Genomic DNA, 144,179 nt, shown 5'->3' on the forward strand with positions numbered 1-144,179 from the left:
CTCTCACACCTAAACTAAACGTTGTAGACTCAAAATTTTTGCTGTATTTAGTGTATTCTAGCATCCTGAAGATGATTCCAGCATTAATTTCATTGTGCTTATGCTCATTTTTAAGATTTTGACATTTTCACCTAAAGTGCACAATCAGGCTGAAAACGCATTTAAAGCAATAAAAAGTTCATTTTGGCTCTCACACCTAAACTAAACGTTGTAGACTCAAAATTTTTGCTGTATTTAGTGTATTTTAGCATCCTGAAGATGATTCCAGCATTAATTTCATTGTGCTTATGCTCATTTTTAAGATTTTGACATTTTCACCTTAAGTGTACAATCAGGGGCTGAAAACGCGTTTAAAGCAATAAAAAGTTTATTTTGGCTCTCACACCTAAACTAAACGTTGTAGACTCAAAATTTTTGCTGTATTCAGTGTATTCTAGCATCCTGAAGATGATTCCAGCATTAATTTCATTGTGCTTATGCTCATTTTTAAGATTTTGACATTTTCACCTAAAGTGCACAATCAGGGGCTGAAAACGCGTTTAAAGCAATAAAAAGTTCATTTTGGCTCTCACACCTAAACTAAAGGTTGTAGACTCAAAATTTTTGCTGTATTTAGTGTATTCTAGCATCCTGAAGATGATTCTAGCATTAATTTCATTGTGCTTATGCTCATTTTTAAGATTTTGATATTTTCACCTTAAGTGCACAATCAGGCTGAAAACGCATTTAAAGCAATAAAAAGTTAATTTTGGCTCTCACACCTAAAATAAACGTTGTAGACTCAAAATTTTTGCTGTTTTTAGTGTATTCTAGCATCCTGAAGATGATTCCAGCATTAATTTCATTGTGCTTATGCTCATTTTGAAGATTTTGACATTTTCAACTTAAGTGTACAATCAGGGGCTGAAAACGCGTTTAAAGCAATAAAAAGTTCATTTTGGCTCACACACCTAAAATAAACGTTGTAGACTCAAAATTTTTGCTGTATTTAGTGTATTTTAGCATCCTGAAGATGATTCCAGCATTAATTTCATTGTGCTTATGCTCATTTTTAAGATTTTGACATTTTCACCTTAAGTGTACAATCAGGGGCTGAAAACGCGTTTAAAGCAATAAAAAGTTCATTTTGGCTCTCACACCTAAACTAAACGTTGTAGACTCAAAATTTTTGCTGTATTTAGTGTATTCTAGCATCCTGAAGATGATTCCAGCATTAATATCATTGTGCTTATGCTCATTTTGAAGATTTTGACATTTTCACCTTAAGTGTACAATCAGGGGCTGAAAACGCGTTTAAAGCAATAAAAAGTTCATTTTGGCTCTCACACCTAAACTAAACGTTGTAGACTCAAAATTTTTGCTGTATTTAGTGTATTCTAGCATCCTGAAGATGATTCCAGCATTAATTTCATTGTGCTTATGCTCATTTTTAAGATTTTGACATTTTCACCTAAAGTGCACAATCAGGCTGAAAACGCATTTAAAGCAATAAAAAGTTCATTTTGGCTCACACACCTAAAATAAACGTTGTAGACTCAAATTTTTTGCTGTATTCAGTGTATTCTAGCATCCTGAAGATGATTCCAGCATTAATTTCATTGTGCTTATGCTCATTTTGAAGATTTTGACATTTTCACCTTAAGTGTACAATCAGGGGCTGAAAACGCGTTTAAAGCAATAAAAAGTTCATTTTGGCTCTCACACCTAAACTAAACGTTGTAGACTCAAAATTTTTGCTGTATTTAGTGTATTCTAGCATCCTGAAGATGATTCCAGCATTAATTTCATTGTGCTTATGCTCATTTTTAAGATTTTGACATTTTCACCTAAAGTGCACAATCAGGCTGAAAACGCATTTAAAGCAATAAAAAGTTCATTTTGGCTCTCACACCTAAACTAAACGTTGTAGACTCAAAATTTTTGCTGTATTTAGTGTATTCTAGCATCCTGAAGATGATTCCAGCATTAATTTCATTGTGCTTATGCTCATTTTGAAGATTTTGACATTTTCACCTTAAGTGTACAATCAGGGGCTGAAAACGCGTTTAAAGCAATAAAAAGTTCATTTTGGCTCTCACACCTAAACTAAACGTTGTAGACTCAAAATTTTTGCTGTATTTAGTGTATTCTAGCATCCTGAAGATGATTCCAGCATTAATTTCATTGTGCTTATGCTCATTTTTAAGATTTTGACATTTTCACCTAAAGTGCACAATCAGGCTGAAAACGCATTTAAAGCAATAAAAAGTTCATTTTGGCTCTCACACCTAAACTAAACGTTGTAGACTCAAAATTTTTGCTGTATTTAGTGTATTTTAGCATCCTGAAGATGATTCCAGCATTAATTTCATTGTGCTTATGCTCATTTTTAAGATTTTGACATTTTCACCTTAAGTGTACAATCAGGGGCTGAAAACGCGTTTAAAGCAATAAAAAGTTTATTTTGGCTCTCACACCTAAACTAAACGTTGTAGACTCAAAATTTTTGCTGTATTCAGTGTATTCTAGCATCCTGAAGATGATTCCAGCATTAATTTCATTGTGCTTATGCTCATTTTTAAGATTTTGACATTTTCACCTAAAGTGCACAATCAGGGGCTGAAAACGCGTTTAAAGCAATAAAAAGTTCATTTTGGCTCTCACACCTAAACTAAAGGTTGTAGACTCAAAATTTTTGCTGTATTTAGTGTATTCTAGCATCCTGAAGATGATTCTAGCATTAATTTCATTGTGCTTATGCTCATTTTTAAGATTTTGATATTTTCACCTTAAGTGCACAATCAGGCTGAAAACGCATTTAAAGCAATAAAAAGTTAATTTTGGCTCTCACACCTAAAATAAACGTTGTAGACTCAAAATTTTTGCTGTTTTTAGTGTATTCTAGCATCCTGAAGATGATTCCAGCATTAATTTCATTGTGCTTATGCTCATTTTGAAGATTTTGACATTTTCAACTTAAGTGTACAATCAGGGGCTGAAAACGCGTTTAAAGCAATAAAAAGTTCATTTTGGCTCACACACCTAAAATAAACGTTGTAGACTCAAAATTTTTGCTGTATTTAGTGTATTTTAGCATCCTGAAGATGATTCCAGCATTAATTTCATTGTGCTTATGCTCATTTTTAAGATTTTGACATTTTCACCTTAAGTGTACAATCAGGGACTGAAAACGCGTTTAAAGCAATAAAAAGTTCATTTTGGCTCTCACACCTAAACTAAACGTTGTAGACTCAAAATTTTTGCTGTATTTAGTGTATTCTAGCATCCTGAAGATGATTCCAGCATTAATATCATTGTGCTTATGCTCATTTTGAAGATTTTGACATTTTCACCTTAAGTGTACAATCAGGGGCTGAAAACGCGTTTAAAGCAATAAAAAGTTCATTTTGGCTCTCACACCTAAACTAAACGTTGTAGACTCAAAATTTTTGCTGTATTTAGTGTATTCTAGCATCCTGAAGATGATTCCAGCATTAATTTCATTGTGCTTATGCTAATTTTGAAGATTTTGACATTTTCACCTAAAGTGTACAATCAGGGGCTGAAAACGCGTTTAAAGCAATAAAAAGTTCATTTTGGCTCTCACACCTAAACTAAACGTTGTAGACTCAAAATTTTTGCTGTATTTAGTGTATTCTAGCATCCTGAAGATGATTCCAGCATTAATTACATTGTGCTTATGCTCATTTTTAAGATTTTGACATTTTCACCTAAAGTGCACAATCAGGCTGAAAACGCATTTAAAGCAATAAAAAGTTCATTTTGGCTCTCACACCTAATCTAAACGTTGTAGACTCAAAATTTTTGCTGTATTTAGTGTATTCTAGCATCCTGAAGATGATTCCAGCATTAATTTCATTGTGCTTATGCTCATTTTTAAGATTTTGACATTTTCACCTAAAGTGCACAATCAGGCTGAAAACGCATTTAAAGCAATAAAAAGTTCATTTTGGCTCTCACACCTAAACTAAACGTTGTAGACTCAAAATTTTTGCTGTATTTAGTGTATTTTAGCATCCTGAAGATGATTCCAGCATTAATTTCATTGTGCTTATGCTCATTTTTAAGATTTTGACATTTTCACCTTAAGTGTACAATCAGGGGCTGAAAACGCGTTTAAAGCAATAAAAAGTTCATTTTGGCTCTCACACCTAAACTAAACGTTGTAGACTCAAAATTTTTGCTGTATTTAGTGTATTCTAGCATCCTGAAGATGATTCCAGCATTAATTTCATTGTGCTTATGCTCATTTTTAAGATTTTGACATTTTCACCTAAAGTGCACAATCAGGCTGAAAACGCATTTAAAGCAATAAAAAGTTCATTTTGGCTCACACACCTAAAATAAACGTTGTAGACTCAAATTTTTTGCTGTATTCAGTGTATTCTAGCATCCTGAAGATGATTCCAGCATTAATTTCATTGTGCTTATGCTCATTTTGAAGATTTTGACATTTTCACCTTAAGTGTACAATCAGGGGCTGAAAACGCGTTTAAAGCAATAAAAAGTTCATTTTGGCTCTCACACCTAAACTAAACGTTGTAGACTCAAAATTTTTGCTGTATTTAGTGTATTCTAGCATCCTGAAGATGATTCCAGCATTAATTTCATTGTGCTTATGCTCATTTTTAAGATTTTGACATTTTCACCTAAAGTGCACAATCAGGCTGAAAACGCATTTAAAGCAATAAAAAGTTCATTTTGGCTCTCACACCTAAACTAAACGTTGTAGACTCAAAATTTTTGCTGTATTTAGTGTATTCTAGCATCCTGAAGATGATTCCAGCATTAATTTCATTGTGCTTATGCTCATTTTGAAGATTTTGACATTTTCACCTTAAGTGTACAATCAGGGGCTGAAAACGCGTTTAAAGCAATAAAAAGTTCATTTTGGCTCTCACACCTAAACTAAACGTTGTAGACTCAAAATTTTTGCTGTATTTAGTGTATTCTAGCATCCTGAAGATGATTCCAGCATTAATTTCATTGTGCTTATGCTCATTTTTAAGATTTTGACATTTTCACCTAAAGTGCACAATCAGGCTGAAAACGCATTTAAAGCAATAAAAAGTTCATTTTGGCTCTCACACCTAAACTAAACGTTGTAGACTCAAAATTTTTGCTGTATTTAGTGTATTTTAGCATCCTGAAGATGATTCCAGCATTAATTTCATTGTGCTTATGCTCATTTTTAAGATTTTGACATTTTCACCTTAAGTGTACAATCAGGGGCTGAAAACGCGTTTAAAGCAATAAAAAGTTTATTTTGGCTCTCACACCTAAACTAAACGTTGTAGACTCAAAATTTTTGCTGTATTCAGTGTATTCTAGCATCCTGAAGATGATTCCAGCATTAATTTCATTGTGCTTATGCTCATTTTTAAGATTTTGACATTTTCACCTAAAGTGCACAATCAGGGGCTGAAAACGCGTTTAAAGCAATAAAAAGTTCATTTTGGCTCTCACACCTAAACTAAAGGTTGTAGACTCAAAATTTTTGCTGTATTTAGTGTATTCTAGCATCCTGAAGATGATTCTAGCATTAATTTCATTGTGCTTATGCTCATTTTTAAGATTTTGATATTTTCACCTAAAGTGCACAATCAGGCTGAAAACGCATTTAAAGCAATAAAAAGTTAATTTTGGCTCTCACACCTAAAATAAACGTTGTAGACTCAAAATTTTTGCTGTTTTTAGTGTATTCTAGCATCCTGAAGATGATTCCAGCATTAATTTCATTGTGCTTATGCTCATTTTGAAGATTTTGACATTTTCAACTTAAGTGTACAATCAGGGGCTGAAAACGCGTTTAAAGCAATAAAAAGTTCATTTTGGCTCACACACCTAAAATAAACGTTGTAGACTCAAAATTTTTGCTGTATTTAGTGTATTTTAGCATCCTGAAGATGATTCCAGCATTAATTTCATTGTGCTTATGCTCATTTTTAAGATTTTGACATTTTCACCTTAAGTGTACAATCAGGGGCTGAAAACGCGTTTAAAGCAATAAAAAGTTCATTTTGGCTCTCACACCTAAACTAAACGTTGTAGACTCAAAATTTTTGCTGTATTTAGTGTATTCTAGCATCCTGAAGATGATTCCAGCATTAATATCATTGTGCTTATGCTCATTTTGAAGATTTTGACATTTTCACCTTAAGTGTACAATCAGGGGCTGAAAACGCGTTTAAAGCAATAAAAAGTTCATTTTGGCTCTCACACCTAAACTAAACGTTGTAGACTCAAAATTTTTGCTGTATTTAGTGTATTCTAGCATCCTGAAGATGATTCCAGCATTAATTTCATTGTGCTTATGCTCATTTTTAAGATTTTGACATTTTCACCTAAAGTGCACAATCAGGCTGAAAACGCATTTAAAGCAATAAAAAGTTCATTTTGGCTCTCACACCTAAACTAAACGTTGTAGACTCAAAATTTTTGCTGTATTTAGTGTATTCTAGCATCCTGAAGATGATTCCAGCATTAATTTCATTGTGCTTATGCTCATTTTGAAGATTTTGACATTTTCACCTTAAGTGTACAATCAGGGGCTGAAAACGCGTTTAAAGCAATAAAAAGTTCATTTTGGCTCTCACACCTAAACTAAACGTTGTAGACTCAAAATTTTTGCTGTATTTAGTGTATTCTAGCATCCTGAAGATGATTCCAGCATTAATTTCATTGTGCTTATGCTCATTTTGAAGATTTTGACATTTTCACCTTAAGTGTACAATCAGGGGCTGAAAACGCGTTTAAAGCAATAAAAAGTTCATTTTGGCTCTCACACCTAAACTAAACGTTGTAGACTCAAAATTTTTGCTGTATTTAGTGTATTCTAGCATCCTGAAGATGATTCCAGCATTAATTTCATTGTGCTTATGCTCATTTTGAAGATTTTGACATTTTCACCTTAAGTGTACAATCAGGGGCTGAAAACGCGTTTAAAGCAATAAAAAGTTCATTTTGGCTCTCACACCTAATCTAAACGTTGTAGACTCAAAATTTTTGCTGTATTTAGTGTATTCTAGCATCCTGAAGATGATTCCAGCATTAATTTCATTGTGCTTATGCTCATTTTTAAGATTTTGACATTTTCACCTAAAGTGCACAATCAGGCTGAAAACGCATTTAAAGCAATAAAAAGTTCATTTTGGCTCTCACACCTAATCTAAACGTTGTAGACTCAAAATTTTTGCTGTATTTAGTGTATTCTAGCATCCTGAAGATGATTCCAGCATTAATTTCATTGTGCTTATGCTCATTTTTAAGATTTTGACATTTTCACCTAAAGTGCACAATCAGGCTGAAAACGCATTTAAAGCAATAAAAAGTTCATTTTGGCTCTCACACCTAAACTAAACGTTGTAGACTCAAAATTTTTGCTGTATTTAGTGTATTTTAGCATCCTGAAGATGATTCCAGCATTAATTTCATTGTGCTTATGCTCATTTTTAAGATTTTGACATTTTCACCTTAAGTGTACAATCAGGGGCTGAAAACGCGTTTAAAGCAATAAAAAGTTCATTTTGGCTCTCACACCTAAACTAAACGTTGTAGACTCAAATTTTTTGCTGTATTTAGTGTATTCTAGCATCCTGAAGATGATTCCAGCATTAATTTCATCGTGCTTATGCTCATTTTGAAGATTTTGACATTTTAACCTAAAGTGCACAATCAGGCTGAAAACGCATTTAAAGCAATAAAAAGTTCATTTTGGCTCACACACCTAAAATAAACGTTGTAGACTCAAAATTTTTGCTGTATTCAGTGTATTCTAGCATCCTGAAGATGATTCCAGCATTAATTTCATTGTGCTTATGCTCATTTTGAAGATTTTGACATTTTCACCTTAAGTGTACAATCAGGGGCTGAAAACGCGTTTAAAGCAATAAAAAGTTCATTTTGGCTCTCACACCTAATCTAAACGTTGTAGACTCAAAATTTTTGCTGTATTCAGTGTATTCTAGCATCCTGAAGATGATTCCAGCATTAATTTCATTGTGCTTATGCTCATTTTGAAGATTTTGACATTTTCACCTTAAGTGTACAATCAGGGGCTGAAAACGCGTTTAAAGCAATAAAAAGTTCATTTTGGCTCTCACACCTAATCTAAACGTTGTAGACTCAAAATTTTTGCTGTATTTAGTGTATTCTAGCATCCTGAAGATGATTCCAGCATTAATTTCATTGTGCTTATGCTCATTTTTAAGATTTTGACATTTTCACCTAAAGTGCACAATCAGGCTGAAAACGCATTTAAAGCAATAAAAAGTTCATTTTGGCTCTCACACCTAATCTAAACGTTGTAGACTCAAAATTTTTGCTGTATTTAGTGTATTCTAGCATCCTGAAGATGATTCCAGCATTAATTTCATTGTGCTTATGCTCATTTTTAAGATTTTGACATTTTCACCTAAAGTGCACAATCAGGCTGAAAACGCATTTAAAGCAATAAAAAGTTCATTTTGGCTCTCACACCTAAACTAAACGTTGTAGACTCAAAATTTTTGCTGTATTTAGTGTATTCTAGCATCCTGAAGATGATTCCAGCATTAATTTCATTGTGCTTATGCTCATTTTGAAGATTTTGACATTTTCACCTTAAGTGTACAATCAGGGGCTGAAAACGCGTTTAAAGCAATAAAAAGTTCATTTTGGCTCTCACACCTAAACTAAACGTTGTAGACTCAAAATTTTTGCTGTATTTAGTGTATTCTAGCATCCTGAAGATGATTCCAGCATTAATTTCATTGTGCTTATGCTCATTTTTAAGATTTTGACATTTTCACCTAAAGTGCACAATCAGGCTGAAAACGCATTTAAAGCAATAAAAAGTTCATTTTGGCTCACACACCTAAAATAAACGTTGTAGACTCAAATTTTTTGCTGTATTCAGTGTATTCTAGCATCCTGAAGATGATTCCAGCATTAATTTCATTGTGCTTATGCTCATTTTGAAGATTTTGACATTTTCACCTTAAGTGTACAATCAGGGGCTGAAAACGCGTTTAAAGCAATAAAAAGTTCATTTTGGCTCTCACACCTAAACTAAACGTTGTAGACTCAAAATTTTTGCTGTATTTAGTGTATTCTAGCATCCTGAAGATGATTCCAGCATTAATTTCATTGTGCTTATGCTCATTTTTAAGATTTTGACATTTTCACCTTAAGTGCACAATCAGGCTGAAAACGCATTTAAAGCAATAAAAAGTTCATTTTGGCTCTCACACCTAAACTAAACGTTGTAGACTCAAAATTTTTGCTGTATTTAGTGTATTCTAGCATCCTGAAGATGATTCCAGCATTAATTTCATTGTGCTTATGCTCATTTTGAAAATTTTGACATTTTCACCTTAAGTGTACAATCAGGGGCTGAAAACGCGTTTAAAGCAATAAAAAGTTCATTTTGGCTCTCACACCTAAACTAAACGTTGTAGACTCAAAATTTTTGCTGTATTTAGTGTATTCTAGCATCCTGAAGATGATTCCAGCATTAATTTCATTGTGCTTATGCTCATTTTTAAGATTTTGACATTTTCACCTAAAGTGCACAATCAGGCTGAAAACGCATTTAAAGCAATAAAAAGTTCATTTTGGCTCTCACACCTAAACTAAACGTTGTAGACTCAAAATTTTTGCTGTATTTAGTGTATTTTAGCATCCTGAAGATGATTCCAGCATTAATTTCATTGTGCTTATGCTCATTTTTAAGATTTTGACATTTTCACCTTAAGTGTACAATCAGGGGCTGAAAACGCGTTTAAAGCAATAAAAAGTTTATTTTGGCTCTCACACCTAAACTAAACGTTGTAGACTCAAAATTTTTGCTGTATTCAGTGTATTCTAGCATCCTGAAGATGATTCCAGCATTAATTTCATTGTGCTTATGCTCATTTTTAAGATTTTGACATTTTCACCTAAAGTGCACAATCAGGGGCTGAAAACGCGTTTAAAGCAATAAAAAGTTCATTTTGGCTCTCACACCTAAACTAAAGGTTGTAGACTCAAAATTTTTGCTGTATTTAGTGTATTCTAGCATCCTGAAGATGATTCTAGCATTAATTTCATTGTGCTTATGCTCATTTTTAAGATTTTGATATTTTCACCTAAAGTGCACAATCAGGCTGAAAACGCATTTAAAGCAATAAAAAGTTAATTTTGGCTCTCACACCTAAAATAAACGTTGTAGACTCAAAATTTTTGCTGTTTTTAGTGTATTCTAGCATCCTGAAGATGATTCCAGCATTAATTTCATTGTGCTTATGCTCATTTTGAAGATTTTGACATTTTCAACTTAAGTGTACAATCAGGGGCTGAAAACGCGTTTAAAGCAATAAAAAGTTCATTTTGGCTCACACACCTAAAATAAACGTTGTAGACTCAAAATTTTTGCTGTATTTAGTGTATTTTAGCATCCTGAAGATGATTCCAGCATTAATTTCATTGTGCTTATGCTCATTTTTAAGATTTTGACATTTTCACCTTAAGTGTACAATCAGGGGCTGAAAACGCGTTTAAAGCAATAAAAAGTTCATTTTGGCTCTCACACCTAAACTAAACGTTGTAGACTCAAAATTTTTGCTGTATTTAGTGTATTCTAGCATCCTGAAGATGATTCCAGCATTAATATCATTGTGCTTATGCTCATTTTGAAGATTTTGACATTTTCACCTTAAGTGTACAATCAGGGGCTGAAAACGCGTTTAAAGCAATAAAAAGTTCATTTTGGCTCTCACACCTAAACTAAACGTTGTAGACTCAAAATTTTTGCTGTATTTAGTGTATTCTAGCATCCTGAAGATGATTCCAGCATTAATTTCATTGTGCTTATGCTAATTTTGAAGATTTTGACATTTTCACCTAAAGTGTACAATCAGGGGCTGAAAACGCGTTTAAAGCAATAAAAAGTTCATTTTGGCTCTCACACCTAAACTAAACGTTGTAGACTCAAAATTTTTGCTGTATTTAGTGTATTCTAGCATCCTGAAGATGATTCCAGCATTAATTACATTGTGCTTATGCTCATTTTTAAGATTTTGACATTTTCACCTAAGGTGCACAATCAGGCTGAAAACGCATTTAAAGCAATAAAAAGTTCATTTTGGCTCTCACACCTAATCTAAACGTTGTAGACTCAAAATTTTTGCTGTATTTAGTGTATTCTAGCATCCTGAAGATGATTCCAGCATTAATTTCATTGTGCTTATGCTCATTTTTAAGATTTTGACATTTTCACCTAAAGTGCACAATCAGGCTGAAAACGCATTTAAAGCAATAAAAAGTTCATTTTGGCTCTCACACCTAAACTAAACGTTGTAGACTCAAAATTTTTGCTGTATTTAGTGTATTTTAGCATCCTGAAGATGATTCCAGCATTAATTTCATTGTGCTTATGCTCATTTTTAAGATTTTGACATTTTCACCTTAAGTGTACAATCAGGGGCTGAAAACGCGTTTAAAGCAATAAAAAGTTCATTTTGGCTCTCACACCTAAACTAAACGTTGTAGACTCAAAATTTTTGCTGTATTTAGTGTATTCTAGCATCCTGAAGATGATTCCAGCATTAATTTCATTGTGCTTATGCTCATTTTTAAGATTTTGACATTTTCACCTAAAGTGCACAATCAGGCTGAAAACGCATTTAAAGCAATAAAAAGTTCATTTTGGCTCACACACCTAAAATAAACGTTGTAGACTCAAATTTTTTGCTGTATTCAGTGTATTCTAGCACCCTGAAGATGATTCCAGCATTAATTTCATTGTGCTTATGCTCATTTTGAAGATTTTGACATTTTCACCTTAAGTGTACAATCAGGGGCTGAAAACGCGTTTAAAGCAATAAAAAGTTCATTTTGGCTCTCACACCTAAACTAAACGTTGTAGACTCAAAATTTTTGCTGTATTTAGTGTATTCTAGCATCCTGAAGATGATTCCAGCATTAATTTCATTGTGCTTATGCTCATTTTTAAGATTTTGACATTTTCACCTAAAGTGCACAATCAGGCTGAAAACGCATTTAAAGCAATAAAAAGTTCATTTTGGCTCTCACACCTAAACTAAACGTTGTAGACTCAAAATTTTTGCTGTATTTAGTGTATTCTAGCATCCTGAAGATGATTCCAGCATTAATTTCATTGTGCTTATGCTCATTTTGAAGATTTTGACATTTTCACCTTAAGTGTACAATCAGGGGCTGAAAACGCGTTTAAAGCAATAAAAAGTTCATTTTGGCTCTCACACCTAAACTAAACGTTGTAGACTCAAAATTTTTGCTGTATTTAGTGTATTCTAGCATCCTGAAGATGATTCCAGCATTAATTTCATTGTGCTTATGCTCATTTTTAAGATTTTGACATTTTCACCTAAAGTGCACAATCAGGCTGAAAACGCATTTAAAGCAATAAAAAGTTCATTTTGGCTCTCACACCTAAACTAAACGTTGTAGACTCAAAATTTTTGCTGTATTTAGTGTATTTTAGCATCCTGAAGATGATTCCAGCATTAATTTCATTGTGCTTATGCTCATTTTTAAGATTTTGACATTTTCACCTTAAGTGTACAATCAGGGGCTGAAAACGCGTTTAAAGCAATAAAAAGTTTATTTTGGCTCTCACACCTAAACTAAACGTTGTAGACTCAAAATTTTTGCTGTATTCAGTGTATTCTAGCATCCTGAAGATGATTCCAGCATTAATTTCATTGTGCTTATGCTCATTTTTAAGATTTTGACATTTTCACCTAAAGTGCACAATCAGGGGCTGAAAACGCGTTTAAAGCAATAAAAAGTTCATTTTGGCTCTCACACCTAAACTAAAGGTTGTAGACTCAAAATTTTTGCTGTATTTAGTGTATTCTAGCATCCTGAAGATGATTCTAGCATTAATTTCATTGTGCTTATGCTCATTTTTAAGATTTTGATATTTTCACCTAAAGTGCACAATCAGGCTGAAAACGCATTTAAAGCAATAAAAAGTTAATTTTGGCTCTCACACCTAAAATAAACGTTGTAGACTCAAAATTTTTGCTGTTTTTAGTGTATTCTAGCATCCTGAAGATGATTCCAGCATTAATTTCATTGTGCTTATGCTCATTTTGAAGATTTTGACATTTTCAACTTAAGTGTACAATCAGGGGCTGAAAACGCGTTTAAAGCAATAAAAAGTTCATTTTGGCTCACACACCTAAAATAAACGTTGTAGACTCAAAATTTTTGCTGTATTTAGTGTATTTTAGCATCCTGAAGATGATTCCAGCATTAATTTCATTGTGCTTATGCTCATTTTTAAGATTTTGACATTTTCACCTTAAGTGTACAATCAGGGGCTGAAAACGCGTTTAAAGCAATAAAAAGTTCATTTTGGCTCTCACACCTAAACTAAACGTTGTAGACTCAAAATTTTTGCTGTATTTAGTGTATTCTAGCATCCTGAAGATGATTCCAGCATTAATATCATTGTGCTTATGCTCATTTTGAAGATTTTGACATTTTCACCTTAAGTGTACAATCAGGGGCTGAAAACGCGTTTAAAGCAATAAAAAGTTCATTTTGGCTCTCACACCTAAACTAAACGTTGTAGACTCAAAATTTTTGCTGTATTTAGTGTATTCTAGCATCCTGAAGATGATTCCAGCATTAATTTCATTGTGCTTATGCTAATTTTGAAGATTTTGACATTTTCACCTAAAGTGTACAATCAGGGGCTGAAAACGCGTTTAAAGCAATAAAAAGTTCATTTTGGCTCTCACACCTAAACTAAACGTTGTAGACTCAAAATTTTTGCTGTATTTAGTGTATTCTAGCATCCTGAAGATGATTCCAGCATTAATTACATTGTGCTTATGCTCATTTTTAAGATTTTGACATTTTCACCTAAAGTGCACAATCAGGCTGAAAACGCATTTAAAGCAATAAAAAGTTCATTTTGGCTCTCACACCTAATCTAAACGTTGTAGACTCAAAATTTTTGCTGTATTTAGTGTATTCTAACATCCTGAAGATGATTCCAGCATTAATTTCATTGTGCTTATGCTCATTTTTAAGATTTTGACATTTTCACCTAAAGTGCACAATCAGGCTGAAAACGCATTTAAAGCAATAAAAAGTTCATTTTGGCTCTCACACCTAAACTAAACGTTGTAGACTCAAAATTTTTGCTGTATTTAGTGTATTTTAGCATCCTGAAGATGATTCCAGCATTAATTTCATTGTGCTTATGCTCATTTTTAAGATTTTGACATTTTCACCTTAAGTGTACAATCAGGGGCTGAAAACGCGTTTAAAGCAATAAAAAGTTCATTTTGGCTCTCACACCTAAACTAAACGTTGTAGACTCAAATTTTTTGCTGTATTTAGTGCATTCTAGCATCCTGAAGATGATTCCAGCATTAATTTCATCGTGCTTATGCTCATTTTGAAGATTTTGACATTTTAACCTAAAGTGCACAATCAGGCTGAAAACGCATTTAAAGCAATAAAAAGTTCATTTTGGCTCACACACCTAAAATAAACGTTGTAGACTCAAAATTTTTGCTGTATTCAGTGTATTCTAGCATCCTGAAGATGATTCCAGCATTAATTTCATTGTGCTTATGCTAATTTTGAAGATTTTGACATTTTCACCTAAAGTGTACAATCAGGGGCTGAAAACGCGTTTAAAGCAATAAAAAGTTCATTTTGGCTCTCACACCTAAACTAAACGTTGTAGACTCAAAATTTTTGCTGTATTTAGTGTATTCTAGCATCCTGAAGATGATTCCAGCATTAATTTCATTGTGCTTATGCTAATTTTGAAGATTTTGACATTTTCACCTAAAGTGTACAATCAGGGGCTGAAAACGCGTTTAAAGCAATAAAAAGTTCATTTTGGCTCTCACACCTAAACTAAACGTTGTAGACTCAAAATTTTTGCTGTATTTAGTGTATTCTAGCATCCTGAAGATGATTCCAGCATTAATTACATTGTGCTTATGCTCATTTTTAAGATTTTGACATTTTCACCTAAAGTGCACAATCAGGCTGAAAACGCATTTAAAGCAATAAAAAGTTCATTTTGGCTCTCACACCTAATCTAAACGTTGTAGACTCAAAATTTTTGCTGTATTTAGTGTATTCTAACATCCTGAAGATGATTCCAGCATTAATTTCATTGTGCTTATGCTCATTTTTAAGATTTTGACATTTTCACCTAAAGTGCACAATCAGGCTGAAAACGCATTTAAAGCAATAAAAAGTTCATTTTGGCTCTCACACCTAAACTAAACGTTGTAGACTCAAAATTTTTGCTGTATTTAGTGTATTTTAGCATCCTGAAGATGATTCCAGCATTAATTTCATTGTGCTTATGCTCATTTTTAAGATTTTGACATTTTCACCTTAAGTGTACAATCAGGGGCTGAAAACGCGTTTAAAGCAATAAAAAGTTCATTTTGGCTCTCACACCTAAACTAAACGTTGTAGACTCAAATTTTTTGCTGTATTTAGTGCATTCTAGCATCCTGAAGATGATTCCAGCATTAATTTCATCGTGCTTATGCTCATTTTGAAGATTTTGACATTTTAACCTAAAGTGCACAATCAGGCTGAAAACGCATTTAAAGCAATAAAAAGTTCATTTTGGCTCACACACCTAAAATAAACGTTGTAGACTCAAAATTTTTGCTGTATTCAGTGTATTCTAGCATCCTGAAGATGATTCCAGCATTAATTTCATTGTGCTTATGCTCATTTTGAAGATTTTGACATTTTCACCTTAAGTGTACAATCAGGGGCTGAAAACGCGTTTAAAGCAATAAAAAGTTCATTTTGGCTCTCACACCTAATCTAAACGTTGTAGACTCAAAATTTTTGCTGTATTCAGTGTATTCTAGCATCCTGAAGATGATTCCAGCATTAATTTCATTGTGCTTATGCTCATTTTGAAGATTTTGACATTTTCACCTTAAGTGTACAATCAGGGGCTGAAAACGCGTTTAAAGCAATAAAAAGTTCATTTTGGCTCTCACACCTAATCTAAACGTTGTAGACTCAAAATTTTTGCTGTATTTAGTGTATTCTAGCATCCTGAAGATGATTCCAGCATTAATTTCATTGTGCTTATGCTCATTTTTAAGATTTTGACATTTTCACCTAAAGTGCACAATCAGGCTGAAAACGCATTTAAAGCAATAAAAAGTTCATTTTGGCTCTCACACCTAATCTAAACGTTGTAGACTCAAAATTTTTGCTGTATTTAGTGTATTCTAGCATCCTGAAGATGATTCCAGCATTAATTTCATTGTGCTTATGCTCATTTTTAAGATTTTGACATTTTCACCTAAAGTGCACAATCAGGCTGAAAACGCATTTAAAGCAATAAAAAGTTCATTTTGGCTCTCACACCTAAACTAAACGTTGTAGACTCAAAATTTTTGCTGTATTTAGTGTATTTTAGCATCCTGAAGATGATTCCAGCATTAATTTCATTGTGCTTATGCTCATTTTTAAGATTTTGACATTTTCACCTTAAGTGTACAATCAGGGGCTGAAAACGCGTTTAAAGCAATAAAAAGTTCATTTTGGCTCTCACACCTAAACTAAACGTTGTAGACTCAAAATTTTTGCTGTATTTAGTGTATTCTAGCATCCTGAAGATGATTCCAGCATTAATTTCATTGTGCTTATGCTCATTTTGAAGATTTTGACATTTTCACCTTAAGTGTACAATCAGGGGCTGAAAACGCGTTTAAAGCAATAAAAAGTTCATTTTGGCTCTCACACCTAAACTAAACGTTGTAGACTCAAAATTTTTGCTGTATTTAGTGTATTCTAGCATCCTGAAGATCATTCCAGCATTAATTTCATTGTGCTTATGCTCATTTTTAAGATTTTGACATTTTCACCTAAAGTGCACAATCAGGCTGAAAACGCATTTAAAGCAATAAAAAGTTCATTTTGGCTCACACACCTAAAATAAACGTTGTAGACTCAAATTTTTTGCTGTATTCAGTGTATTCTAGCATCCTGAAGATGATTCCAGCATTAATTTCATTGTGCTTATGCTCATTTTGAAGATTTTGACATTTTCACCTTAAGTGTACAATCAGGGGCTGAAAACGCGTTTAAAGCAATAAAAAGTTCATTTTGGCTCTCACACCTAAACTAAACGTTGTAGACTCAAAATTTTTGCTGTATTTAGTGTATTCTAGCATCCTGAAGATGATTCCAGCATTAATTTCATTGTGCTTATGCTCATTTTTAAGATTTTGACATTTTCACCTAAAGTGCACAATCAGGCTGAAAACGCATTTAAAGCAATAAAAAGTTCATTTTGGCTCTCACACCTAAACTAAACGTTGTAGACTCAAAATATTTGCTGTATTTAGTGTATTCTAGCATCCTGAAGATGATTCCAGCATTAATTTCATTGTGCTTATGCTCATTTTGAAGATTTTGACATTTTCACCTTAAGTGTACAATCAGGGGCTGAAAACGCGTTTAAAGCAATAAAAAGTTCATTTTGGCTCTCACACCTAAACTAAACGTTGTAGACTCAAAATTTTTGCTGTATTTAGTGTATTCTAGCATCCTGAAGATGATTCCAGCATTAATTTCATTGTGCTTATGCTCATTTTTAAGATTTTGACATTTTCACCTAAAGTGCACAATCAGGCTGAAAACGCATTTAAAGCAATAAAAAGTTCATTTTGGCTCTCACACCTAAACTAAACGTTGTAGACTCAAAATTTTTGCTGTATTTAGTGTATTTTAGCATCCTGAAGATGATTCCAGCATTAATTTCATTGTGCTTATGCTCATTTTTAAGATTTTGACATTTTCACCTTAAGTGTACAATCAGGGGCTGAAAACGCGTTTAAAGCAATAAAAAGTTTATTTTGGCTCTCACACCTAAACTAAACGTTGTAGACTCAAAATTTTTGCTGTATTCAGTGTATTCTAGCATCCTGAAGATGATTCCAGCATTAATTTCATTGTGCTTATGCTCATTTTTAAGATTTTGACATTTTCACCTAAAGTGCACAATCAGGGGCTGAAAACGCGTTTAAAGCAATAAAAAGTTCATTTTGGCTCTCACACCTAAACTAAAGGTTGTAGACTCAAAATTTTTGCTGTATTTAGTGTATTCTAGCATCCTGAAGATGATTCTAGCATTAATTTCATTGTGCTTATGCTCATTTTTAAGATTTTGATATTTTCACCTAAAGTGCACAATCAGGCTGAAAACGCATTTAAAGCAATAAAAAGTTAATTTTGGCTCTCACACCTAAAATAAACGTTGTAGACTCAAAATTTTTGCTGTTTTTAGTGTATTCTAGCATCCTGAAGATGATTCCAGCATTAATTTCATTGTGCTTATGCTCATTTTGAAGATTTTGACATTTTCAACTTAAGTGTACAATCAGGGGCTGAAAACGCGTTTAAAGCAATAAAAAGTTCATTTTGGCTCTCACACCTAAACTAAACGTTGTAGACTCAAAATTTTTGCTGTATTTAGTGTATTCTAGCATCCTGAAGATGATTCCAGCATTAATATCATTGTGCTTATGCTCATTTTGAAGATTTTGACATTTTCACCTTAAGTGTACAATCAGGGGCTGAAAACGCGTTTAAAGCAATAAAAAGTTCATTTTGGCTCTCACACCTAAACTAAACGTTGTAGACTCAAAATTTTTGCTGTATTTAGTGTATTCTAGCATCCTGAAGATGATTCCAGCATTAATTTCATTGTGCTTATGCTAATTTTGAAGATTTTGACATTTTCACCTAAAGTGTACAATCAGGGGCTGAAAACGCGTTTAAAGCAATAAAAAGTTCATTTTGGCTCTCACACCTAAACTAAACGTTGTAGACTCAAAATTTTTGCTGTATTTAGTGTATTCTAGCATCCTGAAGATGATTCCAGCATTAATTACATTGTGCTTATGCTCATTTTTAAGATTTTGACATTTTCACCTAAAGTGCACAATCAGGCTGAAAACGCATTTAAAGCAATAAAAAGTTCATTTTGGCTCTCACACCTAAACTAAACGTTGTAGACTCAAAATTTTTGCTGTATTTAGTGTATTCTAGCATCCTGAAGATGATTCCAGCATTAATTTCATTGTGCTTATGCTCATTTTGAAGATTTTGACATTTTCACCTTAAGTGTACAATCAGGGGCTGAAAACGCGTTTAAAGCAATAAAAAGTTCATTTTGGCTCTCACACCTAAACTAAACGTTGTAGACTCAAAATTTTTGCTGTATTTAGTGTATTCTAGCATCCTGAAGATGATTCCAGCATTAATTTCATTGTGCTTATGCTCATTTTTAAGATTTTGACATTTTCACCTAAAGTGCACAATCAGGCTGAAAACGCATTTAAAGCAATAAAAAGTTCATTTTGGCTCTCACACCTAAACTAAACGTTGTAGACTAAAAATTTTTGCTGTATTTAGTGTATTTTAGCATCCTGAAGATGATTCCAGCATTAATTTCATTGTGCTTATGCTCATTTTGAAGATTTTGACATTTTCACCTTAAGTGTACAATCAGGGGCTGAAAACGCGTTTAAAGCAATAAAAAGTTCATTTTGGCTCTCACACCTAAACTAAACGTTGTAGACTCAAAATTTTTGCTGTATTTAGTGTATTCTAGCATCCTGAAGATGATTCCAGCATTAATTTCATTGTGCTTATGCTCATTTTTAAGATTTTGACATTTTCACCTAAAGTGCACAATCAGGGGCTGAAAACGCGTTTAAAGCAATAAAAAGTTCATTTTGGCTCTCACACCTAAACTAAACGTTGTAGACTCAAAATTTTTGCTGTATTTAGTGTATTCTAGCATCCTGAAGATGATTCCAGCATTAATTTCATTGTGCTTATGCTCATTTTGAAGATTTTGACATTTTCACCTTAAGTGTACAATCAGGGGCTGAAAACGCGTTTAAAGCAATAAAAAGTTCATTTTGGCTCTCACACCTAAACTAAACGTTGTAGACTCAAAATTTTTGCTGTATTTAGTGTATTTTAGCATCCTGAAGATGATTCCAGCATTAATTTCATTGTGCTTATGCTCATTTTTAAGATTTTGACATTTTCACCTTAAGTGTACAATCAGGGGCTGAAAACGCGTTTAAAGCAATAAAAAGTTCATTTTGGCACTCAGACCTAAACTAAACGTTGTAGACTCAAAATTTTTGCTGTATTTAGTGTATTCTAGCATCCTGAAGATGATTCCAGCATTAATTTCATTGTGCTTATGCTCATTTTGAAGATTTTGACATTTTCACCTTAAGTGTACAATCAGGGGCTGAAAACGCGTTTAAAGCAATAAAAAGTTCATTTTGGCTCTCACACCTAAACTAAACGTTGTAGACTCAAAATTTTTGCTGTATTTAGTGTATTCTAGCATCCTGAAGATGATTCCAGCATTAATTTCATTGTGCTTATGCTCATTTTTAAGATTTTGACATTTTCACCTAAAGTGCACAATCAGGCTGAAAACGCATTTAAAGCAATAAAAAGTTCATTTTGGCTATTACACCTAAACTAAACGTTGTAGACTCAAAATTTTTGCTGTATTTAGTGTATTTTAGCATCCTGAAGATGATTCCAGCATTAATTTCATTGTGCTTATGCTCATTTTTAAGATATTGACATTTTCACCTTAAGTGTACAATCAGGGGCTGAAAACGCGTTTAAAGCAATAAAAAGTTCATTTTGGCTCTCACACCTAAACTAAACGTTGTAGACTCAAAATTTTTGCTGTATTTAGTGTATTCTAGCATCCTGAAGATGATTCCAGCATTAATTTCATTGTGCTTATGCTCATTTTTAAGATTTTGACATTTTCACCTAAAGTGCACAATCAGGCTGAAAACGCATTTAAAGCAATAAAAAGTTCATTTTGGCTATTACACCTAAACTAAACGTTGTAGACTCAAAATTTTTGCTGTATTTAGTGTATTTTAGCATCCTGAAGATGATTCCAGCATTAATTTCATTGTGCTTATGCTCATTTTTAAGATATTGACATTTTCACCTTAAGTGTACAATCAGGGGCTGAAAACGCGTTTAAAGCAATAAAAAGTTCATTTTGGCTCTCACACCTAAACTAAACGTTGTAGACTCAAAATTTTTGCTGTATTTAGTGTATTCTAGCATCCTGAAGATGATTCCAGCATTAATTTCATTGTGCTTATGCTCATTTTTAAGATTTTGACATTTTCACCTAAAGTGCACAATCAGGCTGAAAACGCATTTAAAGCAATAAAAAGTTCATTTTGGCTCTCACACCTAAACTAAACGTTGTAGACTCAAAATTTTTGCTGTATTTAGTGTATTCTAGCATCCTGAAGATGATTCCAGCATTAATTTCATTGTGCTTATGCTCATTTTGAAGATTTTGACATTTTCACCTTAAGTGTACAATCAGGGGCTGAAAACGCGTTTAAAGCAATAAAAAGTTCATTTTGGCTCTCACACCTAAACTAAACGTTGTAGACTCAAAATTTTTGCTGTATTTAGTGTATTCTAGCATCCTGAAGATGATTCCAGCATTAATTTCATTGTGCTTATGCTCATTTTTAAGATTTTGACATTTTCACCTAAAGTGCACAATCAGGCTGAAAACGCATTTAAAGCAATAAAAAGTTCATTTTGGCTCACACACCTAAAATAAACGTTGTAGACTCAAATTTTTTGCTGTATTCAGTGTATTCTAGCATCCTGAAGATGATTCCAGCATTAATTTCATTGTGCTTATGCTCATTTTGAAGATTTTGACATTTTCACCTTAAGTGTACAATCAGGGGCTGAAAACGCGTTTAAAGCAATAAAAAGTTCATTTTGGCTCTCACACCTAAACTAAACGTTGTAGACTCAAAATTTTTGCTGTATTTAGTGTATTCTAGCATCCTGAAGATGATTCCAGCATTAATTTCATTGTGCTTATGCTCATTTTTAAGATTTTGACATTTTCACCTAAAGTGCACAATCAGGCTGAAAACGCATTTAAAGCAATAAAAAGTTCATTTTGGCTCTCACACCTAAACTAAACGTTGTAGACTCAAAATTTTTGCTGTATTTAGTGTATTCTAGCATCCTGAAGATGATTCCAGCATTAATTTCATTGTGCTTATGCTCATTTTGAAGATTTTGACATTTTCACCTTAAGTGTACAATCAGGGGCTGAAAACGCGTTTAAAGCAATAAAAAGTTCATTTTGGCTCTCACACCTAAACTAAACGTTGTAGACTCAAAATTTTTGCTGTATTTAGTGTATTCTAGCATCCTGAAGATGATTCCAGCATTAATTTCATTGTGCTTATGCTCATTTTTAAGATTTTGACATTTTCACCTAAAGTGCACAATCAGGCTGAAAACGCATTTAAAGCAATAAAAAGTTCATTTTGGCTCTCACACCTAAACTAAACGTTGTAGACTAAAAATTTTTGCTGTATTTAGTGTATTTTAGCATCCTGAAGATGATTCCAGCATTAATTTCATTGTGCTTATGCTCATTTTGAAGATTTTGACATTTTCACCTTAAGTGTACAATCAGGGGCTGAAAACGCGTTTAAAGCAATAAAAAGTTCATTTTGGCTCTCACACCTAAACTAAACGTTGTAGACTCAAAATTTTTGCTGTATTTAGTGTATTCTAGCATCCTGAAGATGATTCCAGCATTAATTTCATTGTGCTTATGCTCATTTTTAAGATTTTGACATTTTCACCTAAAGTGCACAATCAGGGGCTGAAAACGCGTTTAAAGCAATAAAAAGTTCATTTTGGCTCTCACACCTAAACTAAACGTTGTAGACTCAAAATTTTTGCTGTATTTAGTGTATTCTAGCATCCTGAAGATGATTCCAGCATTAATTTCATTGTGCTTATGCTCATTTTGAAGATTTTGACATTTTCACCTTAAGTGTACAATCAGGGGCTGAAAACGCGTTTAAAGCAATAAAAAGTTCATTTTGGCTCTCACACCTAAACTAAACGTTGTAGACTCAAAATTTTTGCTGTATTTAGTGTATTTTAGCATCCTGAAGATGATTCCAGCATTAATTTCATTGTGCTTATGCTCATTTTTAAGATTTTGACATTTTCACCTTAAGTGTACAATCAGGGGCTGAAAACGCGTTTAAAGCAATAAAAAGTTCATTTTGGCACTCAGACCTAAACTAAACGTTGTAGACTCAAAATTTTTGCTGTATTTAGTGTATTCTAGCATCCTGAAGATGATTCCAGCATTAATTTCATTGTGCTTATGCTCATTTTGAAGATTTTGACATTTTCACCTTAAGTGTACAATCAGGGGCTGAAAACGCGTTTAAAGCAATAAAAAGTTCATTTTGGCTCTCACACCTAAACTAAACGTTGTAGACTCAAAATTTTTGCTGTATTTAGTGTATTCTAGCATCCTGAAGATGATTCCAGCATTAATTTCATTGTGCTTATGCTCATTTTTAAGATTTTGACATTTTCACCTAAAGTGCACAATCAGGCTGAAAACGCATTTAAAGCAATAAAAAGTTCATTTTGGCTCTCACACCTAAACTAAACGTTGTAGACTCAAAATTTTTGCTGTATTTAGTGTATTTTAGCATCCTGAAGATGATTCCAGCATTAATTTCATTGTGCTTATGCTCATTTTTAAGATATTGACATTTTCACCTTAAGTGTACAATCAGGGGCTGAAAACGCGTTTAAAGCAATAAAAAGTTCATTTTGGCTCTCACACCTAAACTAAACGTTGTAGACTCAAAATTTTTGCTGTATTTAGTGTATTCTAGCATCCTGAAGATGATTCCAGCATTAATTTCATTGTGCTTATGCTCATTTTTAAGATTTTGACATTTTCACCTAAAGTGCACAATCAGGCTGAAAACGCATTTAAAGCAATAAAAAGTTCATTTTGGCTCTCACACCTAAACTAAACGTTGTAGACTCAAAATTTTTGCTGTATTTAGTGTATTCTAGCATCCTGAAGATGATTCCAGCATTAATTTCATTGTGCTTATGCTCATTTTGAAGATTTTGACATTTTCACCTTAAGTGTACAATCAGGGGCTGAAAACGCGTTTAAAGCAATAAAAAGTTCATTTTGGCTCTCACACCTAAACTAAACGTTGTAGACTCAAAATTTTTGCTGTATTTAGTGTATTCTAGCATCCTGAAGATGATTCCAGCATTAATTTCATTGTGCTTATGCTCATTTTTAAGATTTTGACATTTTCACCTAAAGTGCACAATCAGGCTGAAAACGCATTTAAAGCAATAAAAAGTTCATTTTGGCTCACACACCTAAAATAAACGTTGTAGACTCAAATTTTTTGCTGTATTCAGTGTATTCTAGCATCCTGAAGATGATTCCAGCATTAATTTCATTGTGCTTATGCTCATTTTGAAGATTTTGACATTTTCACCTTAAGTGTACAATCAGGGGCTGAAAACGCGTTTAAAGCAATAAAAAGTTCATTTTGGCTCTCACACCTAAACTAAACGTTGTAGACTCAAAATTTTTGCTGTATTTAGTGTATTCTAGCATCCTGAAGATGATTCCAGCATTAATTTCATTGTGCTTATGCTCATTTTTAAGATTTTGACATTTTCACCTAAAGTGCACAATCAGGCTGAAAACGCATTTAAAGCAATAAAAAGTTCATTTTGGCTCTCACACCTAAACTAAACGTTGTAGACTCAAAATTTTTGCTGTATTTAGTGTATTCTAGCATCCTGAAGATGATTCCAGCATTAATTTCATTGTGCTTATGCTCATTTTGAAGATTTTGACATTTTCACCTTAAGTGTACAATCAGGGGCTGAAAACGCGTTTAAAGCAATAAAAAGTTCATTTTGGCTCTCACACCTAAACTAAACGTTGTAGACTCAAAATTTTTGCTGTATTTAGTGTATTCTAGCATCCTGAAGATGATTCCAGCATTAATTTCATTGTGCTTATGCTCATTTTTAAGATTTTGACATTTTCACCTAAAGTGCACAATCAGGCTGAAAACGCATTTAAAGCAATAAAAAGTTCATTTTGGCTCTCACACCTAAACTAAACGTTGTAGACTCAAAATTTTTGCTGTATTTAGTGTATTTTAGCATCCTGAAGATGATTCCAGCATTAATTTCATTGTGCTTATGCTCATTTTTAAGATTTTGACATTTTCACCTTAAGTGTACAATCAGGGGCTGAAAACGCGTTTAAAGCAATAAAAAGTTTATTTTGGCTCTCACACCTAAACTAAACGTTGTAGACTCAAAATTTTTGCTGTATTCAGTGTATTCTAGCATCCTGAAGATGATTCCAGCATTAATTTCATTGTGCTTATGCTCATTTTTAAGATTTTGACATTTTCACCTAAAGTGCACAATCAGGGGCTGAAAACGCGTTTAAAGCAATAAAAAGTTCATTTTGGCTCTCACACCTAAACTAAAGGTTGTAGACTCAAAATTTTTGCTGTATTTAGTGTATTCTAGCATCCTGAAGATGATTCTAGCATTAATTTCATTGTGCTTATGCTCATTTTTAAGATTTTGATATTTTCACCTAAAGTGCACAATCAGGCTGAAAACGCATTTAAAGCAATAAAAAGTTAATTTTGGCTCTCACACCTAAAATAAACGTTGTAGACTCAAAATTTTTGCTGTTTTTAGTGTATTCTAGCATCCTGAAGATGATTCCAGCATTAATTTCATTGTGCTTATGCTCATTTTGAAGATTTTGACATTTTCAACTTAAGTGTACAATCAGGGGCTGAAAACGCGTTTAAAGCAATAAAAAGTTCATTTTGGCTCACACACCTAAAATAAACGTTGTAGACTCAAAATTTTTGCTGTATTTAGTGTATTTTAGCATCCTGAAGATGATTCCAGCATTAATTTCATTGTGCTTATGCTCATTTTTAAGATTTTGACATTTTCACCTTAAGTGTACAATCAGGGGCTGAAAACGCGTTTAAAGCAATAAAAAGTTCATTTTGGCTCTCACACCTAAACTAAACGTTGTAGACTCAAAATTTTTGCTGTATTTAGTGTATTCTAGCATCCTGAAGATGATTCCAGCATTAATATCATTGTGCTTATGCTCATTTTGAAGATTTTGACATTTTCACCTTAAGTGTACAATCAGGGGCTGAAAACGCGTTTAAAGCAATAAAAAGTTCATTTTGGCTCTCACACCTAAACTAAACGTTGTAGACTCAAATTTTTTGCTGTATTTAGTGTATTCTAGCATCCTGAAGATGATTCCAGCATTAATTTCATCGTGCTTATGCTCATTTTTAAGATTTTGACATTTTCACCTAAAGTGCACAATCAGGCTGAAAACGCATTTAAAGCAATAAAAAGTTCATTTTGGCTCTCACACCTAATCTAAACGTTGTAGACTCAAAATTTTTGCTGTATTTAGTGTATTCTAGCATCCTGAAGATGATTCCAGCATTAATTTCATTGTGCTTATGCTCATTTTTAAGATTTTGACATTTTCACCTAAAGTGCACAATCAGGCTGAAAACGCATTTAAAGCAATAAAAAGTTCATTTTGGCTCTCACAACTAAACTAAACGTTGTAGACTCAAAATTTTTGCTGTATTTAGTGTATTTTAGCATCCTGAAGATGATTCCAGCATTAATTTCATTGTGCTTATGCTCATTTTTAAGATTTTGACATTTTCACCTTAAGTGTACAATCAGGGGCTGAAAACGCGTTTAAAGCAATAAAAAGTTCATTTTGGCTCTCACACCTAAACTAAACGTTGTAGACTCAAATTTTTTGCTGTATTTAGTGTATTCTAGCATCCTGAAGATGATTCCAGCATTAATTTCATCGTGCTTATGCTCATTTTGAAGATTTTGACATTTTAACCTAAAGTGCACAATCAGGCTGAAAACGCATTTAAAGCAATAAAAAGTTCATTTTGGCTCACACACCTAAAATAAACGTTGTAGACTCAAAATTTTTGCTGTATTCAGTGTATTCTAGCATCCTGAAGATGATTCCAGCATTAATTTCATTGTGCTTATGCTCATTTTGAAGATTTTGACATTTTCACCTTAAGTGTACAATCAGGGGCTGAAAACGCGTTTAAAGCAATAAAAAGTTCATTTTGGCTCTCACACCTAATCTAAACGTTGTAGACTCAAAATTTTTGCTGTATTCAGTGTATTCTAGCATCCTGAAGATGATTCCAGCATTAATTTCATTGTGCTTATGCTCATTTTGAAGATTTTGACATTTTCACCTTAAGTGTACAATCAGGGGCTGAAAACGCGTTTAAAGCAATAAAAAGTTCATTTTGGCTCTCACACCTAATCTAAACGTTGTAGACTCAAAATTTTTGCTGTATTTAGTGTATTCTAGCATCCTGAAGATGATTCCAGCATTAATTTCATTGTGCTTATGCTCATTTTTAAGATTTTGACATTTTCACCTAAAGTGCACAATCAGGCTGAAAACGCATTTAAAGCAATAAAAAGTTCATTTTGGCTCTCACACCTAAACTAAACGTTGTAGACTCAAAATTTTTGCTGTATTTAGTGTATTTTAGCATCCTGAAGATGATTCCAGCATTAATTTCATTGTGCTTATGCTCATTTTTAAGATTTTGACATTTTCACCTTAAGTGTACAATCAGGGGCTGAAAACGCGTTTAAAGCAATAAAAAGTTCATTTTGGCTCTCACACCTAAACTAAACGTTGTAGACTCAAAATTTTTGCTGTATTTAGTGTATTCTAGCATCCTGAAGATGATTCCAGCATTAATTTCATTGTGCTTATGCTCATTTTGAAGATTTTGACATTTTCACCTTAAGTGTACAATCAGGGGCTGAAAACGCGTTTAAAGCAATAAAAAGTTCATTTTGGCTCTCACACCTAAACTAAACGTTGTAGACTCAAAATTTTTGCTGTATTTAGTGTATTCTAGCATCCTGAAGATGATTCCAGCATTAATTTCATTGTGCTTATGCTCATTTTGAAGATTTTGACATTTTCACCTTAAGTGTACAATCAGGGGCTGAAAACGCGTTTAAAGCAATAAAAAGTTCATTTTGGCTCTCACACCTAAACTAAACGTTGTAGACTCAAAATTTTTGCTGTATTTAGTGTATTCTAGCATCCTGAAGATGATTCCAGCATTAATTTCATTGTGCTTATGCTCATTTTTAAGATTTTGACATTTTCACCTAAAGTGCACAATCAGGCTGAAAACGCATTTAAAGCAATAAAAAGTTCATTTTGGCTCACACACCTAAAATAAACGTTGTAGACTCAAATTTTTTGCTGTATTCAGTGTATTCTAGCATCCTGAAGATGATTCCAGCATTAATTTCATTGTGCTTATGCTCATTTTGAAGATTTTGACATTTTCACCTTAAGTGTACAATCAGGGGCTGAAAACGCGTTTAAAGCAATAAAAAGTTCATTTTGGCTCTCACACCTAAACTAAACGTTGTAGACTCAAAATTTTTGCTGTATTTAGTGTATTCTAGCATCCTGAAGATGATTCCAGCATTAATTTCATTGTGCTTATGCTCATTTTTAAGATTTTGACATTTTCACCTAAAGTGCACAATCAGGCTGAAAACGCATTTAAAGCAATAAAAAGTTCATTTTGGCTCTCACACCTAAACTAAACGTTGTAGACTCAAAATTTTTGCTGTATTTAGTGTATTCTAGCATCCTGAAGATGATTCCAGCATTAATTTCATTGTGCTTATGCTCATTTTGAAGATTTTGACATTTTCACCTTAAGTGTACAATCAGGGGCTGAAAACGCGTTTAAAGCAATAAAAAGTTCATTTTGGCTCTCACACCTAAACTAAACGTTGTAGACTCAAAATTTTTGCTGTATTTAGTGTATTCTAGCATCCTGAAGATGATTCCAGCATTAATTTCATTGTGCTTATGCTCATTTTTAAGATTTTGACATTTTCACCTAAAGTGCACAATCAGGCTGAAAACGCATTTAAAGCAATAAAAAGTTCATTTTGGCTCTCACACCTAAACTAAACGTTGTAGACTCAAAATTTTTGCTGTATTTAGTGTATTTTAGCATCCTGAAGATGATTCCAGCATTAATTTCATTGTGCTTATGCTCATTTTTAAGATTTTGACATTTTCACCTTAAGTGTACAATCAGGGGCTGAAAACGCGTTTAAAGCAATAAAAAGTTTATTTTGGCTCTCACACCTAAACTAAACGTTGTAGACTCAAAATTTTTGCTGTATTCAGTGTATTCTAGCATCCTGAAGATGATTCCAGCATTAATTTCATTGTGCTTATGCTCATTTTTAAGATTTTGACATTTTCACCTAAAGTGCACAATCAGGGGCTGAAAACGCGTTTAAAGCAATAAAAAGTTCATTTTGGCTCTCACACCTAAACTAAAGGTTGTAGACTCAAAATTTTTGCTGTATTTAGTGTATTCTAGCATCCTGAAGATGATTCTAGCATTAATTTCATTGTGCTTATGCTCATTTTTAAGATTTTGATATTTTCACCTAAAGTGCACAATCAGGCTGAAAACGCATTTAAAGCAATAAAAAGTTAATTTTGGCTCTCACACCTAAAATAAACGTTGTAGACTCAAAATTTTTGCTGTTTTTAGTGTATTCTAGCATCCTGAAGATGATTCCAGCATTAATTTCATTGTGCTTATGCTCATTTTGAAGATTTTGACATTTTCAACTTAAGTGTACAATCAGGGGCTGAAAACGCGTTTAAAGCAATAAAAAGTTCATTTTGGCTCACACACCTAAAATAAACGTTGTAGACTCAAAATTTTTGCTGTATTTAGTGTATTTTAGCATCCTGAAGATGATTCCAGCATTAATTTCATTGTGCTTATGCTCATTTTTAAGATTTTGACATTTTCACCTTAAGTGTACAATCAGGGGCTGAAAACGCGTTTAAAGCAATAAAAAGTTCATTTTGGCTCTCACACCTAAACTAAACGTTGTAGACTCAAAATTTTTGCTGTATTTAGTGTATTCTAGCATCCTGAAGATGATTCCAGCATTAATATCATTGTGCTTATGCTCATTTTGAAGATTTTGACATTTTCACCTTAAGTGTACAATCAGGGGCTGAAAACGCGTTTAAAGCAATAAAAAGTTCATTTTGGCTCTCACACCTAAACTAAACGTTGTAGACTCAAAATTTTTGCTGTATTTAGTGTATTCTAGCATCCTGAAGATGATTCCAGCATTAATTTCATTGTGCTTATGCTAATTTTGAAGATTTTGACATTTTCACCTAAAGTGTACAATCAGGGGCTGAAAACGCGTTTAAAGCAATAAAAAGTTCATTTTGGCTCTCACACCTAAACTAAACGTTGTAGACTCAAAATTTTTGCTGTATTTAGTGTATTCTAGCATCCTGAAGATGATTCCAGCATTAATTACATTGTGCTTATGCTCATTTTTAAGATTTTGACATTTTCACCTAAAGTGCACAATCAGGCTGAAAACGCATTTAAAGCAATAAAAAGTTCATTTTGGCTCTCACACCTAAACTAAACGTTGTAGACTCAAAATTTTTGCTGTATTTAGTGTATTCTAGCATCCTGAAGATGATTCCAGCATTAATTTCATTGTGCTTATGCTCATTTTGAAGATTTTGACATTTTCACCTTAAGTGTACAATCAGGGGCTGAAAACGCGTTTAAAGCAATAAAAAGTTCATTTTGGCTCTCACACCTAAACTAAACGTAGTAGACTCAAAATTTTTGCTGTATTTAGTGTATTCTAGCATCCTGAAGATGATTCCAGCATTAATTTCATTGTGCTTATGCTCATTTTTAAGATTTTGACATTTTCACCTAAAGTGCACAATCAGGCTGAAAACGCATTTAAAGCAATAAAAAGTTCATTTTGGCTCTCACACCTAAACTAAACGTTGTAGACTAAAAAATTTTGCTGTATTTAGTGTATTTTAGCATCCTGAAGATGATTCCAGCATTAATTTCATTGTGCTTATGCTCATTTTGAAGATTTTGACATTTTCACCTTAAGTGCACAATCAGGCTGAAAACGCATTTAAAGCAATAAAAAGTTCATTTTGGCTCTCACACCTAAACTAAACGTTGTAGACTCAAAATTTTTGCTGTATTTAGTGTATTCTAGCATCCTGAAGATGATTCCAGCATTAATTTCATTGTGCTTATGCTCATTTTGAAGATTTTGACATTTTCACCTTAAGTGTACAATCAGGGGCTGAAAACGCGTTTAAAGCAATAAAAAGTTCATTTTGGCTCTCACACCTAAACTAAACGTTGTAGACTCAAAATTTTTGCTGTATTTAGTGTATTCTAGCATCCTGAAGATGATTCCAGCATTAATTTCATTGTGCTTATGCTCATTTTTAAGATTTTGACATTTTCACCTAAAGTGCACAATCAGGCTGAAAACGCATTTAAAGCAATAAAAAGTTCATTTTGGCTCACACACCTAAAATAAACGTTGTAGACTCAAATTTTTTGCTGTATTCAGTGTATTCTAGCATCCTGAAGATGATTCCAGCATTAATTTCATTGTGCTTATGCTCATTTTGAAGATTTTGACATTTTCACCTTAAGTGTACAATCAGGGGCTGAAAACGCGTTTAAAGCAATAAAAAGTTCATTTTGGCTCTCACACCTAAACTAAACGTTGTAGACTCAAAATTTTTGCTGTATTTAGTGTATTCTAGCATCCTGAAGATGATTCCAGCATTAATTTCATTGTGCTTATGCTCATTTTTAAGATTTTGACATTTTCACCTAAAGTGCACAATCAGGCTGAAAACGCATTTAAAGCAATAAAAAGTTCATTTTGGCTCTCACACCTAAACTAAACGTTGTAGACTCAAAATTTTTGCTGTATTTAGTGTATTTTAGCATCCTGAAGATGATTCCAGCATTAATTTCATTGTGCTTATGCTCATTTTTAAGATTTTGACATTTTCACCTTAAGTGTACAATCAGGGGCTGAAAACGCGTTTAAAGCAATAAAAAGTTTATTTTGGCTCTCACACCTAAACTAAACGTTGTAGACTCAAAATTTTTGCTGTATTCAGTGTATTCTAGCATCCTGAAGATGATTCCAGCATTAATTTCATTGTGCTTATGCTCATTTTTAAGATTTTGACATTTTCACCTAAAGTGCACAATCAGGGGCTGAAAACGCGTTTAAAGCAATAAAAAGTTCATTTTGGCTCTCACACCTAAACTAAAGGTTGTAGACTCAAAATTTTTGCTGTATTTAGTGTATTCTAGCATCCTGAAGATGATTCTAGCATTAATTTCATTGTGCTTATGCTCATTTTTAAGATTTTGATATTTTCACCTAAAGTGCACAATCAGGCTGAAAACGCATTTAAAGCAATAAAAAGTTAATTTTGGCTCTCACACCTAAAATAAACGTTGTAGACTCAAAATTTTTGCTGTTTTTAGTGTATTCTAGCATCCTGAAGATGATTCCAGCATTAATTTCATTGTGCTTATGCTCATTTTGAAGATTTTGACATTTTCAACTTAAGTGTACAATCAGGGGCTGAAAACGCGTTTAAAGCAATAAAAAGTTCATTTTGGCTCACACACCTAAAATAAACGTTGTAGACTCAAAATTTTTGCTGTATTTAGTGTATTTTAGCATCCTGAAGATGATTCCAGCATTAATTTCATTGTGCTTATGCTCATTTTTAAGATTTTGACATTTTCACCTTAAGTGTACAATCAGGGGCTGAAAACGCGTTTAAAGCAATAAAAAGTTCATTTTGGCTCTCACACCTAAACTAAACGTTGTAGACTCAAAATTTTTGCTGTATTTAGTGTATTCTAGCATCCTGAAGATGATTCCAGCATTAATATCATTGTGCTTATGCTCATTTTGAAGATTTTGACATTTTCACCTTAAGTGTACAATCAGGGGCTGAAAACGCGTTTAAAGCAATAAAAAGTTCATTTTGGCTCTCACACCTAAACTAAACGTTGTAGACTCAAATTTTTTGCTGTATTTAGTGTATTCTAGCATCCTGAAGATGATTCCAGCATTAATTTCATCGTGCTTATGCTCATTTTTAAGATTTTGACATTTTCACCTAAAGTGCACAATCAGGCTGAAAACGCATTTAAAGCAATAAAAAGTTCATTTTGGCTCTCACACCTAATCTAAACGTTGTAGACTCAAAATTTTTGCTGTATTTAGTGTATTCTAGCATCCTGAAGATGATTCCAGCATTAATTTCATTGTGCTTATGCTCATTTTTAAGATTTTGACATTTTCACCTAAAGTGCACAATCAGGCTGAAAACGCATTTAAAGCAATAAAAAGTTCATTTTGGCTCTCACAACTAAACTAAACGTTGTAGACTCAAAATTTTTGCTGTATTTAGTGTATTTTAGCATCCTGAAGATGATTCCAGCATTAATTTCATTGTGCTTATGCTCATTTTTAAGATTTTGACATTTTCACCTTAAGTGTACAATCAGGGGCTGAAAACGCGTTTAAAGCAATAAAAAGTTCATTTTGGCTCTCACACCTAAACTAAACGTTGTAGACTCAAATTTTTTGCTGTATTTAGTGTATTCTAGCATCCTGAAGATGATTCCAGCATTAATTTCATCGTGCTTATGCTCATTTTGAAGATTTTGACATTTTAACCTAAAGTGCACAATCAGGCTGAAAACGCATTTAAAGCAATAAAAAGTTCATTTTGGCTCACACACCTAAAATAAACGTTGTAGACTCAAAATTTTTGCTGTATTCAGTGTATTCTAGCATCCTGAAGATGATTCCAGCATTAATTTCATTGTGCTTATGCTCATTTTGAAGATTTTGACATTTTCACCTTAAGTGTACAATCAGGGGCTGAAAACGCGTTTAAAGCAATAAAAAGTTCATTTTGGCTCTCACACCTATTCTAAACGTTGTAGACTCAAAATTTTTGCTGTATTCAGTGTATTCTAGCATCCTGAAGATGATTCCAGCATTAATTTCATTGTGCTTATGCTCATTTTGAAGATTTTGACATTTTCACCTTAAGTGTACAATCAGGGGCTGAAAACGCGTTTAAAGAAATAAAAAGTTCATTTTGGTTCTCACACCTAAACTAAACGTTGTAGACTCAAAATTTTTGCTGTATTTAGTGTATTTTAGCATCCTGAAGATGATTCCAGCATTAATTTCATTGTGCTTATGCTCATTTTTAAGATTTTGACATTTTCACCTAAAGTGCACAATCAGGCTGAAAACGCATTTAAAGCAATAAAAAGTTCATTTTGGCTCTCACACCTAATCTAAACGTTGTAGACTCAAAATTTTTGCTGTATTTAGTGTATTCTAGCATCCTGAAGATGATTCCAGCATTAATTTCATTGTGCTTATGCTCATTTTTAAGATTTTGACATTTTCACCTAAAGTGCACAATCAGGCTGAAAACGCATTTAAAGCAATAAAAAGTTCATTTTGGCTCTCACACCTAAACTAAACGTTGTAGACTCAAAATTTTTGCTGTATTTAGTGTATTTTAGCATCCTGAAGATGATTCCAGCATTAATTTCATTGTGCTTATGCTCATTTTTAAGATTTTGACATTTTCACCTTAAGTGTACAATCAGGGGCTGAAAACGCGTTTAAAGCAATAAAAAGTTCATTTTGGCTCTCACACCTAAACTAAACGTTGTAGACTCAAAATTTTTGCTGTATTTAGTGCATTCTAGCATCCTGAAGATGATTCCAGCATTAATTTCATTGTGCTTATGCTCATTTTGAAGATTTTGACATTTTCACCTTAAGTGTACAATCAGGGGCTGAAAACGCGTTTAAAGCAATAAAAAGTTCATTTTGGCTCTCACACCTAAACTAAACGTTGTAGACTCAAAATTTTTGCTGTATTTAGTGTATTCTAGCATCCTGAAGATGATTCCAGCATTAATTTCATTGTGCTTATGCTCATTTTGAAGATTTTGACATTTTCACCTTAAGTGTACAATCAGGGGCTGAAAACGCGTTTAAAGCAATAAAAAGTTCATTTTGGCTCTCACACCTAAACTAAACGTTGTAGACTCAAAATTTTTGCTGTATTTAGTGTATTCTAGCATCCTGAAGATGATTCCAGCATTAATTTCATTGTGCTTATGCTCATTTTTAAGATTTTGACATTTTCACCTAAAGTGCACAATCAGGCTGAAAACGCATTTAAAGCAATAAAAAGTTCATTTTGGCTCACACACCTAAAATAAACGTTGTAGACTCAAATTTTTTGCTGTATTCAGTGTATTCTAGCATCCTGAAGATGATTCCAGCATTAATTTCATTGTGCTTATGCTCATTTTGAAGATTTTGACATTTTCACCTTAAGTGTACAATCAGGGGCTGAAAACGCGTTTAAAGCAATAAAAAGTTCATTTTGGCTCTCACACCTAAACTAAACGTTGTAGACTCAAAATTTTTGCTGTATTTAGTGTATTCTAGCATCCTGAAGATGATTCCAGCATTAATTTCATTGTGCTTATGCTCATTTTTAAGATTTTGACATTTTCACCTAAAGTGCACAATCAGGCTGAAAACGCATTTAAAGCAATAAAAAGTTCATTTTGGCTCTCACACCTAAACTAAACGTTGTAGACTCAAAATTTTTGCTGTATTTAGTGTATTCTAGCATCCTGAAGATGATTCCAGCATTAATTTCATTGTGCTTATGCTCATTTTGAAGATTTTGACATTTTCACCTTAAGTGTACAATCAGGGGCTGAAAACGCGTTTAAAGCAATAAAAAGTTCATTTTGGCTCTCACACCTAAACTAAACGTTGTAGACTCAAAATTTTTGCTGTATTTAGTGTATTCTAGCATCCTGAAGATGATTCCAGCATTAATTTCATTGTGCTTATGCTCATTTTTAAGATTTTGACATTTTCACCTAAAGTGCACAATCAGGCTGAAAACGCATTTAAAGCAATAAAAAGTTCATTTTGGCTCTCACACCTAAACTAAACGTTGTAGACTCAAAATTTTTGCTGTATTTAGTGTATTTTAGCATCCTGAAGATGATTCCAGCATTAATTTCATTGTGCTTATGCTCATTTTTAAGATTTTGACATTTTCACCTTAAGTGTACAATCAGGGGCTGAAAACGCGTTTAAAGCAATAAAAAGTTTATTTTGGCTCTCACACCTAAACTAAACGTTGTAGACTCAAAATTTTTGCTGTATTCAGTGTATTCTAGCATCCTGAAGATGATTCCAGCATTAATTTCATTGTGCTTATGCTCATTTTTAAGATTTTGACATTTTCACCTAAAGTGCACAATCAGGGGCTGAAAACGCGTTTAAAGCAATAAAAAGTTCATTTTGGCTCTCACACCTAAACTAAAGGTTGTAGACTCAAAATTTTTGCTGTATTTAGTGTATTCTAGCATCCTGAAGATGATTCTAGCATTAATTTCATTGTGCTTATGCTCATTTTTAAGATTTTGATATTTTCACCTAAAGTGCACAATCAGGCTGAAAACGCATTTAAAGCAATAAAAAGTTAATTTTGGCTCTCACACCTAAAATAAACGTTGTAGACTCAAAATTTTTGCTGTTTTTAGTGTATTCTAGCATCCTGAAGATGATTCCAGCATTAATTTCATTGTGCTTATGCTCATTTTGAAGATTTTGACATTTTCAACTTAAGTGTACAATCAGGGGCTGAAAACGCGTTTAAAGCAATAAAAAGTTCATTTTGGCTCACACACCTAAAATAAACGTTGTAGACTCAAAATTTTTGCTGTATTTAGTGTATTTTAGCATCCTGAAGATGATTCCAGCATTAATTTCATTGTGCTTATGCTCATTTTGAAGATTTTGACATTTTCACCTTAAGTGTACAATCAGGGGCTGAAAACGCGTTTAAAGCAATAAAAAGTTCATTTTGGCTCTCACACCTAAACTAAACGTTGTAGACTCAAAATTTTTGCTGTATTTAGTGTATTCTAGCATCCTGAAGATGATTCCAGCATTAATTTCATTGTGCTTATGCTAATTTTGAAGATTTTGACATTTTCACCTAAAGTGTACAATCAGGGGCTGAAAACGCGTTTAAAGCAATAAAAAGTTCATTTTGGCTCTCACACCTAAACTAAACGTTGTAGACTCAAAATTTTTGCTGTATTTAGTGTATTCTAGCATCCTGAAGATGATTCCAGCATTAATTACATTGTGCTTATGCTCATTTTTAAGATTTTGACATTTTCACCTAAAGTGCACAATCAGGCTGAAAACGCATTTAAAGCAATAAAAAGTTCATTTTGGCTCTCACACCTAAACTAAACGTTGTAGACTCAAAATTTTTGCTGTATTTAGTGTATTCTAGCATCCTGAAGATGATTCCAGCATTAATTTCATTGTGCTTATGCTCATTTTGAAGATTTTGACATTTTCACCTTAAGTGTACAATCAGGGGCTGAAAACGCGTTTAAAGCAATAAAAAGTTCATTTTGGCTCTCACACCTAAACTAAACGTTGTAGACTCAAAATTTTTGCTGTATTTAGTGTATTCTAGCATCCTGAAGATGATTCCAGCATTAATTTCATTGTGCTTATGCTCATTTTTAAGATTTTGACATTTTCACCTAAAGTGCACAATCAGGCTGAAAACGCATTTAAAGCAATAAAAAGTTCATTTTGGCTCTCACACCTAAACTAAACGTTGTAGACTAAAAATTTTTGCTGTATTTAGTGTATTTTAGCATCCTGAAGATGATTCCAGCATTAATTTCATTGTGCTTATGCTCATTTTTAAGATTTTGACATTTTCACCTTAAGTGTACAATCAGGGGCTGAAAACGCGTTTAAAGCAATAAAAAGTTCATTTTGGCTCTCACACCTAAACTAAACGTTGTAGACTCAAAATTTTTGCTGTATTTAGTGTATTCTAGCATCCTGAAGATGATTCCAGCATTAATTTCATTGTGCTTATGCTCATTTTGAAGATTTTGACATTTTCACCTTAAGTGTACAATCAGGGGCTGAAAACGCGTTTAAAGCAATAAAAAGTTCATTTTGGCTCTCACACCTAAACTAAACGTTGTAGACTAAAAAATTTTGCTGTATTTAGTGTATTTTAGCATCCTGAAGATGATTCCAGCATTAATTTCATTGTGCTTATGCTCATTTTGAAGATTTTGACATTTTCACCTTAAGTGCACAATCAGGCTGAAAACGCATTTAAAGCAATAAAAAGTTTATTTTGGCTCTCACACCTAAACTAAACGTTGTAGACTCAAAATTTTTGCTGTATTTAGTGTATTCTAGCATCCTGAAGATGATTCCAGCATTAATTTCATTGTGCTTATGCTCATTTTGAAGATTTTGACATTTTCACCTTAAGTGTACAATCAGGGGCTGAAAACGCGTTTAAAGCAATAAAAAGTTCATTTTGGCTCTCACACCTAAACTAAACGTTGTAGACTCAAAATTTTTGCTGTATTTAGTGTATTCTAGCATCCTGAAGATGATTCCAGCATTAATTTCATTGTGCTTATGCTCATTTTTAAGATTTTGACATTTTCACCTAAAGTGCACAATCAGGCTGAAAACGCATTTAAAGCAATAAAAAGTTCATTTTGGCTCACACACCTAAAATAAACGTTGTAGACTCAAATTTTTTGCTGTATTCAGTGTATTCTAGCATCCTGAAGATGATTCCAGCATTAATTTCATTGTGCTTATGCTCATTTTGAAGATTTTGACATTTTCACCTTAAGTGTACAATCAGGGGCTGAAAACGCGTTTAAAGCAATAAAAAGTTCATTTTGGCTCTCACACCTAAACTAAACGTTGTAGACTCAAAATTTTTGCTGTATTTAGTGTATTCTAGCATCCTGAAGATGATTCCAGCATTAATTTCATTGTGCTTATGCTCATTTTTAAGATTTTGACATTTTCACCTAAAGTGCACAATCAGGCTGAAAACGCATTTAAAGCAATAAAAAGTTCATTTTGGCTCTCACACCTAAACTAAACGTTGTAGACTCAAAATTTTTGCTGTATTTAGTGTATTTTAGCATCCTGAAGATGATTCCAGCATTAATTTCATTGTGCTTATGCTCATTTTTAAGATTTTGACATTTTCACCTTAAGTGTACAATCAGGGGCTGAAAACGCGTTTAAAGCAATAAAAAGTTTATTTTGGCTCTCACACCTAAACTAAACGTTGTAGACTCAAAATTTTTGCTGTATTCAGTGTATTCTAGCATCCTGAAGATGATTCCAGCATTAATTTCATTGTGCTTATGCTCATTTTTAAGATTTTGACATTTTCACCTAAAGTGCACAATCAGGGGCTGAAAACGCGTTTAAAGCAATAAAAAGTTCATTTTGGCTCTCACACCTAAACTAAAGGTTGTAGACTCAAAATTTTTGCTGTATTTAGTGTATTCTAGCATCCTGAAGATGATTCTAGCATTAATTTCATTGTGCTTATGCTCATTTTTAAGATTTTGATATTTTCACCTAAAGTGCACAATCAGGCTGAAAACGCATTTAAAGCAATAAAAAGTTAATTTTGGCTCTCACACCTAAAATAAACGTTGTAGACTCAAAATTTTTGCTGTTTTTAGTGTATTCTAGCATCCTGAAGATGATTCCAGCATTAATTTCATTGTGCTTATGCTCATTTTGAAGATTTTGACATTTTCAACTTAAGTGTACAATCAGGGGCTGAAAACGCGTTTAAAGCAATAAAAAGTTCATTTTGGCTCACACACCTAAAATAAACGTTGTAGACTCAAAATTTTTGCTGTATTTAGTGTATTTTAGCATCCTGAAGATGATTCCAGCATTAATTTCATTGTGCTTATGCTCATTTTTAAGATTTTGACATTTTCACCTTAAGTGTACAATCAGGGGCTGAAAACGCGTTTAAAGCAATAAAAAGTTCATTTTGGCTCTCACACCTAAACTAAACGTTGTAGACTCAAAATTTTTGCTGTATTTAGTGTATTCTAGCATCCTGAAGATGATTCCAGCATTAATATCATTGTGCTTATGCTCATTTTGAAGATTTTGACATTTTCACCTTAAGTGTACAATCAGGGGCTGAAAACGCGTTTAAAGCAATAAAAAGTTCATTTTGGCTCTCACACCTAAACTAAACGTTGTAGACTCAAATTTTTTGCTGTATTTAGTGTATTCTAGCATCCTGAAGATGATTCCAGCATTAATTTCATCGTGCTTATGCTCATTTTTAAGATTTTGACATTTTCACCTAAAGTGCACAATCAGGCTGAAAACGCATTTAAAGCAATAAAAAGTTCATTTTGGCTCTCACACCTAATCTAAACGTTGTAGACTCAAAATTTTTGCTGTATTTAGTGTATTCTAGCATCCTGAAGATGATTCCAGCATTAATTTCATTGTGCTTATGCTCATTTTTAAGATTTTGACATTTTCACCTAAAGTGCACAATCAGGCTGAAAACGCATTTAAAGCAATAAAAAGTTCATTTTGGCTCTCACAACTAAACTAAACGTTGTAGACTCAAAATTTTTGCTGTATTTAGTGTATTTTAGCATCCTGAAGATGATTCCAGCATTAATTTCATTGTGCTTATGCTCATTTTTAAGATTTTGACATTTTCACCTTAAGTGTACAATCAGGGGCTGAAAACGCGTTTAAAGCAATAAAAAGTTCATTTTGGCTCTCACACCTAAACTAAACGTTGTAGACTCAAATTTTTTGCTGTATTTAGTGTATTCTAGCATCCTGAAGATGATTCCAGCATTAATTTCATCGTGCTTATGCTCATTTTGAAGATTTTGACATTTTAACCTAAAGTGCACAATCAGGCTGAAAACGCATTTAAAGCAATAAAAAGTTCATTTTGGCTCACACACCTAAAATAAACGTTGTAGACTCAAAATTTTTGCTGTATTCAGTGTATTCTAGCATCCTGAAGATGATTCCAGCATTAATTTCATTGTGCTTATGCTCATTTTGAAGATTTTGACATTTTCACCTTAAGTGTACAATCAGGGGCTGAAAACGCGTTTAAAGCAATAAAAAGTTCATTTTGGCTCTCACACCTATTCTAAACGTTGTAGACTCAAAATTTTTGCTGTATTCAGTGTATTCTAGCATCCTGAAGATGATTCCAGCATTAATTTCATTGTGCTTATGCTCATTTTGAAGATTTTGACATTTTCACCTTAAGTGTACAATCAGGGGCTGAAAACGCGTTTAAAGAAATAAAAAGTTCATTTTGGTTCTCACACCTAAACTAAACGTTGTAGACTCAAAATTTTTGCTGTATTTAGTGTATTTTAGCATCCTGAAGATGATTCCAGCATTAATTTCATTGTGCTTATGCTCATTTTTAAGATTTTGACATTTTCACCTAAAGTGCACAATCAGGCTGAAAACGCATTTAAAGCAATAAAAAGTTCATTTTGGCTCTCACACCTAATCTAAACGTTGTAGACTCAAAATTTTTGCTGTATTTAGTGTATTCTAGCATCCTGAAGATGATTCCAGCATTAATTTCATTGTGCTTATGCTCATTTTTAAGATTTTGACATTTTCACCTAAAGTGCACAATCAGGCTGAAAACGCATTTAAAGCAATAAAAAGTTCATTTTGGCTCTCACACCTAAACTAAACGTTGTAGACTCAAAATTTTTGCTGTATTTAGTGTATTTTAGCATCCTGAAGATGATTCCAGCATTAATTTCATTGTGCTTATGCTCATTTTTAAGATTTTGACATTTTCACCTTAAGTGTACAATCAGGGGCTGAAAACGCGTTTAAAGCAATAAAAAGTTCATTTTGGCTCTCACACCTAAACTAAACGTTGTAGACTCAAAATTTTTGCTGTATTTAGTGTATTCTAGCATCCTGAAGATGATTCCAGCATTAATTTCATTGTGCTTATGCTCATTTTGAAGATTTTGACATTTTCACCTTAAGTGTACAATCAGGGGCTGAAAACGCGTTTAAAGCAATAAAAAGTTCATTTTGGCTCTCACACCTAAACTAAACGTTGTAGACTCAAAATTTTTGCTGTATTTAGTGTATTCTAGCATCCTGAAGATGATTCCAGCATTAATTTCATTGTGCTTATGCTCATTTTGAAGATTTTGACATTTTCACCTTAAGTGTACAATCAGGGGCTGAAAACGCGTTTAAAGCAATAAAAAGTTCATTTTGGCTCTCACACCTAAACTAAACGTTGTAGACTCAAAATTTTTGCTGTATTTAGTGTATTCTAGCATCCTGAAGATGATTCCAGCATTAATTTCATTGTGCTTATGCTCATTTTTAAGATTTTGACATTTTCACCTAAAGTGCACAATCAGGCTGAAAACGCATTTAAAGCAATAAAAAGTTCATTTTGGCTCACACACCTAAAATAAACGTTGTAGACTCAAATTTTTTGCTGTATTCAGTGTATTCTAGCATCCTGAAGATGATTCCAGCATTAATTTCATTGTGCTTATGCTCATTTTGAAGATTTTGACATTTTCACCTTAAGTGTACAATCAGGGGCTGAAAACGCGTTTAAAGCAATAAAAAGTTCATTTTGGCTCTCACACCTAAACTAAACGTTGTAGACTCAAAATTTTTGCTGTATTTAGTGTATTCTAGCATCCTGAAGATGATTCCAGCATTAATTTCATTGTGCTTATGCTCATTTTTAAGATTTTGACATTTTCACCTAAAGTGCACAATCAGGCTGAAAACGCATTTAAAGCAATAAAAAGTTCATTTTGGCTCTCACACCTAAACTAAACGTTGTAGACTCAAAATTTTTGCTGTATTTAGTGTATTCTAGCATCCTGAAGATGATTCCAGCATTAATTTCATTGTGCTTATGCTCATTTTTAAGATTTTGACATTTTCACCTAAAGTGCACAATCAGGCTGAAAACGCATTTAAAGCAATAAAAAGTTCATTTTGGCTCTCACACCTAAACTAAACGTTGTAGACTCAAAATTTTTGCTGTATTTAGTGTATTCTAGCATCCTGAAGATGATTCCAGCATTAATTTCATTGTGCTTATGCTCATTTTGAAGATTTTGACATTTTCACCTTAAGTGTACAATCAGGGGCTGAAAACGCGTTTAAAGCAATAAAAAGTTCATTTTGGCTCTCACACCTAAACTAAACGTTGTAGACTCAAAATTTTTGCTGTATTTAGTGTATTCTAGCATCCTGAAGATGATTCCAGCATTAATTTCATTGTGCTTATGCTCATTTTTAAGATTTTGACATTTTCACCTAAAGTGCACAATCAGGCTGAAAACGCATTTAAAGCAATAAAAAGTTCATTTTGGCTCTCACACCTAAACTAAACGTTGTAGACTCAAAATTTTTGCTGTATTTAGTGTATTTTAGCATCCTGAAGATGATTCCAGCATTAATTTCATTGTGCTTATGCTCATTTTTAAGATTTTGACATTTTCACCTTAAGTGTACAATCAGGGGCTGAAAACGCGTTTAAAGCAATAAAAAGTTTATTTTGGCTCTCACACCTAAACTAAACGTTGTAGACTCAAAATTTTTGCTGTATTCAGTGTATTCTAGCATCCTGAAGATGATTCCAGCATTAATTTCATTGTGCTTATGCTCATTTTTAAGATTTTGACATTTTCACCTAAAGTGCACAATCAGGGGCTGAAAACGCGTTTAAAGCAATAAAAAGTTCATTTTGGCTCTCACACCTAAACTAAAGGTTGTAGACTCAAAATTTTTGCTGTATTTAGTGTATTCTAGCATCCTGAAGATGATTCTAGCATTAATTTCATTGTGCTTATGCTCATTTTTAAGATTTTGATATTTTCACCTAAAGTGCACAATCAGGCTGAAAACGCATTTAAAGCAATAAAAAGTTAATTTTGGCTCTCACACCTAAAATAAACGTTGTAGACTCAAAATTTTTGCTGTTTTTAGTGTATTCTAGCATCCTGAAGATGATTCCAGCATTAATTTCATTGTGCTTATGCTCATTTTGAAGATTTTGACATTTTCAACTTAAGTGTACAATCAGGGGCTGAAAACGCGTTTAAAGCAATAAAAAGTTCATTTTGGCTCACACACCTAAAATAAACGTTGTAGACTCAAAATTTTTGCTGTATTTAGTGTATTTTAGCATCCTGAAGATGATTCCAGCATTAATTTCATTGTGCTTATGCTCATTTTGAAGATTTTGACATTTTCACCTTAAGTGTACAATCAGGGGCTGAAAACGCGTTTAAAGCAATAAAAAGTTCATTTTGGCTCTCACACCTAAACTAAACGTTGTAGACTCAAAATTTTTGCTGTATTTAGTGTATTCTAGCATCCTGAAGATGATTCCAGCATTAATTTCATTGTGCTTATGCTAATTTTGAAGATTTTGACATTTTCACCTAAAGTGTACAATCAGGGGCTGAAAACGCGTTTAAAGCAATAAAAAGTTCATTTTGGCTCTCACACCTAAACTAAACGTTGTAGACTCAAAATTTTTGCTGTATTTAGTGTATTCTAGCATCCTGAAGATGATTCCAGCATTAATTACATTGTGCTTATGCTCATTTTTAAGATTTTGACATTTTCACCTAAAGTGCACAATCAGGCTGAAAACGCATTTAAAGCAATAAAAAGTTCATTTTGGCTCTCACACCTAAACTAAACGTTGTAGACTCAAAATTTTTGCTGTATTTAGTGTATTCTAGCATCCTGAAGATGATTCCAGCATTAATTTCATTGTGCTTATGCTCATTTTGAAGATTTTGACATTTTCACCTTAAGTGTACAATCAGGGGCTGAAAACGCGTTTAAAGCAATAAAAAGTTCATTTTGGCTCTCACACCTAAACTAAACGTTGTAGACTCAAAATTTTTGCTGTATTTAGTGTATTCTAGCATCCTGAAGATGATTCCAGCATTAATTTCATTGTGCTTATGCTCATTTTTAAGATTTTGACATTTTCACCTAAAGTGCACAATCAGGCTGAAAACGCATTTAAAGCAATAAAAAGTTCATTTTGGCTCTCACACCTAAACTAAACGTTGTAGACTAAAAATTTTTGCTGTATTTAGTGTATTTTAGCATCCTGAAGATGATTCCAGCATTAATTTCATTGTGCTTATGCTCATTTTTAAGATTTTGACATTTTCACCTTAAGTGTACAATCAGGGGCTGAAAACGCGTTTAAAGCAATAAAAAGTTCATTTTGGCTCTCACACCTAAACTAAACGTTGTAGACTCAAAATTTTTGCTGTATTTAGTGTATTCTAGCATCCTGAAGATGATTCAAGCATTAATTTCATTGTGCTTATGCTCATTTTGAAGATTTTGACATTTTCACCTTAAGTGTACAATCAGGGGCTGAAAACGCGTTTAAAGCAATAAAAAGTTCATTTTGGCTCTCACACCTAAACTAAACGTTGTAGACTAAAAAATTTTGCTGTATTTAGTGTATTTTAGCATCCTGAAGATGATTCCAGCATTAATTTCATTGTGCTTATGCTCATTTTTAAGATTTTGATATTTTCACCTAAAGTGCACAATCAGGCTGAAAACGCATTTAAAGCAATAAAAAGTTCATTTTGGCTCTCACACCTAAAATAAACGTTGTAGCCTCAAAATTTTTGCTGTATTTAGTGTATTCTAGCATCCTGAAGATGATTCCAGCATTAATTTCATTGTGCTTATGCTCATTTTGAAGATTTTGACATTTTCACCTTAAGTGTACAATCAGGGGCAGAAAACGCGTTTAAAGCAATAAAAAGTTCATTTTGGCTCTCACACCTAAACTAAACGTTGTAGACTCAAAATTTTTGCTGTATTTAGTGTATTCTAGCATCCTGAAGATGATTCCAGCATTAATTTCATTGTGCTTATGCTCATTTTTAAGATTTTGACATTTTCACCTAAAGTGCACAATCAGGGGCTGAAAACGCGTTTAAAGCAATAAAAAGTTCATTTTGGCTCTCACACCTAAACTAAACGTTGTAGACTCAAAATTTTTGCTGTATTTAGTGTATTCTAGCATCCTGAAGATGATTCCAGCATTAATTTCATTGTGCTTATGCTCATTTTGAAGATTTTGACATTTTCACCTTAAGTGTACAATCAGGGGCTGAAAACGCGTTTAAAGCAATAAAAAGTTCATTTTGGCTCTCACACCTAAACTAAACGTTGTAGACTCAAAATTTTTGCTGTATTTAGTGTATTCTAGCATCCTGAAGATGATTCCAGCATTAATTTCATTGTGCTTATGCTCATTTTTAAGATTTTGACATTTTCACCTAAAGTGCACAATCAGGGGCTGAAAACGCGTTTAAAGCAATAAAAAGTTCATTTTGGCTCTCACACCTAAACTAAACGTTGTAGACTCAAAATTTTTGCTGTATTTAGTGTATTCTAGCATCCTGAAGATGATTCCAGCATTAATTTCATTGTGCTTATGCTCATTTTGAAGATTTTGACATTTTCACCTTAAGTGTACAATCAGGGGCTGAAAACGCGTTTAAAGCAATAAAAAGTTCATTTTGGCTCTCACACCTAAACTAAACGTTGTAGACTCAAAATTTTTGCTGTATTTAGTGTATTTTAGCATCCTGAAGATGATTCCAGCATTAATTTCATTGTGCTTATGCTCATTTTTAAGATTTTGACATTTTCACCTTAAGTGTACAATCAGGGGCTGAAAACGCGTTTAAAGCAATAAAAAGTTCATTTTGGCACTCAGACCTAAACTAAACGTTGTAGACTCAAAATTTTTGCTGTATTTAGTGTATTCTAGCATCCTGAAGATGATTCCAGCATTAATTTCATCGTGCTTATGCTCATTTTGAAGATTTTGACATTTTAACCTAAAGTGCACAATCAGGCTGAAAACGCGTTTAAAGCAATAAAAAGTTCATTTTGGCTCACACACCTAAAATAAACGTTGTAGACTCAAAATTTTTGCTGTATTCAGTGTATTCTAGCATCCTGAAGATGATTCCAGCATTAATTTCATTGTGCTTATGCTCATTTTGAAGATTTTGACATTTTCACCTTAAGTGTACAATCAGGGGCTGAAAACGCGTTTAAAGCAATAAAAAGTTAATTTTGGCTCTCACACCTAAACTAAACGTTGTAGACTCAAAATTTTTGCTGTATTTAGTGTATTCTAGCATCCTGAAGATGATTCCAGCATTAATTTCATTGTGCTTATGCTCATTTTTAAGATTTTGACATTTTCACCTTAAGTGTACAATCAGGGGCTGAAAACGCGTTTAAAGCAATAAAAAGTTCATTTTGGCTCTCACACCTAAACTAAACGTTGTAGACTCAAAATTTTTGCTGTATTCAGTGTATTCTAGCATCCTGAAGATGATTCCAGCATTAATTTCATTGTGCTTATGCTCATTTTTAAGATTTTGACATTTTCACCTAAAGTGCACAATCAGGGGCTGAAAACGCGTTTAAAGCAATAAAAAGTTCATTTTGGCTCTCACACCTAAACTAAACGTTGTAGACTCAAAATTTTTGCTGTATTTAGTGTATTCTAGCATCCTGAAGATGATTCCAGCATTAATTTCATTGTGCTTATGCTCATTTTTAAGATTTTGATATTTTCACCTAAAGTGCACAATCAGGCTGAAAACGCATTTAAAGCAATAAAAAGTTAATTTTGGCTCTCACACCTAAAATAAACGTTGTAGACTCAAAATTTTTGCTGTATTTAGTGTATTCTAGCATCCTGAAGATGATTCCAGCATTAATTTCATTGTGCTTATGCTCATTTTAAGATTTTGACATTTTCACCTTAAGTGTACAATCAGGGGCTGAAAATGCGTTTAAAGCAATAAAAAGTTCATTTTGGCTCTCACACCTAAACTAAACGTTGTAGACTCAAAATTTTTGCTGTATTTAGTGTATTTTAGCATCCTGAAGATGATTCCAGCATTAATTTCATTGTGCTTATGCTCATTTTTAAGATTTTGACATTTTCACCTTAAGTGTACAATCAGGGGCTGAAAACGCGTTTAAAGCAATAAAAAGTTCATTTTGGCTCTCACACCTAAACTAAACGTTGTAGACTCAAAATTTTTGCTGTATTTAGTGTATTCTAGCATCCTGAAGATGATTCCAGCATTAATTTCATCGTGCTTATGCTCATTTTGAAGATTTTGACATTTTAACCTAAAGTGCACAATCAGGCTGAAAACGCATTTAAAGCAATAAAAAGTTCATTTTGGCTCACACACCTAAAATAAACGTTGAAGACTCAAAATTTTTGCTGTATTCAGTGTATTCTAGCATCCTGAAGATGATTCCAGCATTAATTTCATTGTGCTTATGCTCATTTTGAAGATTTTGACATTTTCACCATAAGTGTACAATAAGGGGCTGAAAACGCGTTTAAAGCAATAAAAAGTTCATTTTGGCTCTCACACCTAAACTAAACGTTGTAGACTCAAAATTTTTGCTGTATTTAGTGTATTCTAGCATCCTGAAGATGATTCCAGCATTAATTTCATTGTGCTTATGCTCATTTTTAAGATTTTGACATTTTCACCTTAAGTGTACAATCAGGGGCTGAAAACGCGTTTAAAGCAATAAAAAGTTCATTTTGGCTCTCACACCTAAACTAAACGTTGTAGACTCAAAATTTTTGCTGTATTTAGTGTATTCTAGCATCCTGAAGATGATTCCAGCATTAATTTCATTGTGCTTATGCTCATTTTTAAGATTTTGACATTTTCACCTAAAGTGCACAATCAGGCTGAAAACGCATTTAAAGCAATAAAAAGTTCATTTTGGCTCTCACACCTAAACTAAACGTTGTAGACTCAAAATTTTTGCTGTATTTAGTGTATTTTAGCATCCTGAAGATGATTCCAGCATTAATTTCATTGTGCTTATGCTCATTTTTAAGATTTTGACATTTTCACCTTAAGTGTACAATCAGGGGCTGAAAACGCGTTTAAAGCAATAAAAAGTTCATTTTGGCTCTCACACCTAAACTAAACGTTGTAGACTCAAAATTTTTGCTGTATTTAGTGTATTCTAGCATCCTGAAGATGATTCCAGCATTAATTTCATTGTGCTTATGCTCATTTTTAAGATTTTGACATTTTCACCTAAAGTGCACAATCAGGCTGAAAACGCATTTAAAGCAATAAAAAGTTCATTTTGGCTCTCACACCTAAACTAAACGTTGTAGACTCAAAATTTTTGCTGTATTTAGTGTATTTTAGCATCCTGAAGATGATTCCAGCATTAATTTCATTGTGCTTATGCTCATTTTTAAGATTTTGACATTTTCACCTTAAGTGTACAATCAGGGGCTGAAAACGCGTTTAAAGCAATAAAAAGTTCATTTTGGCTCTCACACCTAAACTAAACGTTGTAGACTCAAAATTTTTGCTGTATTTAGTGTATTCTAGCATCCTGAAGATGATTCCAGCATTAATTTCATCGTGCTTATGCTCATTTTGAAGATTTTGACATTTTAACCTAAATTGCACAATCAGGCTGAAAACGCATTTAAAGCAATAAAAAGTTCATTTTGGCTCACACACCTAAAATAAACGTTGTAGACTCAAAATTTTTGCTGTATTCAGTGTATTCTAGCATCCTGAAGATGATTCCAGCATTAATTTCATTGTGCTTATGCTCATTTTGAAGATTTTGACATTTTCACCTAAAGTGTACAATCCGGGGCTGAAAACGCGTTTAAAGCAATAAAAAGTTCATTTTGGCTCTCACACCTAAACTAAACGTTGTAGACTCAAAATTTTTGCTGTATTTAGTGTATTCTAGCATCCTGAAGATGATTCCAGCATTAATTTCAGTGTGCTAATGCTCATTTTGAAGATTTTGACATTTTCACCTTAAGTGTACAATCAGGGGCTGAAAACGCGTTTAAAGCAATAAAAAGTTCATTTTGGCTCTCACACCTAAACTAAACGTTGTAGACTCAAAATTTTTGCTGTATTTAGTGTATTCTAGCATCCTGAAGATGATTCCAGCATTAATTTCATTGTGCTTATGCTCATTTTTAAGATTTTGACATTTTCACCTAAAGTGCACAATCAGGCTGAAAACGCATTTAAAGCAATAAAAAGTTCATTTTGGCTCTCACACCTAAACTAAACGTTGTAGACTCAAAATTTTTGCTGTATTTAGTGTATTCTAGCATCCTGAAGATGATTCCAGCATTAATTTCATTGTGCTTATGCTCATTTTGAAGATTTTGACATTTTCACCTTAAGTGTACAATCAGGGGCTGAAAACGCGTTTAAAGCAATAAAAAGTTCATTTTGGTTCTCACACCTAAACTAAACGTTGTAGACTCAAAATTTTTGCTGTATTTAGTGTATTTTAGCATCCTGAAGATGATTCCAGCATTAATTTCATTGTGCTTATGCTCATTTTTAAGATTTTGACATTTTCACCTTAAGTGTACAATCAGGGGCTGAAAACGCGTTTAAAGCAATAAAAAGTTCATTTTGGCTCTCACACCTAAACTAAACGTTGTAGACTCAAAATTTTTGCTGTATTTAGTGTATTCTAGCATCCTGAAGATGATTCCAGCAAAAATTTCATCGTGCTTATGCTCATTTTGAAGATTTTGACATTTTAACCTAAAGTGCACAATCAGGCTGAAAACGCATTTAAAGCAATAAAAAGTTCATTTTGGCTCACACACCTAAAATAAACGTTGTAGACTCAAAATTTTTGCTGTATTCAGTGTATTCTAGCATCCTGAAGATGATTCCAGCATTAATTTCATTGTGCTTATGCTCATTTTGAAGATTTTGACATTTTCACCTTAAGTGTACAATAAGGGGCTGAAAACGCGTTTAAAGCAATAAAAAGTTCATTTTGGCTCTCACACCTAAACTAAACGTTGTAGACTCAAAATTTTTGCTGTATTTAGTGTATTCTAGCATCCTGAAGATGATTCCAGCATTAATTTCATTGTGCTTATGCTCATTTTTAAGATTTTGACATTTTCACCTAAAGTGCACAATCAGGCTGAAAACGCATTTAAAGCAATAAAAAGTTCATTTTGGCTCTCACACCTAAACTAAACGTTGTAGACTCAAAATTTTTGCTGTATTTAGTGTATTCTAGCATCCTGAAGATGATTCCAGCATTAATTTCATTGTGCTTATGCTCATTTTGAAGATTTTGACATTTTCAACTTAAGTGTACAATCAGGGGCTGAAAACGCGTTTAAAGCAATAAAAAGTTCATTTTGGCTCACACACCTAAAATAAACGTTGTAGACTCAAAATTTTTGCTGTATTTAGTGTATTTTAGCATCCTGAAGATGATTCCAGCATTAATTTCATTGTGCTTATGCTCATTTTTAAGATTTTGACATTTTCACCTTAAGTGTACAATCAGGGGCTGAAAACGCGTTTAAAGCAATAAAAAGTTCATTTTGGCTCTCACACCTAAACTAAACGTTGTAGACTCAAAATTTTTGCTGTATTTAGTGTATTCTAGCATCCTGAAGATGATTCCAGCATTAATATCATTGTGCTTATGCTCATTTTGAAGATTTTGACATTTTCAACTTAAGTGTACAATCAGGGGCTGAAAACGCGTTTAAAGCAATAAAAAGTTCATTTTGGCTCTCACACCTAAACTAAACGTTGTAGACTCAAAATTTTTGCTGTATTTAGTGTATTCTAGCATCCTGAAGATGATTCCAGCATTAATTTCATTGTGCTTATGCTAATTTTGAAGATTTTGACATTTTCACCTAAAGTGTACAATCAGGGGCTGAAAACGCGTTTAAAGCAATAAAAAGTTCATTTTGGCTCTCACACCTAAACTAAACGTTGTAGACTCAAAATTTTTGCTGTATTTAGTGTATTCTAGCATCCTGAAGATGATTCCAGCATTAATTACATTGTGCTTATGCTCATTTTTAAGATTTTGACATTTTCACCTAAAGTGCACAATCAGGCTGAAAACGCATTTAAAGCAATAAAAAGTTCATTTTGGCTCTCACACCTAAACTAAACGTTGTAGACTCAAAATTTTTGCTGTATTTAGTGTATTCTAGCATCCTGAAGATGATTCCAGCATTAATTTCATTGTGCTTATGCTCATTTTGAAGATTTTGACATTTTCACCTTAAGTGTACAATCAGGGGCTGAAAACGCGTTTAAAGCAATAAAATGTTCATTTTGGCTCTCACACCTAAACTAAACGTTGTAGACTCAAAATTTTTGCTGTATTTAGTGTATTCTAGCATCCTGAAGATGATTCCAGCATTAATTTCATTGTGCTTATGCTCATTTTTAAGATTTTGACATTTTCACCTAAAGTGCACAATCAGGCTGAAAACGCATTTAAAGCAATAAAAAGTTCATTTTGGCTCTCACACCTAAACTAAACGTTGTAGACTAAAAATTTTTGCTGTATTTAGTGTATTTTAGCATCCTGAAGATGATTCCAGCATTAATTTCATTGTGCTTATGCTCATTTTTAAGATTTTGACATTTTCACCTTAAGTGTACAATCAGGGGCTGAAAACGCGTTTAAAGCAATAAAAAGTTCATTTTGGCTCTCACACCTAAACTAAACGTTGTAGACTCAAAATTTTTGCTGTATTTAGTGTATTCTAGCATCCTGAAGATGATTCCAGCATTAATTTCATTGTGCTTATGCTCATTTTGAAGATTTTGACATTTTCACCTTAAGTGTACAATCAGGGGCTGAAAACGCGTTTAAAGCAATAAAAAGTTCATTTTGGCTCTCACACCTAAACTAAACGTTGTAGACTAAAAAATTTTGCTGTATTTAGTGTATTTTAGCATCCTGAAGATGATTCCAGCATTAATTTCATTGTGCTTATGCTCATTTTGAAGATTTTGACATTTTCACCTTAAGTGTACAATCAGGGGCTGAAAACGCGTTTAAAGCAATAAAAAGTTCATTTTGGCTCTCACACCTAAACTAAACGTTGTAGACTCAAAATTTTTGCTGTATTCAGTGTATTCTAGCATCCTGAAGATGATTCCAGCATTAATTTCATTGTGCTTATGCTCATTTTGAAGATTTTGACATTTTCACCTTAAGTGTACAATCAGGGGCAGAAAACGCGTTTAAAGCAATAAAAAGTTCATTTTGGCTCTCACACCTAAACTAAACGTTGTAGACTCAAAATTTTTGCTGTATTTAGTGTATTCTAGCATCCTGAAGATGATTCCAGCATTAATTTCATTGTGCTTATGCTCATTTTTAAGATTTTGACATTTTCACCTAAAGTGCACAATCAGGGGCTGAAAACGCGTTTAAAGCAATAAAAAGTTCATTTTGGCTCTCACACCTAAACTAAACGTTGTAGACTCAAAATTTTTGCTGTATTTAGTGTATTCTAGCATCCTGAAGATGATTCCAGCATTAATTTCATTGTGCTTATGCTCATTTTGAAGATTTTGACATTTTCACCTTAAGTGTACAATCAGGGGCTGAAAACGCGTTTAAAGCAATAAAAAGTTCATTTTGGCTCTCACACCTAAACTAAACGTTGTAGACTCAAAATTTTTGCTGTATTTAGTGTATTCTAGCATCCTGAAGATGATTCCAGCATTAATTTCATTGTGCTTATGCTCATTTTTAAGATTTTGACATTTTCACCTAAAGTGCACAATCAGGGGCTGAAAACGCGTTTAAAGCAATAAAAAGTTCATTTTGGCTCTCACACCTAAACTAAACGTTGTAGACTCAAAATTTTTGCTGTATTTAGTGTATTCTAGCATCCTGAAGATGATTCCAGCATTAATTTCATTGTGCTTATGCTCATTTTGAAGATTTTGACATTTTCACCTTAAGTGTACAATCAGGGGCTGAAAACGCGTTTAAAGCAATAAAAAGTTCATTTTGGCTCTCACACCTAAACTAAACGTTGTAGACTCAAAATTTTTGCTGTATTTAGTGTATTTTAGCATCCTGAAGATGATTCCAGCATTAATTTCATTGTGCTTATGCTCATTTTTAAGATTTTGACATTTTCACCTTAAGTGTACAATCAGGGGCTGAAAACGCGTTTAAAGCAATAAAAAGTTCATTTTGGCACTCAGACCTAAACTAAACGTTGTAGACTCAAAATTTTTGCTGTATTTAGTGTATTCTAGCATCCTGAAGATGATTCCAGCATTAATTTCATTGTGCTTATGCTCATTTTGAAGATTTTGACATTTTCACCTTAAGTGTACAATCAGGGGCTGAAAACGCGTTTAAAGCAATAAAAAGTTCATTTTGGCTCTCACACCTAAACTAAACGTTGTAGACTCAAAATTTTTGCTGTATTTAGTGTATTCTAGCATCCTGAAGATGATTCCAGCATTAATTTCATTGTGCTTATGCTCATTTTTAAGATTTTGACATTTTCACCTAAAGTGCACAATCAGGCTGAAAACGCATTTAAAGCAATAAAAAGTTCATTTTGGCTCTCACACCTAAACTAAACGTTGTAGACTCAAAATTTTTGCTGTATTTAGTGTATTTTAGCATCCTGAAGATGATTCCAGCATTAATTTCATTGTGCTTATGCTCATTTTTAAGATATTGACATTTTCACCTTAAGTGTACAATCAGGGGCTGAAAACGCGTTTAAAGCAATAAAAAGTTCATTTTGGCTCTCACACCTAAACTAAACGTTGTAGACTCAAAATTTTTGCTGTATTTAGTGTATTCTAGCATCCTGAAGATGATTCCAGCATTAATTTCATCGTGCTTATGCTCATTTTGAAGATTTTGACATTTTAACCTAAAGTGCACAATCAGGCTGAAAACGCGTTTAAAGCAATAAAAAGTTCATTTTGGCTCACACACCTAAAATAAACGTTGTAGACTCAAAATTTTTGCTGTATTCAGTGTATTCTAGCATCCTGAAGATGATTCCATCATTAATTTCATTGTGCTTATGCTCATTTTGAAGATTTTGACATTTTCACCTAAAGTGTACAATCAGGGGCTGAAAACGCGTTTAAAGCAATAAAAAGTTCATTTTGGCTCTCACACCTAAACTAAACGTTGTAGACTCAAAATTTTTGCTGTATTTAGTGTATTCTAGCATCCTGAAGATGATTCCAGCATTAATTTCATTGTGCTTATGCTCATTTTTAAGATTTTGACATTTTCACCTAAAGTGCACAATCAGGCTGAAAACGCATTTAAAGCAATAAAAAGTTCATTTTGGCTCTCACACCTAAACTAAACGTTGTAGACTCAAAATTTTTGCTGTATTTAGTGTATTCTAGCATCCTGAAGATGATTCCAGCATTAATTTCATTGTGCTTATGCTCATTTTGAAGATTTTGACATTTTCACCTTAAGTGTACAATCAGGGGCTGAAAACGCGTTTAAAGCAATAAAAAGTTAATTTTGGCTCTCACACCTAAACTAAACGTTGTAGACTCAAAATTTTTGCTGTATTTAGTGTATTCTAGCATCCTGAAGATGATTCCAGCATTAATTTCATTGTGCTTATGCTCATTTTTAAGATTTTGACATTTTCACCTTAAGTGTACAATCAGGGGCTGAAAACGCGTTTAAAGCAATAAAAAGTTCATTTTGGCTCTCACACCTAAACTAAACGTTGTAGACTCAAAATTTTTGCTGTATTCAGTGTATTCTAGCATCCTGAAGATGATTCCAGCATTAATTTCATTGTGCTTATGCTCATTTTTAAGATTTTGACATTTTCACCTAAAGTGCACAATCAGGGGCTGAAAACGCGTTTAAAGCAATAAAAAGTTCATTTTGGCTCTCACACCTAAACTAAACGTTGTAGACTCAAAATTTTTGCTGTATTTAGTGTATTCTAGCATCCTGAAGATGATTCCAGCATTAATTTCATTGTGCTTATGCTCATTTTTAAGATTTTGATATTTTCACCTAAAGTGCACAATCAGGCTGAAAACGCATTTAAAGCAATAAAAAGTTAATTTTGGCTCTCACACCTAAAATAAACGTTGTAGACTCAAAATTTTTGCTGTATTTAGTGTATTCTAGCATCCTGAAGATGATTCCAGCATTAATTTCATTGTGCTTATGCTCATTTTGAAGATTTTGACATTTTCACCTTAAGTGTACAATCAGGGGCTGAAAATGCGTTTAAAGCAATAAAAAGTTCATTTTGGCTCTCACACCTAAACTAAACGTTGTAGACTCAAAATTTTTGCTGTATTTAGTGTATTTTAGCATCCTGAAGATGATTCCAGCATTAATTTCATTGTGCTTATGCTCATTTTTAAGATTTTGACATTTTCACCTTAAGTGTACAATCAGGGGCTGAAAACGCGTTTAAAGCAATAAAAAGTTCATTTTGGCTCTCACACCTAAACTAAACGTTGTAGACTCAAAATTTTTGCTGTATTTAGTGTATTCTAGCATCCTGAAGATGATTCCAGCATTAATTTCATCGTGCTTATGCTCATTTTGAAGATTTTGACATTTTAACCTAAAGTGCACAATCAGGCTGAAAACGCATTTAAAGCAATAAAAAGTTCATTTTGGCTCACACACCTAAAATAAACGTTGAAGACTCAAAATTTTTGCTGTATTCAGTGTATTCTAGCATCCTGAAGATGATTCCAGCATTAATTTCATTGTGCTTATGCTCATTTTGAAGATTTTGACATTTTCACCATAAGTGTACAATAAGGGGCTGAAAACGCGTTTAAAGCAATAAAAAGTTCATTTTGGCTCTCACACCTAAACTAAACGTTGTAGACTCAAAATTTTTGCTGTATTTAGTGTATTCTAGCATCCTGAAGATGATTCCAGCATTAATTTCATTGTGCTTATGCTCATTTTTAAGATTTTGACATTTTCACCTTAAGTGTACAATCAGGGGCTGAAAACGCGTTTAAAGCAATAAAAAGTTCATTTTGGCTCTCACACCTAAACTAAACGTTGTAGACTCAAAATTTTTGCTGTATTTAGTGTATTCTAGCATCCTGAAGATGATTCCAGCATTAATTTCATTGTGCTTATGCTCATTTTTAAGATTTTGACATTTTCACCTAAAGTGCACAATCAGGCTGAAAACGCATTTAAAGCAATAAAAAGTTCATTTTGGCTCTCACACCTAAACTAAACGTTGTAGACTCAAAATTTTTGCTGTATTTAGTGTATTTTAGCATCCTGAAGATGATTCCAGCATTAATTTCATTGTGCTTATGCTCATTTTTAAGATTTTGACATTTTCACCTTAAGTGTACAATCAGGGGCTGAAAACGCGTTTAAAGCAATAAAAAGTTCATTTTGGCTCTCACACCTAAACTAAACGTTGTAGACTCAAAAATTTTGCTGTATTTAGTGTATTCTAGCATCCTGAAGATGATTCCAGCATTAATTTCATTGTGCTTATGCTCATTTTTAAGATTTTGACATTTTCACCTAAAGTGCACAATCAGGCTGAAAACGCATTTAAAGCAATAAAAAGTTCATTTTGGCTCTCACACCTAAACTAAACGTTGTAGACTCAAAATTTTTGCTGTATTTAGTGTATTTTAGCATCCTGAAGATGATTCCAGCATTAATTTCATTGTGCTTATGCTCATTTTTAAGATTTTGACATTTTCACCTTAAGTGTACAATCAGGGGCTGAAAACGCGTTTAAAGCAATAAAAAGTTCATTTTGGCTCTCACACCTAAACTAAACGTTGTAGACTCAAAATTTTTGCTGTATTTAGTGTATTCTAGCATCCTGAAGATGATTCCAGCATTAATTTCATCGTGCTTATGCTCATTTTGAAGATTTTGACATTTTAACCTAAATTGCACAATCAGGCTGAAAACGCATTTAAAGCAATAAAAAGTTCATTTTGGCTCACACACCTAAAATAAACGTTGTAGACTCAAAATTTTTGCTGTATTCAGTGTATTCTAGCATCCTGAAGATGATTCCAGCATTAATTTCATTGTGCTTATGCTCATTTTGAAGATTTTGACATTTTCACCTAAAGTGTACAATCCGGGGCTGAAAACGCGTTTAAAGCAATAAAAAGTTCATTTTGGCTCTCACACCTAAACTAAACGTTGTAGACTCAAAATTTTTGCTGTATTTAGTGTATTCTAGCATCCTGAAGATGATTCCAGCATTAATTTCAGTGTGCTTATGCTCATTTTTAAGATTTTGACATTTTCACCTAAAGTGCACAATCAGGCTGAAAACGCATTTAAAGCAATAAAAAGTTCATTTTGGCTCTCACACCTAAACTAAACGTTGTAGACTCAAAATTTTTGCTGTATTTAGTGTATTCTAGCATCCTGAAGATGATTCCAGCATTAATTTCATTGTGCTAATGCTCATTTTGAAGATTTTGACATTTTCACCTTAAGTGTACAATCAGGGGCTGAAAACGCGTTTAAAGCAATAAAAAGTTCATTTTGGCTCTCACACCTAAACTAAACGTTGTAGACTCAAAATTTTTGCTGTATTTAGTGTATTCTAGCATCCTGAAGATGATTCCAGCATTAATTTCATTGTGCTTATGCTCATTTTTAAGATTTTGACATTTTCACCTAAAGTGCACAATCAGGCTGAAAACGCATTTAAAGCAATAAAAAGTTCATTTTGGCTCTCACACCTAAACTAAACGTTGTAGACTCAAAATTTTTGCTGTATTTAGTGTATTCTAGCATCCTGAAGATGATTCCAGCATTAATTTCATTGTGCTTATGCTCATTTTGAAGATTTTGACATTTTCACCTTAAGTGTACAATCAGGGGCTGAAAACGCGTTTAAAGCAATAAAAAGTTCATTTTGGTTCTCACACCTAAACTAAACGTTGTAGACTCAAAATTTTTGCTGTATTTAGTGTATTTTAGCATCCTGAAGATGATTCCAGCATTAATTTCATTGTGCTTATGCTCATTTTTAAGATTTTGACATTTTCACCTTAAGTGTACAATCAGGGGCTGAAAACGCGTTTAAAGCAATAAAAAGTTCATTTTGGCTCTCACACCTAAACTAAACGTTGTAGACTCAAAATTTTTGCTGTATTTAGTGTATTCTAGCATCCTGAAGATGATTCCAGCAAAAATTTCATCGTGCTTATGCTCATTTTGAAGATTTTGACATTTTAACCTAAAGTGCACAATCAGGCTGAAAACGCATTTAAAGCAATAAAAAGTTCATTTTGGCTCACACACCTAAAATAAACGTTGTAGACTCAAAATTTTTGCTGTATTCAGTGTATTCTAGCATCCTGAAGATGATTCCAGCATTAATTTCATTGTGCTTATGCTCATTTTGAAGATTTTGACATTTTCACCTTAAGTGTACAATAAGGGGCTGAAAACGCGTTTAAAGCAATAAAAAGTTCATTTTGGCTCTCACACCTAAACTAAACGTTGTAGACTCAAAATTTTTGCTGTATTTAGTGTATTCTAGCATCCTGAAGATGATTCCAGCATTAATTTCATTGTGCTTATGCTCATTTTTAAGATTTTGACATTTTCACCTAAAGTGCACAATCAGGCTGAAAACGCATTTAAAGCAATAAAAAGTTCATTTTGGCTCTCACACCTAAACTAAACGTTGTAGACTCAAAATTTTTGCTGTATTTAGTGTATTCTAGCATCCTGAAGATGATTCCAGCATTAATTTCATTGTGCTTATGCTCATTTTTAAGATTTTGACATTTTCACCTAAAGTGCACAATCAGGGGCTGAAAACGCGTTTAAAGCAATAAAAAGTTCATTTTGGCTCTCACACCTAAACTAAACGTTGTAGACTCAAAATTTTTGCTGTATTTAGTGTATTCTAGCATCCTGAAGATGATTCCAGCATTAATTTCATTGTGCTTATGCTCATTTTGAAGATTTTGACATTTTCACCTTAAGTGTACAATCAGGGGCTGAAAACGCGTTTAAAGCAATAAAAAGTTCATTTTGGCTCTCACACCTAAACTAAATGTTGTAAACTCAAAATTTTTGCTGTATTTAGTATATTCTAGCATCCTGAAGATGATTCCAGCATTAATTTCATTGTGCTTATGCTCATTTTGAAGATTTTGACATTTTCACCTTAAGTGTACAATCAGGGGCTGAAAACGCGTTTAAAGCAATAAAAAGTTCATTTTGGCTCTCACACCTAAAATAAACGTTGTAGACTCAAAGTTTTTGCTGTATTTAGTGTATTCTAGCATCCTGAAGATGATTCCAGCATTAATTTCATTGTGCTTATGCTCATTTTTAAGATTTTGACATTTTCACCTTAAGTGTACAATCAGGGGCTGAAAACGCGTTTAAAGCAATAAAAAGTTCATTTTGGCACTCAGACCTAAACTAAACGTTGTAGACTCAAAATTTTTGCTGTATTTAGTGTATTCTAGCATCCTGAAGATGATTCCAGCATTAATTTCATTGTGCTTATGCTCATTTTGAAGATTTTGACATTTTCACCTTAAGTGTACAATCAGGGGCTGAAAACGCGTTTAAAGCAATAAAAAGTTCATTTTGGCTCTCACACCTAAACTAAACGTTGTAGACTCAAAATTTTTGCTGTATTTAGTGTATTCTAGCATCCTGAAGATGATTCCAGCATTAATTTCATTGTGCTTATGCTCATTTTTAAGATTTTGACATTTTCACCTAAAGTGCACAATCAGGCTGAAAACGCATTTAAAGCAATAAAAAGTTCATTTTGGCTCTCACACCTAAACTAAACGTTGTAGACTCAAAATTTTTGCTGTATTTAGTGTATTTTAGCATCCTGAAGATGATTCCAGCATTAATTTCATTGTGCTTATGCTCATTTTTAAGATATTGACATTTTCACCTTAAGTGTACAATCAGGGGCTGAAAACGCGTTTAAAGCAATAAAAAGTTCATTTTGGCTCTCACACCTAAACTAAACGTTGTAGACTCAAAATTTTTGCTGTATTTAGTGTATTCTAGCATCCTGAAGATGATTCCAGCATTAATTTCATCGTGCTTATGCTCATTTTGAAGATTTTGACATTTTAACCTAAAGTGCACAATCAGGCTGAAAACGCGTTTAAAGCAATAAAAAGTTCATTTTGGCTCACACACCTAAAATAAACGTTGTAGACTCAAAATTTTTGCTGTATTCAGTGTATTCTAGCATCCTGAAGATGATTCCAGCATTAATTTCATTGTGCTTATGCTCATTTTGAAGATTTTGACATTTTCACCTAAAGTGTACAATCAGGGGCTGAAAACGCGTTTAAAGCAATAAAAAGTTCATTTTGGCTCTCACACCTAAACTAAACGTTGTAGACTCAAAATTTTTGCTGTATTTAGTGTATTCTAGCATCCTGAAGATGATTCCAGCATTAATTTCATTGTGCTTATGCTCATTTTTAAGATTTTGACATTTTCACCTAAAGTGCACAATCAGGCTGAAAACGCATTTAAAGCAATAAAAAGTTCATTTTGGCTCTCACACCTAAACTAAACGTTGTAGACTCAAAATTTTTGCTGTATTTAGTGTATTCTAGCATCCTGAAGATGATTCCAGCATTAATTTCATTGTGCTTATGCTCATTTTGAAGATTTTGACATTTTCACCTTAAGTGTACAATCAGGGGCTGAAAACGCGTTTAAAGCAATAAAAAGTTCATTTTGGCTCTCACACCTAAACTAAACGTTGTAGACTCAAAATTTTTGCTGTATTTAGTGTATTCTAGCATCCTGAAGATGATTCCAGCATTAATTTCATTGTGCTTATGCTCATTTTTAAGATTTTGACATTTTCACCTAAAGTGCAAAATCAGGCTGAAAACGCATTTAAAGCAATAAAAAGTTCATTTTGGCTCTCACACCTAAACTAAACGTTGTAGACTCAAAATTTTTGCTGTATTTAGTGTATTTTAGCATCCTGAAGATGATTCCAGCATTAATTTCATTGTGCTTATGCTCATTTTTAAGATTTTGACATTTTCACCTTAAGTGTACAATCAGGGGCTGAAAACGCGTTTAAAGCAATAAAAAGTTCATTTTGGCTCTCACACCTAAATTAAACGTTGTAGACTCAAAATTTTTGCTGTATTCAGTGTATTCTAGCATCCTGAAGATGATTCCAGCATTAATTTCATTGTGCTTATGCTCATTTTTAAGATTTTGACATTTTCACCTAAAGTGCACAATCAGGGGCTGAAAACGCGTTTAAAGCAATAAAAAGTTCATTTTGGCTCTCACACCTAAACTAAACGTTGTAGACTCAAAATTTTTGCTGTATTTAGTGTATTCTAGCATCCTGAAGATGATTCCAGCATTAATTTCATTGTGCTTATGCTCATTTTTAAGATTTTGATATTTTCACCTAAAGTGCACAATCAGGCTGAAAACGCATTTAAAGCAATAAAAAGTTAATTTTGGCTCTCACACCTAAAATAAACGTTGTAGACTCAAAATTTTTGCTGTATTTAGTGTATTCTAGCATCCTGAAGATGATTCCAGCATTAATTTCATTGTGCTTATGCTCATTTTGAAGATTTTGACATTTTCACCTTAAGTGTACAATCAGGGGCTGAAAATGCGTTTAAAGCAATAAAAAGTTCATTTTGGCTCTCACACCTAAACTAAACGTTGTAGACTCAAAATTTTTGCTGTATTTAGTGTATTTTAGCATCCTGAAGATGATTCCAGCATTAATTTCATTGTGCTTATGCTCATTTTTAAGATTTTGACATTTTCACCTTAAGTGTACAATCAGGGGCTGAAAACGCGTTTAAAGCAATAAAAAGTTCATTTTGGCTCTCACACCTAAACTAAACGTTGTAGACTCAAAATTTTTGCTGTATTTAGTGTATTCTAGCATCCTGAAGATGATTCCAGCATTAATTTCATCGTGCTTATGCTCATTTTGAAGATTTTGACATTTTAACCTAAAGTGCACAATCAGGCTGAAAACGCATTTAAAGCAATAAAAAGTTCATTTTGGCTCACACACCTAAAATAAACGTTGAAGACTCAAAATTTTTGCTGTATTCAGTGTATTCTAGCATCCTGAAGATGATTCCAGCATTAATTTCATTGTGCTTATGCTCATTTTGAAGATTTTGACATTTTCACCATAAGTGTACAATAAGGGGCTCAAAACGCGTTTAAAGCAATAAAAAGTTCATTTTGGCTCTCACACCTAAACTAAACGTTGTAGACTCAAAATTTTTGCTGTATTTAGTGTATTCTAGCATCCTGAAGATGATTCCAGCATTAATTTCATTGTGCTTATGCTCATTTTTAAGATTTTGACATTTTCACCTTAAGTGTACAATCAGGGGCTGAAAACGCGTTTAAAGCAATAAAAAGTTCATTTTGGCTCTCACACCTAAACTAAACGTTGTAGACTCAAAATTTTTGCTGTATTTAGTGTATTCTAGCATCCTGAAGATGATTCCAGCATTAATTTCATTGTGCTTATGCTCATTTTTAAGATTTTGACATTTTCACCTAAAGTGCACAATCAGGCTGAAAACGCATTTAAAGCAATAAAAAGTTCATTTTGGCTCTCACACCTAAACTAAACGTTGTAGACTCAAAATTTTTGCTGTATTTAGTGTATTTTAGCATCCTGAAGATGATTCCAGCATTAATTTCATTGTGCTTATGCTCATTTTTAAGATTTTGACATTTTCACCTTAAGTGTACAATCAGGGGCTGAAAACGCGTTTAAAGCAATAAAAAGTTCATTTTGGCTCTCACACCTAAACTAAACGTTGTAGACTCAAAATTTTTGCTGTATTTAGTGTATTCTAGCATCCTGAAGATGATTCCAGCATTAATTTCATTGTGCTTATGCTCATTTTTAAGATTTTGACATTTTCACCTAAAGTGCACAATCAGGCTGAAAACGCATTTAAAGCAATAAAAAGTTCATTTTGGCTCTCACACCTAAACTAAACGTTGTAGACTCAAAATTTTTGCTGTATTTAGTGTATTTTAGCATCCTGAAGATGATTCCAGCATTAATTTCATTGTGCTTATGCTCATTTTTAAGATTTTGACATTTTCACCTTAAGTGTACAATCAGGGGCTGAAAACGCGTTTAAAGCAATAAAAAGTTCATTTTGGCTCTCACACCTAAACTAAACGTTGTAGACTCAAAATTTTTGCTGTATTTAGTGTATTCTAGCATCCTGAAGATGATTCCAGCATTAATTTCATCGTGCTTATGCTCATTTTGAAGATTTTGACATTTTAACCTAAATTGCACAATCAGGCTGAAAACGCATTTAAAGCAATAAAAAGTTCATTTTGGCTCACACACCTAAAATAAACGTTGTAGACTCAAAATTTTTGCTGTATTCAGTGTATTCTAGCATCCTGAAGATGATTCCAGCATTAATTTCATTGTGCTTATGCTCATTTTGAAGATTTTGACATTTTCACCTAAAGTGTACAATCCGGGGCTGAAAACGCGTTTAAAGCAATAAAAAGTTCATTTTGGCTCTCACACCTAAACTAAACGTTGTAGACTCAAAATTTTTGCTGTATTTAGTGTATTCTAGCATCCTGAAGATGATTCCAGCATTAATTTCAGTGTGCTTATGCTCATTTTTAAGATTTTGACATTTTCACCTAAAGTGCACAATCAGGCTGAAAACGCATTTAAAGCAATAAAAAGTTCATTTTGGCTCTCACACCTAAACTAAACGTTGTAGACTCAAAATTTTTGCTGTATTTTGTGTATTCTAGCATCCTGAAGATGATTCCAGCATTAATTTCATTGTGCTAATGCTCATTTTGAAGATTTTGACATTTTCACCTAAAGTGTACAATCAGGGGCTGAAAACGCGTTTAAAGCAATAAAAAGTTCATTTTGGCTCTCACACCTAAACTAAACGTTGTAGACTCAAAATTTTTGCTGTATTTAGTGTATTCTAGCATCCTGAAGATGATTCCAGCATTAATTTCATTGTGCTTATGCTCATTTTTAAGATTTTGACATTTTCACCTAAAGTGCACAATCAGGCTGAAAACGCATTTAAAGCAATAAAAAGTTCATTTTGGCTCTCACACCTAAACTAAACGTTGTAGACTCAAAATTTTTGCTGTATTTAGTGTATTTTAGCATCCTGAAGATGATTCCAGCATTAATTTCATTGTGCTTATGCTCATTTTTAAGATTTTGACATTTTCACCTTAAGTGTACAATCAGGGGCTGAAAACGCGTTTAAAGCAATAAAAAGTTCATTTTGGCTCTCACACCTAAACTAAACGTTGTAGACTCAAAATTTTTGCTGTATTCAGTGTATTCTAGCATCCTGAAGATGATTCCAGCATTAATTTCATTGTGCTTATGCTCATTTTTAAGATTTTGACATTTTCACCTAAAGTGCACAATCAGGGGCTGAAAACGCGTTTAAAGCAATAAAAAGTTCATTTTGGCTCTCACACCTAAACTAAACGTTGTAGACTCAAAATTTTTGCTGTATTTAGTGTATTCTAGCATCCTGAAGATGATTCCAGCATTAATTTCATTGTGCTTATGCTCATTTTGAAGATTTTGACATTTTCACCTTAAGTGTACAATCAGGGGCTGAAAACGCGTTTAAAGCAATAAAAAGTTCATTTTGGTTCTCACACCTAAACTAAACGTTGTAGACTCAAAATTTTTGCTGTATTTAGTGTATTTTAGCATCCTGAAGATGATTCCAGCATTAATTTCATTGTGCTTATGCTCATTTTTAAGATTTTGACATTTTCACCTTAAGTGTACAATCAGGGGCTGAAAACGCGTTTAAAGCAATAAAAAGTTCATTTTGGCTCTCACACCTAAACTAAACGTTGTAGACTCAAAATTTTTGCTGTATTTAGTGTATTCTAGCATCCTGAAGATGATTCCAGCAAAAATTTCATCGTGCTTATGCTCATTTTGAAGATTTTGACATTTTAACCTAAAGTGCACAATCAGGCTGAAAACGCATTTAAAGCAATAAAAAGTTCATTTTGGCTCACACACCTAAAATAAACGTTGTAGACTCAAAATTTTTGCTGTATTCAGTGTATTCTAGCATCCTGAAGATGATTCCAGCATTAATTTCATTGTGCTTATGCTCATTTTGAAGATTTTGACATTTTCACCTTAAGTGTACAATAAGGGGCTGAAAACGCGTTTAAAGCAATAAAAAGTTCATTTTGGCTCTCACACCTAAACTAAACGTTGTAGACTCAAAATTTTTGCTGTATTTAGTGTATTCTAGCATCCTGAAGATGATTCCAGCATTAATTTCATTGTGCTTATGCTCATTTTGAAGATTTTGACATTTTCACCTTAAGTGTACAATCAGGGGCTGAAAACGCGTTTAAAGCAATAAAAAGTTCATTTTGGCTCTCACACCTAAACTAAACGTTGTAGACTCAAAATTTTTGCTGTATTTAGTGTATTCTAGCATCCTGAAGATGATTCCAGCATTAATTTCATTGTGCTTATGCTCATTTTGAAGATTTTGACATTTTCACCTTAAGTGTACAATCAGGGGCTGAAAACGCGTTTAAAGCAATAAAAAGTTCATTTTGGCTCTCACACCTAATCTAAACGTTGTAGACTCAAAATTTTTGCTGTATTTAGTGTATTCTAGCATCCTGAAGATGATTCCAGCATTAATTTCATTGTGCTTATGCTCATTTTTAAGATTTTGACATTTTCACCTAAAGTGCACAATCAGGCTGAAAACGCATTTAAAGCAATAAAAAGTTCATTTTGGCTCTCACACCTAATCTAAACGTTGTAGACTCAAAATTTTTGCTGTATTTAGTGTATTCTAGCATCCTGAAGATGATTCCAGCATTAATTTCATTGTGCTTATGCTCATTTTTAAGATTTTGACATTTTCACCTAAAGTGCACAATCAGGCTGAAAACGCATTTAAAGCAATAAAAAGTTCATTTTGGCTCTCACACCTAAACTAAACGTTGTAGACTCAAAATTTTTGCTGTATTTAGTGTAGTTTAGCATCCTGAAGATGATTCCAGCATTAATTTCATTGTGCTTATGCTCATTTTTAAGATTTTGACATTTTCACCTTAAGTGTACAATCAGGGGCTGAAAACGCGTTTAAAGCAATAAAAAGTTCATTTTGGCTCTCACACCTAAACTAAACGTTGTAGACTCAAAATTTTTGCTGTATTTAGTGTATTCTAGCATCCTGAAGATGATTCCAGCATTAATTTCATTGTGCTTATGCTCATTTTGAAGATTTTGACATTTTCACCTTAAGTGTACAATCAGGGGCTGAAAACGCGTTTAAAGCAATAAAAAGTTCATTTTGGCTCTCACACCTAAACTAAACGTTGTAGACTCAAAATTTTTGCTGTATTTAGTGTATTCTAGCATCCTGAAGATGATTCCAGCATTAATTTCATTGTGCTTATGCTCATTTTTAAGATTTTGACATTTTCACCTAAAGTGCACAATCAGGGGCTGAAAACGCGTTTAAAGCAATAAAAAGTTCATTTTGGCTCTCACACCTAAACTAAACGTTGTAGACTCAAAGTTTTTGCTGTATTTAGTGTATTTTAGCATCCTGAAGATGATTCCATTATTAATTTCATTGTGCTTATGCTCATTTTTAAGATTTTGACATTTTCACCTTAAGTGTACAATCAGGGGCTGAAAACGCGTTTAAAGCAATAAAAAGTTCATTTTGGCACTCAGACCTAAACTAAACGTTGTAGACTCAAAATTTTTGCTGTATTTAGTGTATTCTAGCATCCTGAAGATGATTCCAGCATTAATTTCATTGTGCTTATGCTCATTTTGAAGATTTTGACATTTTCACCTTAAGTGTACAATCAGGGGCTGAAAACGCGTTTAAAGCAATAAAAAGTTCATTTTGGCTCTCACACCTAAACTAAACGTTGTAGACTCAAAATTTTTGCTGTATTTAGTGTATTCTAGCATCCTGAAGATGATTCCAGCATTAATTTCATTGTGCTTATGCTCATTTTTAAGATTTTGACATTTTCACCTAAAGTGCACAATCAGGCTGAAAACGCATTTAAAGCAATAAAAAGTTCATTTTGGCTCTCACACCTAAACTAAACGTTGTAGACTCAAAATTGTTGCTGTATTTAGTGTATTTTAGCATCCTGAAGATGATTCCAGCATTAATTTCATTGTGCTTATGCTCATTTTTAAGATATTGACATTTTCACCTTAAGTGTACAATCAGGGGCTGAAAACGCGTTTAAAGCAATAAAAAGTTCATTTTGGCTCTCACACCTAAACTAAACGTTGTAGACTCAAAATTTTTGCTGTATTTAGTGTATTCTAGCATCCTGAAGATGATTCCAGCATTAATTTCATCGTGCTTATGCTCATTTTGAAGATTTTGACATTTTAACCTAAAGTGCACAATCAGGCTGAAAACGCGTTTAAAGCAATAAAAAGTTCATTTTGGCTCACACACCTAAAATAAACGTTGTAGACTCAAAATTTTTGCTGTATTCAGTGTATTCTAGCATCCTGAAGATGATTCCAGCATTAATTTCATTGTGCTTATGCTCATTTTGAAGATTTTGACATTTTCACCTAAAGTGTACAATCAGGGGCTGAAAACGCGTTTAAAGCAATAAAAAGTTCATTTTGGCTCTCACACCTAAACTAAACGTTGTAGACTCAAAATTTTTGCTGTATTTAGTGTATTCTAGCATCCTGAAGATGATTCCAGCATTAATTTCATTGTGCTTATGCTCATTTTTAAGATTTTGACATTTTCACCTAAAGTGCACAATCAGGCTGAAAACGCATTTAAAGCAATAAAAAGTTCATTTTGGCTCTCACACCTAAACTAAACGTTGTAGACTCAAAATTTTTGCTGTATTTAGTGTATTCTAGCATCCTGAAGATGATTCCAGCATTAATTTCATTGTGCTTATGCTCATTTTGAAGATTTTGACATTTTCACCTTAAGTGTACAATCAGGGGCTGAAAACGCGTTTAAAGCAATAAAAAGTTCATTTTGGCTCTCACACCTAAACTAAACGTTGTAGACTCAAAATTTTTGCTGTATTTAGTGTATTCTAGCATCCTGAAGATGATTCCAGCATTAATTTCATTGTGCTTATGCTCATTTTAAAGATTTTGACATTTTCACCTAAAGTGCAAAATCAGGCTGAAAACGCATTTAAAGCAATAAAAAGTTCATTTTGGCTCTCACACCTAAACTAAACGTTGTAGACTCAAAATTTTTGCTGTATTTAGTGTATTTTAGCATCCTGAAGATGATTCCAGCATTAATTTCATTGTGCTTATGCTCATTTTTAAGATTTTGACATTTTCACCTTAAGTGTACAATCAGGGGCTGAAAACGCGTTTAAAGCAATAAAAAGTTCATTTTGGCTCTCACACCTAAATTAAACGTTGTAGACTCAAAATTTTTGCTGTATTCAGTGTATTCTAGCATCCTGAAGATGATTCCAGCATTAATTTCATTGTGCTTATGCTCATTTTTAAGATTTTGACATTTTCACCTAAAGTGCACAATCAGGGGCTGAAAACGCGTTTAAAGCAATAAAAAGTTCATTTTGGCTCTCACACCTAAACTAAACGTTGTAGACTCAAAATTTTTGCTGTATTTAGTGTATTCTAGCATCCTGAAGATGATTCCAGCATTAATTTCATTGTGCTTATGCTCATTTTTAAGATTTTGATATTTTCACCTAAAGTGCACAATCAGGCTGAAAACGCATTTAAAGCAATAAAAAGTTAATTTTGGCTCTCACACCTAAAATAAACGTTGTAGACTCAAAATTTTTGCTGTATTTAGTGTATTCTAGCATCCTGAAGATGATTCCAGCATTAATTTCATTGTGCTTATGCTCATTTTGAAGATTTTGACATTTTCACCTTAAGTGTACAATCAGGGGCTGAAAATGCGTTTAAAGCAATAAAAAGTTCATTTTGGCTCTCACACCTAAACTAAACGTTGTAGACTCAAAATTTTTGCTGTATTTAGTGTATTTTAGCATCCTGAAGATGATTCCAGCATTAATTTCATTGTGCTTATGCTCATTTTTAAGATTTTGACATTTTCACCTTAAGTGTACAATCAGGGGCTGAAAACGCGTTTAAAGCAATAAAAAGTTCATTTTGGCTCTCACACCTAAACTAAACGTTGTAGACTCAAAATTTTTGCTGTATTTAGTGTATTCTAGCATCCTGAAGATGATTCCAGCATTAATTTCATCGTGCTTATGCTCATTTTGAAGATTTTGACATTTTAACCTAAAGTGCACAATCAGGCTGAAAACGCATTTAAAGCAATAAAAAGTTCATTTTGGCTCACACACCTAAAATAAACGTTGAAGACTCAAAATTTTTGCTGTATTCAGTGTATTCTAGCATCCTGAAGATGATTCCAGCATTAATTTCATTGTGCTTATGCTCATTTTGAAGATTTTGACATTTTCACCATAAGTGTACAATAAGGGGCTGAAAACGCGTTTAAAGCAATAAAAAGTTCATTTTGGCTCTCACACCTAAACTAAACGTTGTAGACTCAAAATTTTTGCTGTATTTAGTGTATTCTAGCATCCTGAAGATGATTCCAGCATTAATTTCATTGTGCTTATGCTCATTTTTAAGATTTTGACATTTTCACCTTAAGTGTACAATCAGGGGCTGAAAACGCGTTTAAAGCAATAAAAAGTTCATTTTGGCTCTCACACCTAAACTAAACGTTGTAGACTCAAAATTTTTGCTGTATTTAGTGTATTCTAGCATCCTGAAGATGATTCCAGCATTAATTTCATTGTGCTTATGCTCATTTTTAAGATTTTGACATTTTCACCTAAAGTGCACAATCAGGCTGAAAACGCATTTAAAGCAATAAAAAGTTCATTTTGGCTCTCACACCTAAACTAAACGTTGTAGACTCAAAATTTTTGCTGTATTTAGTGTATTTTAGCATCCTGAAGATGATTCCAGCATTAATTTCATTGTGCTTATGCTCATTTTTAAGATTTTGACATTTTCACCTTAAGTGTACAATCAGGGGCTGAAAACGCGTTTAAAGCAATAAAAAGTTCATTTTGGCTCTCACACCTAAACTAAACGTTGTAGACTCAAAATTTTTGCTGTATTTAGTGTATTCTAGCATCCTGAAGATGATTCCAGCATTAATTTCATTGTGCTTATGCTCATTTTTAAGATTTTGACATTTTCACCTAAAGTGCACAATCAGGCTGAAAACGCATTTAAAGCAATAAAAAGTTCATTTTGGCTCTCACACCTAAACTAAACGTTGTAGACTCAAAATTTTTGCTGTATTTAGTGTATTTTAGCATCCTGAAGATGATTCCAGCATTAATTTCATTGTGCTTATGCTCATTTTTAAGATTTTGACATTTTCACCTTAAGTGTACAATCAGGGGCTGAAAACGCGTTTAAAGCAATAAAAAGTTCATTTTGGCTCTCACACCTAAACTAAACGTTGTAGACTCAAAATTTTTGCTGTATTTAGTGTATTCTAGCATCCTGAAGATGATTCCAGCATTAATTTCATCGTGCTTATGCTCATTTTGAAGATTTTGACATTTTAACCTAAATTGCACAATCAGGCTGAAAACGCATTTAAAGCAATAAAAAGTTCATTTTGGCTCACACACCTAAAATAAACGTTGTAGACTCAAAATTTTTGCTGTATTCAGTGTATTCTAGCATCCTGAAGATGATTCCAGCATTAATTTCATTGTGCTTATGCTCATTTTGAAGATTTTGACATTTTCACCTAAAGTGTACAATCCGGGGCTGAAAACGCGTTTAAAGCAATAAAAAGTTCATTTTGGCTCTCACACCTAAACTAAACGTTGTAGACTCAAAATTTTTGCTGTATTTAGTGTATTCTAGCATCCTGAAGATGATTCCAGCATTAATTTCAGTGTGCTTATGCTCATTTTTAAGATTTTGACATTTTCACCTAAAGTGCACAATCAGGCTGAAAACGCATTTAAAGCAATAAAAAGTTCATTTTGGCTCTCACACCTAAACTAAACGTTGTAGACTCAAAATTTTTGCTGTATTTAGTGTATTCTAGCATCCTGAAGATGATTCCAGCATTAATTTCATTGTGCTAATGCTCATTTTGAAGATTTTGACATTTTCACCTTAAGTGTACAATCAGGGGCTGAAAACGCGTTTAAAGCAATAAAAAGTTCATTTTGGCTCTCACACCTAAACTAAACGTTGTAGACTCAAAATTTTTGCTGTATTTAGTGTATTCTAGCATCCTGAAGATGATTCCAGCATTAATTTCATTGTGCTTATGCTCATTTTTAAGATTTTGACATTTTCACCTAAAGTGCACAATCAGGGGCTGAAAACGCGTTTAAAGCAATAAAAAGTTCATTTTGGCTCTCACACCTAAACTAAACGTTGTAGACTCAAAGTTTTTGCTGTATTTAGTGTATTTTAGCATCCTGAAGATGATTCCATTATTAATTTCATTGTGCTTATGCTCATTTTTAAGATTTTGACATTTTCACCTTAAGTGTACAATCAGGGGCTGAAAACGCGTTTAAAGCAATAAAAAGTTCATTTTGGCACTCAGACCTAAACTAAACGTTGTAGACTCAAAATTTTTGCTGTATTTAGTGTATTCTAGCATCCTGAAGATGATTCCAGCATTAATTTCATTGTGCTTATGCTCATTTTGAAGATTTTGACATTTTCACCTTAAGTGTACAATCAGGGGCTGAAAACGCGTTTAAAGCAATAAAAAGTTCATTTTGGCTCTCACACCTAAACTAAACGTTGTAGACTCAAAATTTTTGCTGTATTTAGTGTATTCTAGCATCCTGAAGATGATTCCAGCATTAATTTCATTGTGCTTATGCTCATTTTTAAGATTTTGACATTTTCACCTAAAGTGCACAATCAGGCTGAAAACGCATTTAAAGCAATAAAAAGTTCATTTTGGCTCTCACACCTAAACTAAACGTTGTAGACTCAAAATTGTTGCTGTATTTAGTGTATTTTAGCATCCTGAAGATGATTCCAGCATTAATTTCATTGTGCTTATGCTCATTTTTAAGATATTGACATTTTCACCTTAAGTGTACAATCAGGGGCTGAAAACGCGTTTAAAGCAATAAAAAGTTCATTTTGGCTCTCACACCTAAACTAAACGTTGTAGACTCAAAATTTTTGCTGTATTTAGTGTATTCTAGCATCCTGAAGATGATTCCAGCATTAATTTCATCGTGCTTATGCTCATTTTGAAGATTTTGACATTTTAACCTAAAGTGCACAATCAGGCTGAAAACGCGTTTAAAGCAATAAAAAGTTCATTTTGGCTCACACACCGAAAATAAACGTTGTAGACTCAAAATTTTTGCTGTATTCAGTGTATTCTAGCATCCTGAAGATGATTCCAGCATTAATTTCATTGTGCTTATGCTCATTTTGAAGATTTTGACATTTTCACCTAAAGTGTACAATCAGGGGCTGAAAACGCGTTTAAAGCAATAAAAAGTTCATTTTGGCTCTCACACCTAAACTAAACGTTGTAGACTCAAAATTTTTGCTGTATTTAGTGTATTCTAGCATCCTGAAGATGATTCCAGCATTAATTTCATTGTGCTTATGCTCATTTTTAAGATTTTGACATTTTCACCTAAAGTGCACAATCAGGCTGAAAACGCATTTAAAGCAATAAAAAGTTCATTTTGGCTCTCACACCTAAACTAAACGTTGTAGACTCAAAATTTTTGCTGTATTTAGTGTATTCTAGCATCCTGAAGATGATTCCAGCATTAATTTCATTGTGCTTATGCTCATTTTAAAGATTTTGACATTTTCACCTTAAGTGTACAATCAGGGGCTGAAAACGCGTTTAAAGCAATAAAAAGTTCATTTTGGCTCTCACACCTAAACTAAACGTTGTAGACTCAAAATTTTTGCTGTATTTAGTGTATTCTAGCATCCTGAAGATGATTCCAGCATTAATTTCATTGTGCTTATGCTCATTTTAAAGATTTTGACATTTTCACCTAAAGTGCAAAATCAGGCTGAAAACGCATTTAAAGCAATAAAAAGTTCATTTTGGCTCTCACACCTAAACTAAACGTTGTAGACTCAAAATTTTTGCTGTATTTAGTGTATTTTAGCATCCTGAAGATGATTCCAGCATTAATTTCATTGTGCTTATGCTCATTTTTAAGATTTTGACATTTTCACCTTAAGTGTACAATCAGGGGCTGAAAACGCGTTTAAAGCAATAAAAAGTTCATTTTGGCTCTCACACCTAAATTAAACGTTGTAGACTCAAAATTTTTGCTGTATTCAGTGTATTCTAGCATCCTGAAGATGATTCCAGCATTAATTTCATTGTGCTTATGCTCATTTTTAAGATTTTGACATTTTCACCTAAAGTGCACAATCAGGGGCTGAAAACGCGTTTAAAGCAATAAAAAGTTCATTTTGGCTCTCACACCTAAACTAAACGTTGTAGACTCAAAATTTTTGCTGTATTTAGTGTATTCTAGCATCCTGAAGATGATTCCAGCATTAATTTCATTGTGCTTATGCTCATTTTTAAGATTTTGATATTTTCACCTAAAGTGCACAATCAGGCTGAAAACGCATTTAAAGCAATAAAAAGTTAATTTTGGCTCTCACACCTAAAATAAACGTTGTAGACTCAAAATTTTTGCTGTATTTAGTGTATTCTAGCATCCTGAAGATGATTCCAGCATTAATTTCATTGTGCTTATGCTCATTTTGAAGATTTTGACATTTTCACCTTAAGTGTACAATCAGGGGCTGAAAATGCGTTTAAAGCAATAAAAAGTTCATTTTGGCTCTCACACCTAAACTAAACGTTGTAGACTCAAAATTTTTGCTGTATTTAGTGTATTTTAGCATCCTGAAGATGATTCCAGCATTAATTTCATTGTGCTTATGCTCATTTTTAAGATTTTGACATTTTCACCTTAAGTGTACAATCAGGGGCTGAAAACGCGTTTAAAGCAATAAAAAGTTCATTTTGGCTCTCACACCTAAACTAAACGTTGTAGACTCAAAATTTTTGCTGTATTTAGTGTATTCTAGCATCCTGAAGATGATTCCAGCATTAATTTCATCGTGCTTATGCTCATTTTGAAGATTTTGACATTTTAACCTAAAGTGCACAATCAGGCTGAAAACGCATTTAAAGCAATAAAAAGTTCATTTTGGCTCACACACCTAAAATAAACGTTGAAGACTCAAAATTTTTGCTGTATTCAGTGTATTCTAGCATCCTGAAGATGATTCCAGCATTAATTTCATTGTGCTTATGCTCATTTTGAAGATTTTGACATTTTCACCATAAGTGTACAATAAGGGGCTGAAAACGCGTTTAAAGCAATAAAAAGTTCATTTTGGCTCTCACACCTAAACTAAACGTTGTAGACTCAAAATTTTTGCTGTATTTAGTGTATTCTAGCATCCTGAAGATGATTCCAGCATTAATTTCATTGTGCTTATGCTCATTTTGAAGATTTTGACATTTTCACCTTAAGTGTACAATCAGGGGCTGAAAATGCGTTTAAAGCAATAAAAAGTTCATTTTGGCTCTCACACCTAAACTAAACGTTGTAGACTCAAAATTTTTGCTGTATTTAGTGTATTTTAGCATCCTGAAGATGATTCCAGCATTAATTTCATTGTGCTTATGCTCATTTTTAAGATTTTGACATTTTCACCTTAAGTGTACAATCAGGGGCTGAAAACGCGTTTAAAGCAATAAAAAGTTCATTTTGGCTCTCACACCTAAACTAAACGTTGTAGACTCAAAATTTTTGCTGTATTTAGTGTATTCTAGCATCCTGAAGATGATTCCAGCATTAATTTCATCGTGCTTATGCTCATTTTGAAGATTTTGACATTTTAACCTAAAGTGCACAATCAGGCTGAAAACGCATTTAAAGCAATAAAAAGTTCATTTTGGCTCACACACCTAAAATAAACGTTGAAGACTCAAAATTTTTGCTGTATTCAGTGTATTCTAGCATCCTGAAGATGATTCCAGCATTAATTTCATTGTGCTTATGCTCATTTTGAAGATTTTGACATTTTCACCATAAGTGTACAATAAGGGGCTGAAAACGCGTTTAAAGCAATAAAAAGTTCATTTTGGCTCTCACACCTAAACTAAACGTTGTAGACTCAAAATTTTTGCTGTATTTAGTGTATTCTAGCATCCTGAAGATGATTCCAGCATTAATTTCATTGTGCTTATGCTCATTTTTAAGATTTTGACATTTTCACCTTAAGTGTACAATCAGGGGCTGAAAACGCGTTTAAAGCAATAAAAAGTTCATTTTGGCTCTCACACCTAAACTAAACGTTGTAGACTCAAAATTTTTGCTGTATTTAGTGTATTCTAGCATCCTGAAGATGATTCCAGCATTAATTTCATTGTGCTTATGCTCATTTTTAAGATTTTGACATTTTCACCTAAAGTGCACAATCAGGCTGAAAACGCATTTAAAGCAATAAAAAGTTCATTTTGGCTCTCACACCTAAACTAAACGTTGTAGACTCAAAATTTTTGCTGTATTTAGTGTATTTTAGCATCCTGAAGATGATTCCAGCATTAATTTCATTGTGCTTATGCTCATTTTTAAGATTTTGACATTTTCACCTTAAGTGTACAATCAGGGGCTGAAAACGCGTTTAAAGCAATAAAAAGTTCATTTTGGCTCTCACACCTAAACTAAACGTTGTAGACTCAAAATTTTTGCTGTATTTAGTGTATTCTAGCATCCTGAAGATGATTCCAGCATTAATTTCATTGTGCTTATGCTCATTTTTAAGATTTTGACATTTTCACCTAAAGTGCACAATCAGGCTGAAAACGCATTTAAAGCAATAAAAAGTTCATTTTGGCTCTCACACCTAAACTAAACGTTGTAGACTCAAAATTTTTGCTGTATTTAGTGTATTTTAGCATCCTGAAGATGATTCCAGCATTAATTTCATTGTGCTTATGCTCATTTTTAAGATTTTGACATTTTCACCTTAAGTGTACAATCAGGGGCTGAAAACGCGTTTAAAGCAATAAAAAGTTCATTTTGGCTCTCACACCTAAACTAAACGTTGTAGACTCAAAATTTTTGCTGTATTTAGTGTATTCTAGCATCCTGAAGATGATTCCAGCATTAATTTCATCGTGCTTATGCTCATTTTGAAGATTTTGACATTTTAACCTAAATTGCACAATCAGGCTGAAAACGCATTTAAAGCAATAAAAAGTTCATTTTGGCTCACACACCTAAAATAAACGTTGTAGACTCAAAATTTTTGCTGTATTCAGTGTATTCTAGCATCCTGAAGATGATTCCAGCATTAATTTCATTGTGCTTATGCTCATTTTGAAGATTTTGACATTTTCACCTAAAGTGTACAATCCGGGGCTGAAAACGCGTTTAAAGCAATAAAAAGTTCATTTTGGCTCTCACACCTAAACTAAACGTTGTAGACTCAAAATTTTTGCTGTATTTAGTGTATTCTAGCATCCTGAAGATGATTCCAGCATTAATTTCAGTGTGCTTATGCTCATTTTTAAGATTTTGACATTTTCACCTAAAGTGCACAATCAGGCTGAAAACGCATTTAAAGCAATAAAAAGTTCATTTTGGCTCTCACACCTAAACTAAACGTTGTAGACTCAAAATTTTTGCTGTATTTAGTGTATTCTAGCATCCTGAAGATGATTCCAGCATTAATTTCATTGTGCTAATGCTCATTTTGAAGATTTTGACATTTTCACCTTAAGTGTACAATCAGGGGCTGAAAACGCGTTTAAAGCAATAAAAAGTTCATTTTGGCTCTCACACCTAAACTAAACGTTGTAGACTCAAAATTTTTGCTGTATTTAGTGTATTCTAGCATCCTGAAGATGATTCCAGCATTAATTTCATTGTGCTTATGCTCATTTTTAAGATTTTGACATTTTCACCTAAAGTGCACAATCAGGCTGAAAACGCATTTAAAGCAATAAAAAGTTCATTTTGGCTCTCACACCTAAACTAAACGTTGTAGACTCAAAATTTTTGCTGTATTTAGTGTATTTTAGCATCCTGAAGATGATTCCAGCATTAATTTCATTGTGCTTATGCTCATTTTTAAGATTTTGACATTTTCACCTTAAGTGTACAATCAGGGGCTGAAAACGCGTTTAAAGCAATAAAAAGTTCATTTTGGCTCTCACACCTAAACTAAACGTTGTAGACTCAAAATTTTTGCTGTATTCAGTGTATTCTAGCATCCTGAAGATGATTCCAGCATTAATTTCATTGTGCTTATGCTCATTTTTAAGATTTTAACATTTTCACCTAAAGTGCACAATCAGGGGCTGAAAACGCGTTTAAAGCAATAAAAAGTTCATTTTGGCTCTCACACCTAAACTAAACGTTGTAGACTCAAAATTTTTGCTGTATTTAGTGTATTCTAGCATCCTGAAGATGATTCCAGCATTAATTTCATTGTGCTTATGCTCATTTTGAAGATTTTGACATTTTCACCTTAAGTGTACAATCAGGGGCTGAAAACGCGTTTAAAGCAATAAAAAGTTCATTTTGGTTCTCACACCTAAACTAAACGTTGTAGACTCAAAATTTTTGCTGTATTTAGTGTATTTTAGCATCCTGAAGATGATTCCAGCATTAATTTCATTGTGCTTATGCTCATTTTTAAGATTTTGACATTTTCACCTTAAGTGTACAATCAGGGGCTGAAAACGCGTTTAAAGCAATAAAAAGTTCATTTTGGCTCTCACACCTAAACTAAACGTTGTAGACTCAAAATTTTTGCTGTATTTAGTGTATTCTAGCATCCTGAAGATGATTCCAGCAAAAATTTCATCGTGCTTATGCTCATTTTGAAGATTTTGACATTTTAACCTAAAGTGCACAATCAGGCTGAAAACGCATTTAAAGCAATAAAAAGTTCATTTTGGCTCACACACCTAAAATAAACGTTGTAGACTCAAAATTTTTGCTGTATTCAGTGTATTCTAGCATCCTGAAGATGATTCCAGCATTAATTTCATTGTGCTTATGCTCATTTTGAAGATTTTGACATTTTCACCTTAAGTGTACAATAAGGGGCTGAAAACGCGTTTAAAGCAATAAAAAGTTCATTTTGGCTCTCACACCTAATCTAAACGTTGTAGACTCAAAATTTTTGCTGTATTTAGTGTATTCTAGCATCCTGAAGATGATTCCAGCATTAATTTCATTGTGCTTATGCTCATTTTTAAGATTTTGACATTTTCACCTAAAGTGCACAATCAGGCTGAAAACGCATTTAAAGCAATAAAAAGTTCATTTTGGCTCTCACACCTAATCTAAACGTTGTAGACTCAAAATTTTTGCTGTATTTAGTGTATTTTAGCATCCTGAAGATGATTCCAGCATTAATTTCATTGTGCTTATGCTCATTTTTAAGATTTTGACATTTTCACCTTAAGTGTACAATCAGGGGCTGAAAACGCGTTTAAAGCAATAAAAAGTTCATTTTGGCTCTCACACCTAAACTAAACGTTGTAGACTCAAAATTTTTGCTGTATTTAGTGTATTCTAGCATCCTGAAGATGATTCCAGCATTAATTTCATTGTGCTTATGCTCATTTTGAAGATTTTGACATTTTCACCTTAAGTGTACAATCAGGGGCTGAAAACGCGTTTAAAGCAATAAAAAGTTCATTTTGGCTCTCACACCTAAACTAAACGTTGTAGACTCAAAATTTTTGCTGTATTTAGTGTATTCTAGCATCCTGAAGATGATTCCAGCATTAATTTCATTGTGCTTATGCTCATTTTTAAGATTTTGACATTTTCACCTAAAGTGCACAATCAGGGGCTGAAAACGCGTTTAAAGCAATAAAAAGTTCATTTTGGCTCTCACACCTAAACTAAACGTTGTAGACTCAAAATTTTTGCTGTATTTAGTGTATTCTAGCATCCTGAAGATGATTCCAGCATTAATTTCATTGTGCTTATGCTCATTTTGAAGATTTTGACATTTTCACCTTAAGTGTACAATCAGGGGCTGAAAACGCGTTTAAAGCAATAAAAAGTTCATTTTGGCTCTCACACCTAAACTAAACGTTGTAGACTCAAAATTTTTGCTGTATTTAGTGTATTCTAGCATCCTGAAGATGATTCCAGCATTAATTTCATTGTGCTTATGCTCATTTTTAAGATTTTGACATTTTCACCTAAAGTGCACAATCAGGCTGAAAACGCATTTAAAGCAATAAAAAGTTCATTTTGGCTCTCACACCTAAACTAAACGTTGTAGACTCAAAATTGTTGCTGTATTTAGTGTATTTTAGCATCCTGAAGATGATTCCAGCATTAATTTCATTGTGCTTATGCTCATTTTTAAGATATTGACATTTTCACCTTAAGTGTACAATCAGGGGCTGAAAACGCGTTTAAAGCAATAAAAAGTTCATTTTGGCTCTCACACCTAAACTAAACGTTGTAGACTCAAAATTTTTGCTGTATTTAGTGTATTCTAGCATCCTGAAGATGATTCCAGCATTAATTTCATCGTGCTTATGCTCATTTTGAAGATTTTGACATTTTAACCTAAAGTGCACAATCAGGCTGAAAACGCGTTTAAAGCAATAAAAAGTTCATTTTGGCTCTCACACCTAAACTAAACGTTGTAGACTCAAAATTTTTGCTGTATTTAGTGTATTCTAGCATCCTGAAGATGATTGCAGCATTAATTTCATCGTGCTTATGCTCATTTTGAAGATTTTGACATTTTAACCTAAAGTGCACAATCAGGCTGAAAACGCGTTTAAAGCAATAAAAAGTTCATTTTGGCTCTCACACCTAAACTAAACGTTGTAGACTCAAAATTTTTGCTGTATTTAGTGTATTCTAGCATCCTGAAGATGATTCCAGCATTAATTTCATCGTGCTTATGCTCATTTTGAAGATTTTGACATTTTAACCTAAAGTGCACAATCAGGCTGAAAACGCGTTTAAAGCAATAAAAAGTTCATTTTGGCTCACACACCTAAAATAAACGTTGTAGACTCAAAATTTTTGCTGTATTCAGTGTATTCTAGCATCCTGAAGATGATTCCAGCATTAATTTCATTGTGCTTATGCTCATTTTGAAGATTTTGACATTTTCACCTAAAGTGCACAATCAGGCTGAAAACGCATTTAAAGCAATAAAAAGTTCATTTTGGCTCTCACACCTAAAATAAACGTTGTAGACTCAAAATTTTTGCTGTATTCAGTGTATTCTAGCATCCTGAAGATGATTCCAGCATTAATTTCATTGTGCTTATGCTCATTTTGAAGATTTTGACATTTTCACCTAAAGTGTACAATCAGGGGCTGAAAACGCGTTTAAAGCAATAAAAAGTTCATTTTGGCTCTCACACCTAAACTAAACGTTGTAGACTCAAAATTTTTGCTGTATTTAGTGTATTCTAGCATCCTGAAGATGATTCCAGCATTAATTTCATTGTGCTTATGCTCATTTTTAAGATTTTGACATTTTCACCTAAAGTGCACAATCAGGCTGAAAACGCATTTAAAGCAATAAAAAGTTCATTTTGGCTCTCACACCTAAACTAAACGTTGTAGACTCAAAATTTTTGCTGTATTTAGTGTATTCTAGCATCCTGAAGATGATTCCAGCATTAATTTCATTGTGCTTATGCTCATTTTGAAGATTTTGACATTTTCACCTTAAGTGTACAATCAGGGGCTGAAAACGCGTTTAAAGCAATAAAAAGTTCATTTTGGCTCTCACACCTAAACTAAACGTTGTAGACTCAAAATTTTTGCTGTATTTAGTGTATTCTAGCATCCTGAAGATGATTCCAGCATTAATTTCATTGTGCTTATGCTCATTTTTAAGATTTTGACATTTTCACCTAATGTGCAAAATCAGGCTGAAAACGCATTTAAAGCAATAAAAAGTTCATTTTGGCTCTCACACCTAAACTAAACGTTGTAGACTCAAAATTTTTGCTGTATTTAGTGTATTTTAGCATCCTGAAGATGATTCCAGCATTAATTTCATTGTGCTTATGCTCATTTTTAAGATTTTGACATTTTCACCTTAAGTGTACAATCAGGGGCTGAAAACGCGTTTAAAGCAATAAAAAGTTCATTTTGGCTCTCACACCTAAACTAAACGTTGTAGACTCAAAATTTTTGCTGTATTTAGTGTATTCTAGCATCCTGAAGATGATTCCAGCAAAAATTTCATCGTGCTTATGCTCATTTTGAAGATTTTGACATTTTAACCTAAAGTGCACAATCAGGCTGAAAACGCATTTAAAGCAATAAAAAGTTCATTTTGGCTCACACACCTAAAATAAACGTTGTAGACTCAAAATTTTTGCTGTATTCAGTGTATTCTAGCATCCTGAAGATGATTCCAGCATTAATTTCATTGTGCTTATGCTCATTTTGAAGATTTTGACATTTTCACCTTAAGTGTACAATAAGGGGCTGAAAACGCGTTTAAAGCAATAAAAAGTTCATTTTGGCTCTCACACCTAAACTAAACGTTGTAGACTCAAAATTTTTGCTGTATTTAGTGTATTCTAGCATCCTGAAGATGATTCCAGCATTAATTTCATTGTGCTTATGCTCATTTTTAAGATTTTGACATTTTCACCTAAAGTGCACAATCAGGCTGAAAACGCATTTAAAGAAATAAAAAGTTCATTTTGGCTCTCACACCTAAACTAAACGTTGTAGACTCAAAATTTTTGCTGTATTTAGTGTATTCTAGCATCCTGAAGATGATTCCAGCATTAATTTCATTGTGCTTATGCTCATTTTGAAGATTTTGACATTTTCACCTTAAGTGTACAATCAGGGGCTGAAAACGCGTTTAAAGCAATAAAAAGTTCATTTTGGCTCTCACACCTAAACTAAACGTTGTAGACTCAAAATTTTTGCTGTATTTAGTGTATTCTAGCATCCTGAAGATGATTCCAGCATTAATTTCATTGTGCTTATGCTCATTTTGAAGATTTTGACATTTTCACCTTAAGTGTACAATCAGGGGCTGAAAACGCGTTTAAAGCAATAAAAAGTTCATTTTGGCTCTCACACCTAAACTAAACGTTGTAGACTCAAAATTTTTGCTGTATTTAGTGTATTCTAGCATCCTGAAGATGATTCCAGCATTAATTTCATTGTGCTTATGCTCATTTTGAAGATTTTGACATTTTCACCTTAAGTGTACAATCAGGGGCTGAAAACGCGTTTAAAGCAATAAAAAGTTCATTTTGGCTCTCACACCTAATCTAAACGTTGTAGACTCAAAATTTTTGCTGTATTTAGTGTATTCTAGCATCCTGAAGATGATTCCAGCATTAATTTCATTGTGCTTATGCTCATTTTTAAGATTTTGACATTTTCACCTAAAGTGCACAATCAGGCTGAAAACGCATTTAAAGCAATAAAAAGTTCATTTTGGCTCTCACACCTAATCTAAACGTTGTAGACTCAAAATTTTTGCTGTATTTAGTGTATTCTAGCATCCTGAAGATGATTCCAGCATTAATTTCATTGTGCTTATGCTCATTTTTAAGATTTTGACATTTTCACCTAAAGTGCACAATCAGGCTGAAAACGCATTTAAAGCAATAAAAAGTTCATTTTGGCTCTCACACCTAAACTAAACGTTGTAGACTCAAAATTTTTGCTGTATTTAGTGTATTTTAGCATCCTGAAGATGATTCCAGCATTAATTTCATTGTGCTTATGCTCATTTTTAAGATTTTGACATTTTCACCTTAAGTGTACAATCAGGGGCTGAAAACGCGTTTAAAGCAATAAAAAGTTCATTTTGGCTCTCACACCTAAACTAAACGTTGTAGACTCAAAATTTTTGCTGTATTTAGTGTATTCTAGCATCCTGAAGATGATTCCAGCATTAATTTCATTGTGCTTATGCTCATTTTGAAGATTTTGACATTTTCACCTTAAGTGTACAATCAGGGGCTGAAAACGCGTTTAAAGCAATAAAAAGTTCATTTTGGCTCTCACACCTAAACTAAACGTTGTAGACTCAAAATTTTTGCTGTATTTAGTGTATTCTAGCATCCTGAAGATGATTCCAGCATTAATTTCATTGTGCTTATGCTCATTTTTAAGATTTTGACATTTTCACCTAAAGTGCACAATCAGGGGCTGAAAACGCGTTTAAAGCAATAAAAAGTTCATTTTGGCTCTCACACCTAAACTAAACGTTGTAGACTCAAAATTTTTGCTGTATTTAGTGTATTCTAGCATCCTGAAGATGATTCCAGCATTAATTTCATTGTGCTTATGCTCATTTTGAAGATTTTGACATTTTCACCTTAAGTGTACAATCAGGGGCTGAAAACGCGTTTAAAGCAATAAAAAGTTCATTTTGGCTCTCACACCTAAACTAAACGTTGTAGACTCAAAATTTTTGCTGTATTTAGTGTATTTTAGCATCCTGAAGATGATTCCAGCATTAATTATATTGTGCTTATGCTCATTTTTAAGATTTTGACATTTTCACCTTAAGTGTACAATCAGGGGCTGAAAACGCGTTTAAAGCAATAAAAAGTTCATTTTGGCACTCAGACCTAAACTAAACGTTGTAGACTCAAAATTTTTGCTGTATTTAGTGTATTCTAGCATCCTGAAGATGATTCCAGCATTAATTTCATTGTGCTTATGCTCATTTTGAAGATTTTGACATTTTCACCTTAAGTGTACAATCAGGGGCTGAAAACGCGTTTAAAGCAATAAAAAGTTCATTTTGGCTCTCACACCTAAACTAAACGTTGTAGACTCAAAATTTTTGCTGTATTTAGTGTATTCTAGCATCCTGAAGATGATTCCAGCATTAATTTCATTGTGCTTATGCTCATTTTTAAGATTTTGACATTTTCACCTAAAGTGCACAATCAGGCTGAAAACGCATTTAAAGCAATAAAAAGTTCATTTTGGCTCTCACACCTAAACTAAACGTTGTAGACTCAAAATTGTTGCTGTATTTAGTGTATTTTAGCATCCTGAAGATGATTCCAGCATTAATTTCATCGTGCTTATGCTCATTTTGAAGATTTTGACATTTTAACCTAAAGTGCACAATCAGGCTGAAAACGCGTTTAAAGCAATAAAAAGTTCATTTTGGCTCACACACCTAAAATAAACGTTGTAGACTCAAAATTTTTGCTGTATTCAGTGTATTCTAGCATCCTGAAGATGATTCCAGCATTAATTTCATTGTGCTTATGCTCATTTTGAAGATTTTGACATTTTCACCTAAAGTGCACAATCAGGCTGAAAACGCATTTAAAGCAATAAAAAGTTCATTTTGGCTCTCACACCTAAAATAAACGTTGTAGACTCAAAATTTTTGCTGTATTCAGTGTATTCTAGCATCCTGAAGATGATTCCAGCATTAATTTCATTGTGCTTATGCTCATTTTGAAGATTTTGACATTTTCACCTAAAGTGTACAATCAGGGGCTGAAAACGCGTTTAAAGCAATAAAAAGTTCATTTTGGCTCTCACACCTAAACTAAACGTTGTAGACTCAAAATTTTTGCTGTATTTAGTGTATTCTAGCATCCTGAAGATGATTCCAGCATTAATTTCATTGTGCTTATGCTCATTTTTAAGATTTTGACATTTTCACCTAAAGTGCACAATCAGGCTGAAAACGCATTTAAAGCAATAAAAAGTTCATTTTGGCTCTCACACCTAAACTAAACGTTGTAGACTCAAAATTTTTGCTGTATTTAGTGTATTCTAGCATCCTGAAGATGATTCCAGCATTAATTTCATTGTGCTTATGCTCATTTTGAAGATTTTGACATTTTCACCTTAAGTGTACAATCAGGGGCTGAAAACGCGTTTAAAGCAATAAAAAGTTCATTTTGGCTCTCACACCTAAACTAAACGTTGTAGACTCAAAATTTTTGCTGTATTTAGTGTATTCTAGCATCCTGAAGATGATTCCAGCATTAATTTCATTGTGCTTATGCTCATTTTTAAGATTTTGACATTTTCACCTAATGTGCAAAATCAGGCTGAAAACGCATTTAAAGCAATAAAAAGTTCATTTTGGCTCTCACACCTAAACTAAACGTTGTAGACTCAAAATTTTTGCTGTATTTAGTGTATTTTAGCATCCTGAAGATGATTCCAGCATTAATTTCATTGTGCTTATGCTCATTTTGAAGATTTTGACATTTTCACCTTAAGTGTACAATCAGGGGCTGAAAACGCGTTTAAAGCAATAAAAAGTTCATTTTGGCTCTCACACCTAAACTAAACGTTGTAGACTCAAAATTTTTGCTGTATTTAGTGTATTCTAGCATCCTGAAGATGATTCCAGCATTAATTTCATTGTGCTTATGCTCATTTTGAAGATTTTGACATTTTCACCTTAAGTGTACAATCAGGGGCTGAAAACGCGTTTAAAGCAATAAAAAGTTCATTTTGGCTCTCACACCTAAACTAAACGTTGTAGACTCAAAATTTTTGCTGTATTTAGTGTATTCTAGCATCCTGAAGATGATTCCAGCATTAATTTCATTGTGCTTATGCTCATTTTGAAGATTTTGACATTTTCACCTTAAGTGTACAATCAGGGGCTGAAAACGCGTTTAAAGCAATAAAAAGTTCATTTTGGCTCTCACACCTAATCTAAACGTTGTAGACTCAAAATTTTTGCTGTATTTAGTGTATTCTAGCATCCTGAAGATGATTCCAGCATTAATTTCATTGTGCTTATGCTCATTTTTAAGATTTTGACATTTTCACCTAAAGTGCACAATCAGGCTGAAAACGCATTTAAAGCAATAAAAAGTTCATTTTGGCTCTCACACCTAATCTAAACGTTGTAGACTCAAAATTTTTGCTGTATTTAGTGTATTTTAGCATCCTGAAGATGATTCCAGCATTAATTTCATTGTGCTTATGCTCATTTTTAAGATTTTGACATTTTCACCTTAAGTGTACAATCAGGGGCTGAAAACGCGTTTAAAGCAATAAAAAGTTCATTTTGGCTCTCACACCTAAACTAAACGTTGTAGACTCAAAATTTTTGCTGTATTTAGTGTATTCTAGCATCCTGAAGATGATTCCAGCATTAATTTCATTGTGCTTATGCTCATTTTGAAGATTTTGACATTTTCACCTTAAGTGTACAATCAGGGGCTGAAAACGCGTTTAAAGCAATAAAAAGTTCATTTTGGCTCTCACACCTAAACTAAACGTTGTAGACTCAAAATTTTTGCTGTATTTAGTGTATTCTAGCATCCTGAAGATGATTCCAGCATTAATTTCATTGTGCTTATGCTCATTTTTAAGATTTTGACATTTTCACCTAAAGTGCACAATCAGGGGCTGAAAACGCGTTTAAAGCAATAAAAAGTTCATTTTGGCTCTCACACCTAAACTAAACGTTGTAGACTCAAAATTTTTGCTGTATTTAGTGTATTCTAGCATCCTGAAGATGATTCCAGCATTAATTTCATTGTGCTTATGCTCATTTTGAAGATTTTGACATTTTCACCTTAAGTGTACAATCAGGGGCTGAAAACGCGTTTAAAGCAATAAAAAGTTCATTTTGGCTCTCACACCTAAACTAAACGTTGTAGACTCAAAATTTTTTGCTGTATTTAGTGTATTTTAGCATCCTGAAGATGATTCCAGCATTAATTTCATTGTGCTTATGCTCATTTTTAAGATTTTGACATTTTCACCTTAAGTGTACAATCAGGGGCTGAAAACGCGTTTAAAGCAATAAAAAGTTCATTTTGGCACTCAGACCTAAACTAAACGTTGTAGACTCAAAATTTTTGCTGTATTTAGTGTATTCTAGCATCCTGAAGATGATTCCAGCATTAATTTCATTGTGCTTATGCTCATTTTGAAGATTTTGACATTTTCACCTTAAGTGTACAATCAGGGGCTGAAAACGCGTTTAAAGCAATAAAAAGTTCATTTTGGCTCTCACACCTAAACTAAACGTTGTAGACTCAAAATTTTTGCTGTATTTAGTGTATTCTAGCATCCTGAAGATGATTCCAGCATTAATTTCATTGTGCTTATGCTCATTTTTAAGATTTTGACATTTTCACCTAAAGTGCACAATCAGGCTGAAAACGCATTTAAAGCAATAAAAAGTTCATTTTGGCTCTCACACCTAAACTAAACGTTGTAGACTCAAAATTGTTGCTGTATTTAGTGTATTTTAGCATCCTGAAGATGATTCCAGCATTAATTTCATTGTGCTTATGCTCATTTTTAAGATATTGACATTTTCACCTTAAGTGTACAATCAGGGGCTGAAAACGCGTTTAAAGCAATAAAAAGTTCATTTTGGCTCTCACACCTAAACTAAACGTTGTAGACTCAAAATTTTTGCTGTATTTAGTGTATTCTAGCATCCTGAAGATGATTCCAGCATTAATTTCATCGTGCTTATGCTCATTTTGAAGATTTTGACATTTTAACCTAAAGTGCACAATCAGGCTGAAAACGCGTTTAAAGCAATAAAAAGTTCATTTTGGCTCTCACACCTAAACTAAACGTTGTAGACTCAAAATTTTTGCTGTATTTAGTGTATTCTAGCATCCTGAAGATGATTGCAGCATTAATTTCATCGTGCTTATGCTCATTTTGAAGATTTTGACATTTTAACCTAAAGTGCACAATCAGGCTGAAAACGCGTTTAAAGCAATAAAAAGTTCATTTTGGCTCTCACACCTAAACTAAACGTTGTAGACTCAAAATTTTTGCTGTATTTAGTGTATTCTAGCATCCTGAAGATGATTCCAGCATTAATTTCATCGTGCTTATGCTCATTTTGAAGATTTTGACATTTTAACCTAAAGTGCACAATCAGGCTGAAAACGCGTTTAAAGCAATAAAAAGTTCATTTTGGCTCACACACCTAAAATAAACGTTGTAGACTCAAAATTTTTGCTGTATTCAGTGTATTCTAGCATCCTGAAGATGATTCCAGCATTAATTTCATTGTGCTTATGCTCATTTTGAAGATTTTGACATTTTCACCTAAAGTGCACAATCAGGCTGAAAACGCATTTAAAGCAATAAAAAGTTCATTTTGGCTCTCACACCTAAAATAAACGTTGTAGACTCAAAATTTTTGCTGTATTCAGTGTATTCTAGCATCCTGAAGATGATTCCAGCATTAATTTCATTGTGCTTATGCTCATTTTGAAGATTTTGACATTTTCACCTAAAGTGTACAATCAGGGGCTGAAAACGCGTTTAAAGCAATAAAAAGTTCATTTTGGCTCTCACACCTAAACTAAACGTTGTAGACTCAAAATTTTTGCTGTATTTAGTGTATTCTAGCATCCTGAAGATGATTCCAGCATTAATTTCATTGTGCTTATGCTCATTTTTAAGATTTTGACATTTTCACCTAAAGTGCACAATCAGGCTGAAAACGCATTTAAAGCAATAAAAAGTTCATTTTGGCTCTCACACCTAAACTAAACGTTGTAGACTCAAAATTTTTGCTGTATTTAGTGTATTCTAGCATCCTGAAGATGATTCCAGCATTAATTTCATTGTGCTTATGCTCATTTTGAAGATTTTGACATTTTCACCTTAAGTGTACAATCAGGGGCTGAAAACGCGTTTAAAGCAATAAAAAGTTCATTTTGGCTCTCACACCTAAACTAAACGTTGTAGACTCAAAATTTTTGCTGTATTTAGTGTATTCTAGCATCCTGAAGATGATTCCAGCATTAATTTCATTGTGCTTATGCTCATTTTTAAGATTTTGACATTTTCACCTAATGTGCAAAATCAGGCTGAAAACGCATTTAAAGCAATAAAAAGTTCATTTTGGCTCTCACACCTAAACTAAACGTTGTAGACTCAAAATTTTTGCTGTATTTAGTGTATTTTAGCATCCTGAAGATGATTCCAGCATTAATTTCATTGTGCTTATGCTCATTTTTAAGATTTTGACATTTTCACCTTAAGTGTACAATCAGGGGCTGAAAACGCGTTTAAAGCAATAAAAAGTTCATTTTGGCTCTCACACCTAAACTAAACGTTGTAGACTCAAAATTTTTGCTGTATTTAGTGTATTCTAGCATCCTGAAGATGATTCCAGCAAAAATTTCATCGTGCTTATGCTCATTTTGAAGATTTTGACATTTTAACCTAAAGTGCACAATCAGGCTGAAAACGCATTTAAAGCAATAAAAAGTTCATTTTGGCTCACACACCTAAAATAAACGTTGTAGACTCAAAATTTTTGCTGTATTCAGTGTATTCTAGCATCCTGAAGATGATTCCAGCATTAATTTCATTGTGCTTATGCTCATTTTGAAGATTTTGACATTTTCACCTTAAGTGTACAATAAGGGGCTGAAAACGCGTTTAAAGCAATAAAAAGTTCATTTTGGCTCTCACACCTAAACTAAACGTTGTAGACTCAAAATTTTTGCTGTATTTAGTGTATTCTAGCATCCTGAAGATGATTCCAGCATTAATTTCATTGTGCTTATGCTCATTTTTAAGATTTTGACATTTTCACCTAAAGTGCACAATCAGGCTGAAAACGCATTTAAAGAAATAAAAAGTTCATTTTGGCTCTCACACCTAAACTAAACGTTGTAGACTCAAAATTTTTGCTGTATTTAGTGTATTCTAGCATCCTGAAGATGATTCCAGCATTAATTTCATTGTGCTTATGCTCATTTTGAAGATTTTGACATTTTCACCTTAAGTGTACAATCAGGGGCTGAAAACGCGTTTAAAGCAATAAAAAGTTCATTTTGGCTCTCACACCTAAACTAAACGTTGTAGACTCAAAATTTTTGCTGTATTTAGTGTATTCTAGCATCCTGAAGATGATTCCAGCATTAATTTCATTGTGCTTATGCTCATTTTGAAGATTTTGACATTTTCACCTTAAGTGTACAATCAGGGGCTGAAAACGCGTTTAAAGCAATAAAAAGTTCATTTTGGCTCTCACACCTAAACTAAACGTTGTAGACTCAAAATTTTTGCTGTATTTAGTGTATTCTAGCATCCTGAAGATGATTCCAGCATTAATTTCATTGTGCTTATGCTCATTTTGAAGATTTTGACATTTTCACCTTAAGTGTACAATCAGGGGCTGAAAACGCGTTTAAAGCAATAAAAAGTTCATTTTGGCTCTCACACCTAATCTAAACGTTGTAGACTCAAAATTTTTGCTGTATTTAGTGTATTCTAGCATCCTGAAGATGATTCCAGCATTAATTTCATTGTGCTTATGCTCATTTTTAAGATTTTGACATTTTCACCTAAAGTGCACAATCAGGCTGAAAACGCATTTAAAGCAATAAAAAGTTCATTTTGGCTCTCACACCTAATCTAAACGTTGTAGACTCAAAATTTTTGCTGTATTTAGTGTATTCTAGCATCCTGAAGATGATTCCAGCATTAATTTCATTGTGCTTATGCTCATTTTTAAGATTTTGACATTTTCACCTAAAGTGCACAATCAGGCTGAAAACGCATTTAAAGCAATAAAAAGTTCATTTTGGCTCTCACACCTAAACTAAACGTTGTAGACTCAAAATTTTTGCTGTATTTAGTGTATTTTAGCATCCTGAAGATGATTCCAGCATTAATTTCATTGTGCTTATGCTCATTTTTAAGATTTTGACATTTTCACCTTAAGTGTACAATCAGGGGCTGAAAACGCGTTTAAAGCAATAAAAAGTTCATTTTGGCTCTCACACCTAAACTAAACGTTGTAGACTCAAAATTTTTGCTGTATTTAGTGTATTCTAGCATCCTGAAGATGATTCCAGCATTAATTTCATTGTGCTTATGCTCATTTTGAAGATTTTGACATTTTCACCTTAAGTGTACAATCAGGGGCTGAAAACGCGTTTAAAGCAATAAAAAGTTCATTTTGGCTCTCACACCTAAACTAAACGTTGTAGACTCAAAATTTTTGCTGTATTTAGTGTATTCTAGCATCCTGAAGATGATTCCAGCATTAATTTCATTGTGCTTATGCTCATTTTTAAGATTTTGACATTTTCACCTAAAGTGCACAATCAGGGGCTGAAAACGCGTTTAAAGCAATAAAAAGTTCATTTTGGCTCTCACACCTAAACTAAACGTTGTAGACTCAAAATTTTTGCTGTATTTAGTGTATTCTAGCATCCTGAAGATGATTCCAGCATTAATTTCATTGTGCTTATGCTCATTTTGAAGATTTTGACATTTTCACCTTAAGTGTACAATCAGGGGCTGAAAACGCGTTTAAAGCAATAAAAAGTTCATTTTGGCTCTCACACCTAAACTAAACGTTGTAGACTCAAAATTTTTGCTGTATTTAGTGTATTTTAGCATCCTGAAGATGATTCCAGCATTAATTATATTGTGCTTATGCTCATTTTTAAGATTTTGACATTTTCACCTTAAGTGTACAATCAGGGGCTGAAAACGCGTTTAAAGCAATAAAAAGTTCATTTTGGCACTCAGACCTAAACTAAACGTTGTAGACTCAAAATTTTTGCTGTATTTAGTGTATTCTAGCATCCTGAAGATGATTCCAGCATTAATTTCATTGTGCTTATGCTCATTTTGAAGATTTTGACATTTTCACCTTAAGTGTACAATCAGGGGCTGAAAACGCGTTTAAAGCAATAAAAAGTTCATTTTGGCTCTCACACCTAAACTAAACGTTGTAGACTCAAAATTTTTGCTGTATTTAGTGTATTCTAGCATCCTGAAGATGATTCCAGCATTAATTTCATTGTGCTTATGCTCATTTTTAAGATTTTGACATTTTCACCTAAAGTGCACAATCAGGCTGAAAACGCATTTAAAGCAATAAAAAGTTCATTTTGGCTCTCACACCTAAACTAAACGTTGTAGACTCAAAATTGTTGCTGTATTTAGTGTATTTTAGCATCCTGAAGATGATTCCAGCATTAATTTCATCGTGCTTATGCTCATTTTGAAGATTTTGACATTTTAACCTAAAGTGCACAATCAGGCTGAAAACGCGTTTAAAGCAATAAAAAGTTCATTTTGGCTCACACACCTAAAATAAACGTTGTAGACTCAAAATTTTTGCTGTATTCAGTGTATTCTAGCATCCTGAAGATGATTCCAGCATTAATTTCATTGTGCTTATGCTCATTTTGAAGATTTTGACATTTTCACCTAAAGTGCACAATCAGGCTGAAAACGCATTTAAAGCAATAAAAAGTTCATTTTGGCTCTCACACCTAAAATAAACGTTGTAGACTCAAAATTTTTGCTGTATTCAGTGTATTCTAGCATCCTGAAGATGATTCCAGCATTAATTTCATTGTGCTTATGCTCATTTTGAAGATTTTGACATTTTCACCTAAAGTGTACAATCAGGGGCTGAAAACGCGTTTAAAGCAATAAAAAGTTCATTTTGGCTCTCACACCTAAACTAAACGTTGTAGACTCAAAATTTTTGCTGTATTTAGTGTATTCTAGCATCCTGAAGATGATTCCAGCATTAATTTCATTGTGCTTATGCTCATTTTTAAGATTTTGACATTTTCACCTAAAGTGCACAATCAGGCTGAAAACGCATTTAAAGCAATAAAAAGTTCATTTTGGCTCTCACACCTAAACTAAACGTTGTAGACTCAAAATTTTTGCTGTATTTAGTGTATTCTAGCATCCTGAAGATGATTCCAGCATTAATTTCATTGTGCTTATGCTCATTTTGAAGATTTTGACATTTTCACCTTAAGTGTACAATCAGGGGCTGAAAACGCGTTTAAAGCAATAAAAAGTTCATTTTGGCTCTCACACCTAAACTAAACGTTGTAGACTCAAAATTTTTGCTGTATTTAGTGTATTCTAGCATCCTGAAGATGATTCCAGCATTAATTTCATTGTGCTTATGCTCATTTTTAAGATTTTGACATTTTCACCTAATGTGCAAAATCAGGCTGAAAACGCATTTAAAGCAATAAAAAGTTCATTTTGGCTCTCACACCTAAACTAAACGTTGTAGACTCAAAATTTTTGCTGTATTTAGTGTATTTTAGCATCCTGAAGATGATTCCAGCATTAATTTCATTGTGCTTATGCTCATTTTTAAGATTTTGACATTTTCACCTTAAGTGTACAATCAGGGGCTGAAAACGCGTTTAAAGCAATAAAAAGTTCATTTTGGCTCTCACACCTAAACTAAACGTTGTAGACTCAAAATTTTTGCTGTATTCAGTGTATTCTAGCATCCTGAAGATGATTCCAGCATTAATTTCATTGTGCTTATGCTCATTTTTAAGATTTTGACATTTTCACCTAAAGTGCACAATCAGGGGCTGAAAACGCGTTTAAAGCAATAAAAAGTTCATTTTGGCTCTCACACCTAAACTAAACGTTGTAGACTCAAAATTTTTGCTGTATTTAGTGTATTCTAGCATCCTGAAGATGATTCCAGCATTAATTTCATTGTGCTTATGCTCATTTTTAAGATTTTGATATTTTCACCTAAAGTGCACAATCAGGCTGAAAACGCATTTAAAGCAATAAAAAGTTAATTTTGGCTCTCACACCTAAACTAAACGTTGTAGACTCAAAATTTTTGCTGTATTTAGTGTATTCTAGCATCCTGAAGATGATTGCAGCATTAATTTCATCGTGCTTATGCTCATTTTGAAGATTTTGACATTTTAACCTAAAGTGCACAATCAGGCTGAAAACGCGTTTAAAGCAATAAAAAGTTCATTTTGGCTCTCACACCTAAACTAAACGTTGTAGACTCAAAATTTTTGCTGTATTTAGTGTATTCTAGCATCCTGAAGATGATTCCAGCATTAATTTCATCGTGCTTATGCTCATTTTGAAGATTTTGACATTTTAACCTAAAGTGCACAATCAGGCTGAAAACGCGTTTAAAGCAATAAAAAGTTCATTTTGGCTCACACACCTAAAATAAACGTTGTAGACTCAAAATTTTTGCTGTATTCAGTGTATTCTAGCATCCTGAAGATGATTCCAGCATTAATTTCATTGTGCTTATGCTCATTTTGAAGATTTTGACATTTTCACCTAAAGTGCACAATCAGGCTGAAAACGCATTTAAAGCAATAAAAAGTTCATTTTGGCTCTCACACCTAAAATAAACGTTGTAGACTCAAAATTTTTGCTGTATTCAGTGTATTCTAGCATCCTGAAGATGATTCCAGCATTAATTTCATTGTGCTTATGCTCATTTTGAAGATTTTGACATTTTCACCTAAAGTGTACAATCAGGGGCTGAAAACGCGTTTAAAGCAATAAAAAGTTCATTTTGGCTCTCACACCTAAACTAAACGTTGTAGACTCAAAATTTTTGCTGTATTTAGTGTATTCTAGCATCCTGAAGATGATTCCAGCATTAATTTCATTGTGCTTATGCTCATTTTTAAGATTTTGACATTTTCACCTAAAGTGCACAATCAGGCTGAAAACGCATTTAAAGCAATAAAAAGTTCATTTTGGCTCTCACACCTAAACTAAACGTTGTAGACTCAAAATTTTTGCTGTATTTAGTGTATTCTAGCATCCTGAAGATGATTCCAGCATTAATTTCATTGTGCTTATGCTCATTTTGAAGATTTTGACATTTTCACCTTAAGTGTACAATCAGGGGCTGAAAACGCGTTTAAAGCAATAAAAAGTTCATTTTGGCTCTCACACCTAAACTAAACGTTGTAGACTCAAAATTTTTGCTGTATTTAGTGTATTCTAGCATCCTGAAGATGATTCCAGCATTAATTTCATTGTGCTTATGCTCATTTTTAAGATTTTGACATTTTCACCTAATGTGCAAAATCAGGCTGAAAACGCATTTAAAGCAATAAAAAGTTCATTTTGGCTCTCACACCTAAACTAAACGTTGTAGACTCAAAATTTTTGCTGTATTTAGTGTATTTTAGCATCCTGAAGATGATTCCAGCATTAATTTCATTGTGCTTATGCTCATTTTTAAGATTTTGACATTTTCACCTTAAGTGTACAATCAGGGGCTGAAAACGCGTTTAAAGCAATAAAAAGTTCATTTTGGCTCTCACACCTAAACTAAACGTTGTAGACTCAAAATTTTTGCTGTATTTAGTGTATTCTAGCATCCTGAAGATGATTCCAGCAAAAATTTCATCGTGCTTATGCTCATTTTGAAGATTTTGACATTTTAACCTAAAGTGCACAATCAGGCTGAAAACGCATTTAAAGCAATAAAAAGTTCATTTTGGCTCACACACCTAAAATAAACGTTGTAGACTCAAAATTTTTGCTGTATTCAGTGTATTCTAGCATCCTGAAGATGATTCCAGCATTAATTTCATTGTGCTTATGCTCATTTTGAAGATTTTGACATTTTCACCTTAAGTGTACAATAAGGGGCTGAAAACGCGTTTAAAGCAATAAAAAGTTCATTTTGGCTCTCACACCTAAACTAAACGTTGTAGACTCAAAATTTTTGCTGTATTTAGTGTATTCTAGCATCCTGAAGATGATTCCAGCATTAATTTCATTGTGCTTATGCTCATTTTTAAGATTTTGACATTTTCACCTAAAGTGCACAATCAGGCTGAAAACGCATTTAAAGAAATAAAAAGTTCATTTTGGCTCTCACACCTAAACTAAACGTTGTAGACTCAAAATTTTTGCTGTATTTAGTGTATTCTAGCATCCTGAAGATGATTCCAGCATTAATTTCATTGTGCTTATGCTCATTTTGAAGATTTTGACATTTTCACCTTAAGTGTACAATCAGGGGCTGAAAACGCGTTTAAAGCAATAAAAAGTTCATTTTGGCTCTCACACCTAAACTAAACGTTGTAGACTCAAAATTTTTGCTGTATTTAGTGTATTCTAGCATCCTGAAGATGATTCCAGCATTAATTTCATTGTGCTTATGCTCATTTTGAAGATTTTGACATTTTCACCTAAAGTGTACAATCAGGGGCTGAAAACGCGTTTAAAGCAATAAAAAGTTCATTTTGGCTCTCACACCTAAACTAAACGTTGTAGACTCAAAATTTTTGCTGTATTTAGTGTATTCTAGCATCCTGAAGATGATTCCAGCATTAATTTCATTGTGCTTATGCTCATTTTTAAGATTTTGACATTTTAACCTAAAGTGCACAATCAGGCTGAAAACGCGTTTAAAGCAATAAAAAGTTCATTTTGGCTCACACACCTAAAATAAACGTTGTAGACTCAAAATTTTTGCTGTATTCAGTGTATTCTAGCATCCTGAAGATGATTCCAGCATTAATTTCATTGTGCTTATGCTCATTTTGAAGATTTTGACATTTTCACCTAAAGTGTACAATCAGGGGCTGAAAACGCGTTTAAAGCAATAAAAAGTTCATTTTGGCTCTCACACCTAAACTAAACGTTGTAGACTCAAAATTTTTGCTGTATTTAGTGTATTCTAGCATCCTGAAGATGATTCCAGCATTAATTTCATTGTGCTTATGCTCATTTTTAAGATTTTGACATTTTCACCTAAAGTGCACAATCAGGCTGAAAACGCATTTAAAGCAATAAAAAGTTCATTTTGGCTCTCACACCTAAACTAAACGTTGTAGACTCAAAATTTTTGCTGTATTTAGTGTATTCTAGCATCCTGAAGATGATTCCAGCATTAATTTCATTGTGCTTATGCTCATTTTGAAGATTTTGACATTTTCACCTTAAGTGTACAATCAGGGGCTGAAAACGCGTTTAAAGCAATAAAAAGTTCATTTTGGCTCTCACACCTAAACTAAACGTTGTAGACTCAAAATTTTTGCTGTATTTAGTGTATTCTAGCATCCTGAAGATGATTCCAGCATTAATTTCATTGTGCTTATGCTCATTTTTAAGATTTTGACATTTTCACCTAATGTGCAAAATCAGGCTGAAAACGCATTTAAAGCAATAAAAAGTTCATTTTGGCTCTCACACCTAAACTAAACGTTGTAGACTCAAAATTTTTGCTGTATTTAGTGTATTTTAGCATCCTGAAGATGATTCCAGCATTAATTTCATTGTGCTTATGCTCATTTTTAAGATTTTGACATTTTCACCTTAAGTGTACAATCAGGGGCTGAAAACGCGTTTAAAGCAATAAAAAGTTCATTTTGGCTCTCACACCTAAACTAAACGTTGTAGACTCAAAATTTTTGCTGTATTCAGTGTATTCTAGCATCCTGAAGATGATTCCAGCATTAATTTCATTGTGCTTATGCTCATTTTTAAGATTTTGACATTTTCACCTAAAGTGCACAATCAGGGGCTGAAAACGCGTTTAAAGCAATAAAAAGTTCATTTTGGCTCTCACACCTAAACTAAACGTTGTAGACTCAAAATTTTTGCTGTATTTAGTGTATTCTAGCATCCTGAAGATGATTCCAGCATTAATTTCATTGTGCTTATGCTCATTTTTAAGATTTTGATATTTTCACCTAAAGTGCACAATCAGGCTGAAAACGCATTTAAAGCAATAAAAAGTTAATTTTGGCTCTCACACCTAAACTAAACGTTGTAGACTCAAAATTTTTGCTGTATTTAGTGTATTCTAGCATCCTGAAGATGATTGCAGCATTAATTTCATCGTGCTTATGCTCATTTTGAAGATTTTGACATTTTAACCTAAAGTGCACAATCAGGCTGAAAACGCGTTTAAAGCAATAAAAAGTTCATTTTGGCTCTCACACCTAAACTAAACGTTGTAGACTCAAAATTTTTGCTGTATTTAGTGTATTCTAGCATCCTGAAGATGATTCCAGCATTAATTTCATCGTGCTTATGCTCATTTTGAAGATTTTGACATTTTAACCTAAAGTGCACAATCAGGCTGAAAACGCGTTTAAAGCAATAAAAAGTTCATTTTGGCTCACACACCTAAAATAAACGTTGTAGACTCAAAATTTTTGCTGTATTCAGTGTATTCTAGCATCCTGAAGATGATTCCAGCATTAATTTCATTGTGCTTATGCTCATTTTGAAGATTTTGACATTTTCACCTAAAGTGCACAATCAGGCTGAAAACGCATTTAAAGCAATAAAAAGTTCATTTTGGCTCTCACACCTAAAATAAACGTTGTAGACTCAAAATTTTTGCTGTATTCAGTGTATTCTAGCATCCTGAAGATGATTCCAGCATTAATTTCATTGTGCTTATGCTCATTTTGAAGATTTTGACATTTTCACCTAAAGTGTACAATCAGGGGCTGAAAACGCGTTTAAAGCAATAAAAAGTTCATTTTGGCTCTCACACCTAAACTAAACGTTGTAGACTCAAAATTTTTGCTGTATTTAGTGTATTCTAGCATCCTGAAGATGATTCCAGCATTAATTTCATTGTGCTTATGCTCATTTTTAAGATTTTGACATTTTCACCTAAAGTGCACAATCAGGCTGAAAACGCATTTAAAGCAATAAAAAGTTCATTTTGGCTCTCACACCTAAACTAAACGTTGTAGACTCAAAATTTTTGCTGTATTTAGTGTATTCTAGCATCCTGAAGATGATTCCAGCATTAATTTCATTGTGCTTATGCTCATTTTGAAGATTTTGACATTTTCACCTTAAGTGTACAATCAGGGGCTGAAAACGCGTTTAAAGCAATAAAAAGTTCATTTTGGCTCTCACACCTAAACTAAACGTTGTAGACTCAAAATTTTTGCTGTATTTAGTGTATTCTAGCATCCTGAAGATGATTCCAGCATTAATTTCATTGTGCTTATGCTCATTTTTAAGATTTTGACATTTTCACCTAATGTGCAAAATCAGGCTGAAAACGCATTTAAAGCAATAAAAAGTTCATTTTGGCTCTCACACCTAAACTAAACGTTGTAGACTCAAAATTTTTGCTGTATTTAGTGTATTTTAGCATCCTGAAGATGATTCCAGCATTAATTTCATTGTGCTTATGCTCATTTTTAAGATTTTGACATTTTCACCTTAAGTGTACAATCAGGGGCTGAAAACGCGTTTAAAGCAATAAAAAGTTCATTTTGGCTCTCACACCTAAACTAAACGTTGTAGACTCAAAATTTTTGCTGTATTTAGTGTATTCTAGCATCCTGAAGATGATTCCAGCAAAAATTTCATCGTGCTTATGCTCATTTTGAAGATTTTGACATTTTAACCTAAAGTGCACAATCAGGCTGAAAACGCATTTAAAGCAATAAAAAGTTCATTTTGGCTCACACACCTAAAATAAACGTTGTAGACTCAAAATTTTTGCTGTATTCAGTGTATTCTAGCATCCTGAAGATGATTCCAGCATTAATTTCATTGTGCTTATGCTCATTTTGAAGATTTTGACATTTTCACCTTAAGTGTACAATAAGGGGCTGAAAACGCGTTTAAAGCAATAAAAAGTTCATTTTGGCTCTCACACCTAAACTAAACGTTGTAGACTCAAAATTTTTGCTGTATTTAGTGTATTCTAGCATCCTGAAGATGATTCCAGCATTAATTTCATTGTGCTTATGCTCATTTTTAAGATTTTGACATTTTCACCTAAAGTGCACAATCAGGCTGAAAACGCATTTAAAGAAATAAAAAGTTCATTTTGGCTCTCACACCTAAACTAAACGTTGTAGACTCAAAATTTTTGCTGTATTTAGTGTATTCTAGCATCCTGAAGATGATTCCAGCATTAATTTCATTGTGCTTATGCTCATTTTGAAGATTTTGACATTTTCACCTTAAGTGTACAATCAGGGGCTGAAAACGCGTTTAAAGCAATAAAAAGTTCATTTTGGCTCTCACACCTAAACTAAACGTTGTAGACTCAAAATTTTTGCTGTATTTAGTGTATTCTAGCATCCTGAAGATGATTCCAGCATTAATTTCATTGTGCTTATGCTCATTTTGAAGATTTTGACATTTTCACCTTAAGTGTACAATCAGGGGCTGAAAACGCGTTTAAAGCAATAAAAAGTTCATTTTGGCTCTCACACCTAAACTAAACGTTGTAGACTCAAAATTTTTGCTGTATTTAGTGTATTCTAGCATCCTGAAGATGATTCCAGCATTAATTTCATTGTGCTTATGCTCATTTTGAAGATTTTGACATTTTCACCTTAAGTGTACAATCAGGGGCTGAAAACGCGTTTAAAGCAATAAAAAGTTCATTTTGGCTCTCACACCTAATCTAAACGTTGTAGACTCAAAATTTTTGCTGTATTTAGTGTATTCTAGCATCCTGAAGATGATTCCAGCATTAATTTCATTGTGCTTATGCTCATTTTTAAGATTTTGACATTTTCACCTAAAGTGCACAATCAGGCTGAAAACGCATTTAAAGCAATAAAAAGTTCATTTTGGCTCTCACACCTAATCTAAACGTTGTAGACTCAAAATTTTTGCTGTATTTAGTGTATTCTAGCATCCTGAAGATGATTCCAGCATTAATTTCATTGTGCTTATGCTCATTTTTAAGATTTTGACATTTTCACCTAAAGTGCACAATCAGGCTGAAAACGCATTTAAAGCAATAAAAAGTTCATTTTGGCTCTCACACCTAAACTAAACGTTGTAGACTCAAAATTTTTGCTGTATTTAGTGTATTTTAGCATCCTGAAGATGATTCCAGCATTAATTTCATTGTGCTTATGCTCATTTTTAAGATTTTGACATTTTCACCTTAAGTGTACAATCAGGGGCTGAAAACGCGTTTAAAGCAATAAAAAGTTCATTTTGGCTCTCACACCTAAACTAAACGTTGTAGACTCAAAATTTTTGCTGTATTTAGTGTATTCTAGCATCCTGAAGATGATTCCAGCATTAATTTCATTGTGCTTATGCTCATTTTGAAGATTTTGACATTTTCACCTTAAGTGTACAATCAGGGGCTGAAAACGCGTTTAAAGCAATAAAAAGTTCATTTTGGCTCTCACACCTAAACTAAACGTTGTAGACTCAAAATTTTTGCTGTATTTAGTGTATTCTAGCATCCTGAAGATGATTCCAGCATTAATTTCATTGTGCTTATGCTCATTTTTAAGATTTTGACATTTTCACCTAAAGTGCACAATCAGGGGCTGAAAACGCGTTTAAAGCAATAAAAAGTTCATTTTGGCTCTCACACCTAAACTAAACGTTGTAGACTCAAAATTTTTGCTGTATTTAGTGTATTCTAGCATCCTGAAGATGATTCCAGCATTAATTTCATTGTGCTTATGCTCATTTTGAAGATTTTGACATTTTCACCTTAAGTGTACAATCAGGGGCTGAAAACGCGTTTAAAGCAATAAAAAGTTCATTTTGGCTCTCACACCTAAACTAAACGTTGTAGACTCAAAATTTTTGCTGTATTTAGTGTATTTTAGCATCCTGAAGATGATTCCAGCATTAATTATATTGTGCTTATGCTCATTTTTAAGATTTTGACATTTTCACCTTAAGTGTACAATCAGGGGCTGAAAACGCGTTTAAAGCAATAAAAAGTTCATTTTGGCACTCAGACCTAAACTAAACGTTGTAGACTCAAAATTTTTGCTGTATTTAGTGTATTCTAGCATCCTGAAGATGATTCCAGCATTAATTTCATTGTGCTTATGCTCATTTTGAAGATTTTGACATTTTCACCTTAAGTGTACAATCAGGGGCTGAAAACGCGTTTAAAGCAATAAAAAGTTCATTTTGGCTCTCACACCTAAACTAAACGTTGTAGACTCAAAATTTTTGCTGTATTTAGTGTATTCTAGCATCCTGAAGATGATTCCAGCATTAATTTCATTGTGCTTATGCTCATTTTTAAGATTTTGACATTTTCACCTAAAGTGCACAATCAGGCTGAAAACGCATTTAAAGCAATAAAAAGTTCATTTTGGCTCTCACACCTAAACTAAACGTTGTAGACTCAAAATTGTTGCTGTATTTAGTGTATTTTAGCATCCTGAAGATGATTCCAGCATTAATTTCATCGTGCTTATGCTCATTTTGAAGATTTTGACATTTTAACCTAAAGTGCACAATCAGGCTGAAAACGCGTTTAAAGCAATAAAAAGTTCATTTTGGCTCACACACCTAAAATAAACGTTGTAGACTCAAAATTTTTGCTGTATTCAGTGTATTCTAGCATCCTGAAGATGATTCCAGCATTAATTTCATTGTGCTTATGCTCATTTTGAAGATTTTGACATTTTCACCTAAAGTGCACAATCAGGCTGAAAACGCATTTAAAGCAATAAAAAGTTCATTTTGGCTCTCACACCTAAAATAAACGTTGTAGACTCAAAATTTTTGCTGTATTCAGTGTATTCTAGCATCCTGAAGATGATTCCAGCATTAATTTCATTGTGCTTATGCTCATTTTGAAGATTTTGACATTTTCACCTAAAGTGTACAATCAGGGGCTGAAAACGCGTTTAAAGCAATAAAAAGTTCATTTTGGCTCTCACACCTAAACTAAACGTTGTAGACTCAAAATTTTTGCTGTATTTAGTGTATTCTAGCATCCTGAAGATGATTCCAGCATTAATTTCATTGTGCTTATGCTCATTTTTAAGATTTTGACATTTTCACCTAAAGTGCACAATCAGGCTGAAAACGCATTTAAAGCAATAAAAAGTTCATTTTGGCTCTCACACCTAAACTAAACGTTGTAGACTCAAAATTTTTGCTGTATTTAGTGTATTCTAGCATCCTGAAGATGATTCCAGCATTAATTTCATTGTGCTTATGCTCATTTTGAAGATTTTGACATTTTCACCTTAAGTGTACAATCAGGGGCTGAAAACGCGTTTAAAGCAATAAAAAGTTCATTTTGGCTCTCACACCTAAACTAAACGTTGTAGACTCAAAATTTTTGCTGTATTTAGTGTATTCTAGCATCCTGAAGATGATTCCAGCATTAATTTCATTGTGCTTATGCTCATTTTTAAGATTTTGACATTTTCACCTAATGTGCAAAATCAGGCTGAAAACGCATTTAAAGCAATAAAAAGTTCATTTTGGCTCTCACACCTAAACTAAACGTTGTAGACTCAAAATTTTTGCTGTATTTAGTGTATTTTAGCATCCTGAAGATGATTCCAGCATTAATTTCATTGTGCTTATGCTCATTTTTAAGATTTTGACATTTTCACCTTAAGTGTACAATCAGGGGCTGAAAACGCGTTTAAAGCAATAAAAAGTTCATTTTGGCTCTCACACCTAAACTAAACGTTGTAGACTCAAAATTTTTGCTGTATTCAGTGTATTCTAGCATCCTGAAGATGATTCCAGCATTAATTTCATTGTGCTTATGCTCATTTTTAAGATTTTGACATTTTCACCTAAAGTGCACAATCAGGGGCTGAAAACGCGTTTAAAGCAATAAAAAGTTCATTTTGGCTCTCACACCTAAACTAAACGTTGTAGACTCAAAATTTTTGCTGTATTTAGTGTATTCTAGCATCCTGAAGATGATTCCAGCATTAATTTCATTGTGCTTATGCTCATTTTTAAGATTTTGATATTTTCACCTAAAGTGCACAATCAGGCTGAAAACGCATTTAAAGCAATAAAAAGTTAATTTTGGCTCTCACACCTAAAATAAACGTTGTAGACTCAAAATTTTTGCTGTATTTAGTGTATTCTAGCATCCTGAAGATGATTCCAGCATTAATTTCATTGTGCTTATGCTCATTTTGAAGATTTTGACATTTTCACCTTAAGTGTACAATCAGGGGCTGAAAATGCGTTTAAAGCAATAAAAAGTTTATTTTGGCTCTCACACCTAAACTAAACGTTGTAGACTCAAAATTTTTGCTGTATTTAGTGTATTTTAGCATCCTGAAGATGATTCCAGCATTAATTTCATTGTGCTTATGCTCATTTTTAAGATTTTGACATTTTCACCTTAAGTGTACAATCAGGGGCTGAAAACGCGTTTAAAGCAATAAAAAGTTCATTTTGGCTCTCACACCTAAACTAAACGTTGTAGACTCAAAATTTTTGCTGTATTTAGTGTATTCTAGCATCCTGAAGATGATTCCAGCATTAATTTCATCGTGCTTATGCTCATTTTGAAGATTTTGACATTTTAACCTAAAGTGCACAATCAGGCTGAAAACGCATTTAAAGCAATAAAAAGTTCATTTTGGCTCACACACCTAAAATAAACGTTGTAGACTCAAAATTTTTGCTGTATTCAGTGTATTCTAGCATCCTGAAGATGATTCCAGCATTAATTTCATTGTGCTTATGCTCATTTTGAAGATTTTGACATTTTCACCATAAGTGTACAATAAGGGGCTGAAAACGCGTTTAAAGCAATAAAAAGTTCATTTTGGCTCTCACACCTAAACTAAACGTTGTAGACTCAAAATTTTTGCTGTATTTAGTGTATTCTAGCATCCTGAAGATGATTCCAGCATTAATTTCATTGTGCTTATGCTCATTTTTAAGATTTTGACATTTTCACCTAAAGTGCACAATCAGGCTGAAAACGCATTTAAAGCAATAAAAAGTTCATTTTGGCTCTCACACCTAAACTAAACGTTGTAGACTCAAAATTTTTGCTGTATTTAGTGTATTCTAGCATCCTGAAGATGATTCCAGCATTAATTTCATTGTGCTTATGCTCATTTTGAAGATTTTGACATTTTCACCTTAAGTGTACAATCAGGGGCTGAAAACGCGTTTAAAGCAATAAAAAGTTCATTTTGGCTCTCACACCTAAACTAAACGTTGTAGACTCAAAATTTTTGCTGTATTTAGTGTATTCTAGCATCCTGAAGATGATTCCAGCATTAATTTCATTGTGCTTATGCTCATTTTTAAGATTTTGACATTTTCACCTAATGTGCAAAATCAGGCTGAAAACGCATTTAAAGCAATAAAAAGTTCATTTTGGCTCTCACACCTAAACTAAACGTTGTAGACTCAAAATTTTTGCTGTATTTAGTGTATTTTAGCATCCTGAAGATGATTCCAGCATTAATTTCATTGTGCTTATGCTCATTTTTAAGATTTTGACATTTTCACCTTAAGTGTACAATCAGGGGCTGAAAACGCGTTTAAAGCAATAAAAAGTTCATTTTGGCTCTCACACCTAAACTAAACGTTGTAGACTCAAAATTTTTGCTGTATTCAGTGTATTCTAGCATCCTGAAGATGATTCCAGCATTAATTTCATTGTGCTTATGCTCATTTTTAAGATTTTGACATTTTCACCTAAAGTGCACAATCAGGGGCTGAAAACGCGTTTAAAGCAATAAAAAGTTCATTTTGGCTCTCACACCTAAACTAAACGTTGTAGACTCAAAATTTTTGCTGTATTTAGTGTATTCTAGCATCCTGAAGATGATTCCAGCATTAATTTCATTGTGCTTATGCTCATTTTTAAGATTTTGATATTTTCACCTAAAGTGCACAATCAGGCTGAAAACGCATTTAAAGCAATAAAAAGTTAATTTTGGCTCTCACACCTAAAATAAACGTTGTAGACTCAAAATTTTTGCTGTATTTAGTGTATTCTAGCATCCTGAAGATGATTCCAGCATTAATTTCATTGTGCTTATGCTCATTTTGAAGATTTTGACATTTTCACCTTAAGTGTACAATCAGGGGCTGAAAATGCGTTTAAAGCAATAAAAAGTTTATTTTGGCTCTCACACCTAAACTAAACGTTGTAGACTCAAAATTTTTGCTGTATTTAGTGTATTTTAGCATCCTGAAGATGATTCCAGCATTAATTTCATTGTGCTTATGCTCATTTTTAAGATTTTGACATTTTCACCTTAAGTGTACAATCAGGGGCTGAAAACGCGTTTAAAGCAATAAAAAGTTCATTTTGGCTCTCACACCTAAACTAAACGTTGTAGACTCAAAATTTTTGCTGTATTTAGTGTATTCTAGCATCCTGAAGATGATTCCAGCATTAATTTCATCGTGCTTATGCTCATTTTGAAGATTTTGACATTTTAACCTAAAGTGCACAATCAGGCTGAAAACGCATTTAAAGCAATAAAAAGTTCATTTTGGCTCACACACCTAAAATAAACGTTGTAGACTCAAAATTTTTGCTGTATTCAGTGTATTCTAGCATCCTGAAGATGATTCCAGCATTAATTTCATTGTGCTTATGCTCATTTTGAAGATTTTGACATTTTCACCATAAGTGTACAATAAGGGGCTGAAAACGCGTTTAAAGCAATAAAAAGTTCATTTTGGCTCTCACACCTAAACTAAACGTTGTAGACTCAAAATTTTTGCTGTATTTAGTGTATTCTAGCATCCTGAAGATGATTCCAGCATTAATTTCATTGTGCTTATGCTCATTTTTAAGATTTTGACATTTTCACCTTAAGTGTACAATCAGGGGCTGAAAACGCGTTTAAAGCAATAAAAAGTTCATTTTGGCTCTCACACCTAAACTAAACGTTGTAAACTCAAAATTTTTGCTGGATTTAGTGTATTCTAGCATCCTGAAGATGATTCCAGCATTAATTTCATTGTGCTTATGCTCATTTTTAAGATTTTGACATTTTCACCTAAAGTGCACAATCAGGCTGAAAACGCATTTAAAGCAATAAAAAGTTCATTTTGGCTCTCACACCTAAACTAAACGTTGTAGACTCAAAATTTTTGCTGTATTTAGTGTATTTAAGCATCCTGAAGATGATTCCAGCATTAATTTCATTGTGCTTATGCTCATTTTTAAGATTTTGACATTTTCACCTTAAGTGTACAATCAGGGGCTGAAAACGCGTTTAAAGCAATAAAAAGTTCATTTTGGCTCTCACACCTAAACTAAACGTTGTAGACTCAAAATTTTTGCTGTATTTAGTGTATTCTAGCATCCTGAAGATGATTCCAGCATTAATTTCATTGTGCTTATGCTCATTTTGAAGATTTTGACATTTTCACCTAAAGTGCACAATCAGGCTGAAAACGCATTTAAAGCAATAAAAAGTTCATTTTGGCTCTCACACCTAAACTAAACGTTGTAGACTCAAAATTTTTGCTGTATTTAGTGTATTTTAGCATCCTGAAGATGATTCCAGCATTAATTTCATTGTGCTTATGCTCATTTTTAAGATTTTGACATTTTCACCTTAAGTGTACAATCAGGGGCTGAAAACGCGTTTAAAGCAATAAAAAGTTCATTTTGGCTCTCACACCTAAACTAAACGTTGTAGACTCAAAATTTTTGCTGTATTTAGTGTATTCTAGCATCCTGAAGATGATTCCAGCATTAATTTCATCGTGCTTATGCTCATTTTGAAGATTTTGACATTTTAACCTAAATTGCACAATCAGGCTGAAAACGCATTTAAAGCAATAAAAAGTTCATTTTGGCTCACACACCTAAAATAAACGTTGTAGACTCAAAATTTTTGCTGTATTCAGTGTATTCTAGCATCCTGAAGATGATTCCAGCATTAATTTCATTGTGCTTATGCTCATTTTGAAGATTTTGACATTTTCACCTAAAGTGTACAATCCGGGGCTGAAAACGCGTTTAAAGCAATAAAAAGTTCATTTTGGCTCTCACACCTAAACTAAACGTTGTAGACTCAAAATTTTTGCTGTATTTAGTGTATTCTAGCATCCTGAAGATGATTCCAGCATTAATTTCAGTGTGCTTATGCTCATTTTTAAGATTTTGACATTTTCACCTAAAGTGCACAATCAGGCTGAAAACGCATTTAAAGCAATAAAAAGTTCATTTTGGCTCTCACACCTAAACTAAACGTTGTAGACTCAAAATTTTTGCTGTATTTAGTGTATTCTAGCATCCTGAAGATGATTCCAGCATTAATTTCATTGTGCTAATGCTCATTTTGAAGATTTTGACATTTTCACCTTAAGTGTACAATCAGGGGCTGAAAACGCGTTTAAAGCAATAAAAAGTTCATTTTGGCTCTCACACCTAAACTAAACGTTGTAGACTCAAAATTTTTGCTGTATTTAGTGTATTCTAGCATCCTGAAGATGATTCCAGCATTAATTTCATTGTGCTTATGCTCATTTTTAAGATTTTGACATTTTCACCTAAAGTGCACAATCAGGCTGAAAACGCATTTAAAGCAATAAAAAGTTCATTTTGGCTCTCACACCTAAACTAAACGTTGTAGACTCAAAATTTTTGCTGTATTTAGTGTATTTTAGCATCCTGAAGATGATTCCAGCATTAATTTCATTGTGCTTATGCTCATTTTTAAGATTTTGACATTTTCACCTTAAGTGTACAATCAGGGGCTGAAAACGCGTTTAAAGCAATAAAAAGTTCATTTTGGCTCTCACACCTAAACTAAACGTTGTAGACTCAAAATTTTTGCTGTATTCAGTGTATTCTAGCATCCTGAAGATGATTCCAGCATTAATTTCATTGTGCTTATGCTCATTTTTAAGATTTTGACATTTTCACCTAAAGTGCACAATCAGGGGCTGAAAACGCGTTTAAAGCAATAAAAAGTTCATTTTGGCTCTCACACCTAAACTAAACGTTGTAGACTCAAAATTTTTGCTGTATTTAGTGTATTCTAGCATCCTGAAGATGATTCCAGCATTAATTTCATTGTGCTTATGCTCATTTTGAAGATTTTGACATTTTCACCTTAAGTGTACAATCAGGGGCTGAAAACGCGTTTAAAGCAATAAAAAGTTCATTTTGGTTCTCACACCTAAACTAAACGTTGTAGACTCAAAATTTTTGCTGTATTTAGTGTATTTTAGCATCCTGAAGATGATTCCAGCATTAATTTCATTGTGCTTATGCTCATTTTTAAGATTTTGACATTTTCACCTTAAGTGTACAATCAGGGGCTGAAAACGCGTTTAAAGCAATAAAAAGTTCATTTTGGCTCTCACACCTAAACTAAACGTTGTAGACTCAAAATTTTTGCTGTATTTAGTGTATTCTAGCATCCTGAAGATGATTCCAGCAAAAATTTCATCGTGCTTATGCTCATTTTGAAGATTTTGACATTTTAACCTAAAGTGCACAATCAGGCTGAAAACGCATTTAAAGCAATAAAAAGTTCATTTTGGCTCACACACCTAAAATAAACGTTGTAGACTCAAAATTTTTGCTGTATTCAGTGTATTCTAGCATCCTGAAGATGATTCCAGCATTAATTTCATTGTGCTTATGCTCATTTTGAAGATTTTGACATTTTCACCTTAAGTGTACAATAAGGGGCTGAAAACGCGTTTAAAGCAATAAAAAGTTCATTTTGGCTCTCACACCTAAACTAAACGTTGTAGACTCAAAATTTTTGCTGTATTTAGTGTATTCTAGCATCCTGAAGATGATTCCAGCATTAATTTCATTGTGCTTATGCTCATTTTTAAGATTTTGACATTTTCACCTAAAGTGCACAATCAGGCTGAAAACGCATTTAAAGCAATAAAAAGTTCATTTTGGCTCTCACACCTAAACTAAACGTTGTAGACTCAAAATTTTTGCTGTATTTAGTGTATTCTAGCATCCTGAAGATGATTCCAGCATTAATTTCATTGTGCTTATGCTCATTTTGAAGATTTTGACATTTTCACCTTAAGTGTACAATCAGGGGCTGAAAACGCGTTTAAAGCAATAAAAAGTTCATTTTGGCTCTCACACCTAAACTAAACGTTGTAGACTCAAAATTTTTGCTGTATTTAGTGTATTCTAGCATCCTGAAGATGATTCCAGCATTAATTTCATTGTGCTTATGCTCATTTTGAAGATTTTGACATTTTCACCTTAAGTGTACAATCAGGGGCTGAAAACGCGTTTAAAGCAATAAAAAGTTCATTTTGGCTCTCACACCTAAACTAAACGTTGTAGACTCAAAATTTTTGCTGTATTTAGTGTATTCTAGCATCCTGAAGATGATTCCAGCATTAATTTCATTGTGCTTATGCTCATTTTGAAGATTTTGACATTTTCACCTTAAGTGTACAATCAGGGGCTGAAAACGCGTTTAAAGCAATAAAAAGTTCATTTTGGCTCTCACACCTAATCTAAACGTTGTAGACTCAAAATTTTTGCTGTATTTAGTGTATTCTAGCATCCTGAAGATGATTCCAGCATTAATTTCATTGTGCTTATGCTCATTTTTAAGATTTTGACATTTTCACCTAAAGTGCACAATCAGGCTGAAAACGCATTTAAAGCAATAAAAAGTTCATTTTGGCTCTCACACCTAATCTAAACGTTGTAGACTCAAAATTTTTGCTGTATTTAGTGTATTCTAGCATCCTGAAGATGATTCCAGCATTAATTTCATTGTGCTTATGCTCATTTTTAAGATTTTGACATTTTCACCTAAAGTGCACAATCAGGCTGAAAACGCATTTAAAGCAATAAAAAGTTCATTTTGGCTCTCACACCTAAACTAAACGTTGTAGACTCAAAATTTTTGCTGTATTTAGTGTATTTTAGCATCCTGAAGATGATTCCAGCATTAATTTCATTGTGCTTATGCTCATTTTTAAGATTTTGACATTTTCACCTTAAGTGTACAATCAGGGGCTGAAAACGCGTTTAAAGCAATAAAAAGTTCATTTTGGCTCTCACACCTAAACTAAACGTTGTAGACTCAAAATTTTTGCTGTATTTAGTGTATTCTAGCATCCTGAAGATGATTCCAGCATTAATTTCATCGTGCTTATGCTCATTTTGAAGATTTTGACATTTTAACCTAAAGTGCACAATCAGGCTGAAAACGCATTTAAAGCAATAAAAAGTTCATTTTGGCTCACACACCTAAAATAAACGTTGTAGACTCAAAATTTTTGCTGTATTCAGTGTATTCTAGCATCCTGAAGATGATTCCAGCATTAATTTCATTGTGCTTATGCTCATTTTGAAGATTTTGACATTTTCACCTTAAGTGTACAATCAGGGGCTGAAAACGCGTTTAAAGCAATAAAAAGTTCATTTTGGCTCTCACACCTAATCTAAACGTTGTAGACTCAAAATTTTTGCTGTATTTAGTGTATTCTAGCATCCTGAAGATGATTCCAGCATTAATTTCATTGTGCTTATGCTCATTTTTAAGATTTTGACATTTTCACCTAAAGTGCACAATCAGGCTGAAAACGCATTTAAAGCAATAAAAAGTTCATTTTGGCTCTCACACCTAAACTAAACGTTGTAGACTCAAAATTTTTGCTGTATTTAGTGTATTTTAGCATCCTGAAGATGATTCCAGCATTAATTTCATTGTGCTTATGCTCATTTTTAAGATTTTGACATTTTCACCTTAAGTGTACAATCAGGGGCTGAAAACGCGTTTAAAGCAATAAAAAGTTCATTTTGGCTCTCACACCTAAACTAAACGTTGTAGACTCAAAATTTTTGCTGTATTTAGTGTATTCTAGCATCCTGAAGATGATTCCAGCATTAATTTCATCGTGCTTATGCTTATTTTGAAGATTTTGACATTTTAACCTAAAGTGCACAATCAGGCTGAAAACGCATTTAAAGCAATAAAAAGTTCATTTTGGCTCACACACCTAAAATAAACGTTGTAGACTCAAAATTTTTGCTGTATTCAGTGTATTCTAGCATCCTGAAGATGATTCCAGCATTAATTTCATTGTGCTTATGCTCATTTTGAAGATTTTGACATTTTCACCTTAAGTGTACAATCAGGGGCTGAAAACGCGTTTAAAGCAATAAAAAGTTCATTTTGGCTCTCACACCTAATCTAAACGTTGTAGACTCAAATTTTTTGCTGTATTCAGTGTATTCTAGCATCCTGAAGATGATTCCAGCATTAATTTCATTGTGCTTATGCTCATTTTGAAGATTTTGACATTTTCACCTTAAGTGTACAATCAGGGGCTGTAAACGCGTTTAAAGCAATAAAAAGTTCATTTTGGCTCTCACACCTAATCTAAACGTTGTAGACTCAAAATTTTTGCTGTATTTAGTGTATTCTAGCATCCTGAAGATGATTCCAGCATTAATTTCATTGTGCTTATGCTCATTTTGAAGATTTTGACATTTTCACCTTAAGTGTACAATCAGGGGCTGAAAACGCGTTTAAAGCAATAAAAAGTTCATTTTGGCTCTCACACCTAAACTAAACGTTGTAGACTCAAAATTTTTGCTGTATTTAGTGTATTCTAGCATCCTGAAGATGATTCCAGCATTAATTTCATTGTGCTTATGCTCATTTTTAAGATTTTGACATTTTCACCTAAAGTGCACAATCAGGCTGAAAACGCATTTAAAGCAATAAAAAGTTCATTTTGGCTCTCACACCTAAACTAAACGTTGTAGACTCAAAATTTTTGCTGTATTTAGTGTATTTTAGCATCCTGAAGATGATTCCAGCATTAATTTCATTGTGCTTATGCTCATTTTTAAGATTTTGACATTTTCACCTTAAGTGTACAATCAGGGGCTGAAAACGCGTTTAAAGCAATAAAAAGTTCATTTTGGCTCTCACACCTAAACTAAACGTTGTAGACTCAAAATTTTTGCTGTATTTAGTGTATTCTAGCATCCTGAAGATGATTCCAGCATTAATTTCATTGTGCTTATGCTCATTTTTAAGATTTTGACATTTTCACCTAAAGTGCACAATCAGGCTGAAAACGCATTTAAAGCAATAAAAAGTTCATTTTGGCTCTCACACCTAAACTAAACGTTGTAGACTCAAAATTTTTGCTGTATTCAGTGTATTCTAGCATCCTGAAGATGATCCCAGCATTAATTTCATTGTGCTTATGCTCATTTTTAAGATTTTGACATTTTCACCTAAAGTGCACAATCAGGGGCTGAAAACGCGTTTAAAGCAATAAAAAGTTCATTTTGGCTCTCACACCTAAACTAAAGGTTGTAGACTCAAAATTTTTGCTGTATTTAGTGTATTCTAGCATCCTGAAGATGATTCTAGCATTAATTTCATTGTGCTTATGCTCATTTTTAAGATTTTGATATTTTCACCTAAAGTGCACAATCAGGCTGAAAACGCATTTAAAGCAATAAAAAGTTAATTTTGGCTCTCACACCTAAAATAAACGTTGTAGACTCAAAATTTTTGCTGTATTTAGTGTATTCTAGCATCCTGAAGATGATTCCAGCATTAATTTCATCGTGCTTATGCTCATTTTGAAGATTTTGACATTTTAACCTAAATTGCACAATCAGGCTGAAAACGCATTTAAAGCAATAAAAAGTTCATTTTGGCTCACACACCTAAAATAAACGTTGTAGACTCAAAATTTTTGCTGTATTCAGTGTATTCTAGCATCCTGAAGATGATTCCAGCATTAATTTCATTGTGCTTATGCTCATTTTGAAGATTTTGACATTTTTACCTAAAGTGTACAATCAGGGGCTGAAAACGCGTTTAAAGCAATAAAAAGTTCATTTTGGCTCTCACACCTAAACTAAACGTTGTAGACTCAAAATTTTTGCTGTATTTAGTGTATTCTAGCATCCTGAAGATGATTCCAGCATTAATTTCATTGTGCTTATGCTCATTTTTAAGATTTTGACATTTTCACCTAAAGTGCACAATCAGGCTGAAAACGCATTTAAAGCAATAAAAAGTTCATTTTGGCTCTCACACCTAAACTAAACGTTGTAGACTCAAAATTTTTGCTGTATTTAGTGTATTCTAGCATCCTGAAGATGATTCCAGCATTAATTTCATTGTGCTTATGCTCATTTTGAAGATTTTGACATTTTCACCTTAAGTGTACAATCAGGGGCTGAAAACGCGTTTAAAGCAATAAAAAGTTCATTTTGGCTCTCACACCTAAACTAAACGTTGTAGACTCAAAATTTTTGCTGTATTTAGTGTATTCTAGCATCCTGAAGATGATTCCAGCATTAATTTCATTGTGCTTATGCTCATTTTTAAGATTTTGACATTTTCACCTAAAGTGCACAATCAGGCTGAAAACGCATTTAAAGCAATAAAAAGTTCATTTTGGCTCTCACACCTAAACTAAACGTTGTAGACTCAAAATTTTTGCTGTATTTAGTGTATTTTAGCATCCTGAAGATGATTCCAGCATTAATTTCATTGTGCTTATGCTCATTTTTAAGATTTTGACATTTTCACCTTAAGTGTACAATCAGGGGCTGAAAACGCGTTTAAAGCAATAAAAAGTTCATTTTGGCTCTCACACCTAAACTAAACGTTGTAGACTCAAAATTTTTGCTGTATTTAGTGTATTCTAGCATCCTGAAGATGATTCCAGCATTAATTTCATCGTGCTTATGCTTATTTTGAAGATTTTGACATTTTAACCTAAAGTGCACAATCAGGCTGAAAACGCATTTAAAGCAATAAAAAGTTCATTTTGGCTCACACACCTAAAATAAACGTTGTAGACTCAAAATTTTTGCTGTATTCAGTGTATTCTAGCATCCTGAAGATGATTCCAGCATTAATTTCATTGTGCTTATGCTCATTTTGAAGATTTTGACATTTTCACCTTAAGTGTACAATCAGGGGCTGAAAACGCGTTTAAAGCAATAAAAAGTTCATTTTGGCTCTCACACCTAATCTAAACGTTGTAGACTCAAATTTTTTGCTGTATTCAGTGTATTCTAGCATCCTGAAGATGATTCCAGCATTAATTTCATTGTGCTTATGCTCATTTTGAAGATTTTGACATTTTCACCTTAAGTGTACAATCAGGGGCTGTAAACGCGTTTAAAGCAATAAAAAGTTCATTTTGGCTCTCACACCTAATCTAAACGTTGTAGACTCAAAATTTTTGCTGTATTTAGTGTATTCTAGCATCCTGAAGATGATTCCAGCATTAATTTCATTGTGCTTATGCTCATTTTTAAGATTTTGACATTTTCACCTAAAGTGCACAATCAGGCTGAAAACGCATTTAAAGCAATAAAAAGTTCATTTTGGCTCTCACACCTAATCTAAACGTTGTAGACTCAAAATTTTTGCTGTATTTAGTGTATTCTAGCATCCTGAAGATGATTCCAGCATTAATTTCATTGTGCTTATGCTCATTTTGAAGATTTTGACATTTTCACCTTAAGTGTACAATCAGGGGCTGAAAACGCGTTTAAAGCAATAAAAAGTTCATTTTGGCTCTCACACCTAAACTAAACGTTGTAGACTCAAAATTTTTGCTGTATTTAGTGTATTCTAGCATCCTGAAGATGATTCCAGCATTAATTTCATTGTGTTTATGCTCATTTTTAAGATTTTGACATTTTCACCTAAAGTGCACAATCAGGCTGAAAACGCATTTAAAGCAATAAAAAGTTCATTTTGGCTCACACACCTAAAATAAACGTTGTAGACTCAAATTTTTTGCTGTATTCAGTGTATTCTAGCATCCTGAAGATGATTCCAGCATTAATTTCATTGTGCTTATGCTCATTTTGAAGATTTTGACATTTTCACCTTAAGTGTACAATCAGGGGCTGAAAACGCGTTTAAAGCAATAAAAAGTTCATTTTGGCTCTCACACCTAAACTAAACGTTGTAGACTCAAAATTTTTGCTGTATTTAGTGTATTCTAGCATCCTGAAGATGATTCCAGCATTAATTTCATTGTGCTTATGCTCATTTTTAAGATTTTGACATTTTCACCTAAAGTGCACAATCAGGCTGAAAACGCATTTAAAGCAATAAAAAGTTCATTTTGGCTCTCACACCTAAACTAAACGTTGTAGACTCAAAATTTTTGCTGTATTCAGTGTATTCTAGCATCCTGAAGATGATCCCAGCATTAATTTCATTGTGCTTATGCTCATTTTTAAGATTTTGACATTTTCACCTAAAGTGCACAATCAGGGGCTGAAAACGCGTTTAAAGCAATAAAAAGTTCATTTTGGCTCTCACACCTAAACTAAAGGTTGTAGACTCAAAATTTTTGCTGTATTTAGTGTATTCTAGCATCCTGAAGATGATTCTAGCATTAATTTCATTGTGCTTATGCTCATTTTTAAGATTTTGATATTTTCACCTAAAGTGCACAATCAGGCTGAAAACGCATTTAAAGCAATAAAAAGTTAATTTTGGCTCTCACACCTAAAATAAACGTTGTAGACTCAAAATTTTTGCTGTATTTAGTGTATTCTAGCATCCTGAAGATGATTCCAGCATTAATTTCATCGTGCTTATGCTCATTTTGAAGATTTTGACATTTTAACCTAAATTGCACAATCAGGCTGAAAACGCATTTAAAGCAATAAAAAGTTCATTTTGGCTCACACACCTAAAATAAACGTTGTAGACTCAAAATTTTTGCTGTATTCAGTGTATTCTAGCATCCTGAAGATGATTCCAGCATTAATTTCATTGTGCTTATGCTCATTTTGAAGATTTTGACATTTTTACCTAAAGTGTACAATCAGGGGCTGAAAACGCGTTTAAAGCAATAAAAAGTTCATTTTGGCTCTCACACCTAAACTAAACGTTGTAGACTCAAAATTTTTGCTGTATTTAGTGTATTCTAGCATCCTGAAGATGATTCCAGCATTAATTTCATTGTGCTTATGCTCATTTTTAAGATTTTGACATTTTCACCTAAAGTGCACAATCAGGCTGAAAACGCATTTAAAGCAATAAAAAGTTCATTTTGGCTCTCACACCTAAACTAAACGTTGTAGACTCAAAATTTTTGCTGTATTTAGTGTATTCTAGCATCCTGAAGATGATTCCAGCATTAATTTCATTGTGCTTATGCTCATTTTGAAGATTTTGACATTTTCACCTTAAGTGTACAATCAGGGGCTGAAAACGCGTTTAAAGCAATAAAAAGTTCATTTTGGCTCTCACACCTAAACTAAACGTTGTAGACTCAAAATTTTTGCTGTATTTAGTGTATTCTAGCATCCTGAAGATGATTCCAGCATTAATTTCATTGTGCTTATGCTCATTTTTAAGATTTTGACATTTTCACCTAAAGTGCACAATCAGGCTGAAAACGCATTTAAAGCAATAAAAAGTTCATTTTGGCTCTCACACCTAAACTAAACGTTGTAGACTCAAAATTTTTGCTGTATTTAGTGTATTTTAGCATCCTGAAGATGATTCCAGCATTAATTTCATTGTGCTTATGCTCATTTTTAAGATTTTGACATTTTCACCTTAAGTGTACAATCAGGGGCTGAAAACGCGTTTAAAGCAATAAAAAGTTCATTTTGGCTCTCACACCTAAACTAAACGTTGTAGACTCAAAATTTTTGCTGTATTCAGTGTATTCTAGCATCCTGAAGATGATTCCAGCATTAATTTCATTGTGCTTATGCTCATTTTTAAGATTTTGACATTTTCACCTAAAGTGCACAATCAGGGGCTGAAAACGCGTTTAAAGCAATAAAAAGTTCATTTTGGCTCTCACACCTAAACTAAACGTTGTAGACTCAAAATTTTTGCTGTATTTAGTGTATTCTAGCATCCTGAAGATGATTCCAGCATTAATTTCATTGTGCTTATGCTCATTTTGAAGATTTTGACATTTTCACCTTAAGTGTACAATCAGGGGCTGAAAACGCGTTTAAAGCAATAAAAAGTTCATTTTGGCTCTCACACCTAAACTAAACGTTGTAGACTCAAAATTTTTGCTGTATTTAGTGTATTTTAGCATCCTGAAGATGATTCCAGCATTAATTTCATTGTGCTTATGCTCATTTTTAAGATTTTGACATTTTCACCTTAAGTGTACAATCAGGGGCTGAAAACGCGTTTAAAGCAATAAAAAGTTCATTTTGGCTCTCACACCTAAACTAAACGTTGTAGACTCAAAAATTTTGCTGTATTTAGTGTATTCTAGCATCCTGAAGATGATTCCAGCATTAATTTCATTGTGCTTATGCTCATTTTGAAGATTTTGACATTTTCACCTTAAGTGTACAATCAGGGGCTGAAAACACGTTTAAAGCAATAAAAAGTTCATTTTGGCTCTCACACCTAAACTAAACGTTGTAGACTCAAATTTTTTGCTGTATTTAGTGTATTTTAGCATCCTGAAGATGATTCCAGCATTAATTTCATTGTGCTTATGCTCATTTTTAAGATTTTGACATTTTCACCTTAAGTGTACAATCAGGGGCTGAAAACGCGTTTAAAGCAATAAAAAGTTCATTTTGGCTCTCACACCTAAACTAAACGTTGTAGACTCAAAAATTTTGCTGTATTTAGTGTATTCTAGCATCCTGAAGATGATTCCAGCAAAAATTTCATCGTGCTTATGCTCATTTTGAAGATTTTGACATTTTAACCTAAAGTGCACAATCAGGCTGAAAACGCATTTAAAGCAATAAAAAGTTCATTTTGGCTCACACACCTAAAATAAACGTTGTAGACTCAAAATTTTTGCTGTATTCAGTGTATTCTAGCATCCTGAAGATGATTCCAGCATTAATTTCATTGTGCTTATGCTCATTTTGAAGATTTTGACATTTTCACCTTAAGTGTACAATAAGGGGCTGAAAACGCGTTTAAAGCAATAAAAAGTTCATTTTGGCTCTCACACCTAAACTAAACGTTGTAGACTCAAAATTTTTGCTGTATTTAGTGTATTCTAGCATCCTGAAGATGATTCCAGCATTAATTTCATTGTGCTTATGCTCATTTTTAAGATTTTGACATTTTCACCTAAAGTGCACAATCAGGCTGAAAACGCATTTAAAGCAATAAAAAGTTTATTTTGGCTCTCACACCTAAACTAAACGTTGTAGACTCAAAATTTTTGCTGTATTTAGTGTATTCTAGCATCCTGAAGATGATTCCAGCATTAATTTCATTGTGCTTATGCTCATTTTGAAGATTTTGACATTTTCACCTTAAGTGTACAACCAGGGGCTGAAAACGCGTTTAAAGCAATAAAAAGTTCATTTTGGCTCTCACACCTAAACTAAACGTTGTAGACTCAAAATTTTTGCTGTATTTAGTGTATTCTAGCATCCTGAAGATGATTCCAGCATTAATTTCATTGTGCTTATGCTCATTTTGAAGATTTTGACATTTTCACCTTAAGTGTACAATCAGGGGCTGAAAACGCGTTTAAAGCAATAAAAAGTTCATTTTGGCTCTCACACCTAAACTAAACGTTGTAGACTCAAAATTTTTGCTGTATTTAGTGTATTCTAGCATCCTGAAGATGATTCCAGCATTAATTTCATTGTGCTTATGCTCATTTTGAAGATTTTGACATTTTCACCTTAAGTGTACAATCAGGGGCTGAAAACGCGTTTAAAGCAATAAAAAGTTCATTTTGGCTCTCACACCTAATCTAAACGTTGTAGACTCAAAATTTTTGCTGTATTTAGTGTATTCTAGCATCCTGAAGATGATTCCAGCATTAATTTCATTGTGCTTATGCTCATTTTTAAGATTTTGACATTTTCACCTAAAGTGCACAATCAGGCTGAAAACGCATTTAAAGCAATAAAAAGTTCATTTTGGCTCTCACACCTAATCTAAACGTTGTAGACTCAAAATTTTTGCTGTATTTAGTGTATTCTAGCATCCTGAAGATGATTCCAGCATTAATTTCATTGTGCTTATGCTCATTTTTAAGATTTTGACATTTTCACCTAAAGTGCACAATCAGGCTGAAAACGCATTTAAAGCAATAAAAAGTTCATTTTGGCTCTCACACCTAAACTAAACGTTGTAGACTCAAAATTTTTGCTGTATTTAGTGTATTTTAGCATCCTGAAGATGATTCCAGCATTAATTTCATTGTGCTTATGCTCATTTTTAAGATTTTGACATTTTCACCTAAAGTGCAAAATCAGGCTGAAAACACATTTAAAGCAATAAAAAGTTCATTTTGGCTCTCACACCTAAACTAAACGTTGTAGACTCAAAATTTTTGCTGTATTTAGTGTATTTTAGCATCCTGAAGATGATTCCAGCATTAATTTCATTGTGCTTATGCTCATTTTTAAGATTTTGACATTTTCACCTTAAGTGTACAATCAGGGGCTGAAAACGCGTTTAAAGCAATAAAAAGTTCATTTTGGCTCTCACACCTAAACTAAACGTTGTAGACTCAAAATTTTTGCTGTATTCAGTGTATTCTAGCATCCTGAAGATGATTCCAGCATTAATTTCATTGTGCTTATGCTCATTTTTAAGATTTTGACATTTTCACCTAAAGTGCACAATCAGGGGCTGAAAACGCGTTTAAAGCAATAAAAAGTTCATTTTGGCTCTCACACCTAAACTAAACGTTGTAGACTCAAAATTTTTGCTGTATTTAGTGTATTCTAGCATCCTGAAGATGATTCCAGCATTAATTTCATTGTGCTTATGCTCATTTTTAAGATTTTGATATTTTCACCTAAAGTGCACAATCAGGCTGAAAACGCATTTGAAGCAATAAAAAGTTAATTTTGGCTCTCACACCTAAAATAAACGTTGTAGACTCAAAATTTTTGCTGTATTCAGTGTATTCTAGCATCCTGAAGATGATTCCAGCATTAATTTCATTGTGCTTATGCTCATTTTGAAGATTTTGACATTTTCACCTTAAGTGTACAATCAGGGGCTGAAAACGCGTTTAAAGCAATAAAAAGTTCATTTTGGCTCTCACACCTAAACTAAACGTTGTAGACTCAAAATTTTTGCTGTATTTAGTGTATTCTAGCATCCTGAAGATGATTCCAGCATTAATTTCATTGTGCTTATGCTCATTTTTAAGATTTTGACATTTTCACCTAAAGTGCACAATCAGGCTGAAAACGCATTTAAAGCAATAAAAAGTTAATTTTGGCTCTCACACCTAAACTAAACGTTGTAGACTCAAAATTTTTGCTGTATTTAGTGTATTCTAGCATCCTGAAGATGATTCCAGCATTAATTTCATTGTGCTTATGCTCATTTTTAAGATTTTGATATTTTCACCTAAAGTGCACAATCAGGCTGAAAACGCATTTGAAGCAATAAAAAGTTAATTTTGGCTCTCACACCTAAAATAAACGTTGTAGACTCAAAATTTTTGCTGTATTCAGTGTATTCTAGCATCCTGAAGATGATTCCAGCATTAATTTCATTGTGCTTATGCTCATTTTGAAGATTTTGACATTTTCACCTTAAGTGTACAATCAGGGGCTGAAAACGCGTTTAAAGCAATAAAAAGTTCATTTTGGCTCTCACACCTAAACTAAACGTTGTAGACTCAAAATTTTTGCTGTATTTAGTGTATTCTAGCATCCTGAAGATGATTCCAGCATTAATTTCATTGTGCTTATGCTCATTTTTAAGATTTTGACATTTTCACCTAAAGTGCACAATCAGGCTGAAAACGCATTTAAAGCAATAAAAAGTTAATTTTGGCTCTCACACCTAAACTAAACGTTGTAGACTCAAAATTTTTGCTGTATTTAGTGTATTCTAGCATCCTGAAGATGATTCCAGCATTAATTTCATTGTGCTTATGCTCATTTTGAAGATTTTGACATTTTCACCTTAAGTGTACAATCAGGGGCTGAAAACACGTTTAAAGCAATAAAAAGTTCATTTTGGCTCTCACACCTAAACTAAACGTTGTAGACTCAAAAATTTTGCTGTATTTAGTGTATTTTAGCATCCTGAAGATGATTCCAGCATTAATTTCATTGTGCTTATGCTCATTTTTAAGATTTTGACATTTTCACCTTAAGTGTACAATCAGGGGCTGAAAACGCGTTTAAAGCAATAAAAAGTTCATTTTGGCTCTCACACCTAAACTAAACGTTGTAGACTCAAAATTTTTGCTGTATTTAGTGTATTCTAGCATCCTGAAGATGATTCCAGCATTAATTTCATTGTGCTTATGCTCATTTTTAAGATTTTGACATTTTCACCTAAAGTGCACAATCAGGCTGAAAACGCATTTAAAGCAATAAAAAGTTCATTTTGGCTCTCACACCTAAACTAAACGTTGTAGACTCAAAATTTTTGCTGTATTCAGTGTATTCTAGCATCCTGAAGATGATCCCAGCATTAATTTCATTGTGCTTATGCTCATTTTTAAGATTTTGACATTTTCACCTAAAGTGCACAATCAGGGGCTGAAAACGCGTTTAAAGCAATAAAAAGTTCATTTTGGCTCTCACACCTAAACTAAAGGTTGTAGACTCAAAATTTTTGCTGTATTTAGTGTATTCTAGCATCCTGAAGATGATTCTAGCATTAATTTCATTGTGCTTATGCTCATTTTTAAGATTTTGATATTTTCACCTAAAGTGCACAATCAGGCTGAAAACGCATTTAAAGCAATAAAAAGTTAATTTTGGCTCTCACACCTAAAATAAACGTTGTAGACTCAAAATTTTTGCTGTATTTAGTGTATTCTAGCATCCTGAAGATGATTCCAGCATTAATTTCATCGTGCTTATGCTCATTTTGAAGATTTTGACATTTTAACCTAAATTGCACAATCAGGCTGAAAACGCATTTAAAGCAATAAAAAGTTCATTTTGGCTCACACACCTAAAATAAACGTTGTAGACTCAAAATTTTTGCTGTATTCAGTGTATTCTAGCATCCTGAAGATGATTCCAGCATTAATTTCATTGTGCTTATGCTCATTTTGAAGATTTTGACATTTTTACCTAAAGTGTACAATCAGGGGCTGAAAACGCGTTTAAAGCAATAAAAAGTTCATTTTGGCTCTCACACCTAAACTAAACGTTGTAGACTCAAAATTTTTGCTGTATTTAGTGTATTCTAGCATCCTGAAGATGATTCCAGCATTAATTTCATTGTGCTTATGCTCATTTTTAAGATTTTGACATTTTCACCTAAAGTGCACAATCAGGCTGAAAACGCATTTAAAGCAATAAAAAGTTCATTTTGGCTCTCACACCTAAACTAAACGTTGTAGACTCAAAATTTTTGCTGTATTTAGTGTATTCTAGCATCCTGAAGATGATTCCAGCATTAATTTCATTGTGCTTATGCTCATTTTGAAGATTTTGACATTTTCACCTTAAGTGTACAATCAGGGGCTGAAAACGCGTTTAAAGCAATAAAAAGTTCATTTTGGCTCTCACACCTAAACTAAACGTTGTAGACTCAAAATTTTTGCTGTATTTAGTGTATTCTAGCATCCTGAAGATGATTCCAGCATTAATTTCATTGTGCTTATGCTCATTTTTAAGATTTTGACATTTTCACCTAAAGTGCACAATCAGGCTGAAAACGCATTTAAAGCAATAAAAAGTTCATTTTGGCTCTCACACCTAAACTAAACGTTGTAGACTCAAAATTTTTGCTGTATTTAGTGTATTTTAGCATCCTGAAGATGATTCCAGCATTAATTTCATTGTGCTTATGCTCATTTTTAAGATTTTGACATTTTCACCTTAAGTGTACAATCAGGGGCTGAAAACGCGTTTAAAGCAATAAAAAGTTCATTTTGGCTCTCACACCTAAACTAAACGTTGTAGACTCAAAATTTTTGCTGTATTTAGTGTATTCTAGCATCCTGAAGATGATTCCAGCATTAATTTCATCGTGCTTATGCTTATTTTGAAGATTTTGACATTTTAACCTAAAGTGCACAATCAGGCTGAAAACGCATTTAAAGCAATAAAAAGTTCATTTTGGCTCACACACCTAAAATAAACGTTGTAGACTCAAAATTTTTGCTGTATTCAGTGTATTCTAGCATCCTGAAGATGATTCCAGCATTAATTTCATTGTGCTTATGCTCATTTTGAAGATTTTGACATTTTCACCTTAAGTGTACAATCAGGGGCTGAAAACGCGTTTAAAGCAATAAAAAGTTCATTTTGGCTCTCACACCTAATCTAAACGTTGTAGACTCAAATTTTTTGCTGTATTCAGTGTATTCTAGCATCCTGAAGATGATTCCAGCATTAATTTCATTGTGCTTATGCTCATTTTGAAGATTTTGACATTTTCACCTTAAGTGTACAATCAGGGGCTGTAAACGCGTTTAAAGCAATAAAAAGTTCATTTTGGCTCTCACACCTAATCTAAACGTTGTAGACTCAAAATTTTTGCTGTATTTAGTGTATTCTAGCATCCTGAAGATGATTCCAGCATTAATTTCATTGTGCTTATGCTCATTTTTAAGATTTTGACATTTTCACCTAAAGTGCACAATCAGGCTGAAAACGCATTTAAAGCAATAAAAAGTTCATTTTGGCTCTCACACCTAATCTAAACGTTGTAGACTCAAAATTTTTGCTGTATTTAGTGTATTCTAGCATCCTGAAGATGATTCCAGCATTAATTTCATTGTGCTTATGCTCATTTTGAAGATTTTGACATTTTCACCTTAAGTGTACAATCAGGGGCTGAAAACGCGTTTAAAGCAATAAAAAGTTCATTTTGGCTCTCACACCTAAACTAAACGTTGTAGACTCAAAATTTTTGCTGTATTTAGTGTATTCTAGCATCCTGAAGATGATTCCAGCATTAATTTCATTGTGTTTATGCTCATTTTTAAGATTTTGACATTTTCACCTAAAGTGCACAATCAGGCTGAAAACGCATTTAAAGCAATAAAAAGTTCATTTTGGCTCACACACCTAAAATAAACGTTGTAGACTCAAATTTTTTGCTGTATTCAGTGTATTCTAGCATCCTGAAGATGATTCCAGCATTAATTTCATTGTGCTTATGCTCATTTTGAAGATTTTGACATTTTCACCTTAAGTGTACAATCAGGGGCTGAAAACGCGTTTAAAGCAATAAAAAGTTCATTTTGGCTCTCACACCTAAACTAAACGTTGTAGACTCAAAATTTTTGCTGTATTTAGTGTATTCTAGCATCCTGAAGATGATTCCAGCATTAATTTCATTGTGCTTATGCTCATTTTTAAGATTTTGACATTTTCACCTAAAGTGCACAATCAGGCTGAAAACGCATTTAAAGCAATAAAAAGTTCATTTTGGCTCTCACACCTAAACTAAACGTTGTAGACTCAAAATTTTTGCTGTATTCAGTGTATTCTAGCATCCTGAAGATGATCCCAGCATTAATTTCATTGTGCTTATGCTCATTTTTAAGATTTTGACATTTTCACCTAAAGTGCACAATCAGGGGCTGAAAACGCGTTTAAAGCAATAAAAAGTTCATTTTGGCTCTCACACCTAAACTAAAGGTTGTAGACTCAAAATTTTTGCTGTATTTAGTGTATTCTAGCATCCTGAAGATGATTCTAGCATTAATTTCATTGTGCTTATGCTCATTTTTAAGATTTTGATATTTTCACCTAAAGTGCACAATCAGGCTGAAAACGCATTTAAAGCAATAAAAAGTTAATTTTGGCTCTCACACCTAAAATAAACGTTGTAGACTCAAAATTTTTGCTGTATTTAGTGTATTCTAGCATCCTGAAGATGATTCCAGCATTAATTTCATCGTGCTTATGCTCATTTTGAAGATTTTGACATTTTAACCTAAATTGCACAATCAGGCTGAAAACGCATTTAAAGCAATAAAAAGTTCATTTTGGCTCACACACCTAAAATAAACGTTGTAGACTCAAAATTTTTGCTGTATTCAGTGTATTCTAGCATCCTGAAGATGATTCCAGCATTAATTTCATTGTGCTTATGCTCATTTTGAAGATTTTGACATTTTTACCTAAAGTGTACAATCAGGGGCTGAAAACGCGTTTAAAGCAATAAAAAGTTCATTTTGGCTCTCACACCTAAACTAAACGTTGTAGACTCAAAATTTTTGCTGTATTTAGTGTATTCTAGCATCCTGAAGATGATTCCAGCATTAATTTCATTGTGCTTATGCTCATTTTTAAGATTTTGACATTTTCACCTAAAGTGCACAATCAGGCTGAAAACGCATTTAAAGCAATAAAAAGTTCATTTTGGCTCTCACACCTAAACTAAACGTTGTAGACTCAAAATTTTTGCTGTATTTAGTGTATTCTAGCATCCTGAAGATGATTCCAGCATTAATTTCATTGTGCTTATGCTCATTTTGAAGATTTTGACATTTTCACCTTAAGTGTACAATCAGGGGCTGAAAACGCGTTTAAAGCAATAAAAAGTTCATTTTGGCTCTCACACCTAAACTAAACGTTGTAGACTCAAAATTTTTGCTGTATTTAGTGTATTCTAGCATCCTGAAGATGATTCCAGCATTAATTTCATTGTGCTTATGCTCATTTTTAAGATTTTGACATTTTCACCTAAAGTGCACAATCAGGCTGAAAACGCATTTAAAGCAATAAAAAGTTCATTTTGGCTCTCACACCTAAACTAAACGTTGTAGACTCAAAATTTTTGCTGTATTTAGTGTATTTTAGCATCCTGAAGATGATTCCAGCATTAATTTCATTGTGCTTATGCTCATTTTTAAGATTTTGACATTTTCACCTTAAGTGTACAATCAGGGGCTGAAAACGCGTTTAAAGCAATAAAAAGTTCATTTTGGCTCTCACACCTAAACTAAACGTTGTAGACTCAAAATTTTTGCTGTATTCAGTGTATTCTAGCATCCTGAAGATGATTCCAGCATTAATTTCATTGTGCTTATGCTCATTTTTAAGATTTTGACATTTTCACCTAAAGTGCACAATCAGGGGCTGAAAACGCGTTTAAAGCAATAAAAAGTTCATTTTGGCTCTCACACCTAAACTAAACGTTGTAGACTCAAAATTTTTGCTGTATTTAGTGTATTCTAGCATCCTGAAGATGATTCCAGCATTAATTTCATTGTGCTTATGCTCATTTTGAAGATTTTGACATTTTCACCTTAAGTGTACAATCAGGGGCTGAAAACGCGTTTAAAGCAATAAAAAGTTCATTTTGGCTCTCACACCTAAACTAAACGTTGTAGACTCAAAATTTTTGCTGTATTTAGTGTATTTTAGCATCCTGAAGATGATTCCAGCATTAATTTCATTGTGCTTATGCTCATTTTTAAGATTTTGACATTTTCACCTTAAGTGTACAATCAGGGGCTGAAAACGCGTTTAAAGCAATAAAAAGTTCATTTTGGCTCTCACACCTAAACTAAACGTTGTAGACTCAAAAATTTTGCTGTATTTAGTGTATTCTAGCATCCTGAAGATGATTCCAGCATTAATTTCATTGTGCTTATGCTCATTTTGAAGATTTTGACATTTTCACCTTAAGTGTACAATCAGGGGCTGAAAACACGTTTAAAGCAATAAAAAGTTCATTTTGGCTCTCACACCTAAACTAAACGTTGTAGACTCAAATTTTTTGCTGTATTTAGTGTATTTTAGCATCCTGAAGATGATTCCAGCATTAATTTCATTGTGCTTATGCTCATTTTTAAGATTTTGACATTTTCACCTTAAGTGTACAATCAGGGGCTGAAAACGCGTTTAAAGCAATAAAAAGTTCATTTTGGCTCTCACACCTAAACTAAACGTTGTAGACTCAAAAATTTTGCTGTATTTAGTGTATTCTAGCATCCTGAAGATGATTCCAGCAAAAATTTCATCGTGCTTATGCTCATTTTGAAGATTTTGACATTTTAACCTAAAGTGCACAATCAGGCTGAAAACGCATTTAAAGCAATAAAAAGTTCATTTTGGCTCACACACCTAAAATAAACGTTGTAGACTCAAAATTTTTGCTGTATTCAGTGTATTCTAGCATCCTGAAGATGATTCCAGCATTAATTTCATTGTGCTTATGCTCATTTTGAAGATTTTGACATTTTCACCTTAAGTGTACAATAAGGGGCTGAAAACGCGTTTAAAGCAATAAAAAGTTCATTTTGGCTCTCACACCTAAACTAAACGTTGTAGACTCAAAATTTTTGCTGTATTTAGTGTATTCTAGCATCCTGAAGATGATTCCAGCATTAATTTCATTGTGCTTATGCTCATTTTTAAGATTTTGACATTTTCACCTAAAGTGCACAATCAGGCTGAAAACGCATTTAAAGCAATAAAAAGTTTATTTTGGCTCTCACACCTAAACTAAACGTTGTAGACTCAAAATTTTTGCTGTATTTAGTGTATTCTAGCATCCTGAAGATGATTCCAGCATTAATTTCATTGTGCTTATGCTCATTTTGAAGATTTTGACATTTTCACCTTAAGTGTACAACCAGGGGCTGAAAACGCGTTTAAAGCAATAAAAAGTTCATTTTGGCTCTCACACCTAAACTAAACGTTGTAGACTCAAAATTTTTGCTGTATTTAGTGTATTCTAGCATCCTGAAGATGATTCCAGCATTAATTTCATTGTGCTTATGCTCATTTTGAAGATTTTGACATTTTCACCTTAAGTGTACAATCAGGGGCTGAAAACGCGTTTAAAGCAATAAAAAGTTCATTTTGGCTCTCACACCTAAACTAAACGTTGTAGACTCAAAATTTTTGCTGTATTTAGTGTATTCTAGCATCCTGAAGATGATTCCAGCATTAATTTCATTGTGCTTATGCTCATTTTGAAGATTTTGACATTTTCACCTTAAGTGTACAATCAGGGGCTGAAAACGCGTTTAAAGCAATAAAAAGTTCATTTTGGCTCTCACACCTAATCTAAACGTTGTAGACTCAAAATTTTTGCTGTATTTAGTGTATTCTAGCATCCTGAAGATGATTCCAGCATTAATTTCATTGTGCTTATGCTCATTTTTAAGATTTTGACATTTTCACCTAAAGTGCACAATCAGGCTGAAAACGCATTTAAAGCAATAAAAAGTTCATTTTGGCTCTCACACCTAATCTAAACGTTGTAGACTCAAAATTTTTGCTGTATTTAGTGTATTCTAGCATCCTGAAGATGATTCCAGCATTAATTTCATTGTGCTTATGCTCATTTTTAAGATTTTGACATTTTCACCTAAAGTGCACAATCAGGCTGAAAACGCATTTAAAGCAATAAAAAGTTCATTTTGGCTCTCACACCTAAACTAAACGTTGTAGACTCAAAATTTTTGCTGTATTTAGTGTATTTTAGCATCCTGAAGATGATTCCAGCATTAATTTCATTGTGCTTATGCTCATTTTTAAGATTTTGACATTTTCACCTAAAGTGCAAAATCAGGCTGAAAACACATTTAAAGCAATAAAAAGTTCATTTTGGCTCTCACACCTAAACTAAACGTTGTAGACTCAAAATTTTTGCTGTATTTAGTGTATTTTAGCATCCTGAAGATGATTCCAGCATTAATTTCATTGTGCTTATGCTCATTTTTAAGATTTTGACATTTTCACCTTAAGTGTACAATCAGGGGCTGAAAACGCGTTTAAAGCAATAAAAAGTTCATTTTGGCTCTCACACCTAAACTAAACGTTGTAGACTCAAAATTTTTGCTGTATTCAGTGTATTCTAGCATCCTGAAGATGATTCCAGCATTAATTTCATTGTGCTTATGCTCATTTTTAAGATTTTGACATTTTCACCTAAAGTGCACAATCAGGGGCTGAAAACGCGTTTAAAGCAATAAAAAGTTCATTTTGGCTCTCACACCTAAACTAAACGTTGTAGACTCAAAATTTTTGCTGTATTTAGTGTATTCTAGCATCCTGAAGATGATTCCAGCATTAATTTCATTGTGCTTATGCTCATTTTTAAGATTTTGATATTTTCACCTAAAGTGCACAATCAGGCTGAAAACGCATTTGAAGCAATAAAAAGTTAATTTTGGCTCTCACACCTAAAATAAACGTTGTAGACTCAAAATTTTTGCTGTATTCAGTGTATTCTAGCATCCTGAAGATGATTCCAGCATTAATTTCATTGTGCTTATGCTCATTTTGAAGATTTTGACATTTTCACCTTAAGTGTACAATCAGGGGCTGAAAACGCGTTTAAAGCAATAAAAAGTTCATTTTGGCTCTCACACCTAAACTAAACGTTGTAGACTCAAAATTTTTGCTGTATTTAGTGTATTCTAGCATCCTGAAGATGATTCCAGCATTAATTTCATTGTGCTTATGCTCATTTTTAAGATTTTGACATTTTCACCTAAAGTGCACAATCAGGCTGAAAACGCATTTAAAGCAATAAAAAGTTAATTTTGGCTCTCACACCTAAACTAAACGTTGTAGACTCAAAATTTTTGCTGTATTTAGTGTATTCTAGCATCCTGAAGATGATTCCAGCATTAATTTCATTGTGCTTATGCTCATTTTGAAGATTTTGACATTTTCACCTTAAGTGTACAATCAGGGGCTGAAAACACGTTTAAAGCAATAAAAAGTTCATTTTGGCTCTCACACCTAAACTAAACGTTGTAGACTCAAAAATTTTGCTGTATTTAGTGTATTTTAGCATCCTGAAGATGATTCCAGCATTAATTTCATTGTGCTTATGCTCATTTTTAAGATTTTGACATTTTCACCTTAAGTGTACAATCAGGGGCTGAAAACGCGTTTAAAGCAATAAAAAGTTCATTTTGGCTCTCACACCTAAACTAAACGTTGTAGACTCAAAAATTTTGCTGTATTTAGTGTATTCTAGCATCCTGAAGATGATTCCAGCAAAAATTTCATCGTGCTTATGCTCATTTTGAAGATTTTGACATTTTAACCTAAAGTGCACAATCAGGCTGAAAACGCATTTAAAGCAATAAAAAGTTCATTTTGGCTCACACACCTAAAATAAACGTTGTAGACTCAAAATTTTTGCTGTATTCAGTGTATTCTAGCATCCTGAAGATGATTCCAGCATTAATTTCATTGTGCTTATGCTCATTTTGAAGATTTTGACATTTTCACCTTAAGTGTACAATAAGGGGCTGAAAACGCGTTTAAAGCAATAAAAAGTTCATTTTGGCTCTCACACCTAAACTAAACGTTGTAGACTCAAAATTTTTGCTGTATTTAGTGTATTCTAGCATCCTGAAGATGATTCCAGCATTAATTTCATTGTGCTTATGCTCATTTTTAAGATTTTGACATTTTCACCTAAAGTGCACAATCAGGCTGAAAACGCATTTAAAGCAATAAAAAGTTCATTTTGGCTCTCACACCTAAACTAAACGTTGTAGACTCAAAATTTTTGCTGTATTTAGTGTATTCTAGCATCCTGAAGATGATTCCAGCATTAATTTCATTGTGCTTATGCTCATTTTGAAGATTTTGACATTTTCACCTTAAGTGTACAATCAGGGGCTGAAAACGCGTTTAAAGCAATAAAAAGTTCATTTTGGCTCTCACACCTAAACTAAACGTTGTAGACTCAAAATTTTTGCTGTATTTAGTGTATTCTAGCATCCTGAAGATGATTCCAGCATTAATTTCATTGTGCTTATGCTCATTTTGAGGATTTTGACATTTTCACCTTAAGTGTACAATCAGGGGCTGAAAACGCGTTTAAAGCAATAAAAAGTTCATTTTGGCTCTCACACCTAAACTAAACGTTGTAGACTCAAAATTTTTGCTGTATTTAGTGTATTCTAGCATCCTGAAGATGATTCCAGCATTAATTTCATTGTGCTTATGCTCATTTTGAAGATTTTGACATTTTCACCTTAAGTGTACAATCAGGGGCTGAAAACGCGTTTAAAGCAATAAAAAGTTCATTTTGGCTCTCACACCTAATCTAAACGTTGTAGACTCAAAATTTTTGCTGTATTTAGTGTATTCTAGCATCCTGAAGATGATTCCAGCATTAATTTCATTGTGCTTATGCTCATTTTTAAGATTTTGACATTTTCACCTAAAGTGCACAATCAGGCTGAAAACGCATTTAAAGCAATAAAAAGTTCATTTTGGCTCTCACACCTAATCTAAACGTTGTAGACTCAAAATTTTTGCTGTATTTAGTGTATTCTAGCATCCTGAAGATGATTCCAGCATTAATTTCATTGTGCTTATGCTCATTTTTAAGATTTTGACATTTTCACCTAAAGTGCACAATCAGGCTGAAAACGCATTTAAAGCAATAAAAAGTTCATTTTGGCTCTCACACCTAAACTAAACGTTGTAGACTCAAAATTTTTGCTGTATTTAGTGTATTTTAGCATCCTGAAGATGATTCCAGCATTAATTTCATAGTGCTTATGCTCATTTTGAAGATTTTGACATTTTCACCTTAAGTGTACAATAAGGGGCTGAAAACGCGTTTAAAGCAATAAAAAGTTCATTTTGGCTCTCACACCTAAAATAAACGTTGTAGACTCAAAATTTTTGCTGTATTTAGTGTATTCTAGCATCCTGAAGATGATTCCAGCATTAATTTCATTGTGCTTATGCTCATTTTTAAGATTTTGACATTTTCACCTAAAGTGCACAATCAGGCTGAAAACGCATTTAAAGCAATAAAAAGTTCATTTTGGCTCTCACACCTAAACTAAACGTTGTAGACTCAAAATTTTTGCTGTATTTAGTGTATTCTAGCATCCTGAAGATGATTCCAGCATTAATTTCATTGTGCTTATGCTCATTTTGAAGATTTTGACATTTTCACCTTAAGTGTACAATCAGGGGCTGAAAACGCGTTTAAAGCAATAAAAAGTTCATTTTGGCTCTCACACCTAAACTAAACGTTGTAGACTCAAAATTTTTGCTGTATTTAGTGTATTCTAGCATCCTGAAGATGATTCCAGCATTAATTTCATTGTGCTTATGCTCATTTTGAAGATTTTGACATTTTCACCTTAAGTGTACAATCAGGGGCTGAAAACGCGTTTAAAGCAATAAAAAGTTCATTTTGGCTCTCACACCTAAACTAAACGTTGTAGACTCAAAATTTTTGCTGTATTTAGTGTATTCTAGCATCCTGAAGATGATTCCAGCATTAATTTCATTGTGCTTATGCTCATTTTGAAGATTTTGACATTTTCACCTTAAGTGTACAATCAGGGGCTGAAAACGCGTTTAAAGCAATAAAAAGTTCATTTTGGCTCTCACACCTAATCTAAACGTTGTAGACTCAAAATTTTTGCTGTATTTAGTGTATTCTAGCATCCTGAAGATGATTCCAGCATTAATTTCATTGTGCTTATGCTCATTTTTAAGATTTTGACATTTTCACCTAAAGTGCACAATCAGGCTGAAAACGCATTTAAAGCAATAAAAAGTTCATTTTGGCTCTCACACCTAATCTAAACGTTGTAGACTCAAAATTTTTGCTGTATTTAGTGTATTCTAGCATCCTGAAGATGATTCCAGCATTAATTTCATTGTGCTTATGCTCATTTTTAAGATTTTGACATTTTCACCTAAAGTGCACAATCAGGCTGAAAACGCATTTAAAGCAATAAAAAGTTCATTTTGGCTCTCACACCTAAACTAAACGTTGTAGACTCAAAATTTTTGCTGTATTTAGTGTATTTTAGCATCCTGAAGATGATTCCAGCATTAATTTCATTGTGCTTATGCTCATTTTTAAGATTTTGACATTTTCACCTAAAGTGCAAAATCAGGCTGAAAACGCATTTAAAGCAATAAAAAGTTCATTTTGGCTCTCACACCTAAACTAAACGTTGTAGACTCAAAATTTTTGCTGTATTTAGTGTATTTTAGCATCCTGAAGATGATTCCAGCATTAATTTCATTGTGCTTATGCTCATTTTTAAGATTTTGACATTTTCACCTTAAGTGTACAATCAGGGGTTGAAAACGCGTTTAAAGCAATAAAAAGTTCATTTTGGCTCTCACACCTAAACTAAACGTTGTAGACTCAAAATTTTTGCTGTATTCAGTGTATTCTAGCATCCTGAAGATGATTCCAGCATTAATTTCATTGTGCTTATGCTCATTTTTAAGATTTTGACATTTTCACCTAAAGTGCACAATCAGGGGCTGAAAACGCGTTTAAAGCAATAAAAAGTTCATTTTGGCTCTCACACCTAAACTAAACGTTGTAGACTCAAAATTTTTGCTGTATTTAGTGTATTCTAGCATCCTGAAGATGATTCCAGCATTAATTTCATTGTGCTTATGCTCATTTTTAAGATTTTGATATTTTCACCTAAAGTGCACAATCAGGCTGAAAACGCATTTAAAGCAATAAAAAGTTAATTTTGGCTCTCACACCTAAAATAAACGTTGTAGACTCAAAATTTTTGCTGTATTTAGTGTATTCTAGCATCCTGAAGATGATTCCAGCATTAATTTCATTGTGCTTATGCTCATTTTGAAGATTTTGACATTTTCACCTTAAGTGTACAATCAGGGGCTGAAAACGCGTTTAAAGCAATAAAAAGTTCATTTTGGCTCTCACACCTAATCTAAACGTTGTAGACTCAAAATTTTTGCTGTATTTAGTGTATTCTAGCATCCTGAAGATGATTCCAGCATTAATTTCATTGTGCTTATGCTCATTTTTAAGATTTTGACATTTTCACCTAAAGTGCACAATCAGGCTGAAAACGCATTTAAAGCAATAAAAAGTTCATTTTGGCTCTCACACCTAATCTAAACGTTGTAGACTCAAAATTTTTGCTGTATTTAGTGTATTCTAGCATCCTGAAGATGATTCCAGCATTAATTTCATTGTGCTTATGCTCATTTTTAAGATTTTGACATTTTCACCTAAAGTGCACAATCAGGCTGAAAACGCATTTAAAGCAATAAAAAGTTCATTTTGGCTCTCACACCTAAACTAAACGTTGTAGACTCAAAATTTTTGCTGTATTTAGTGTATTTTAGCATCCTGAAGATGATTCCAGCATTAATTTCATTGTGCTTATGCTCATTTTTAAGATTTTGACATTTTCACCTAAAGTGCAAAATCAGGCTGAAAACGCATTTAAAGCAATAAAAAGTTCATTTTGGCTCTCACACCTAAACTAAACGTTGTAGACTCAAAATTTTTGCTGTATTTAGTGTATTTTAGCATCCTGAAGATGATTCCAGCATTAATTTCATTGTGCTTATGCTCATTTTTAAGATTTTGACATTTTCACCTTAAGTGTACAATCAGGGGCTGAAAACGCGTTTAAAGCAATAAAAAGTTCATTTTGGCTCTCACACCTAAACTAAACGTTGTAGACTCAAAATTTTTGCTGTATTCAGTGTATTCTAGCATCCTGAAGATGATTCCAGCATTAATTTCATTGTGCTTATGCTCATTTTTAAGATTTTGAAATTTTCACCTAAAGTGCACAATCAGGGGCTGAAAACGCGTTTAAAGCAATAAAAAGTTCATTTTGGCTCTCACACCTAAACTAAACGTTGTAGACTCAAAATTTTTGCTGTATTTAGTGTATTCTAGCATCCTGAAGATGATTCCAGCATTAATTTCATTGTGCTTATGCTCATTTTTAAGATTTTGATATTTTCACCTAAAGTGCACAATCAGGCTGAAAACGCATTTAAAGCAATAAAAAGTTAATTTTGGCTCTCACACCTAAAATAAACGTTGTAGACTCAAAATTTTTGCTGTATTTAGTGTATTCTAGCATCCTGAAGATGATTCCAGCATTAATTTCATTGTGCTTATGCTCATTTTGAAGATTTTGACATTTTCACCTTAAGTGTACAATCAGGTGCTGAAAATGCGTTTAAAGCAATAAAAAGTTCATTTTGGCTCTCACACCTAAACTAAACGTTGTAGACTCAAAATTTTTGCTGTATTTAGTGTATTTTAGCATCCTGAAGATGATTCCAGCATTAATTTCATTGTGCTTATGCTCATTTTTAAGATTTTGACATTTTCACCTTAAGTGTACAATCAGGGGCTGAAAACGCGTTTAAAGCAATAAAAAGTTCATTTTGGCTCTCACACCTAAACTAAACGTTGTAGACTCAAAATTTTTGCTGTATTTAGTGTATTCTAGCATCCTGAAGATGATTCCAGCATTAATTTCATCGTGCTTATGCTCATTTTGAAGATTTTGACATTTTAACCTAAAGTTCACAATCAGGCTGAAAACGCATTTAAAGCAATAAAAAGTTCATTTTGGCTCACACACCTAAAATAAACGTTGTAGACTCAAAATTTTTGCTGTATTCAGTGTATTCTAGCATCCTGAAGATGATTCCAGCATTAATTTCATTGTGCTTATGCTCATTTTGAAGATTTTGACATTTTCACCATAAGTGTACAATAAGGGGCTGAAAACGCGTTTAAAGCAATAAAAAGTTCATTTTGGCTCTCACACCTAAACTAAACGTTGTAGACTCAAAATTTTTGCTGTATTTAGTGTATTCTAGCATCCTGAAGATGATTCCAGCATTAATTTCATTGTGCTTATGCTCATTTTTAAGATTTTGACATTTTCACCTTAAGTGTACAATCAGGGGCTGAAAACGCGTTTAAAGCAATAAAAAGTTCATTTTGGCTCTCACACCTAAACTAAACGTTGTAGACTCAAAATTTTTGCTGTATTTAGTGTATTCTAGCATCCTGAAGATGATTCCAGCATTAATTTCATTGTGCTTATGCTCATTTTTAAGATTTTGACATTTTCACCTAAAGTGCACAATCAGGCTGAAAACGCATTTAAAGCAATAAAAAGTTCATTTTGGCTCTCACACCTAAACTAAACGTTGTAGACTCAAAATTTTTGCTGTATTTAGTGTATTCTAGCATCCTGAAGATGATTCCAGCATTAATTTCATTGTGCTTATGCTCATTTTTAAGATTTTGACATTTTCACCTAAAGTGCACAATCAGGCTGAAAACGCATTTAAAGCAATAAAAAGTTCATTTTGGCTCTCACACCTAAACTAAACGTTGTAGACTCAAAATTTTTGCTGTATTTAGTGTATTCTAGCATCCTGAAGATGATTCCAGCATTAATTTCATTGTGCTTATGCTCATTTTTAAGATTTTGACATTTTCACCTAAAGTGCACAATCAGGCTGAAAACGCATTTAAAGCAATAAAAAGTTCATTTTGGCTCTCACACCTAAACTAAACGTTGTAGACTCAAAATTTTTGCTGTATTTAGTGTATTTTAGCATCCTGAAGATGATTCCAGCATTAATTTCATTGTGCTTATGCTCATTTTTAAGATTTTGACATTTTCACCTTAAGTGTACAATCAGGGGCTGAAAACGCGTTTAAAGCAATAAAAAGTTCATTTTGGCTCTCACACCTAAACTAAACGTTGTAGACTCAAAATTTTTGCTGTATTTAGTGTATTCTAGCATCCTGAAGATGATTCCAGCATTAATTTCATCGTGCTTATGCTCATTTTGAAGATTTTGACATTTTAACCTAAATTGCACAATCAGGCTGAAAACGCATTTAAAGCAATAAAAAGTTCATTTTGGCTCACACACCTAAAATAAACGTTGTAGACTCAAAATTTTTGCTGTATTCAGTGTATTCTAGCATCCTGAAGATGATTCCAGCATTAATTTCATTGTGCTTATGCTCATTTTGAAGATTTTGACATTTTCACCTAAAGTGTACAATCCGGGGCTGAAAACGCGTTTAAAGCAATAAAAAGTTCATTTTGGCTCTCACACCTAAACTAAACGTTGTAGACTCAAAATTTTTGCTGTATTTAGTGTATTCTAGCATCCTGAAGATGATTCCAGCATTAATTTCAGTGTGCTTATGCTCATTTTTAAGATTTTGACATTTTCACCTAAAGTGCACAATCAGGCTGAAAACGCATTTAAAGCAATAAAAAGTTCATTTTGGCTCTCACACCTAAACTAAACGTTGTAGACTCAAAAATTTTGCTGTATTTAGTGTATTCTAGCATCCTGAAGATGATTCCAGCATTAATTTCATTGTGCTTATGCTCATTTTTAAGATTTTGACATTTTCACCTAAAGTGCACAATCAGGCTGAAAACGCATTTAAAGCAATAAAAAGTTCATTTTGGCTCTCACACCTAAACTAAACGTTGTAGACTCAAAATTTTTGCTGTATTTAGTGTATTCTAGCATCCTGAAGATGATTCCAGCATTAATTTCATTGTGCTTATGCTCATTTTTAAGATTTTGACATTTTCACCTAAAGTGCACAATCAGGCTGAAAACGCATTTAAAGCAATAAAAAGTTAATTTTGGCTCTCACACCTAAACTAAACGTTGTAGACTCAAAATTTTTGCTGTATTTAGTGTATTCTAGCATCCTGAAGATGATTCCAGCATTAATTTCATTGTGCTTATGCTCATTTTGAAGATTTTGACATTTTCACCTTAAGTGTACAATCAGGGGCTGAAAACACGTTTAAAGCAATAAAAAGTTCATTTTGGCTCTCACACCTAAACTAAACGTTGTAGACTCAAAAATTTTGCTGTATTTAGTGTATTTTAGCATCCTGAAGATGATTCCAGCATTAATTTCATTGTGCTTATGCTCATTTTTAAGATTTTGACATTTTCACCTTAAGTGTACAATCAGGGGCTGAAAACGCGTTTAAAGCAATAAAAAGTTCATTTTGGCTCTCACACCTAAACTAAACGTTGTAGACTCAAAAATTTTGCTGTATTTAGTGTATTCTAGCATCCTGAAGATGATTCCAGCAAAAATTTCATCGTGCTTATGCTCATTTTGAAGATTTTGACATTTTAACCTAAAGTGCACAATCAGGCTGAAAACGCATTTAAAGCAATAAAAAGTTCATTTTGGCTCACACACCTAAAATAAACGTTGTAGACTCAAAATTTTTGCTGTATTCAGTGTATTCTAGCATCCTGAAGATGATTCCAGCATTAATTTCATTGTGCTTATGCTCATTTTGAAGATTTTGACATTTTCACCTTAAGTGTACAATAAGGGGCTGAAAACGCGTTTAAAGCAATAAAAAGTTCATTTTGGCTCTCACACCTAAACTAAACGTTGTAGACTCAAAATTTTTGCTGTATTTAGTGTATTCTAGCATCCTGAAGATGATTCCAGCATTAATTTCATTGTGCTTATGCTCATTTTTAAGATTTTGACATTTTCACCTAAAGTGCACAATCAGGCTGAAAACGCATTTAAAGCAATAAAAAGTTCATTTTGGCTCTCACACCTAAACTAAACGTTGTAGACTCAAAATTTTTGCTGTATTTAGTGTATTCTAGCATCCTGAAGATGATTCCAGCATTAATTTCATTGTGCTTATGCTCATTTTGAAGATTTTGACATTTTCACCTTAAGTGTACAATCAGGGGCTGAAAACGCGTTTAAAGCAATAAAAAGTTCATTTTGGCTCTCACACCTAAACTAAACGTTGTAGACTCAAAATTTTTGCTGTATTTAGTGTATTCTAGCATCCTGAAGATGATTCCAGCATTAATTTCATTGTGCTTATGCTCATTTTGAAGATTTTGACATTTTCACCTTAAGTGTACAATCAGGGGCTGAAAACGCGTTTAAAGCAATAAAAAGTTCATTTTGGCTCTCACACCTAAACTAAACGTTGTAGACTCAAAATTTTTGCTGTATTTAGTGTATTCTAGCATCCTGAAGATGATTCCAGCATTAATTTCATTGTGCTTATGCTCATTTTGAAGATTTTGACATTTTCACCTTAAGTGTACAATCAGGGGCTGAAAACGCGTTTAAAGCAATAAAAAGTTCATTTTGGCTCTCACACCTAATCTAAACGTTGTAGACTCAAAATTTTTGCTGTATTTAGTGTATTCTAGCATCCTGAAGATGATTCCAGCATTAATTTCATTGTGCTTATGCTCATTTTTAAGATTTTGACATTTTCACCTAAAGTGCACAATCAGGCTGAAAACGCATTTAAAGCAATAAAAAGTTCATTTTGGCTCTCACACCTAATCTAAACGTTGTAGACTCAAAATTTTTGCTGTATTTAGTGTATTCTAGCATCCTGAAGATGATTCCAGCATTAATTTCATTGTGCTTATGCTCATTTTTAAGATTTTGACATTTTCACCTAAAGTGCACAATCAGGCTGAAAACGCATTTAAAGCAATAAAAAGTTCATTTTGGCTCTCACACCTAAACTAAACGTTGTAGACTCAAAATTTTTGCTGTATTTAGTGTATTTTAGCATCCTGAAGATGATTCCAGCATTAATTTCATTGTGCTTATGCTCATTTTGAAGATTTTGACATTTTCACCTTAAGTGTACAATAAGGGGCTGAAAACGCGTTTAAAGCAATAAAAAGTTCATTTTGGCTCTCACACCTAAAATAAACGTTGTAGACTCAAAATTTTTGCTGTATTTAGTGTATTCTAGCATCCTGAAGATGATTCCAGCATTAATTTCATTGTGCTTATGCTCATTTTTAAGATTTTGACATTTTCACCTAAAGTGCACAATCAGGCTGAAAACGCATTTAAAGCAATAAAAAGTTCATTTTGGCTCTCACACCTAAACTAAACGTTGTAGACTCAAAATTTTTGCTGTATTTAGTGTATTCTAGCATCCTGAAGATGATTCCAGCATTAATTTCATTGTGCTTATGCTCATTTTGAAGATTTTGACATTTTCACCTTAAGTGTACAATCAGGGGCTGAAAACGCGTTTAAAGCAATAAAAAGTTCATTTTGGCTCTCACACCTAAACTAAACGTTGTAGACTCAAAATTTTTGCTGTATTTAGTGTATTCTAGCATCCTGAAGATGATTCCAGCATTAATTTCATTGTGCTTATGCTCATTTTGAAGATTTTGACATTTTCACCTTAAGTGTACAATCAGGGGCTGAAAACGCGTTTAAAGCAATAAAAAGTTCATTTTGGCTCTCACACCTAAACTAAACGTTGTAGACTCAAAATTTTTGCTGTATTTAGTGTATTCTAGCATCCTGAAGATGATTCCAGCATTAATTTCATTGTGCTTATGCTCATTTTGAAGATTTTGACATTTTCACCTAAAGTGCACAATCAGGCTGAAAACGCATTTAAAGCAATAAAAAGTTCATTTTGGCTCTCACACCTAAACTAAACGTTGTAGACTCAAAATTTTTGCTGTATTTAGTGTATTCTAGCATCCTGAAGATGATTCCAGCATTAATTTCATTGTGCTTATGCTCATTTTGAAGATTTTGACATTTTCACCTTAAGTGTACAATCAGGGGCTGAAAACGCGTTTAAAGCAATAAAAAGTTCATTTTGGCTCTCACACCTAAACTAAACGTTGTAGACTCAAAATTTTTGCTGTATTTAGTGTATTCTAGCATCCTGAAGATGATTCCAGCATTAATTTCATTGTGCTTATGCTCATTTTGAAGATTTTGACATTTTCACCTTAAGTGTACAATCAGGGGCTGAAAACGCGTTTAAAGCAATAAAAAGTTCATTTTGGCTCTCACACCTAAACTAAACGTTGTAGACTCAAAATTTTTGCTGTATTTAGTGTATTCTAGCATCCTGAAGATGATTCCAGCATTAATTTCATTGTGCTTATGCTCATTTTGAAGATTTTGACATTTTCACCTTAAGTGTACAATCAGGGGCTGAAAACGCGTTTAAAGCAATAAAAAGTTCATTTTGGCTCTCACACCTAATCTAAACGTTGTAGACTCAAAATTTTTGCTGTATTTAGTGTATTCTAGCATCCTGAAGATGATTCCAGCATTAATTTCATTGTGCTTATGCTCATTTTTAAGATTTTGACATTTTCACCTAAAGTGCACAATCAGGCTGAAAACGCATTTAAAGCAATAAAAAGTTCATTTTGGCTCTCACACCTAATCTAAACGTTGTAGACTCAAAATTTTTGCTGTATTTAGTGTATTCTAGCATCCTGAAGATGATTCCAGCATTAATTTCATTGTGCTTATGCTCATTTTTAAGATTTTGACATTTTCACCTAAAGTGCACAATCAGGCTGAAAACGCATTTAAAGCAATAAAAAGTTCATTTTGGCTCTCACACCTAAACTAAACGTTGTAGACTCAAAATTTTTGCTGTATTTAGTGTATTTTAGCATCCTGAAGATGATTCCAGCATTAATTTCATTGTGCTTATGCTCATTTTTAAGATTTTGACATTTTCACCTAAAGTGCAAAATCAGGCTGAAAACGCATTTAAAGCAATAAAAAGTTCATTTTGGCTCTCACACCTAAACTAAACGTTGTAGACTCAAAATTTTTGCTGTATTTAGTGTATTTTAGCATCCTGAAGATGATTCCAGCATTAATTTCATTGTGCTTATGCTCATTTTTAAGATTTTGACATTTTCACCTTAAGTGTACAATCAGGGGTTGAAAACGCGTTTAAAGCAATAAAAAGTTCATTTTGGCTCTCACACCTAAACTAAACGTTGTAGACTCAAAATTTTTGCTGTATTCAGTGTATTCTAGCATCCTGAAGATGATTCCAGCATTAATTTCATTGTGCTTATGCTCATTTTTAAGATTTTGACATTTTCACCTAAAGTGCACAATCAGGGGCTGAAAACGCGTTTAAAGCAATAAAAAGTTCATTTTGGCTCTCACACCTAAACTAAACGTTGTAGACTCAAAATTTTTGCTGTATTTAGTGTATTCTAGCATCCTGAAGATGATTCCAGCATTAATTTCATTGTGCTTATGCTCATTTTTAAGATTTTGATATTTTCACCTAAAGTGCACAATCAGGCTGAAAACGCATTTAAAGCAATAAAAAGTTAATTTTGGCTCTCACACCTAAAATAAACGTTGTAGACTCAAAATTTTTGCTGTATTTAGTGTATTCTAGCATCCTGAAGATGATTCCAGCATTAATTTCATTGTGCTTATGCTCATTTTGAAGATTTTGACATTTTCACCTTAAGTGTACAATCAGGGGCTGAAAACGCGTTTAAAGCAATAAAAAGTTCATTTTGGCTCTCACACCTAATCTAAACGTTGTAGACTCAAAATTTTTGCTGTATTTAGTGTATTCTAGCATCCTGAAGATGATTCCAGCATTAATTTCATTGTGCTTATGCTCATTTTTAAGATTTTGACATTTTCACCTAAAGTGCACAATCAGGCTGAAAACGCATTTAAAGCAATAAAAAGTTCATTTTGGCTCTCACACCTAATCTAAACGTTGTAGACTCAAAATTTTTGCTGTATTTAGTGTATTCTAGCATCCTGAAGATGATTCCAGCATTAATTTCATTGTGCTTATGCTCATTTTTAAGATTTTGACATTTTCACCTAAAGTGCACAATCAGGCTGAAAACGCATTTAAAGCAATAAAAAGTTCATTTTGGCTCTCACACCTAAACTAAACGTTGTAGACTCAAAATTTTTGCTGTATTTAGTGTATTTTAGCATCCTGAAGATGATTCCAGCATTAATTTCATTGTGCTTATGCTCATTTTTAAGATTTTGACATTTTCACCTAAAGTGCAAAATCAGGCTGAAAACGCATTTAAAGCAATAAAAAGTTCATTTTGGCTCTCACACCTAAACTAAACGTTGTAGACTCAAAATTTTTGCTGTATTTAGTGTATTTTAGCATCCTGAAGATGATTCCAGCATTAATTTCATTGTGCTTATGCTCATTTTTAAGATTTTGACATTTTCACCTTAAGTGTACAATCAGGGGCTGAAAACGCGTTTAAAGCAATAAAAAGTTCATTTTGGCTCTCACACCTAAACTAAACGTTGTAG

The sequence above is a fragment of the Vanacampus margaritifer genome, chromosome 19 (genome assembly GCF_051991255.1).
Source record: "Vanacampus margaritifer isolate UIUO_Vmar chromosome 19, RoL_Vmar_1.0, whole genome shotgun sequence".
In the NCBI taxonomy this organism is placed as follows: Eukaryota; Metazoa; Chordata; class Actinopteri; order Syngnathiformes; family Syngnathidae; genus Vanacampus; species Vanacampus margaritifer.